Raw genomic sequence first — 143683 nt, 5'->3', positions numbered from 1 at the left:
TGCCTTTTTATTTTTTTTTTTTTTTTGTGATGGTGGTTTATTTTTAGTCACTAGAATATTGTCATCCCCTTTGTAATTCACTCTCTTATGTGCCTTTCTGTCTGAGTGGATTTTTAAATAAAGTGTTGTTTTTATGTGTTTAACCATAACAAAGGCCACCACAAATATTTGGGAATATTTCCTGAAATCCTTACTCCAAGGTATTTTTGGAGCTGCAGGGACAATTTGTGTGTTTGTATGGAAGGAAATAATGTGCAGGTACGGCAGTGTCACTGGGGAGCACCATCTCTGGATCTTCGGGGGGCTGTTTTTTTTCCACTTCCACAGTTTCCTTCCCACCCCTTGTGTTGGTTCAAGGCTTGAGTGCTCTGGCAGCTTGGTCACCATCCTGCTGTGTGTGAGACCTGTAACCGCAGGGAAGGACAGGCGATGGGCACTGCTGTGACAGAGCTGGCATGCATAATGAAGGGTGATCTCCTCAGGGCAGTGCCTGTATGTTTATGTGTTTTTACAGAGTTTCTCTCAAGAACAAGCCCAAGAAAGTTGCCCACGGATGCAAACACCATTGTACAGCTGAGCAGTGTGTGTGTGCAGGGCTGGCACACAGCAGTGTCCCCTCACAGCCAGGCCTCCTGCCAGAGACCTGCAGGACCAGCAGAGCAGGGTACGACTGGTGCCCGTGTGCACTGGACACCCCTTTGGAAGGAGCCTCAGGTCAATCATCATGCATTGGCCCCTCAGGACTACCGTTTCTAGCCCTGGCCTACCACCTTAGCTCAGAGAGGTTGTTCTTTCCATGAAGATACATTGAATGAATAGGTCTGAAGTCCATGTTGCACTGTACAGGTGAGTTGTAAACATGCACATCATGTATGTGAGGTGAGATGAACCCAAGCGAGCACAAATGCCATCAGCTGTTCCTTGGGGGTACCATGAAGGCCTGCTTCCTTGAACTGGGATCTTCTTCCTTGAACCAAGGTCCATGTGTCCATTCCTCATGATGTGGGAAATCTGAGGTGAGTACAGAGCAGGTGACACACCAAAGGGATGAGATACTTCCCATCCTTTGAGTGTCGTACCAGGAGGCCAGAGGGACTCTGTGACTCCTGCCTCTGTGTGAAAAAGGGACAGACTCAGTCTCTGAACATCCCTGGGTGCATAAGGAGTCCAGGAGGGCAGCTCAGATGCGGATGCTTGATGGAACCCTGATATTTGTTTGTGACTCCAGGAACAAACCTCATTGGATCAATGAGATTCATCTCAGCTGCCTTGGACAGGATCATTGCAAGTGCTCCAGTCTGCTACGTCACCCTTAGCCATGATTCCGGATTGTGCTCTCAAATGTGTCATAGAAACCAGAATGATTCTGGGGTCTTCAGAAAATACAGACCCATCTTGAAGTAGAGCAGGAATAGGAACTCGGAGAATTACAGGCTGGCCACCCTACCTCCCTCCCTGGGAAGGGTATGGGACATGTGGTCCTGAAGCCATTTCCAGGAATGTGAAGGACAAGGAAGGGACTGCTGAACCCAAATGGACAGGGGAAAGAAAGGCATGTTGTGTACAGGGTGTTTGCAAAGCTCAGCCATGGTCTCCTTCTGCCCAGAGTGGTGCTGATGGGGCTCAAGAAGTGGATGCTAGGTGGGATGTTGTCTGGGTGGGAAGCTGGCACAAATATCATCAGTGGTACAAAGTCCTCCATGCAGCCAGTTACTGGTGTCATCTCTCAGTGATCAGCACTTGGACAACACTGTTGAACATCTTTATTCTCATCTTCTATGATATGTCATAGAAGATGACACAGAGCACGAGAAATCACCCAGAAGGAGCATGAGATCAGTCCATCTCCTTGTGTTTCAAGGAACAGAGCATGAGAGTGGAGACACATCAGTCAATGTATGGAAATACCGGGGTGAGAGCAAGGGGAGGAAGCAAGATGGGTGTCTACAGCCCGCAGGGAAACAGAAGCAGCTGTGGGACAGTGTAGGACAACCTGTGGTGGAGATGGCAAAGGGCACTGGCAAGGTTGGATGTCACCAAGATGACCCAAGTCTTTGTTCCCTTGGCTATGGCCATCACCTCTGCCACCAAGGCCTGTGAGGAGACATGTTGCCCTCAGGCACTGGGGCACCTCATGGCCTCCTTGCACACCCCCAGGAAGGCTGGGAACTGTCACACCATTGTCCTTCACTCAGCACCACACAGCCCACATCCCTCTGGCCCAGGAAGAGCCCTGAGCAATGTGTGAGGGACAGGATCTGCCTTCCCAGGGGCTGGGGGTCAGGCCTTGGCCTCTCTGCTTCACCCAACAAAAGCAGGGTTTTCTCAGCACCTCAGCTGCCTGCACATTTCCCTTTGTTTTTCTGCCACCATGGCCTCCAATCTTCTGCTCTAACGAGTCCCTGGGAGGCTCTGCTGGTACTTGCCCTCAGTGGAACTCATTAATACTTCAAGGTACTTAATACTTTTTTCTTCTGACTTTGTCTCTTTGTGTAATTTCCTTTTAGCCTTGTACAGTTAATTAAAGCGTTTTCCTAGTCTAGTTACAGAGAATGATTTCAAAAGCCTTCTAATAAAATTATTTTTCTTTTCTAGTAAAGTGTATAGTTTATCATTTTTCAGTGTGGAGAAGAGGTGATTGCAGAATTGATGCTGATCTAGGGTCTCTCCTATGTTCTAGAGTATTCTCCTGCAGCCTCACCTGGAGCACTGTTTGCAGGGCTGGGTGCCACAGTATTAAAAAGATATTACGTGCTAGAGAGTGTCCAGAAGAGGCTATGAACTTATTGCAGGGTTTGGAGGGGAAGCTGTATGAGAAGTGGCTGAAGTCACTTCTTTTTTTCAGCCTGGAGAAAACTGAGGGTTGAGCTTATCATGGTCTACAGCTTCCTCACAAGGGGAGGAGGAAGGGCAGGCTTTGAACTCTTGTCTTTAGTGACCAGTGACAGGACCCGAGGGAATGGCAGAATATGATCTGGGAGAGGTTTAGGTTGGACATGAGGAAAAGGTTCTTCACCCAGAGGTGCTGCACACTGAACAGGCTCCCCAGGGAGGTGTCACAGCCCCAACCTGACAGTGTTCAAGAAGAGACTGGACAACGTCCTCAGACACACGGGGTGACCTGTGGGGTGTCCTGTGCAGGGACAGGAGTTGGACTCGATGAGGGTGGTCAGCAGAATTGCTACTTTGGCCTTCCGAAAGGCAGACTTTGATCTGTTCAGAAGGCTGGTTGGCAGAGTCCCTTGGGAGGCAGTCCAGAAAGACAACGGAGTCCAGGAAGGGTGTTCTCTCTTCAGGAAGGTGATCTCAGAGGTGTAGGAGCGGCTGTGCCCTTGTGCCAGAAGGCGAGCTCTCAGGGATGAAGTTCCGGCCCGGCTGAACAGAGCTGTGGCTGGAACTTGGGAATAAAAGGAGAATGTATAACTTTTGGAAGAACTGGCAGGAGACTCAAGGGGACTACAGGGATGCTTTAGCTGGGCCCAAAGAGTTGTGTTGAATGAAGTCAAATCCAGTTGGTGACCGATTATGAGTGGTGTCCTCAGGGCTCAGTATTGGCGTCAGTTGTGTTTAATCTCTTTATCAATGGTCTGGATGAGAGGATCAAGTGAATCCTCAGTAAGTTTGCAAATGACACAAAATTGGGTGGGAGTGTTCATCTGCTGGACGGTAGGAAGGCTCTGCAGAGGGATCCGACTGGCTGGAGGGTTGGGCTGAGGCCACTTGTATGAGGTTCAACAAGGCCAAGTGCCGCATCCTGCACTTGGGTCAGAACAACCACAGGCAACGCTACAGTCTCAGGGAGAGTGGTTGGAAAGCTGCCTGGAAGGGAGGGACCTGCGGTGTTGATTGACAGCAGCTGAACATTAGCCAGTGTGTGCCCAGGTGGCCACCAGCCTCCTGGCTTCTTTCAGCAATAGTGTTGCCAGCAGGACCAGAGGAGTGATCATTCCCTCGTACTCGGCACTGGTGAGGTCGCACTTTAAATGACAAGGAAGACATCGACGTGCAGGAGAGAGATCAGAGGAGGGTGACAATGCTGTTAAAGGGACTGGAGCACAAGTGTGATGGGGAGCAGTTGAGGGACCTTGGGGGATTGAGTCTGGATAAAAGAAGGCTGAGGAGAGGCCTTATCAGTCTCTACAGCTATCTGAAAGGAGGTTGGAGCATGGAGGGTGTCTTCTGCCAAGTACCAAGTGACAGGACAAGAGGAAATGGCCTCAGGACATTCAGATTGGATAGTGGGAAACATTTATTCACCAAGAGGTTTGGAAGCAATGGAACACACTGCTCAGAGAGGTGGTGGAGTCACCATCCCTGTAGGTGTCTAAAAGACAGATATATGAGGTTCTTAGGAACACGGTTTAATGCCAGATTTAGGTTATGGTTGGACTCGATGATCTTAAGGGTCTCTTCCAACCACAATTATTCTCTGATTCTATGATAAGTCATTTTGGATATTTTCTTTCTCAGAAGACCATGCAACCTCCCTGAGAGCCAGGACTTTTCTGAGATGTTGGAGAGATGTCTCACGGTCACACCAGCCAGTTCCACCAGCACCTGTCTGTCCCTTCCCACACCAAAAGTTTTCTCTATATTTCAACCTTCCAGGCGAGTTTCTGGGACACAGCAAATGCTGTCCAGGTCCTCTGGGCCTGTTCAGAAGAGAGCAGCAGGCCAACATGTTGATGGGCTCTCTGTGCACCTCAAAGCTTTCCTGACCATTTTTCTCAATGCCTCACTTGTACTCAACCTTTCTGGTCCTTAAGCTGTGGATGAGGGGATTGAGCAGGGATGTGGGGATGGTGTAGAAAAAAACCTGTGTCAAACTGTCTTGTGAGGGCTGTTCTGGGCATCCCACAGTCAAGGATGAGAGTGCTGTAGAAAACAGTGGCACTGGTGAGGTTAGAGGAGCTGGTGGAGAAGACCTTGTGCCTGTCTACACTGGGGTAGAGAGCAGTGATGCACTCATGCGATGCCCATGTGAACAGGGAGGGGACAAATGGCTCTAAAATGCAAACAGTACATGCGAGAGTTGCAGGAAATAATCCTAACATGTCTGTGAGCAGAGATGGTGCCGCTGTCAGTCACAAAACTGGGCAGCAGCTGGGTCTGGGTGGTGGAGCTGTATCGGGTCTCCAGGGAGATCGCACTGACCTTGGTTCAAGGAAGCACATTCCAGTACTGCATTCAGGTGGTTTCTTGGGGAAGTCAGTTTCAACATGAAGTAACATTGATACACCACCCCACAGGCCTCCATGGCCCCCACACAAATAGCTGATGGCATTTGTGCTCATTTGGGTTCATTTCTCCCCACACAGGATGTGGATGCTCACATGTCCCCTCAGTGCACACCTGGACTTCTGACCTAGTCATCTGCTGTCCTTCCATGGGGGGAAGAACAAGCTCTCTGAGCTGTGGTGAGAGGACAGTGATCAAAATGGTGGCTGCAAGAGGCAACAGCCCCAAGCTGGCACCTGGCAGCATGACAGACTGTTTGCATGTCTCTCTTGCACACACACTGTGTCCTGCTCTTCACCTGGGACATCCCATCTCCCCACAAAGCCTTTGCCCAAGGAGAATACACCTGCACTGGCCTGGCTGCCATTCCTGCCCCCTGTCCCCATGCTCCCCACAGCCCCGAGCTGGGGGTTTTGCTCTGTAGATCAAGTGGGCTGTGGTGCCCGGGCTGTGATGACTCTGCGGGGCCATACTGGTCAGGCTGGGAGGCAGCCCCAGCTGATGGTGGTCACTGCTACTAACAACCTCCCACACAAACTCTTGGGTGGCCATGGAGGGTGCTCAGAGGGACCCTGCCTTATTCACCATCTGTGTGGGTGCTGGCCACCAACAAGCAACATCTGAATAAACAGCTTGAAGTCCCTCAAAAGCCACACTGGGACCCTGATCCCACCACACTGAGTCCACAGAGAAACAAGCAAAGCAACAAGCATCTTCAGAGTCTATTCCTCAGGCATGTTCTTTAAAGCAGCTCTGGAAGAAGATCTAAACCTTCAGGCACTGTGCTAAGGAGATCCCCTTGCTGATGGAGATGCTGTTCTGAGGCCAGCTCTGTCACAGCAGTGCCCATCGCCTGTCCTGGTCACAGCACTGACACACAGCAGGACGGTGACCAAGCCTTGGGAGCGCTCGGGCCTTGCACCAACACAAGGGCTGAGAAGGAGAGTGTGGGAGTGGAAAGAGAAGGATTCTGGAAAGAACAAGGCTGGTGCTGCCTGGCAGAGCTGCTCTGCTGGAACTGTTTGCTCCATCTTTCCACACAGAAGAAAGATCTCAGACAAACATTTCAATGCAGGGTCATTTATTTTGAGAGAATCCAGTGATCAGTTTCTTCAGGGCATCCTAGAGCTCCTGGTTCCTGATGCTGTAGATGAGGGGGTTAACTGCTGGAGGCACCACCGAGTACAGAACAGACACCACCAGATCCACAGAAGGAGAAGAGATGGAGTTGGGCTTCAGGTGCACAAACATGGCAGTGCTGACAAACAGGGAGACCACGGCCAGGTGAGGGAGGCAGATGGAAAAGGCTTTGTGCCGTCCCTGCTCAGAGGGGATCCTCAGCACGGCCCTGAAGACCTGCACATAGGACAACACAATGAACACAAAACACGAAAATGCTAAACAGGCACTGACCACAAGAAGCCAAACTTCCCTAAGATAGGAGTGTGAGCAGGAGAGCTTGAGGATGTGGGGGATTTCACAGAAGAACTGGCCCAGGGCATTGCCCTTGCACAGTGGCAGTGAAAATGTATTGGCCGTGTGCAGCAGAGCATTGAGAAACCCAGTGGCCCAGGCAGCTGCTGCCATGTGGACACAAGCTCTGCTGCCCAGGAGGGTCCCGTAGTGCAGGGGTTTGCAGATGGCAACGTAGCGGTTGTAGGACATGATGGTTAGCATATAATACTCTCCTGCAATAAAAAGGAGAAACATAAAGACTTGTGCAGCACATCCCAAAACCGAGATGGCTCTGGTATTCCAGAGGGAGTTGGTCAAGGACTTGGGGAGAATAGTAGAGATGCAGCCCAGGTCAAGGAGGGTGAGGTTGAGGAGGAAGAAGTACATGGGGGTGTGGAGGTGCCGGTCACAGGCTATGGTGGTGATGATGAGGCCGTTGCCCAGAAGGGCAGCCAGATAGATGCCCAGGAAGAGCCAGAAGTGCAAGAGCTGCAGCTCCCGTGTGTCTGTGAACAGCAGGAGGACGAACTGGGTGATGGAGCTGCTGTTGGACATTTGCTGCCTGTGGGTATGTGACCTGTCATAGGAGGAAAAGATGAGACTTCTCTGGGAAAAACCAAAGCCGCTTCCAAAACACCCTCCCAGAAAGAGACACTTTTATTTTTCAGGAGAACGTCCTGGCTGGAGCCCTCGTCGGTGCTTGATGAGTGTGCAATGAAGAGCAGGGTCTCTGCCCAGGGGCTCTTGAGGAGTCAGACTGACCCTGTGTGATTGGGTGGGGCAGGGGCCAGTGCTGGGGTTCAGCTGTGTCAGCTGGAACCGCTCCTGGTGCAGAAGGGACTGTCAGCATCTGTACCCCCAGGCCTGAGAAACTGAGTTGGAGAGGTTTGGTGTTTCTACAGCTCCTTCTGCCCTCCCACCCTGGGGAGTGTTCTTGGGTGTCAGAAACGTGCAGCATTTCTGGTGCACTCAGGGAGAACAGAGCGAGTCCTGCGAGACCGGAGGATGCCTGTGGGTCAGTGCAGAGTGAGAGCAGCTGCTCTGTCCCTCTGTCCTGCTCCAGCTGCCCTGGGCTGGCGTCTTTCTGAGATGGAGACTGATCACACTCCCATGTTACCCTGAAAAGCCACCAGGCATTGCTGAGAGCACAGGGATCCACCTCAGAGAGCAACATGCCCAACCTTTCCTAAGGTCTCAGCACCCCATGTTTAGCCCAAGACACACATGGCTCATTCCCCAGCCCCACAGACTGCATTACCCACAGCTCCACAGAGCAGAGCAAAGCTGGGACACATGTTCCCATGGACACACCTGCAGGAAAGGACCCACAAGATCACGCTGTGACTCTGCAGCTGAAACTCCCACCCCCAGAGAGCCTGAGAGCAAGAACAAGATCCCAACAGCAGTGACCCAGAGCAGGGGAGCAAGAAGGACAATGCGGTGAGGGTGGGTGTGAGAGAGGCCAGGGCAGAGGCAGCCGGGCACTCAGACAGCGTCACCCTTCCCCAGCTGTGCAGCCACCTCCCAGACACCAACATTGCCGGGCAGCTGCTCTCAGCCCCTGTGCTCTGCAGAGGAACTGGAGCTCTGGCTGCACAGGAGCTGCTTCATGCCTTGGAGCCCCTGGCCCTGAGGGCAGAGGCTTTGCTGGGTGGGAGAGGAGGCCAGGGGGCTGCTCACAGGAGGGATCTGCACTGCAGGGGATCACAGGCACTTTTCTCTGTTCTCCCTTTCATAACAATTCCGGGTTTAGTTTCCTCCCATTTCTGATCATTTCCCTGCTGCCTGGAGATTCTCCCCCTGGGAGGTGTTTCCCTGTCCATGTCTCTTCCCTGTCAGTGCTCACAGACCCCATCCCAACCTCTGTGCCCTCCCCCTGGCCCTACAGATCCTGCCTGTTCCCAGGGCACTGCCTGGGGGCATCTTCCTGTTTGCAGGCTGGAAAACAGGACAGGTCAGACTAGGCTGACGGGTCCAGCCAAGGTGATGCAGGTGCTGTGCACAGGCAGAGGGGTGGTGAAGGGATGTTATGAGCCTTCTGGCAGATGTGCTGATCACTCAGAGTTGCAGTTCAGGAGTCTCAGTGACTTGTTTAAGCATGAGAGCTCATTTTCATTTTATGTTTTCCTGCACCCCCCACCCCTTGATAGAGGAAAATGAAAAGACAGGCTCAGGAAAGTTCCTTATCTGTCTGGTAATCCTTGCATTGCTCTTCTCCTTGAGTCATCCCCTTGGAAAGATGCTGGGGTTGTTCTGGATCTGTGAGCAGCCCTGACCCACACAGCACCGCAGCAGAAAAGCATTTCCTGCCGTATAGAATTTACTCCTTTCACCCACATTTTCTCTCCTCAGTATTGTTGGGATCTCCCTGGGCAGGCTGAGCACTGACCCTGGCAGGCGGCAGAGTCCCTGTCCTGGCATAACCCTGTGGTGCAGGGACCCTGCTGTGCAGGACAGCCCTGGGCACCCCTGGGTGCTCACCTGGCTTCACAGCTGTTCAACACTGCCTGACAAGAGCCCCCTCCTTACAGATCTCACCAGCTGTGCCTGTGCCAGTTTTAGCAGATGCCTCCAGGAGCTACAGCTGCATTGCCCTGCACCCAGAGACTTACCATGGCAAGGGCTGCAAAGGTTTCTCCTCCAGTGAGCTCTCAGTCGTCCTCCCAATCCTGACCACCTTTCATCTCTCTCTGCCTTGCTCGTCTCCCTGAGATCCCCAGGCAGAGCCCTCAGCCCTGCTGCGCTGTGCAGAGGGGCTACTCCTGGGCAGAGCTGTCTCTCTGCAGCGCTGCCGCTTGCCAGGAGCTCCCTCTGTCCCAGGAGCCCAGCCCAGCTCAGCAGCACAGGAGCAGCCCAAGGCACTTTAATGACCCCTCTGGTGTGTTTGGTGCTGAGTCCATGGACCTAGGACCCTGAGGTGGAGTTGATGCAACTTCTCAAGAAGTCAAATTCAGATTCAAACTCCAAAGTTTCTTGTAATGCTAATGGGTCCCCCTGAGGGGCACAACTGAGAAACCATCCCCAGGGTCTGGTTAGAGCAGAAAAATGGAGGCAGAGATGACAGCTCAGGAAAAGCAAAGTAAAGGTCTCTCTAATGCTGAGTAAACCTGGGTGTGTTTCATTAACCAACGGGCCAAGCCTTGACCCCCAGCCCTGGGAAGGCAGATCCTGTACCTCCCACGTTGCACAGGACCCTTCCTGGAACAGTGTGATTTGGGGCTGTGCAGGACCAAGGGCAGGACTCGGGTCCCACACCTCCCAGGTTCTTGGCTGGGGACAAGGAGGCCATGAGGCCCCTGTGCTAGAAGGACAAGGTGTCTCCTCACAGGCATCAGAGGTGGAGACTCCCTTCTTGTGAGAGAACAGCAGGTATGCATGAAGTTCAGCCTGGGGACAGACAATGTCAGCTGAACGTTGAGGAGTCAGCATGAGAGGGCAGAACAACATGGGCAATGTTGTGGTCACTGGACATCAGCTACTGACTCACTGATGAGGAAGAGGAATTAGATGAGGTCTCCTTCAGACAAATGAAAGAAGCCTCATGTTTCCAGGGCCGTGTCATTGTGGCAGACCCGAGATATCCCAATATCTGCAAGGCACCATCATCCAGGAGGGTTTGGAGTTCAATGACACGGGTGACTGAGGAGTCAGTGGGTGAGGTGCCCTGTGGGACTTCACACTTACAAACCACAAAGAGTTGGTCAGGATGGAACAGTCAGGGATGTGAAAGTGAAGCTGAGGCTCCTGGGAGATGATAACAAGGCAAAGAGCAGGATTTCAGGAGAGCAAGCTTTGGCCTGCTGAGGGACCTGCTTGGGTCCTATGGGATATGACCTTGGTGTCTGCAGTGCTTTTCTCTCACATCTCCTCCCTCCTCTCTCCCACCTGCTGTTGTGCAGCATTTTTTACCCTTTCTCAAATACAATATCACAGGGGTGCTGCCAGCATCACTGAGTGGCTCAGATTTGGCAAGGAGTGGGTCCATCTTGGAGCCAACTGAAATCGGCTCTATCTGACATTTTCAGTCTCCTGTTGTCTTCTCAGAGACGTGACAACTGTAGCACACCCACACCCACCCCCCGTTCCAAGACTTTGCCATAAACCCAGCACAGGGTGACAGTGCATTCGATGTTACAAAATAATTGATCGTGAAGAAGAAATTGTAAAGATCTTCTTTCAGCAACGCATGAAAGTCTCCAGTCAATGAGCAGGTTCCTATGGGGAACTGTAATTGCCGTGGCAGTCACTGGCTGCAGGTGCCAACAGTCCAAAGGATCTTGGGCCAAATGCTTAAGAGAGCTGCCTGATGGGCCAACAAGGGTGATGCTCACCTGGATATGGTACCAACGAAGAAGGAAGTGCTGGTGAGGGATGTGAACATGAGTGTCCACCTTGGCTGTTGTGACCAGGACACAGTGGGGTCCCAGGCACCAGAGGGGAGGGAGGAAGACCAGCAGCAGAGCACAGGCTGGGGGGCTCCAGAGGAGAACACTTTGACATACTGGGGGATGACAGGTAGAGGTGGTGATGTGGTAAAGTCATGGAGGGTGAAGGAGCTCAGGAAATCTGATCAGCCTTATAGGACAGGCTGCTCCAAGCACAAGAATGATCCCTCCGAGTACCCATAAAAAGAAGCATTTATCTTGTGAGGCTGCTTCTCTGAACTAATGGAGCTCCAGGGCACAAAGGCAGCACAGAGGAGGTGGAAGCAGGGGAAGCTGCAAAGGAGGAATTTAGAAACCTTGGTCACAGATGCAGAGATGATTCCAAAGTTGCCCTGGACTTGATACCTAAAGGGGAGGCTGAGGGCAGCAAGATGAGCTGATACAGCTTCCTTACAAAAAAAAAAAAAAAAAAGAATAGACAGGGCGATCATGGGCCTGCTGGTGAACTTCATACGAGTATAATCAGACAGGACTGAGGTTCTCCATGGCTTCTTTGCCTCCACCTTCAGCAGCAAGGTCTCCTGCGACTTTGTTCCTGAAGGCGGGAGTCTGGAGAACACCCAGCAGTGGATGGGGCTCAAGTCAGGGGTTACTCAGACACCATTAAAGAACAGGAGATGGGTCATTTGACCAGCTCCCTGAACACAAATATCGCTGTGTTATGGCACCTGAAATTCCCAGGTACAACCACCTCTTGGTCCAGAGGAGTATGATTCCTCTTGAGCTGTTCTGGCCTGTCTCCTGTCTCAAGTACTGCATCAGGTACTCACCTTACAGTCATATTGTTTTGTCTTCATCAGTAAATGCTCCAGATCAATAAAAATTGGAGATTGCTGATACCAACTCTTCCAGAAATGTGGCCGAGGGAGAGGGGGGAAGGAAATAGAAGAAATACTGCTTTATTGCTCTTTTTTATGGACATGCTCTCTGTTTGGCTCTTCCTGAAATCTCTCTAATCATCCACAGCAGACTCGAAGCCTCTAGGAAAATGCTGCACAGAGCCTTGGCTTGTAAGAGCATTTTTGATGTTAATGAGCCCTCTGCTGCCATGATCCTGAACTGCAGCTACTGAAAGAATGAACAAACCCCTAATGAAGTGAAAGGCAGAAGCAAAACCCAATAGGGTGTTTGGGACCCCATGAAGGGACCCACCAGGATCATGGAGTCCAACTCCTGTCCCTGCACAGGACACCCCACAGGTCACCCCGTGTGTCTGAGGACGTTGTCCAGTCTCTTCTTGAACACTGTCAGGTTGGGGCCGTGACACCTCCCTGGGAGCCTGTTCAGTGTCCAGCACCTCTGGGTGAAGAACCTTTTCCTCATGTACAACTGACCCTCCCCTGGCACGTCTCTCTTCCTTTCCCTTGGGTGCTGTCATTGGTCCCCTGAGTGAAGAGATCAGTACCTTCCCTTCCTTCTCACCTCGTGAGGAAGCTGTAGCCACCATGAGGTCACCTTTTAGTCTTCTCTTCAGCTCTGATGCTGAGAAACCCCCTGGTTTGCTTTCTGACGCAGAAAGGAGAAGCCATGACCTCCAGGCTCTTTCCCTGCAGACAGAAAACACCCATCTGGCTTCCCCACCTGCTCTCACCCCAGCATTTCTGCACCTTCACTGCTGTGTCTGCACCCTCACTGGCTGCTCTTTGGAACACAAAACATGGGCTGATCCAGCTCCCTCTGGGTGACCTTTTGCACCGTAGCACTGCCCTTCCTCCTGATACCCAGTCCTCACCTTCCAAGTTGCACTTTCTGACTTTTTTTTCCCGTCTTCTGCTTTTTCCTATTATCAAGGAAAGCTCAACCATCTCATAAGCTTCCCTTCATGCAGGTAACCCAACCCATTAGGCTCCTTGAGGTCTTTTACTTGATGCAAGACAAGTAACCTCACCATGATCTTTTAAATCCCAGGATTGCTGCTGGTCTTTCAGCTTCTCTCATAGACACGACCGTGTCCCTGCTGCTGTCCCTTCATGTTCTCAGGTGGGATGGACATGACAACCCATCTCCAAGGGCTCTTCCTGGGTAGGACCTGTGTGTACTCAGGCAGAGATACCTTCCCAGCTCTATTCCTGTTTCCGCGCTGTCACCTCCAGAGACAGAACTGATCTCACTGTCCCCTTCACAGTCAAAGTCCTCCAACTCAGTTATGAGTGTTGGAGACACAAGTGACCTCATAATCCCATACCCATCCATCACCCTCCTTATAACTCATGGCCTGACTAGATAAAAGTATGCTTGTTTTATCAAATTGATCAAATCTATTTCCTACTAAAGATCTGAGAGGAGAAGCATTCTTTACAGCAAGGTGAAATGTTGACAGCTTCTCTATGTCCTCCCATGCTTCTCTTACTTTTTGGTTATTTTCCTTTTTCCGGGTTGCTACTTGTGAATTCTCTACCCAAAGTGAAAAGCCAATCCCACACCCAGAAATGAGATATTGTTTATTACAGAGTTCTGCAAGTCTGGATGCTGGAATAAAGACAGCACAACAGATAGAGAACGAACATCTATTATATACAAATATTATCCCTTCATTCAGACCCTCCCAGCAGTCCTAAAGAGCCAAGTGTTTACACATTGACATATTGGTTACATAATAATTTTATCACCACACATGCTTGTTGAGGAAGGGTCCCGGGCTGAGCCTGGAGCTCCCATCCTAGGGATGTGTATTTTACTATTATAAGGAGCATATAAGGAACAAAGTTCAGCTAAAGGACCCTTTATGTAACAGTCTTGAGACAGATGTTGAAACAAGACTCAACTAATTGTGCAGGCTCCAGAGTAGACAGTACTCTTTGCAGGTTCTGATTAGGTGTTTTAAAAGTCACTTTTACCTTTGTTATAGGAGCAGACTGACCAAAACTGAGAGGATTTACATATTTTAGGTTAGCAATTGCAGGCAGAGTTCATTCTTTTAACTGGTAAGGACTACATATTCTGTCTTTAAATACCTCTCCAAGGTAAAGATTCATTGAACCGTAGAATAACTCAGGTTTGAAGAGAGCCCTGAACATCATCTTGTCTCACTCTCCTGCTCAAGGCAGGGTCCACCAGGTGAGGTTGTTCTAGGCCTCTGTCCAGCTTTGCATCATCCACAAAGGAGCTGAAAATGTGCTCCATGACACGATGAAGTGGCAGAATAAAGACATTCAACAGTGTTGGCCCCAGTACTTATCACTGAGGGATGCCACTAGAAACCGACTAAACACAGGACTTTGTACCACTGATGGTATTTGGGCTTGGTCATCCAGCCAACTTCCCACCCATCACAACATCCGCATCTTTATCCCAGATCTCCCCAAGCTGCTCTAAGGCCACCGCAGGAGACCATGTCTGGGGCCTTGCAAAACTCCATGTACACAACGTGCCTTTCTTTCCCCTGCCCGTCTGGGTTCAGCAATCCCTTCCTTGTCCTACAACTGCCTGGACATGGCTGCAGTAGAATGTGACTCGTCACCCTCCCAGCGACAGACGTAGGCTGAGCAGCCTGTCATTCTCCCAGTTCTCCTTCCTGCCATTCCTGAAGATGGGTTTGACATCTGATTTTCTGAGGGACCTCTGATCCTCTCTGATTATTTTTGTACTTTTGAGAACACAATCCAGGATTTCCCACAGAGAAAGAGGAGCAGGTGTAGGACTGTGTAGAACAGCATGGCATGAAGATGGCAAAGGTGATACAGCAATCAGGGACACTTGCAATGAGCCTGTCCAAGGCAGTTGAGATGAATCTCACTGTGCCACTGGGGTTTGTCCCTGGAGTCACACACAGAAATATCAGGGTTCTGTCAGGTGTCCACATCTGAGCTGGCCTCATGGATTCTTAAAACACATTGAGATATTCAGGGACAGACACTTTTCCTTTTATGCACAAAGGCGGAGTCACAGTGTCCCTCTGCTCTCCTGTTCCTATTCCCAAAGGATGGGAGGCACCTCAGCCCTATGGTGTGTCACCATGTTCTACATTTATCTTTGATGTCCCTCATCATCAGGAATGGACATTGGCTCAAGGAAGCACATCCATGTGCTGCATTCTGGTGGTTTCCTATGACATATTAGTCTCAACATGATGTTGACTTCAATAAATCTGTATCACAGGCCTTCATGGAACCACAAGGAATAGTTGATGGTGTTTGTACTGACTTGGGTTCATATCGCCTCACTTACATGATGTGCATGCTCAGATCTCATCTGTACAATGCAAACATGGACCTCTGACCTATTCATTCAGTGTAATTCCATGGAGGGACAAAGAACTCTGAGCTGGGGTGAGAGGCCAGTGCTGGAAATGGTGGTTGTGAGGGGCCAGCCCATGACAATTGCCCTGGGAGTCCAGTGCACAGGGGCACAGCCCAGCCCCTGCTCTGCTGGTCCTGCAGGTCTCTGGCAGGAGGCCTGGCTGTGAGAGGACACTGCTGAGTGCCAGCCCTGCACACACACACTGTTCAGCGGAGCCCCGGGGTTTGTACCTGTGGCCACTTCTGTGGGCATGTTCTTGAGAGAAGGTTTCTAAGAAGACCTAAACCTTCAGGCCCTGCCCCTAGGAGATCACCTTTCTATCTGGAAAGGCTGTTGTGAGCCCAGCTCTGTCACAGCAGTGCCCATTGCCTGTCCCTGCCTGTGCTCACAGCACTGACACACAGCAGGACGGGGACCAAGCTGCCAGAGCACTCAGGCCTTGCACCAACACAAGGGATGAGAAGGAGAGTGTGGGAGTGGAACCAGAACAGCTCTGGAAGAACAAGTGCTGGTGCTCCCTGGCAGTGCTGCCATGCTGGACTCTTTTCCCTTCTACCCATGCACACAGGAACTGTCCCTGCAGCTCCAAAATAGTCCTGCAGGAGGGACACAGTGAAAAACAAGTCACTATACGAACCTTTATTTTGTTTAAACAAAAGGAGAGCACGGCTCCTCATTTATACAGCCAGTGGTTATAAAAAAAAGCAGACAGAGAATTGGAAAGGGGCTGAAAACATTCTAACAATAAAAAACCAACACACCAAAACAGAAAATCCAGATGACAGGCTGAGCCTGTAATAAGTCACTTTAAAACTCCTATGCAGAAGCAGAGAGGCAGTTTATTGCTCCAGAAAACACTTATATACGAGTTTGCACAGGGCATCCTTGAGCTCCTGGTTCCTCATGCTGGAGATGAGGGGGTTCACTGCTGGAGGTAACACTGAGTACAGAACAGACACCACCAGATCCAGGGATGAGGAGGAGACAGAGGGGGGCTTCAGGTGAGCAAATATGCCAGTGCTGACAAACAAGGAGACCACGGCCAGGTGAGGGAGGCAGGTGGAAAAGGCTTTGTGCCGTCCCTGCTCAGAGGGGATCCTCAGCACGGCCCTGAAGATCTGCACATAGGACACCACAATGAAAATGAAACACATGAAAGCTAAACAGCAACTGACCAGAAGAAGCCCAAGTTCCCTGAGGTAGGTGTCTGAGCAGGAGAGCTTGAGCATCTGTGGGATTTCACAGAAGAACTGGCCCAGGGCATTGCCCTTGCACAGGGGCAGTGAAAATGTATTGGCCGTGTGCAGCAGAGCATTGAGAAACCCAGTGGCCCAGGCAGCTGCTGCCATGTGGACACAAGCTCTGCTGCCCAGGAGGGTCCCGTAGTGCAGGGGTTTGCAAATGGCAACGTAGCGGTCGTAGGACATGATGGTGAGAAGAGAATATTCCGCTGTAGCACAGAACATGAGAAAAAAAAGCTGGGCACCACATCCTGTGTATGAGATGGCCCTGGTGTCCCACAGAGAGTTGGCCATGGACTTGGGGCCAATGGTGGAGATGAAGCCCAGGTCAAGGAGGGCGAGGTTGAGCAGGAAGAAGTACATGGGGGTGTGGAGGTGCTGGTCACAGGCTATGGTGGTGATGATGAGGCCGTTGCCCAGGAGGGCAGCCAGGTAGATGCCCAGGAAGAGCCAGAAGTGCAAGAGCTGCAGCTCCCGTGTGTCTGTGAACGGCAGGAGGAGGAACTGGGTGATGGAGCTGCTGTTGGACATTTGCTGCCTCTCGACATAGGACACTGACCAAAGAAGAAAAGGCAGTGACAAGTTAGGGGAGACTTCTCTGAGCAAAATCAAAGCTATTTCTCATACACCCTCCCCTGTTGCACACCCCCTTGTCCTTTCCCAGACCTTCCTCCAGCTCCGTGTCTGAGCCCTGGGTGGTGCTGTCTGGAGGTGCCGTGAGGAGCAGGGCCTGTGCCCACTGGCTGCCGAGGAGTCCGCCCTGCTCTGCACCAGGGGGCATGGGAACGGGGGACAGGGTACAGTCCTGGGATTCAGCTTTGTCACATGGAACCAAAACAAGTCTCATACTTTCCTAAAAAGCATTTTCTCAGTTGCAGCACCTCTGCACTTCTCCAAGGGGCTTTCAGATAACACACAGATGCTATAGGACAGGTTTCCATCCTGGAGGGAAGCTCGCAGCTTGGAAGAAAACCTCAACGAGACAGACAAGGGTCCTAATGATGGCATTTGACTGGGGGACACTCAGCTCACTCCCCAGCCCCACAGCGTGCATTGCCCACAGCCCAGAGGGCAGAGCAAAGCTGGGACACGTGTTCCCATGGACACAGCTGCAGGAAAGGACCCACAAGATCAGGCTGTGACTCTGCAGCTGAAACTCCCATCCCCAGGGAGCCTGGGAGCAAGAACAAGATCCCAACAGCAGTGACCCAGAGCAGGGGAGCAAGAAGGACAATGCGGTGAGGGTGGGTGTGAGAGAGGCCAGGGCAGAGGCAGCTGGGCACTCTGACAGCGTCACCCTTCCCCAGCTGTGCAGCCACCTCCCAGACACCAACATTGCCGGGCAGCTGCTCTCAGCCCCTGTGCTCTGCAGAGGAACTGGAGCTCTGGCTGCACAGGAGCTGCTTCATGCCTTGGAGCCCCCGGCCCTGAGGGCAGAGGCTTTGCTGGGTGGGACAGGAGGCCAGGGGGCTGCTCACAGGAGGGATCTGCACTGCAGGGGATCACAGGGACTTTTCTCTGTTCTCCCTCCCATAACAATTCCGGGTTTAATTTCCTCCCATTTCTGATCATTTCCCTGCTGCCTGGAGATTCTCCCCCTGGGAGGTGTTTCCCTGTCCATGTCTCTTCCCTGTCAGTGCTCACAGACCCCATCCCACCCTCTGTGCCCTCCCCCTGGCCCTACAGATCCTGCCTGTTCCCAGGGCACTGCCTGGGGGCATCTTGCTGTTTGCAGGTTGGAAAACAGGACAGGTCAGACTAGGCTGAGGGGTCCAGCCAAGGTGATGCAGGTGCTGTGCACAGGCAGAGGGGTGGTGAAGGGATGTTATGAGCCTTCTGGCAGATGTGCTGATCACTCAGAGTTGCAGTTCAGGAGTCTCAGTGACTTGTTTAAGCATGAGAGCTCATTTTTATTTTACCCTTTCCTGCATCCCCCACCCATTGGGATGGGAAACTGAAAAGACAGGCTCAGGAAAGCTCCTTTTCTGTCTGGTAATCCTTGCATTGATCTTGTCCTTGAGTCGTCCCCTTGGAAAAATTCTGGGGTTGATCTCGATCTGTGAGCAGCCCTGACCTACACAGCACCACAGCAGAAAAACATTTCCTGCCCTATAGAGTTTGCTCCTTTCACCCACATTTTCTCTCCTCAGTATTGTTGTTATCTCCCCAGGCAGGCTGAGCGCTGACCCTGGCAGGCGGCAGAGTCCCTGTCCTGGCATAACCCTGGGGTGCAGGGACCCTGCTGTGCAGGACAGCCCTGGGCACCCCTGGGTGCTCACCCGGCTTCACAGCTGTTCAACACTGCCTGACAAGAGTCCCTTCCTTACAGATCCCACCAGCTGTGCCTGTGCCAGTTTTAGGAGATGCCTCCAGGAGCTACAGCTGCATTGCCCTGCACCCAGAGACTTACCACGGCAAGGGCTGCAAAGGTTTCTCCTCCAGTGAGCTCTCAGTCATCCTCCCCATCCTGACCACCTTTAATCTCTCTCTGCCTTGCTCGTCTCCCTGAGATCCCCAGGCAGAGCCCTCAGCCCTGCTGCGCTGTGCAGAGGAGCTGCTCCTGGGCAGAGCTGTCTCTCTGCAGCGCTGCCGCTTGCCAGGAACTCCCTCTGTCCCAGGAGCCCAGCCCAGCTCAGCAGCACAGGAGCAGCCCAAGGCAATTTAATGACCCCTCTGGTGGCTTTGGACCTCAGTCTCTGGAGGAATTTGAGGATGAGAAACTCACACCTAAACTTCAAAGTTTCTTGTAATGTTAATGAAGCCACTGAGGGACACAACTGAGAAACCATCCCCAGGGTCTGTTTGGACAGAAAACTTGAAGCAGAACAAAGGGTAAGCAAGTGAAAGGTGGTTCTGATGCTGAATAAACCTCAATGTGTTTCATTAACCAAAGAACCAAGCCCTGACCCCCAGCCCTGGGAAGTCAGATCCTGTTCCTCCCACGTTGCTCAGGGCCCTTCCTGGACAGTGTGATGTGGGGCTGTGCAAGGCCAAGGGCAGGACTATGGTCCCACACCTCCCAGGCTCCTGGCTGGGGACAAGGAGGCCATGAGGCCCCTGTGCTGGAAGGACAAGGTGTCTCCTCACAGGCATCAGAGGTGCAGACAACAGCCATAGCCAAGGGGAGAAGGAGCTCATGTCTGGTGGGGCTTTCGGCGTCTACATCCCTTGCTCATCTCCACCACAGCCTGTCCTGTGCTGTGGCATCCCCTGCACCTCTTTCCCTGCAGGCTGCAGACATCCCCCCTGCTGCCCCACCTTGCTCTTGTCTGAGCATCTTCCTCCCTTTGCTGAGCTCTCTGCATCCTCCCAGCTGTTCCTTGAAGCACAAAGCCTTGGGCTGATGCAGACTCCCTCTGCTGACCTGCTCCACCACAGCACTGCCCTTCCAGTCACATTCCTTCCTGCTCATGTCCAGCCTGGACCTCCCCAGCTGCACTTTGGGCCATTATTTCCTTTTCATGCTCTTTCCCACTATGCAGAAAACCTCCACCACCTCTGAAACCACCCTTCAAGCACTCTCAGGCTACTCCTGCACTGCTGCAGCCTCCCCAGCGCTGCTGGGCCAAAGCAGCCCAGGTCCCTCAGCATCCCACACCATGTGCACAAGGTGCTGAACCTGCCTTGGCAGAGCCCTGCACTCTCCAGTTCCTCCCTGCTTCTCCAGACTGGGAAGCCGCACACTGGCACACCCCCGTGTGTGTGGGGTCACACCAGTGCTGAACCGAATGGGATGAGAACTCCAGGTGTCTGGGTCCCCCCGCTCCTCCTCATGCAGCCCCATGTGCAGCTGCCTTGTTCATGGTGAGCGTGCACCACGGGCTGGTGTGGGGACCTTGGAGTGCCCAGGCCCTTCTCCTCAGGGTCACTGCTCAGTGAGTCAGGTCCTGCTCTGTCCTAATGCAGGACGTTGTTTTCCTGCCCTGATAAAAAAATGGACACTTCATCCTGAGAAACTTCAGAAATCTGTAATGGTGGAACCCCAAATTTTCTCAAGGTCTGGACTCTCCATTTGCTGCAGCTGCAGCCCCTCCACTTAGGGGTCAGTATAAATACCATCTCCCAGAGATACTGTGGGGTCTTGGGGGTCTGATACTCATAATGCCTGGGGTCTGGAGCTTCTGAAGTTTCCTTTTGTGCAGTAGGAATGGGTGGAGCTCTGCCTGGGGACAGACAATATCAGCCTAAGGTTTTGTCAGCATGAGAGGGCAGAACAGCATGGGCAGTGTTGTGGTGCCTGGACATCAGCTACAGACTCACTGATCAGGTAGAAGAATTATATGAGGCCTCCTTCAGACAAATGAAAGAAGCCTCCTGTTTCCAGGGCAGTGTCCTCATGGCAGACCTGAGATATCCCAATATCTGCAAGGCACCAGCCATCCAGGAGGGGTTGTAGCTCATTGACAACATCTTCCTGACACGGGTGACTGAGGGGTCAGTGGGGTGAGGTGCCCCGTGAGACTTTACACTTACAAACCACAAAGAGTTGGTCAGGATGGAACAGTCAGGGATGGGAAAGTGGAGCTGAGGCTCCTGGGAGATGATCACAAGGCCAAGAGCAGGATTTCAGGAGAGCAAGCTTTGGCCTGCTGAGGGACCTGCTTGGGTCCTATGGGATATGACCTTGGTGTCTGCAGTGCTTTTCTCTCACATTTCCTCCCTCCTCTCTCCCACCTGCTGTTGTGCAGCGTTTTTTACCCTTTCTCAAACGCAATATCACAGAGGTGCTGCCGGCATCACTGAGTGGCTCAGATTTGGCAGGAGTGGGTCCATCTTGGAGCAGCTGAAATGGGCTCTGTGTGACATTGGTCAAACTCCTGTTGTCTTCTCAGAGAGGTGACAACTGTAGCATACTCACACTCACCCCCATTCCAAGATTTTGCCATGTAAACCCATTAGAGGGTCACAACGTGTTGGGTGTTGTGAACTACTTGATACTGGAGAAGAAATGGAAAACAACTTCTGTCAGCAAGGCAAGTAAGTCGCCAGTCAATGAGCAGATTCCTGTGGGGAACTGTAATTGCCCTGACATTCATTTGCCAGACAAAGTGGCAGGTGCTAACAGTCCAGAGGATCTTGGGCCAACTGCTTAAGAGAGATGCCTGATGGGCCAACAAGGGTGATGCTCACCTGGATCTGGAACTGGCAAAAAAAGAAAGGCTGGTGAGGGATGTGAACATCAGTGTCCACCTTGACTGTTGTGACCAGGAAATAGTGGGGTCCCAGGCAGCAGAGGGGAGGGAGGGAGGCCAGCAGCAGAGCACAGGCTGGTGGGCTCCAGAGGAGAAGACTTTGACGTACTGGGGAATGGTGGGCGATGTGGTGACATGGAAGTCGGTCTGAAGGGTGAAGGAGCTCAGGAAATGTGAGAAGCCTTACAGGACAGGCTGCTCCAAGCACAAGAATGATCTCTCCAAGTACCCATGAAAAGAAGCATTTATCTCATGAGGCTGCTTGTCTGAACTGATGGAACTTCAGGGCAAAAAGGCAGCACCCAGGAGGTGGAAGCAGGGGAAGCTGCAAAGGAGGAATTTAGAAACCTTTTCCATGGATGTGGGGATGATGACAAAGCTGCCTCGGACTTAATCCCAGAAGGGGAGGCTGAGGGCAGCAAGATGAGCTGACACTGCTTCATTTCTAGTAAAAGAACAGACAGGGTGAATGTGGAACTGCTGGTGAACTTCCTAAGAGTAGAATCAGACAGGACTGAGGTTCTTCATGGCTTCTTTGCCTCCATCTTCTGCAGCAAGGTCTCTTGGGACTTTGTTCCTGAAGGCAGGAGTCTGGAGAACACCCAACAGTGGATGGGGCTCAAGTCAGGGGTGACCTGAGCAAACTCAGACACCATTACAGAACAGGAGATGGGTCACTTGACCAGCTCCCTGAACACAAGTATCCCTGTGCTGTGGCACCTGAGATTCCCAGGAACACCCACCTCTTGGTCCAGAGCTGTGTGATTCCTCTTGAGGTGTCCTGGACTGAAAGCTCTCTAATCATGCACACCAGACTTGAAGCTTTTAGGAAAATGTTGCGCAGTGGCTTGGCTTGTAAGAGCATTTTCGATGTTAATGAGCCCTCTGCTGCCATGATCCTGAACTGCAGCTACTGAAAGAATGAACAAACCTCTGATGAAGTGAAAGGCAGAAGCAAACCCCAGGTTTCTGAGGGTGTTTGGGACCCCTTGAAGGGCCATCACTGACACAGCTGTGAAGAAAACAACCAGTGCAGGTCCCTGTCCCTGGAGAGCGGTGAAGGAAAGAATTGGAGACACTGGTTACAGGTGATGAGTGCCATGTGGAGGTGGCTCTGATGCCATGTCAGCCCTTGATGCTTGTTCATCTCCAGAATGGCTGAGCCCTGACCCCTGGGACTTGGTAGATTTTTCTCCAGTGTTTTTCAAGTCTTTTCCTGTGGTCAGTGTGAGTGTTTTGTGTTTTGGGTTGGGTTTTCTGTGCTGTTGTTTTAAGTGCAAGGCTCTGGTTTGCTGTGGAGCTGGAAATGCCTGTGAGTTCCTCACAACTCATCCACCTTCCTTCATACATCTGGCAATGGTCACCAATCACCTCAATGTCGCAGTCCCACACTTGCTTGAATCCTCTATTTGGATCTATACCCCATCACTCCAGGAGGTTCATGGATCCACCAGGCTCATGGATGATTCCTGAGGTCCATCCAAGTGTGGGCAACGTAAGAGAGGAGCAGAGCAGGGTCAGCTCATGGGCCATGACTGAGCACAACCACCCCAGCAGCAGCCATTCCCCATCTCCCAGGCACAGCCAAGCTCACAGCATGCAAATGGCACTGCCATACATGAGTAGCCCAAGAGAGGCCTTTCTTCCTTCCACATTCCCAGGAAAATCTTCCTCCTGTTCCTCCTCCACCTGCAGACATCAACTGCTTTCCATTTCTGGGTTCAGACATGGCTGGAAGGGTTCGATAAAGCCATCAGCCATCTCGTTGCTTCTTGAAGGATAGTTCTTGACTTTTAACATGATTATCCACAGAAAGCCACCAGCTTTGCATCTCAGGAACTGGAATGTCAGAGTTCAAGGGCAGGATGGTTTGGGCTCTGTCCTGGGATCTGGAAACTGAAACGTGCTCCCATCTCCCAACCCCCTGCCCTCCTCAGTGATGTGTGAGACATTCTGACAGCAAGGCCTGAACTCACAGTCATGACCAGTATCTTATGTCCAACTGCAGCCAATGGTGTCCTGACAGCTCAGGAGTGGAGCTTCCATTGCTGGAGGTATTTAGAAGATGTGGAGATGTGGCGATTAAGGATTTGATTTACATTTGTATTCTATGTTGTAAAGGGTCTTTTCCAAAATAAATGATTCCATGATACTATAATTCTATGATTTGGGTTGGAACCATTTCAGTTCCATCACCTCCAGCTTCCCTCAGCGGCTGCTGTTGTGTGGCACAGCTGTCCTGGCTCTCCAGGCAGGTTGGGCACTGGTTTGTTGCCTGCATTGGCAGTTTTCCCCTTCCTGGGGTAAAAGACTGTTGAGGAGAGACAGTTGTAGAGGTTTGGGTCACAGGGGTTTGAAGCAATCCTGTCAAAATCTGAGAAGGCTGAGCTTTGGAGCCCAGGATGAATGGAGATGCTCTGACGGATGTTTTTGAACAGTGGTACTGTCACTAGTAACAGTAACAGAAAACTCCTTATTCTTGGTTATGCTAATGAACTAAAGCTCTTTAATGTCCTTCCGAACAGTCATTCTCAATTCTCAGAACAGATACTACATTTCAGTAGTTAGCCTCTTGTATGAAGTTCTTAGAACAGTGCTTTCTTTCTCTTCTACCTTTTTTATCATTGAAAGAATACAACTCTTGAACAAAATTGCTCCCATTTCATCCGTATTCCATACATTTTCTCCTTTGTTTTTCTGGTGTGAGGGGCAGGTGGCATAAGGGGGTTGTTTCCTTTTTAGCCGTAGAAAGCCAAACAGATCGCGGGGTAGTGAAAAGGCACAAAGAAAGACACAAACTTTATGTAGTGTGCACTGACAGAACATTTTATCCTACATTTCCAATCTCTGAAGTCCCAGTCGTACAGCAGAGATTGGAGTTCTGAGCTCCCTTCATCTGCCCTCTGTGACACATGTAAAATGGAACTACTGCAGTCAAGGAGTTGGTTTTGATTCTCTTCACAACCTGAAGCACCACATGGGTCAGGAGATCGTTGCAGCCACAAGGTGGCACTAGCGACCTGGTTCAGTAACAGCACGGCGACCACCCTCTGGCCACTCGATCGATCAGCTCGCAGACACCAATGTGGTGGATGGCAAATGGCGTTTATTGATAGGTAACACAGCAATATATACCTTGAGTTTTACAACGTCACATCCATCTGCTTAGATCACACACTACACACTACACCTATCAAGGGAGGGGCTACTATCTTTCCGTACAGCGCAAGATCTTCCGGCCGCCAGACAGGAGATGAACCAGGATGCTCAGATAGGACTAAAAATTCTCCGGTCCTAAACTTCAGGGCTTCACTGTAATCTCAGCAGACCTCTCACACTGATATCTGGGTTTAAGGAGCTGGTCAGGAGCCTCGTCTCCATTTCTTTACTGGTGGCTTTGCTGCCTGGCTGATGTGCAGACTCTGAACATGGATGCTGACACCTCCTGAGCAACCTGCTCTGAGACGCTTAACAACATGGACAGTTCTTTTCGGAAGAGTATTAGGACAGCAAAAAAGACCCTGGATTGAAGCAAATGAAAAGGGACGAAAAAGTTGTCGTCAGGCCTGTTTACTGTTACTTGAAAAGCAGCTCTGCATGTGATGTGAGTTATTCCTGTGGTCAGAGAGAACCTGAGAGCTGTCCCTAAATGGAAAACATGAAGACGATGAAAGGACAGCGTCATTCAGGCTGGATGGGACCTCAGGAGGTGTCTTGACCAACCTTCTACTCAAATCAGGGTCAGACCAGATTACTCGGGGCTTTATCCAAACACATCTTGGTCACTTTCTGGGACAGAGTGAGTGCGCACTCCTGGGACACAGCTTCCAGTGCTTGACTGTCCTCAGGACTGGAAAGTTTCTCCCTTTCTACAGCACCTTTCCAAGCCCAAACATCTAGATGGCTTTTTACTCATCTACTTACACACTGACACAGACCATAATATACTGCCTTGGGCACAAGAATATTGTGGGGGATGATGCTGAATGCCTTGCTGACTTCCAGGTAACAGATCACCAGTGTTCTCCCCACGTCCACAGCCCTGTCCTTTCCTCACAGAAAGCAAAGAGGATGGACAGGCACAACCTGCCCTGGGTAAACCCCATCACCTTCTCTTCCAGACACCCAGAAATGGGGTCCCAGTGGACATGTTCTGGGGCACAGCCCTTAGTTCCACTGCTCACCCATTGGCCACTTTGAAAAGTGCACACACTGTGTGAGAGCTGCCAGTGGTCAGGGAGTCCCCCCAGTCTCCATGAGCTTTCCAAGATGGTGGAGAGTGGCCTCCCTGTGACATCGTCCTGCTGTCTCAGCTCCTGGGATGCTGCTGTCCCATAGACTGGAGAGGGTTGTGTTAGTTCCACTGACCCCTGACTTGATCCCCATCCACTGCTGGTTGTTCTCCAGATTCCTGTCTCCAGTCACAGAGGCTTGGGAGGCAGCAGTTTCTCGGAAGAGATATTCTTCCTTTGAGAGTGCTGGTAGGAAATGTATTTTGCTGAGTAAATGGACACAATTATGTATTTTCCTATATATTTACCAACACATATATATATTTATTTTTCCTTATGATCACATAGAAAGACAGGCAACAGAGAGCTGTTGAGATCACTGTCAATATGGCCATCTAAAAAGAGAACACTCCAATTAACCTTTTTCTCCTTCTTTCCTCCATCAGGCCAGAGTGGTCCACAGCTTCCAGCAGGACTCACTGTGTGCCAAGGGTAAAAAGTGGCACTGACAGTCCATGGCAGTGGATTGTTTGGTGCCTTCGACCCTGTGCAAGACACAAGGATTATCTTTCTTTGTGCTGGAGGCTTTGGTAGGAGAGAAATCTAGAGAACATTTTTTTTAAAAATGAAGGGAAAAAGAAACCAATTGAAAGATGTAGATGAAGAAAATGTGTTTTGTAACTTTAAACATCAAAAGTTGTTGGTGTTGTAATTCTCCTCTCTTTGTTTTGAATACCTTAAATAGAAGTGTTTTCCCATGAGATCAAAATGAGACTTTTCAGGATGTGCATTAAGAGCAAGAGGAGAACTTCTGATCCTCCACTACATTTGCCTTCTCAGCACTCTCTCTGTTATCTGTGCATCTGATCTCCCTCATCCTCCAGGTATTTCCTCCTGCCCTAACTAAACTGACCATGTCTGAAGTCCCATTTCCAGCAGCTGATCTGCACACAAGCACTTGCAATTGCTCTCTGGATTTCCCTTCCTCTTACTGTTTGATCACTCAGACACTTGTCAACAATCCAGTTGCTGCTTTCACCTTCAAGGAGTTAAAAGCTTCCTTGTCATTCAGTAGTCTGTCTAATTCTGTCTTTAGCCAATTCTTTTATTGTGTTTATTTCATAATTTTCTTTCTGTCTAAAACATTTCTTGCATGTTTCTGCCTTGGAGAAGGTGACCCTCAGTGGTGGCAGTTTGTCCTTGATGTACAGTTGAGGAATGTGGGTTTTTTTAACCATTACTCTTATCAGTGTTATTTAGTTTGTTCAAAGGTAAAGCAAAGTCCCTGTTTGCTGTGTGCAGCCAGGTCTCCAAGGAGAGCAGGTGGGAGCTGGTGCAAAGGAGCTGGCACATCCAGCTGCAGACTGCAGTGGAGAAGTCTGGTGTAAGGAAAAGGGATGCAAGGCCCAGGGGGCCAATGAGAGAAACGATGGGGTTGGGGAGGTGAGGAGCAAGGTTGTGCACACGGTGTGAGAGCTCAAGGGACAGCTTCTCCAGCCAGTCCAGACCTGCTTAGGAGAGACCCTGGATCCACATCAGATAATGCTGCAGTCAGCACTTCCCCAAACTGAACAGTAATGAAATACACCCTTTTCAACAGAAAGACATTTTTATCAGTAGCTTTTTGAAATCTTTCTCCATAATATACACAAAGAACATTCTTTAATTCACAGTACAAGACTAGAAGATGATTACAGGAAAAGAAATGGTTTCTTAGGGGTTTCTTCAGTGTAATGAACCCCATGGTGCATTTGATGCAGAGTCCTTGAACATTTCTCAGAGGCTGAGAGGAGATTGCACAAATCTTTCCAGAAGTCAAAGCCAGAAGAAAAAAGTACTAAGTACCTTGAAGTATTAATGAGTTCCACTGAGGGCAAGTACCAGCAAAGCCTCCCCAGGGACTCGTTAGAGCAGAGGATTGGAGGCCATGGTGGCAGATAAACAAAGGGAAATGTGCAGGCAGCTGAGGTGCTGAGAAAACCCTGGTTTAGCTGGGTGAAGCAGAGAGGCCAAGGCCTGACCCCCAGCCCCTGGGAAGGCAGATCCTGTCCCTCACACATTGCTCAGGGCTCTTCCTGGGCCAGGGGGATGTGGGCTGTGTGGTGCTGAGTGAAGGACAATGCTGTGACAGTTCCCAGCCTTCCTGGCGGTGTGCAAGGAGGCCATCAGGTGTCCCAGTGCCTCAGGACAACATGTCTCCTCACAGGCCTTGGTGGCAGAGGCGATGGCCATAGCCAAGGGGACAAAGACTTGGGTTCTCTTGGTGACATCCAGCCTTGCCAGTGCCCTTTGCCATCTCCACCACAGGTTGTCCTACACTGTCCCACAGCTGCTTCTGTTTCCCTGCAGGCTGTAGACACCCATCTTGCTTCCTCCCCTTGCTCTCACCCTGGTATTTCCATACATTGACTGGTGTGCCTCCACTCTTATGCTCTGTTCCTTGAAACACAAGAAGATGGACTGATCTCGTGCTCCTTCTGGATGATTTCTTGTGCCACAGCACTGCCCTTTGAGGGACATTTCTTCTTCCTCATGTCCAGTCTCCACGTTCCAAGCTGTGCTGTGTGGCAGTGTTTCTCTGCTGTAGAAAGGAGGACCCTGAAAACTACTGACCTGTCAGCCTCTTACCTGTGCTTGGAAGATCATGGCACAGATCCTCCTAGAAGCTGTGCTAAGGCACAAGGAGGACAGGGAGGTGATTTGAGATGGCCAGCAGGGCTCCACCAAGGGCAAGTCCTGCCTGACTAACCCAGTGGCCTTCTACAATAGAGTACAATAGAGTAACTACATGGTCCCTCACAACACCCTTCTCTCTGAATTGCAGAGATACAGATTCGATGACTGGACTGTTTAGTATGTGAGGAACTGGCTCAATGGTTGCACCCAGAGAGTGGTGGTCAATGGCACAATGTCTGGATGGACACTGGAGACAAGTGGTGTCCCTCAGGGGTCCATACTGGGATCAGTACTGTTTAATATCTTCATCAATGACATAGTGGGATCAGGTGCACCCTCAGCAAGTTTGTAGATGACACCAAACTGAGTGGTGTTGCTGATACACCTGAGGGACAGCAGCCATTCAGACGAACCTGGATAAGCTGAAGAAGTGGTTCATGTGAGTCTCCTGAGGTTGAACAAGGCCAAACACAAGGTCCTGCACCTGGGTTGGGGCAACCCCTGGTATCAGTACAGGCTGGGGACGAAGGGATTGAGAGCAGCCCTGATGAGAAGGACTTGGGGATACTGGTGGGTGAAAGACTGGACAGGATCCAGCAATGTGCGCTTGCAGTCCAGAAGGCCAACCATATCTTGGGCTGCATCCAAAGGAGCATGACCAGCAGGTCAAGGGATGACATTCTGCTCCTCTGCTTCACTCTGGTGAGACCCCACTTGGAGTCCTGTGTCCAGCTCTGGGGTCCTCAGTACAGGACAGACATGGAGAGACCAACACTCTCCATGCTCCAACCTCCTTTATGTAGTTGTAGAGTGAGAAGGTCTCCCCTCAGCCGTCTTTTATTCAGACTAAACAGCAACAGTTTCCTCAGCCACTCCTCATCAGACTTTTGCTCCAGCCTCTTCACCAGGACCATTGCCCTTCCCTGAACCTGCTCCAGCACCTCAAGGTCTTTCCTATAGTGAGGGACCCGAAACCAACCACAGTATTTGAGGTGGGACCTCACAAGCACCAAGTACAATGAGACAATCACTAACCTGGTCCTGCTGGCTGTGCTACTCTTAATGCAAACCAGGATTCTGGTGGCATTTTGGCCACCTGGGCACATGCTGCCTCACCTTCAGCTGGCTCAATCGACACCCCAGATCCCTCTTTTCCAGGCAGCTTTCCAGCCCCTCTTCCCCAAGACTGTAGTGCTGCCTGTGGTTGTTGTGACACAAGTGCAGGACCTGGCACTTGGCCTTGTTAAGCCTCAAATATTTTCCCTCAGGTCATCACTTTGCCCAGTCCAGATCTCTCTGTAGACCCTTCCTACTCTCCATCGGGAAAACATTCCCAACCAATTTGGTGTCATCTGCAAAATTACTGAGGGTGCATTAGATCCCCTCATCCAGATCACTGATAAAGAGATCAAACAGAACTGGCCCCAATACTGAGCCCTGGGGACACCACTCATGACCGGCCACCAATCGGATTTGGCTCTGTTCACCACAACTCTTTGGGCCCAGCCCTCCAGCCAGTTCTTTAGCCATCGCAGATACACCATCCAGGCCAGGAGCTGCAGCTTCTCCAGGAGATGCTGTGGGATACGGTGTCAAAGGCTTTACTGCAGTCTAAGGACACAACACCCACAGCCTGTGTGGTGGATTCACTCCCCACCACAGACTTTCCCTCATCTGCTCAGCCGGTCACCTTGTCATAGAAGGAGATCAGGCTGGTCAAGCAGGACCTGCCTTTCACAAAGCCATGCTGATTGGGCCCGATTGCTCGTCTTGTATGGGTGACCTCACAGTCCTTTCCCAGCCATGTTCCTGCTGTTGGCCTATCCCCTGCAGAGGCAGAAGTGACCTCACAGTGCCCTGCACAGCCATTGGCTTCCTACTGGACTATGAGTTCCTGAGACACAAGTGACCACATGGCATCGTACCCAGCCATCACCCTCCTTGTGGTCCAGTGTGTGAGCAGATCAAACTGAGCTGCTTTCATCAAATTTATCCAATAGATTTCCTATCAAGGGTTTGAGTGGAGAAACGTTCCTCAGAGGAGCTGCTGTATTTACACTGGGCCATTTATACCTCTGCTTCTGCCTCTTTTCTCTCTTCTTCCTCCATCTGTGTTTGTTGAGGAAGGGTCCTGGGCTGAGCCTGGGTCTCCCATCCTAGGAATGTGTATGTTAGTATTATTATGACTGTATAAGGAGCAAAGTTCAGCTAAAAGACACTTGATGTAACAGTCTTGAGACAGATGTTAAAACAAGGCTCAACTAATTGTGCAGGCTCCAGAGTGTCTGCACTGCAAGGACAGTATTCTTTGCAGGTTCTGATTAGGTGTTTTAAAAGTCACTTTTATATTTATTAGAGGAGCAGACTGACCACAACTGAGAGGATTTACATATTTTAGTTTAGCAATTGCAGGCAGGATTCATTCTTTTAACTGGTAAGGACTACATCTTCTGTCTTCAAACACCTCTCCAAGGCAAAGATTCATTGAATCCTAGAATAACTCAGATTTGAAGAGAGCCCTGAACATCATCTTGTCTCACTCTCCTGCTCAAGGCAGAGTCCACCAGGTGAGGTTGTTTTAGGCCTCTGCCCAGCTTTCCAGCATCCACAAAGGAGCTGAAAATGCACTCCATGACATAATGAAGAGGCAGAATAAAGACATTCGACAGTTTTGGCCCCAGTACTCATCACTGAGGGATGCCGCTGGAAACCGGCTAAACACAGGACTTTGTACCACTGATGATATTTGGGCTTGGTCATCCAGACAACTTCCCACCCATCACAACATCCACATCTTTATCCCAGATCTTCCCAAGCTGCTCTAAGGCCACCACAGGAGACCATGTCTGGGGCCTTGCAAAACTCCATGTACACAACGTGCCTTTCTTTCCCCTGCCCATCTGGGTTCAGCAATCCCTTCCTTGTCCTACAACTGCCTGGTGATGGCTGCAGGAGAATGCGACTTGTCACCGTCCCAGCGACAGACGTAGGCTGACCAGGAGCAGCTCTGCACAGCGCAGCAGGGCTGAGGGCTCTGCCTGGGGATCTCAGGAGACGAGCAAGGCAGAGAGAGATTAAAGGTGGTCAGGATCGGGAGGATGACTGAGAGCTCACTGGAGGAGAAACCTTTGCAGTCCTTGCCATGGTAAGTCTCTGGGTGCAGGGCAATGCAGCTGTAGCTCCTGGAGGCATCTCCTAAAACTGGTACAGGCACAGCTGGTGGGATCTGTAAGGAGGGGGCTCTTGTCAGGCAATGTTGAACAGCTGTGAAGCCGGGTGAGCACCCAGGGGTGCCCAGGGCTGTCCTGCAGAGCAGGGACCCTGCCCGGGGAGATCCCCCACTGTGATGTGAGGAGAAGCTGTGGGTGGAAGAAGCAACCCCTATCAGGGCAGGAAAGGTGCTGTGTGGGTAAGGACTGCTCACAGATCCAGCATTTTTCCAAGGCGATGCCTAAAGTACAAGATCAATGCAAGGATTACCAGACAGATAAGGAGCTTTCCTGAGCCTGTCTCTTTCTTTTCCTTTGCCAACTGGTGGGGGGTGCAGGAAGGATAAAATGAAAATGAGCTCTCATGCTTAAACAAGTCACTGAGACTCCTGAACTGCAACTCTGAGTGATCAGTACATCTGCCAGAAGGCTCATAACATCCCTTCACCACCCCTCTGCCCGTGCACAGCACCTGCATCACCTTTGCTGGACCCCTCAGCCTAGTCTGACCTGTCCTGTTTTCCAGCCTGCAAACAGGAAGATGCCCCCAGGCAGTGCCCTGTGAACAGGCAGGATCTGTAGGGCCAGGGGGAGGGCACAGAGGGTGGGATGGGGTCTGTGAGCACTGACAGGGAAGAGACATGGACAGGGAAACACCTCCCAGGGGGAGAATCTCCAGGCAGCAGGGAAATGATCAGAAATGAGAGGAAGCTAAACCTGGAATTGTTATGGGAGGGAGCACAGAGAAAAGTCCCTGTGATCCCCTGCAGTGCAGATCCCTCCTGTGAGCAGCCCCCTGGCCTCCTCTCCCACCCAGCAAAGCCTCTGCCCTCAGGGCCGGGGGCTCCAAGGCATGAAGCAGCTCCAGTGCAGCCAGAGCTCCAGTTCCTCTGCAGAGCACAGGGGCTGAGAGCAGCTGCCCGGCAATGTTGGTGTCTGGGAGGTGGCTGCACAGCTGGGGAAGGGTGACGCAGTCTGAGTGCCCGGCTGCCTCTGCCCTGGCCTCTCTCACACCCACCCTCACCATCTCTGTTCCTTATCATTGGGAAAGTAAGTCTTCACGGCCCTTCTGTGTTAGCAGAACCAGGACAGTCCCCACTGCAGAGCTGGGCTGATTTATCGAGAACCCATGGGCAGAGGCCCTGCTCTTGGTTGCACGTTTGGCCAGCACTAAGCAGGGCTCCAGGCACAGTGCTGGAGAAAGTTGTCCTAGAAAAAGAGTGTCTGTGTGTGACAGGGGAGGGTCCGTGGGAGTTGGTTTGACGTTTGTCAGAGAACTCTTCCCTGGCTTCTCACTGTGCTTTTTTCTCATGACAGTGTGGCATACTCAGGAAAAGCAGATGTCCAACATCAGCTGCATCACCCAGTTCCTCCTCCTGGCATTCACAGACACACGGGAGCTGCAGCTCTTGCACTTCTGGCTCTTCCTGGGCATCTACCTGGCTGCCCTCCTGGGCAACGGCCTCATCATCACCACCGTAGCCTGGGACCAGCACCTCCACAGCCCCATGCACTTCTTCCTGCTCAGCCTCGCCCTCCTTGACCTGGGCTCCATCTCCACCAGTCTCCCCAAGTCCATGGCCAATTCCCTCTGGGACACCAGGGTCATTTCTTATATGGGATGTGCTGCCCAACTGTTTTGCTTTGTCTTTTTCATTTCAGCAGAGTATTCTCTTCTCACCATCATGTCCTATGACCGCTACGTTGCCATCTGCAAACCCCTGCACTACGGGACCCTCCTGGGCAGCAGAGCTTGTGTCCACATGGCAGCAGCTGCCTGGGCCACTGGGTTTCTCACTGCTCTGCTGCACACGGCCAATACATTTTCACTGCCACTGTGCAAGGGCAATGCCCTGGGCCAGTTCTTCTGTGAAATCCCCCAGATCCTCAAGCTCTCCTGCTCACACTCCTACCTCGGAAATTGGGCTTCTCATATTTGGTGCGCTTTTTTTTGAGGGATGTTTTGTGTTCATTGTGCTGTCCTATGTGCAGATCTTCAGGGCCGTGCTGAGGATCCCCTCTGAGCAGGGACAGCACAAAGCCTTTTCCACCTGCCTCCCTCACCTGGCTGTGGTCTCCTTGTTTATCAGTACCGGCACGTTTACCTACCTGAAGTCCCGCTCCATCTCCTCCCCATCCCTGGACCTGGTCGTAACTGTTCTGTATTCACTGGTACCCCCAACATTGAACCCCCTCATCCACAGCATGAGGAACAAGGATCTCAAGGATGCTCTAAGGCAGCTGATGACTGGATGTTTTTCAGGAGCCACAGGCTGCCTGATTTTCCCTGCAAAGGCCTCCCTGTGTATGTCATGACTGGCCAAGTCTGATTTCCTTCTCTACTTTTTTTTTCCACTTGTGATATTCTTGCTCTCAAACAAATGTCGCTATTCAACCCCTGTTGCTAAGGTATCTGTTCATCTTGGGTGACCCAGAGACTTGTGTGAATGGGGAGTTGCTCATTGTAATTAAGTGAAATAAAAGAAGCTACAGCAACTTTTTTTTTTTTTTGGTCAGAGATCCATCTTCTACATAGCCAGAATTAATGGGAAATGAAAACAGCTTTCTGACTGTACCAGGTTTGGAAAGGCTGCTCTGTGCCTGGAGCAGTAAGAGCTCTTGAGGACCTTAAGGACCAGGGCTTTTGTGCTGGCCTGGGGAGAGGGGATGGCATGGAGGAGCTGCAGACCTCTCAGGATCTGCTGGAGAGGAGAGTGAAGGACACACAGGTGCCTCCTTTTCCTATTGCTGTGCATGTTCATCCACCTCTGGGGTGACCCCTCTCTGAGCCCCAGGAGCTGCTGTGCCCTTCAGAGGGGCAGAGGCTGTGGGGTGAGTGCCCAGAGCACCTGCAATGGGCACTGGTGTGGGACCAGCCCTGACTGGGCTTTGCTGGGCAGAGGGCATTAGGGGTAGAGAGAGGGTGGAGGAGGTGGGAGAGACTCGAGGAGCTGGACTGGGTTGGAAAGGACCTGAGAGAGAAACATCAACCTGTATCTCGTGCTGCATGGCCATGCAGGGTGAAGACTCACACCAGGGGTTGTGATGCAGAGCCAGGGCTTGTGTGAGGGATCAAAGACATGCAGGTGCAGAAGAGAGGAGGCTGCTCTGTGCCCTTGGTATCATAGACAGACCAGGAAGGTGGCCCAGGACTTTTGTCGCCCCCCAACCACTCATCATCTCTCGTGGGCCATGTCCAGCACTGGCCGCTCAGCTCAGGTTTATGGGTGAGGTTCCCTGTGAGACCATGTCCATCCTCCTGCTGGTCTCAGGGCCTGTCTCAGGGAATGGCCAGCCCTGCCCAGCCTCTCTCCCGGCCCAGACCCGGGCAGAGCCTGGCACAGGACCGTCTTTGACCCCATGGGTGACACGACCTCTCCAGGAGCTTGGAGAGGCTGCCTAACAGAAAGGCCATGGGGTGACAAGGCACCATGGACTGATGTGGGCATCACATCAGGAGACCGTTCCCTATCGCGAATGCACTCTGTCCTGTGCTGAGCCTGCACCATGGTCCATCTGTGGGGCAGCAGGGCTGGACTGTCACAGCACAAGGTGGAGGCAGGGGCCACAAAGCTGCTGCCAGGGGTCACAGCAAGGGCAGGTGCAGACAAGGAGTTCATGTGCATTAGCTTTGCTGAGCAGGGATGACTTTGGGAAAGGCAAAGCTCACCTGGAGTTGGTGGCTGCAAGAAAAGTCCAGAGCAAAACCAAGATCTTCAACAACTGTGTCAGAGACCACGGCTGAAGAAGGGAAACACAGAGCTGCTGCTGGGTGGGGAGGGGAATTCAATAACAGCAGACACTGATACTAGTGCTGAGGGACTCAATGACTCCTGTGCCTGGGTCTTTACTGAAACATCTCCCAGGCCTCTGTTCAAGGGGTTCAACGAGGAGAATATTTCTTAGCAGGACCCTCAGGAAACCTCAGCAGGACCAACATCAGTGTCTGCCCCTGCAGGGAACTCACCCGGCAATGGCACAGGCTGGGGATGTCTGGTTGGGAGCAGCTGTGGGAAAGGTCTGTGTGGGCAGGGAGCTGGACAGGAGGCAGCGTGTGCCCTGGTGCAAGGGAGGCCAGGAGCACCCTGGACTGTGTCACCAGGTGCTCGGCCAGGAGGTGGAGGGAAGGGATTCTCTGAAATACTCCATCCAGATCTCAGATCCCAATTCAGGAAGGATATTGGCAAGCAGAAGTGGGTTGAGCAAAGGGCCTCAGGACAGCCAGGGACTGGAGCACTTGTCCTGTGGGGAGAAACTGAGGGTGCCGGGCTTGTCCAGCCCAGAGAAGGGAAGGATGACAGGGACCTCATCACAGCCTGTCAGCACCAATGAGGAGGTCATGGAGAACACACAGCCAGGCTCTTCACCGTGGTGTGTGGCAGAAGGACAAAAGAGAATGTGTGGAAGGTGAAAGAGCAGAGGTTCAGCCAGGACATCAGGAAAAGCTTTTTCCCTAGAAGAAGGGTGGCAAATTCATTTTCACCAGGCGTCACATCAGCCTCATGGTTGCCTTCAAAGGACCGAATGTAATTTTAGGACCGTATAAAAGTAACTACTCCTAGATTTATACACTCCTTAAATTACATTTGGCCCTTTGAAGGCAACCATGAGGCTGATGTGGCCTCCAGTGAAAAAGAATATGACACCCCTGCCCTATGAGCTCAGCCAAGTCCTGTCTCAGGTCACTCAGAGAAGCTCTGCAGCCTCTGTCCTTGCAGGTTTTCAATCTCTGATTGAATCAAGGCTTGAACACCTTGGTGTGACCCAGTTGGTGACAGGTTGGACTGCAGACTCCTGAGGTCCCTTCAACCTCAGTTCTCTTATGATCCCATGGTGATGTTGGGCTCTGTTTCTAACTGGAGCAGAGCAGACGATGATGGGGTAGGATCCACCTGTGCTGTAGGTGACCATCTAAACCAACATCTCAGCCAGGGAACCAGCCAACACCTCAGTGTGACTCGCTCTGGGTAAAGTGTGAGGAGTCCAGGGCAGGGAAGGTTCAGAGAGCATGGGGTGCTATGCAAGACACAAAATGATCTTGGCTTCTTGCTTGTAAACTCATTGTATGTCAGCTAATGTCAATGAAAATTAAAATAAGAAGAACTGAAGACAAAGATCCAAAGCAAAGGAAGGTGTCAACATACTTCTTATTTGTTTATTTATTTATCCACTCATTTATTTATTTATTTATTTATTTATTTGCTAGCTATTTATTTATTTATTTGTTTGTTTGTCTTTCTAGGAGGGTTACTTTTCTTTGAAAGAGTTTTCCAGAACTGTGCATGGATTTAGGACACAGATTTCTTCACCTCCAGGGACACAAACACCTGGTGCCAATGTAGGTGGCCCAGGAACCCCTGCCCAGGCTCCACCTGCATTACAAGGTGCTCTGGTCTCCCCAGGTCCTGTGTGATAGATGCCAATTCCTGGCAGGCACCTCAGGTACAGTGGGGCCGTAAAATGGCACTGGCTGTTCATGGTGACACAACAGATGACTGATGTCTGCCTGGAAAGGTGCACTTCTTTGTTGTTGTTTTTTGGTTTTGTGGGTTTTTTGTGGGGCTTTCTTTGTTTGTTTTTTCTGTGTGTGGTTTTTGTGTTTGCTGTGGTTTTTTGGTTTTTTTGGTGTGTGTTTTTTGGGTGTGATTTCTGGTCTTGTTTTGTGCCTTTTTGGTTTTTGTTGTTTTTTTTTTTTTTTTTTTTTACTTATTAAAACAAACAAAGGAAAAAAAAAAAAAGCCACAAAAGTGAATTACCGGTAAGTGTACTAAGGATAGGAGAAGATATACTGGTCTTCCCCTGTACTTCTATTACCAACACTCTATTATTACATCTCCCTCATCTTTCAGGAGTTTCCGCCTCTCGTGATTCAATGTCCCTGTCAAAGGACAACTTTCCAGCACTGTCTGGACATTTTCCTTCCCAGTGCTCTCAGGTTTCTCCTCCACTTGCTCTTTGGTCATTCAGTTCCTCTCAACTGTCTGGTTTCTGCTTCGAGCTTCAGGGAGTTACAAACTTCACCCATTCTTCAGAGCTCTAATTAACATGGCAGTCAACACGTTCATTTGGTTTATTTCTATCCTTTCCTATCTCTCTGTCTAAACCAGTTCTTGTGTGGATGTCCCTTGTGGATGGCGGACCTCATCTGATCCAGCTTACACACACAGCTGAGGAAAGTGTTTTACTGTTTATTAAACTGTGCAGTGTTTGCACAGGAGAGCAGGTGGAGCTGGTGCACAGGAGCTGCAGCATCTCCTGCAGAGCTCAGTGGAGAAGTCTGATGTGAGGAAAAGTGATGCAGTCTCTGGTGGCCAATGAGGGAACCGGCAGACTGGGGGTGGGGGGTGAGGAGCGAGGTTGTCCATACAGTGTCCAGCCTCAAGGGACTGTTCTCCTGCCTGTGCAGATGTCTTCAGGAGACCCTCTGGATCAATGTCCAGTGTAGAATGCTGCTGTCACTTCTTCTATACACTGAAAAATGACAGAAAATACCCTGGAAAGAAAAAGCCCTGCTTTATGAAATCTTCTTTGAAATCTTCATCACTAAGTGTCCCATTGAAACCTCTCCAGTTACTTCTACAAGTCTTAAAAGATTTGAATGAAATTACAGAAAGAAACATCACTCGTTAGGGCTTTCTGTGTTTTAATGAGCCCCATGGTGTATTTGGTGCTGAGTCCATAAACCACAGATACCAAGCACAGACTGAAGAATCTGCTCAAGAAGTCCAAGTCAGAAGCAAACTCCAAAGTATCTTCACGCATTAATGGGCCCCATTGAGGGCTGTTACTGACAAAGCCTCCCCAGGGACTCTGAGAAAGACCAGAGCATTGGAGGCAGTCATTGCATCAGGCAAAGGCAAAGTGCAGCAGTTCTGATGCTGAGAAAACCCTTGGTTTGTTTGATGAGGGACAATGGCCAAGCCTTGAGCCCCTGCCCCTAGGAAGAGAGATCCTGTCCCTCACGTGTGGCTCAGGGCTCTTCCTGGGGATGTGGGGAGTGCGATGCCCAGTGAAGGGCAATGGTGTGACACTCCCTGGGGGTGCAAGGAGGCAATGGGTGCCATGGCCATGACAACCATGTGTCTCCTCTTAGGCCTCACTGGCAGGGACATCAGCCATAGGCAAGGGGACAAAGACCATGGGTCTTTCAGAGACATCCAGCCTCAGCCATGGCCATGTCCATTATGGTCCATCCTACACTGTCCCAGGCCTGTGGCTGTTTCCCCACAGGCTGTAGACACCCCATGTGCTTCCCCACCTTGTTCTCACCCTAGCGTGTCCCCACCTGTGCTGCTGTCTCTCCACCCTCACCAGCTGTTCCTTGAAACACAAAGCCATGGCTGATCCAGAGTCCATCTCAATGACCACAGCCATGTGCTCAGAATGACATTTCTTTATCCTGAGCTCCACTCTGGACCTCCAGAGCTGCAGTTTCTGATGGTTTTCCTTTCTCATGCTGCTTCCCTCTACTAAAAAGAAAAAGTGCCACCATCTTGGAAAGTGATTTTCAACATTTCTGAAGCTACTACTACCTTTTCTTGTCATGATTTTACCACAGCCACCAACTAAGACCATGAGAGCTGCTCACATCCTGCTTCCAGTCCTCAAGTGGGATAAGAGAGAGAACTGAAAGGGAAGAGAGAAACCTGTGGGTTTATAAAAAAATATAATAAGATAATGAAAATAATACACTGCTACTTCTAATATGCTTATACTAAAATACACGTAAAGTAAAATATATGATACTCAGTGCAATCCCCCACGTAACTCCAGTCGTGCTGAACAGGCAGCCCAAAAGAAGCGAGCACCCTGGTCCTGAACAGTTGATCCCAGCAAGAGAAAGTAAAAGTGCAAAAGGCAGAGAGGCCCAAGGGCCAAATGAAAATCAGGAAAACGTCATAAAACTGAACTAACACTGAACTCCCAATAGAATGGAACTTCCAAACAGAGCCAACCAAAGTAGCCGGGAAACCAAAACTAACTGGCTGGAAAGGGCATCTCCAGCGCTATACTGAGGATGACACTAATGGTAGAGAACAGCTCATTGATTGACCCGGATGTCAATCCAGGTGCTGCCCTGTCTGTGTCCCCTCTTGCCAATTTGCATCCCCAGCTGGATGGCCAAAGAAATCCTTGGTTTCCCTGACAACAGCCGAGATCTCAGTGAGTTCTGACATTCCTTTCATAGCAAATGGCAAACACGGTAAAGCTGCTAAAAGACAGAATTAACTCTATCCCAGGGAAGAAACTGCGTTATCTCACTGTTCTCATAGGAAATCTAAACAAAAGACTGTACTGGCTGTGAAGGACAGAGGTTCAAAATGCGTGAAGGACAGAGGTTCAAAATGCATGAAGGAAATTAACTCAATTTCAGTAAAACCAGCACGTTTCCTCAGCCTCCCCTTCACCAGGCTAAAGAAGTTTGGGTCTCTCAGCATCTCCACACATGACCCAGACTTTCTCTGGCCACACGACAGCTCCTCCCCGTTCCTCTTCCTAAGGGCCTCCAAAGGGCATGGGGATGGTCTACAGTTTCCTATATGCTGCCTTTTCTGGTGGAGGCCACAGAGGCTGCCAGCCCTTTAGAGGACCCAGGACAGGCCTTGTCCTTCCTCTGGGCACAGCTGGACCCCAGTTCTCCAGCTCAACCCCAGCTCAGGAACCTTGTCTAGGGGTGACTTTTGGGGTAAGGTTAACAAGAGGGATGCGTAAGTTTGTCTTAAGAACATGTGATGAGCACCAGCACTGAAATACCAGAGCAAAATGATGTGGCTTCTGGGTGAATACTTTCTTCAGTGCAAGTCCTGACACAGGGTCCCAGACTTGCTTTCCATGCCACCCTTCACGAGGGATGGTGCACTAAGGGATGGCAAGTGGGGGACACCAATCCTTCTCCAGCTACTTCCCAGGCCTGGTGAAGCACCAGGACAGCAAGGATTTCTGGCCCTGCACCCTAAACTCTGGGTATAATCATGGGGCAGTTGAACAACAGCATTTTTCTCTCCAAGGCCATTTCCAGCCCAGGTCAGCTCCTGTGTGATTTCCCCCATTCCTCCTCTGATCTGCTCTGGTGCTCCTGGTCCCATCCTGTTCTCCCCACTGGGCCCCAAACCGGTAGTGATGCTCTGCAGAGCAGGTTGGCTGCAGAACCATGGGGTGACTGCACACTGGTTGTGCTGCTCAGTGAGGGACACAGATGCAGCTGGATGGGCTGCACCGTCACTGAGCTCTTTCCTGGGGGTCTAAAGCTCTGGAATGGGTCCAGAGCATTTCTTGGGACTCATTGGGTTTTCCGCTCATTTCTGTTCAGCAACCCCTTCCTTGTCCTTCAGGTTCCTGGAAACTGGTGCAGGAAGACATGTCCTATCCCCTTCCCAGGGACAGAGGTATGCTGGCCACCCCTTCATTCTTCAAATTCTCCGTCCTGCCCTTCTTGAAGATGGGTTTGACATCTTCCTTTCCTGAGGACCTCAGAACTTCTCTGATTCTGCTGTCACTCTTGGTAGCACAATCCAGAATCATGGGCAAGGGTGAGAGAGCGCTTGAAATGAGCCTGTCCCAGCAGCTGAGATGAATCTCACTGGGCCACTGAGGTTTGTTCCTGGAATAACACACAGAAATGCCACGGTTCCAACAGGCATCCATATCTGAGTTGGTCTCAGGACTCCTTCTGCACCCAGGGATGCTCACAGACAGAGTCTGACCCTTTTGCACATAGAGGCCGTAGTCTCAGTTTCTCTCTGGCCTCCTGTTGCCACTCCAAAGGGATGGGAGAAGCCTCAGCCCTGTGCTGTGTCACCTGCTCTGCACACATCTGAGATGTGCCACGTAATGAGGAATGGACACGGGGACGTAAGTTCAAGGAAGAAGATCCCAGTGGGTGGTTTCCCCTGGGCTGTTACTCCCAATGTGAAGTGACCTTGAGACACTGTCTGTGCCACAGGCCTTCATGGAACCCCCAGGAATAGCTGCTGTCGTTAGTGTTCACCTGGATTCATCTCACCTCTCGTACATGATGTGCATGCTCACATCTCATCTCTACAATGCAGACATGGATTTCTGACCTACTCATTCAGTGTCCATCCATGGAGGGAAGAGCAATGTCTGTGAGCTGGGGAGAGAGGCCAGGGCTGGTAGTGCGGGGCCAGACCATGACGATGCCCTGGGGCAGATTCTGTGGGGTGTCCAGTGCACAGGGGCACAGCCCAGCCCCTGCTCTGCTGGTCCTGCAGGTCTCTGGCAGGAGGCCTGGCTGTGAGAGGACACTGCTGTGTGCCAGCCCTGCACACACACACTGTTCAGCTGAACAATGGTGTTTCATATGTGGGTCACTTTCTTGGGCATGTTCTTGAGAGAACCTTTGTAAGAAGACCTAAACCTTGAAGCCCTGCCCATAGGAAATCACCTTTCTATCTGGAAAGGCTGTTGTGAGTCCAGCTCTCTCACAGCAGTGCCCATTGCCTGTCCCTGCCTGCGCTCACAGCACTGACACACAGCAGGACGGGGACCAAGCTGCCAGAGCACTCAGGCCTTGCACCAACACAAGGGATGAGAAGGAGAGTGTGGGAGTGGAACCAGAACAGCTCTGGAAGGCCAAGTGCTGGTTCTCCCTGGCGCTGCTGCCATGAGAGAGCTCTTTTCCCTTCCATCCATTCACACGGGAACTGTCCCTGAAGCTACAGAAAGGTCTTGGAGTTAAGATGCCAGTAGAAAAAAAATTGTTGAAGGTCCGTTTATTTTACTTAAACACATAGAACACGAATTCCTCACTGACACAGCCACTTACTGAGAAAAGAAAAGCAGGCAGCGAATTGCAAAGGGAATTAAAATCTTTTCATAATAAACAAACACAAGGAGAAACAAAAAATACTGCAGACAGGATGAATCTACAATGAGTTAGACTATAACTCTTATATAGAACAAGATAGAGCCAGTTTATAGCTTCAGAAGTAATCCAGTCATCTGTTTCCCCAGGGCATCCTTGAGCTCCTGGTTCCTCATGCTGTAGATGAGGGGGTTCACTGCTGGAGGCACCACTGAGTACAGAACAGACACCACCAGATCCAGGGAAGGAGAGGAGATGGAGGGGGGCTTCAGATAGGCAAACATGGAAGTGCTGATAAGCAGGGAGACCACGGCCAGGTGAGGGAGGCAGGTGGAAAAGGCTTTGTGCCGTCCCTGCTCAGAGGGGATCCTCAGCACGGCCCTGAAGATCTGCACATAGGACAGCACGATGAACACAAAACACCCACATCCTATTAAGACACTAAACACAATAAGCCCCAGTTCCCTGAGATAGGAGTGTGAACAGGAGAGTTTGACGATCTGGGGGATTTCACAGAAGAACTGGTCCAGGGCATTGCCCTTGCACAGGGGCAGTGAAAATGTATTGGCCGTGTGCAGCAGAGCGCTGAGAAACCCAGTGGCCCAGGCAGCTGCTGCCATGTGGACACAAGCTCTGCTGCCCAGGAGGGTCCCGTAGTGCAGGGGTTTGCAGATGGCAACGTAGCGGTCGTAGGACATGATGGTGAGAAGATACAACTCTGCTAAAATGAAAAAGACAAATGAAAAGAGCTGTGAAGCACATCCCAAGTATGAAATATTCCTGGTGTCCCAGAGGGAGCTGACCATTGATCTGGGGAGAGTGGTGGACATGGAGCCCAGGTCAAGGAGGGCGAGGTTGAGCAGGAAGAAGTACATGGGGGTGTGGAGGTGCTGGTCACAGGCTATGGTGGTGATGATGAGGCCGTTGCCCAGGAGGGCAGCCAGGTAGATGCCCAGGAAGAGCCAGAAGTGCAAGAGCTGCAGCTCCCGTGTGTCTGCGAACGGCAGGAGGAGGAACTGGGTGATGGAGCTGCTGTTGGATATTTGCTGCCTCTGGGTATGTGACCTGTCATAGAAGGAAAAGATAGTGAAGATTTACATAAGACTCACAGACCGTCACAGCCCATCACACAACGAGACACTTTTTTTCAAGGAGAACATCCTGGCTGGAGCCCTCGTCAGTGCTTGATGAGTGTTCAATGAAGAGCAGGGTCTCTGCCCAGGGGCTCTTGAGGAGTCAGCCTGACCCTGTGTGATTGGGTGGGCAGGGGCCAGTCCTGGGGTTCATCTTTGTCAGCTGGAACTGCTCCTGGTGCAGAAGGGACTGTCAGCATCTGTACCCCCAGGCCTGAGAAACTGAGTTGGAGAGGTTTGGTGTTTCTCCAGCTCCTTCTCCCCTCCCACCCTGGGGAGTGTTGTTGGGTGTCAGAAACCCTCAGCATTTCTGCTGCACTCAGCGAGAACAGAGCGAGTTCTGTGAGACCAGAGGATGCCTGTAGGTCAGTGCAGAGTGAGGGCAGCTGGTCTGTCCCTCTGTCTTGCTCCAGCTGCCCTGGGCTGGCACCTTTCTGAGATGGAGCCTGATCACACTCCCATGTTACCCTGAAAAGCCATCAGGCACTGCTGAGAGCAGAGGGAGCCAACTCAGACCATGACACGGCTCACCCTTTCCCAAGGTCTCGGCACTCCACATTTAGCCCTGGACACACGGCTCATTTCACAAACTCAACAACATTTTTGCTGTTGTAGCATCTCTGTGCATTTACATGGGGCTTTCAGATAACACAAGGATGCTGTAGGACAGGTTTGCATTCTAGGAGGAAACCTCACAGCTAGGAAGGAAATCTCAACGAGACAGTCAGGAATTCTAAAGATGGCATTTGATTCAGGGAGACTCAACTCATTCCCCAGCCCCACAGACTGCATTACCCACAGCTCCACAGGTCAGAGCAAAGCTGGGACACGTGTTCCCATGGACACACCTGCAGGAAAGGACCCACAAGGTCAGGCTGTGACTCTGCAGCTGAAACTGCCATCCCCAGAGAGCCTGAGAGCAAGAACAAGATCCCAACAGCAGTGACCCAGAGCAGGGGAGCAAGAAGGACAATGCGGTGAGGGTGGGTGTGAGAGAGGCCAGGGCAGAGGCAGCCGGGCACTCAGACAGCGTCACCCTTCCCCAGCTGTGCAGCCACCTCCCAGGCACCAACATTGCCGGGCAGCTGCTCTCAGCCCCTGTGCTCTGCAGAGGAACTGGAGCTCTGGCTGCACAGGAGCTGCTTCATGCCTTGGAGCCCCCAGCCCTGAGGGCAGAGGCTTTGCTGGGTGGGACAGGAGGCCAGGGGGCTGCTCACAGGAGGGATCTGCACTGCAGGGGATCACAGGGACTTTTCTCTGTTCTCCCTCCCATAACAATTCTGGGTTTAGTTTCCTCCCATTTCTTACCATTTCCCTGCTGCCTGGAGATTCGGACCCTGGGAGGTGTTTCCCTGTCCATGTCTCTTCCCTGTCAGTGCTCACAGACCCCGTCCCACCCTCTGTGGCCTCCCCCTGGCCCTACAGATCCTGCCTGTTCCCAGGGCACTGCCTGGGGGCATCTTCCTGTTTGCAGGCTGGAAAACAGGACAGGTCAGACTAAGGCTGAGGGGTCTAGCAAAGGTGATGCAGGCGCTGTGCACAGGCAGAGGGGTGGTGAAGGGATGTTATGAGCCTTCTGGCAGATGTGCTGATCACTCAGAGTTGCAGTTCAGGAGTCTCAGTGACTTGTTTAAGCAGGAGAGCTCATTTTTATTTTATGTTTTCCTGCATGCCCCATCCTTTGGGAGAAGAAACTGAAAAGGCAGGCTCAGGAAAGCTCCTTTTCTCTCTGATAATCCTTGCGCTGATCTTGTCCTTGAGGCATCGCCTTGGAAAAATCTTGGGGCAATCTGGAGGTGAGAGCAGCCCTGACCCACACAGCACCCTCTCCGCAGCAGAAGCACATTTCCTGCCCTATAGAGTTTGCTCCTTCATGCGACATCTTCTCCCCTCAGTGTTGTTGGGATCTCCCTGGTCAGGCTGAGCGCTGACCCTGGCAGGCGGCAGAGTCCCTCCCCCGGCACAGCCCTGGGGTGCAGGGACCCTGCTCTGCAGGACAGCCCTGGGCACCCCTGGGAGCTCCCCCTGCAGTCACCCTCGGCAGAAGGTGCCATGATGCCCTTTCCCATTGATGATGCCGCAGGGAAACCCCGCTCTGGAGTGTGTTCTTCTCTACAACAGAGATACTGTGAGAGAGACCTGACAGATCCTGTAAATTGTGGGATGGATCATCTTTAGGGTCTCCCTCCAGGAAATGCAGCTACATTGTCCTACAGCCAGAGACTTAGCATGTTAGAACTGTGAAGATTTGTCTCTCAGTGAGCCCTCAGCAATGAACCACCTACATTGCCTTTCCCCTCTCTCTGCCTGACTCCTGTGCCCTCAGTGCTGCAGGCAGAGCCCTCAGCCCTGCTGCGCTGTGCAGAGGAGCTGCTCCTGGGCAGAGCTGTCTCTCTGCAGCGCTGCCGCTTGCCATGAGCTCCCTCTGTCCCAGGAGCCCAGCCCAGCTCAGCAGCACAGGAGCAGCCCCTCATGTCCCTTTCTCTGTCTCCTCTGGGCTCCCTCCACATGCCTCTGGGGCATGCTACAGCAAATTTCTGCAAACTGGGGGAGAAATACCTTCAGTTGAATTAACTTAGGCATTTTGTTCTGCTTTTATACTCTTAGGTGTAAAGGGACATTCATCAGTCTTTGGCCATGTCATGTCTATGCTCTGAGGCAAAGCCTTTGCACACGTGGGCTCTTGGACACTTGGTACCAGGTTTCTTGTGGCAGGTCAGAGCTGGGCTGGTGCCACAGCTGGGGTGGTCCAGCCCGATGTGAGGCAATGGCCTCAGATGGGAACCTGACTGGGGGAGCTGGAGCTGTCAGTGCTGCAGACAGAGCTGTGACACGGATGGAATGAACTGCCAGGCAGGGTGGCAGAAGTGAGTTCATCTGGTCTACTAGGACAGCAGCCTCCAAGCACAGCAACAATCCAGATCAGAACTCAGTCCAGACCTGTAAGGCAATTCAAGGGCCCATAATGAGCTGCTACTACTGCAGGAACAGTTAAAGGAGAAACAAGGACATTGTGTGGCCACTGATGAACTTAATAAGAGCAAGAGCTGAGAATCTCTGTGTCCTCTTGTCCTCCCTGTTTACCAGATGGGGATCAAATGAGGGGTCACTGGAACTATCGCAATCTTGACCATTCTATGGGGCAGGAGGGGCAGCATCCCAGGAGCTGAGACAGCAGGACGATGTCACAGGGAGGCCACTCTCCACCATCTTGGAAAGCTCATGGAGACTGGGGGGACTCCCTGACCACTGGCAGCTCTCACACAGTGTGTGCACTTTTCAGAATGGCCAATGGGTGAGCAGGGGAAATAAGGGCTGTGCCCCAGAACATGTCCACTGAGAGCCCATTTCTGGGTGTCTGGAAGAGAAGGTGATGGGGTTTACCCAGGACAGGTTGTGTCTGTCCATCTTCTTTGCTTTCTGTGAGGAAAGAACAGGATCGATGTAGGGAGAACATTGATGGTCTGTTACCTGGAAGTCAGCACGGAATCCTGCATCATTCCTTGCAATAGTCTTGTATCCAAGGTAGGATAAAGCCCTGAGTAATCTGGTCTGACCCTGCTTTGAGCAGGAGGTTGGTCAAGACACCTGCCAGGCTCCCTTTGAGCCTGAATGATGCTGTCCTTTCATCCCCTTCATGTTTTCAATTTAGACAAAGCTCTCAGGTTCTCCCTGACCACAGGAACAATTCAGATGAGGTTCAGGGCTACTTTACAGGTACCCCTAAACAGTCCTGACCACAACTTTTGCACCCCTTTTCATTTGCCCCAAGCCAGGGTCTTTTTTGCTATCATAATACCCTTCCAGAAAGAACTGCCCATGTTGTTAACCCTTTCAGAGCAGGTTGTTCAAGAGGTGTCAGCATCCATGTACAGAGTCTGCACATCAGCCAGGCAGCAAAGTCACCATTCCAGAAATGGAGATGAGACACTTGACCAGCTCCTTGAACCCAGATATCAGCGTGACATGTCTGCTGAGATTCCCGGGAACACCTGAACTGTAAGTGCAGAGCATGTGAGTCCTCTTTGGGTATCGTGGCTCGTCTCCTGACCCATGTGGTGCTTCAGGCTGTGAAGAGAATCAAAACCAGACATTTGACTGGGGTAGTTCCGTTTTACACGCGTCCCACAGGGCAAATGAAGGGAGCTCAGAACTCCAGACTCTGCTGCACAGCTGGGACTGCAGAGACTGGGAATGCAGGTGACAGTGTGTGTCAGTGCACACCACATAAAGCTTCTGGCTTCCTTTGTGCCTCTGCACTGACCTGGGATCTGTTCCTTGGCCTTCTTTATCTCAAAAAGAAAATATTCTCCTATGTCAACAACACCTCACACCAGGGAAAAAAAAGGAAAAGTTATGAAAGAAGGATGATTTTGGGTAATTCTGTCCAAGAGGTGTACTCTTTAAATGATTAAAAAAAAAAAAAAAAAAAAAAGAGAGAAAAAGCATTGCTCTAAGAACTTATTTCAGGACACAACTGCTGAGGTGTAGTAGATGTTTTGAAAAGTAAGAATGACTGTTAGGAATGAAATTGAAGAGGTTTAGTTCATCATCATCTGCAGTGAGAATAAGGAGTTCCCTGTTACTGTTATCAGTGACAGTACCACTGTTCAGAAACATCCTTCAGAGCATCTCCATTATCTCCATTTTTTTCTGGGCTCCAAAGCTCATCCTGCTCAGATTTTGAAAGGATTTCTCCAAACCCCTGTGACCCAAATCTCTACAACTGTCTCTCCTCAATAGCCTTTTACCCCAGGAAGGGGAAAACTCCAAATGCAGGCACCAAACCAGTGCCCAACCTGCCTGGAGAGCCAGGGCAGTTGTGCCACACAACAGCAGCCGCCTAGGGAAGCTGGAGGTGATGGAATTGAAATGGTTCCAACCCAAATCATAGAATCATAGAATCATTTAGGTTGGAAAAGACCCTTAAGAACATGGAGTCCAACTGTAAATCAAACACTGGCAACTCCACCACAAAACCATATCCCTAAGTGCCACATCTCCATGTCTTTTAAATACCTCCAGCAATGGAAGCCCCACTCCTGAGCTGGCAGAACACCATTGGCTGCAGTTGGACATAAGATACTGGTCATGACTGTGAGTTCAGCCCTCGCTGGCAGAATGTCTCACACATCACTGAGGAGGGCAGGGGGTTGGGAGATGGGAGCACGTTTCAGTTTCCAGATCCCAGGACAGAGCCCAAACCATCCTGCCCTTGAACTCTGGCATCCCATTTCCTGAGATGCAAAGCTGGTGGGCCTTCTGTGGATAATAATGCTAAAAGGCATGAATAATTCTTCAAGTGTCTGTGTAATTTGTCTAGGAATGTGAGTCGTATATGCTTAATAGTACTCTGCATGTGTGGTAGCCCCTCTTGCAATGACAATTAAATAGGTATTTGCACTATAAAGCTTCATACCTCATCCACAAGCACACATCTAAGTGGTTCAGATGAACGGTGGTCTGGCAAACGTCACCTTTGTGTCCCCAGCTGCATGGACACTGCTCATGTGCCTCTGCAGAGAGTGGCAGAGGTTCAATCCCTTTCTCAGGAGAAACTCCTTGCTGGAAAGACACAGCTACGGGGCTGGCTCAGCAAGGTTTTATTGCATTTTGCTCGCCATCAGATTTGACATATTTGTTGCATTTCTGTGATAACACCTGCACAGATGATCACAAAAAGACAACAGCTTCATGAGAGATGGTTACAAAGGCCCTGTCATGAACAAGAAAGCTCAGCATGAGCTCTGGAGGGAGTGAGGAAGATTACAACAAGCACCAGGAAGAGCCAAGAAGCTCAAGATATCTTCTGAAGAGTGAGAGGCGCTGAGCAGCAGTGTCCGGCCATGTGTGGTGTGGGAGAGGGTCAGGGGATGTGGGGTAGAAAAGGGTGACAGCTGATGACTTCAGCAAATCCTTAGAACCATGTCTGAGCCACAAGTGGAATGGAGATGGTGTCTGTGGGTGGAGGGCGAATAGAAAGCAGATTTTTGGGAGTAGGCTTCCCTCGGACTAATCATGTATGGCAGTGCCATTTGCATGCTGTGAGCATGGCTGTGCCTGGGAGATGGAGAATGGCTGCTGCTGGGGTGTTTGTGAGACACATGGGAGTGCAGGAAGAGAGTGGTCTATGCGTAGCAGTAACTGTGTTAAACGCAAGAAGAGGACCTGAAGAACATGAGCCAGTCATGCTAACGTGGAATAGACTGATTTTTCTTTTTCATTTTAGAGCAGTAGAAGAAGGAACGTGTGCATTTCCGTGCTGGGGCGTGGATCTAAATTGAGGATTCGAGCAAGTTTGGGACTGGGACAGTTTAGGTGATTGGTGACCATTGTCAAGTGTTTGAAAGAAGATGAATGGGTTTTGAGGACCTCACAGGCATTGCCAAATCCTCAGAAAAACAGAGCCCTGTGGTTAAAGAAATAGCACTTGGCACCAAACCTACACCCAAACCACAAATACCCTCCCAGTGACCACAGGCAGAGCCTGAGAAACATAAGAGAGAAAGGGTCTCCTTTGCCTGGTCCTGCGGTCAGCCATCCTGACGATAAAGAGACATGAAGGGCTCACGTGGCATCAGAGCCATCCCCACATCACCTTTACCACCTGTAACCAGTGTCTCCAAGTCTTTTCTTCAACAGCCTCCAGGGACAGGGACCTGCACTGGTTGTTTCCTTCACAGCTGTGTCAGTGATGGCCCTTCATGGAGTCCCAAACACCCTCAAAAACTTGGGATTTGCTTCTGCTTTTCACTTCATTGGAGGTTTGTTCGTTGTTTCAGCAGCTGCAGTTCAGGACCATGGCAGCAGAGGGCTCATGAGCATGTAAAATGCTCTTAGAAGTCAAGGCTCTGTGCATCATTTTCCCGAAGTCTTCAAGTCTGGTGTGGATGGTTACAGAGATTTCAGGAACAGCCAAACAGAGAGCATTTCCATCATAAACAACAACAAATCAGTATTTCTTCTATTTCCTTCCCTACTCGCCCTTCCCTCCCTTTCCAGAACAGTTGGTCTCAGCAGTGTCCTGTTCATATTGATCAGGAGCGTTTCCTGATAAATATTGAATATATCGGCAAAGTGGATGTCTAAATCACCATGTGAGTGGGGAGACAGGCCAGGACACCTCAAGAGGAGTCACACTCCTCTGGACCAAGATGTGGGTGTCTCTGGGAATCTCAGGTGCCACAGCACAGTGATACTTGTGTTCAGGGAGCTGGTCAAATGACCCATCTCCTGTTCTGTAATGGTGTCTGAGTTTGCTCAGGTCAGCCCTGACTTGAGCCCCATGCACTGCTGGGTGTTCTCCAGACTCCTGTCTTCAGGAACAAAGTCCCAGGAGACCTTGCTGGTGAAGATGGAGGCAAAGAAGCCATGAAGAACCTCAGTCCTGTCTGATTCTACTCTTACAAAGTTCAGCAGCAGGCCCACGATCACCCTGTTTGTTTCTTACAGTAAGGAGGCTGTATCAGCTCATTTTGCTGCCCTCAGCCTCCCCTGCAGGTATCAAGTCCAACGGAGCTTTGGCATCATCCCCACATCCATGGACAAGGTTTCTAAATTCCTCCTTTGCAGCTTTTCCTGCTTCCACCTCCTGTGTGCTGTGTTTTTGCCCTGGAGCTCCATCAGTTCAGAAGAGCAGCCTCACAAGATAAATGCTTCTTTTCACGGGTACTCACAGAGATCACTCTTTTGCTTGGAGCAGGCTGTCCTGTAAGGCTGATCAAATTTCCCGACCTCCTTCACACCCACTTCCATGTCACCACTTGTATTGTCCACCACCCCCCAGTATGTCAAAGTCTTCTCCTCTGGAGCCCACCAGCCTGTGCTCTGCTGCTGGCCTTCCTCTCTCCCCTCTGGTGCCTGGGACCCCACTCTTTCCTGGTCACAATAGCCAAGGTGGACACTGATGTTCACATCCCTCACCAGCTCTTCCTTCTTCATCAGTACCAGATCCATGCAAGCATCACCCTCATTGGCCCACCAGGCAGACATGTTAAGAAGCTGGCCCAAGAACATCTGGACTGCTGGCACCTGCCACTTTGACTGGCCATTTACTGCCAGGGCCATTACATTTCCCCATAGGAATCTACTCATTGACTGGAGACGTCCTAAGGTTGTTGACAGAAGATCTTTTACATTTCTTCTCCATGATCAAGTAGTTTGTAACATCTGACTGAATTTACATGGCGATGTCTTGGAATTGGGAGTGGGTGTGGGTGTGCTACAGTTGTCACATCTCTGAGAAGACAACAGGAGTTTGACCAACGTCAGACAGCCGATTTCAGCTGCTCCAAGATGGACCCACTCCTGCCAAATCTGAGCCACTCAGTGATGCTGGCAGCACCTCTGGGATTCTTTTACTTGAGAAAGGATAAAAAACAACTGTGCTTTTTGCCTTGTTATCATCTTCCAAGAGCCTCAGCTCCATTTTCCCATTCCTGACTGTTCCATCCTGACCAACTCTTTCTGGTTTGTAAGTGTGAAGTCCCACAGGGCACCTCACCTCACTGACCCCTCAGTCACCCGTGTCAAGAAGATGTTGTCAGTGAGCTCCAACCCCTCCTGGATGGCTGGTACCTTGCAGATATTGGGATATCTCAGGTCTGCCACGAGGACACCGTCCTGGAAACAGGAGGCTTCTTTCATTTGTCTGAAGGAGGCCTCATCTAATTCCTCTTCCTCATCAGTGAGTCAGTAGCTGATGTCCAGTGACCACAACATTGATCATGTTGTTCTCCCCTGTCATGCTGACTCCTCATTGTTCAGCTGACATTGTCTGTCCCCAGGCAGAGCTCCATGCATTCCTGCTGCTCTCTGACATAAAGAACAACTTCCCCTCAGAGTCCAGACATGGCGTTACGAGCACCAAACCCACAAGACCCCACAGTTTCTCCAGGAGGTGATATTTGTAGTGTCCTGTAACTCCTCATGCTATTCTCTTGTGAGAGACACCCTCATCAGGATAAACCATCTGCATACAAACATTAACAGCTGAGCTTCAGTCAAAGGAGAGTCCAGACCTTGAGAAGCTTTAGGGTTCCACCATCAGGAATCTCATAAATTTTAAAAGAAGTGACCAGTTCTGTATTGGGGCAGGAGAACAACCCCATTCATGAGGACAGAACAGGACCTGACACGCTGAGCAGTGACCCTGAGGAGAAGGGCCTGGGCACTCCAAGGTCCCCACACCAGCCCGTGGTGCACGCTCACCATGAACAAGGCAGCTGCACACGAGGCTGCATGAGGAGGAGCGTGGGGACCCAGACACCTGGAGTTCTCATCCCATTCGGTTCAGCACTGGTGTGACCCCACACACACGGGGGTGTGCCAGTGTGTGGCTTCCCAGTCTGGAGAAGCAGGGAGGAACTGGGAAGGGCTTCAAGGAACAGCTGGGGAGGATGGAGAGATCTCAACAAAGGAAGGAAGATGCTCAGACAATAGCAAGGTGGGGCAGCAGGGGGGATGTCTGCACCCTGCAGGGAAAGAGGTGCAGGGGATGCCACAGCACAGGACAGGCTGTGGTGGAGATGATCAAGGGATGTAAAGAGGCTGAAAGCCCCACCAGACATGAGCTCCTTCTCCCCTTGGCTATGGCTGTCGTCTGCACCTCTGATGCCTGTGAGGAGACACCTTGTCCTTCCAGCACAGGGGCCTCATGGCCTCCTTGTCCCCAGCCAGGAACCTGGGAGCTCTGGGACCGTAGTCCTGCCCTTGGCCTTGCACAGCCCCACATCACACTATCCCAGGAAGAGCCCTGGGCAACGTGAGAGGGACAGGATCAGACTTCCAAGGGCTGGGGGTCTGGGCTTGACCCTTTAGTTAATGAAACACATCCAGGTTTACTCAGAATCAGAGCCACCAATACTTTACTTTTCCTGACCTGTCTTCACTGCCTCCAGTTTTCTACTCTAACTGACCCTGGATATTGTTTCTCAGTAGGTTCCCTCAGTGGGACCCATTAACATTACAAGAAACTTTGGAGTTTGAATCTGACTTTGACTTCTTGTGAAGTTTCTTCAGCTTCCCCTCAGGGTCTGAGGTTCATGGTCTCAGTACCAAAGCCACCAGATGGGTCATTAAAGCACCTTTTGTGCTGCTGAGCTGGGCTGGGCTCCTGGGACAGAGGGAGCTCCTGGCAAGCGGCAGCGCTGCAGAGAGACAGCTCTGCCCAGGAGCAGCTCCTCTGCACAGCGCAGCAGGGCTGAGGGCTCTGCCTGCAGCACTGAGGGCACAGGAGCCAGGCGGAGGGAGGGGAAAGGCAATGTAGGTTGTTGGTCGCTGAGGGCTCACTGAGAAACAAATCTTCACAGCAGTAACATGGTAAGTCTCTGGCTGTAGGACAATACAGCTACATTTCCTGGAGGGATCTCCTGAAGCTGGCACATGACACAGTTTGCAGGATCTGCCAGGTCTCCACAGCATCTCTGTTGCAGAGAAGAACACTCTCCAGAGCAGGGCTTCCCTGCTGCACTGTCAGTGGGGAAGGGCATGATGGCAAATACTGCTGAGGGTGACTGCAGGGGAAGCACCCAGGGGTGCCCAGGGCTGTCCTGCAGAGCAGGGTCCCTGCAGCCCAGGGCTGTGCCGGGGCAGGGACTCTGCCGCCTGCCAGGGTCAGCGCTCAGCCTGCCTGGGGAGATCCCAATGACAAGGAGGGGAGAAGCTGTCGCATGAAGGGGTAAACCCTCTTGGACAGGAAAGGTGTTTGTGCTGTGGAGAGGGTGCCGTGTGGGTCAGCGCTGCTCACAGCTCCAGATCACATGCAGGACTTTTCCAAGGGGATACCTCAAGGACGAGATCAATGCAAGGATTAGCAGACAGGTAACGAGCTTTCCAGTCTTTTCAGTTTCCTATCCAAAGTGGTGAGGGGTGCAGAAAAGGATAAAGTGAAAATGAGCTTAAACAAGTCACTGAGACTCCTGAACTGCAACTCTGAGTGATCAGCACATCTGCCAGAAGGCTCATAACATCCCTTCACCACCCCTCTGCCTGTGCACAGCACCTGCATCACCTTTGCTAGACCCCTCAGCCTTAGTCTGACCTGTCCTGTTTTCCAACCTGCAAACAGGAAGATGCCCCCAGGCAGTGCCCTGGGAACAGGCAGGATCTGTAGGGCCAGGGGGAGGCCACAGAGGGTGGGATGGGGTCTGTGAGCACTGACAGGGAAGAGACATGGACAGGGAAACACCTCCCAGGGTCCGAATCTCCAAACAGCAGGGAAATGGTAAGAAATGGGAGGAAACTAAACCCAGAATTGTTATGGGAGGGAGAACAGAGAAAAGTCCCTGTGATCCCCTGCAGTGCAGATCCCTCCTGTGAGCAGCCCCCTGGCCTCCTGTCCCACCCAGCAAAGCCTCTGCCCTCAGGGCTGGGGGCTCCAAGGCATGAAGCAGCTCCTGTGCAGCCAGAGCTCCAGTTCCTCTGCAGAGCACAGGGGCTGAGAGCAGCTGCCCGGCAATGTTGGTGCCTGGGAGGTGGCTGCACAGCTGGGGAAGGGTGACGCTGTCTGAGTGCCCGGCTGCCTCTGCCCTGGCCTCTCTCACACCCACCCTCACCGCATTGTCCTTCTTGCTCCCCTGCTCTGGGTCACTGCTGTTGGGATCTTGTTCTTGCTCTCAGGCTCTCTGGGGATGGCAGTTTCAGCTGCAGAGTCACAGCCTGACCTTGTGGGTCCTTTCCTGCAGGTGTGTCCATGGGAACACGTGTCCCAGCTTTGCTCTGACCTGTGGAGCTGTGGGTAATGCAGTCTGTGGGGCTGGGGAATGAGTTGAGTCTCCCTGAATCAAATGCCATCTTTAGAATTCCTGACTGTCTCGTTGAGATTTCCTTCCTAGCTGTGAGGTTTCCTCCTAGAATGCAAACCTGTCCTACAGCATCCTTGTGTTATCTGAAAGCCCCATGTAAATGCACAGAGATGCTACAACAGCAAAAATGTTGTTGAGTTTGTGAAATGAGCCGTGTGTCCAGGGCTAAATGTGGAGTGCCGAGACCTTGGGAAAGGGTGAGCCGTGTCATGGTCTGAGTTGGCTCCCTCTGCTCTCAGCAGTGCCTGATGGCTTTTCAGGGTAACATGGGAGTGTGATCAGGCTCCATCTCAGAAAGGTGCCAGCCCAGGGCAGCTGGAGCAAGACAGAGGGACAGACCAGCTGCCCTCACTCTGCACTGACCTACAGGCATCCTCTGGTCTCACAGAACTCGCTCTGTTCTCGCTGAGTGCAGCAGAAATGCTGAGGGTTTCTGACACCCAACAACACTCCCCAGGGTGGGAGGGGAGAAGGAGCTGGAGAAACACCAAACCTCTCCAACTCAGTTTCTCAGGCCTGGGGGTACAGATGCTGACAGTCCCTTCTGCACCAGGAGCAGTTCCAGCTGACAAAGATGAACCCCAGGACTGGCCCCTGCCCACCCAATCACACAGGGTCAGGCTGACTCCTCAAGAGCCCCTGGGCAGAGACCCTGCTCTTCATTGAACACTCATCAAGCACTGACGAGGGCTCCAGCCAGGATGTTCTCCTTGAAAAAAAGTGTCTCGTTGTGTGATGGGCTGTGACGGTCTGTGAGTCTTATGTAAATCTTCACTATCTTTTCCTTCTATGACAGGTCACATACCCAGAGGCAGCAAATATCCAACAGCAGCTCCATCACCCAGTTCCTCCTCCTGCCGTTCGCAGACACACGGGAGCTGCAGCTCTTGCACTTCTGGCTCTTCCTGGGCATCTACCTGGCTGCCCTCCTGGGCAACGGCCTCATCATCACCACCATAGCCTGTGACCAGCACCTCCACACCCCCATGTACTTCTTCCTGCTCAACCTCGCCCTCCTTGACCTGGGCTCCATGTCCACCACTCTCCCCAGATCAATGGTCAGCTCCCTCTGGGACACCAGGAATATTTCATACTTGGGATGTGCTTCACAGCTCTTTTCATTTGTCTTTTTCATTTTAGCAGAGTTGTATCTTCTCACCATCATGTCCTACGACCGCTACGTTGCCATCTGCAAACCCCTGCACTACGGGACCCTCCTGGGCAGCAGAGCTTGTGTCCACATGGCAGCAGCTGCCTGGGCCACTGGGTTTCTCAGCGCTCTGCTGCACACGGCCAATACATTTTCACTGCCCCTGTGCAAGGGCAATGCCCTGGACCAGTTCTTCTGTGAAATCCCCCAGATCGTCAAACTCTCCTGTTCACACTCCTATCTCAGGGAACTGGGGCTTATTGTGTTTAGTGTCTTAATAGGATGTGGGTGTTTTGTGTTCATCGTGCTGTCCTATGTGCAGATCTTCAGGGCCGTGCTGAGGATCCCCTCTGAGCAGGGACGGCACAAAGCCTTTTCCACCTGCCTCCCTCACCTGGCCGTGGTCTCCCTGCTTATCAGCACTTCCATGTTTGCCTATCTGAAGCCCCCCTCCATCTCCTCTCCTTCCCTGGATCTGGTGGTGTCTGTTCTGTACTCAGTGGTGCCTCCAGCAGTGAACCCCCTCATCTACAGCATGAGGAACCAGGAGCTCAAGGATGCCCTGGGGAAACAGATGACTGGATTACTTCTGAAGCTATAAACTGGCTCTATCTTGTTCTATATAAGAGTTATAGTCTAACTCATTGTAGATTCATCCTGTCTGCAGTATTTTTTGTTTCTCCTTGTGTTTGTTTATTATGAAAAGATTTTAATTCCCTTTGCAATTCGCTGCCTGCTTTTCTTTTCTCAGTAAGTGGCTGTGTCAGTGAGGAATTCGTGTTCTATGTGTTTAAGTAAAATAAACGGACCTTCAACAATTTTTTTTCTACTGGCATCTTAACTCCAAGACCTTTCTGTAGCTTCAGGGACAGTTCCCGTGTGAATGGATGGAAGGGAAAAGAGCTCTCTCATGGCAGCAGCGCCAGGGAGAACCAGCACTTGGCCTTCCAGAGCTGTTCTGGTTCCACTCCCACACTCTCCTTCTCATCCCTTGTGTTGGTGCAAGGCCTGAGTGCTCTGGCAGCTTGGTCCCCGTCCTGCTGTGTGTCAGTGCTGTGAGCGCAGGCAGGGACAGGCAATGGGCACTGCTGTGAGAGAGCTGGACTCACAACAGCCTTTCCAGATAGAAAGGTGATTTCCTATGGGCAGGGCTTCAAGGTTTAGGTCTTCTTACAAAGGTTCTCTCAAGAACATGCCCAAGAAAGTGACCCACATATGAAACACCATTGTTCAGCTGAACAGTGTGTGTGTGCAGGGCTGGCACACAGCAGTGTCCTCTCACAGCCAGGCCTCCTGCCAGAGACCTGCAGGACCAGCAGAGCAGGGGCTGGGCTGTGCCCCTGTGCACTGGACACCCCACAGAATCTGCCCCAGGGCATCGTCATGGTCTGGCCCCGCACTACCAGCCCTGGCCTCTCTCCCCAGCTCACAGACATTGCTCTTCCCTCCATGGATGGACACTGAATGAGTAGGTCAGAAATCCATGTCTGCATTGTAGAGATGAGATGTGAGCATGCACATCATGTACGAGAGGTGAGATGAATCCAGGTGAACACTAACGACAGCAGCTATTCCTGGGGGTTCCATGAAGGCCTGTGGCACAGACAGTGTCTCAAGGTCACTTCACATTGGGAGTAACAGCCCAGGGGAAACCACCCACTGGGATCTTCTTCCTTGAACTTACGTCCCCGTGTCCATTCCTCATTACGTGGCACATCTCAGATGTGTGCAGAGCAGGTGACACAGCACAGGGCTGAGGCTTCTCCCATCCCTTTGGAGTGGCAACAGGAGGCCAGAGAGAAACTGAGACTACGGCCTCTATGTGCAAAAGGGTCAGACTCTGTCTGTGAGCATCCCTGGGTGCAGAAGGAGTCCTGAGACCAACTCAGATATGGATGCCTGTTGGAACCGTGGCATTTCTGTGTGTTATTCCAGGAACAAACCTCAGTGGCCCAGTGAGATTCATCTCAGCTGCTGGGACAGGCTCATTTCAAGCGCTCTCTCACCCTTGCCCATGATTCTGGATTGTGCTACCAAGAGTGACAGCAGAATCAGAGAAGTTCTGAGGTCCTCAGGAAAGGAAGATGTCAAACCCATCTTCAAGAAGGGCAGGACGGAGAATTTGAAGAATGAAGGGGTGGCCAGCATACCTCTGTCCCTGGGAAGGGGATAGGACATGTCTTCCTGCACCAGTTTCCAGGAACCTGAAGGACAAGGAAGGGGTTGCTGAACAGAAATGAGCGGAAAACCCAATGAGTCCCAAGAAATGCTCTGGACCCATTCCAGAGCTTTAGACCCCCAGGAAAGAGCTCAGTGACGGTGCAGCCCATCCAGCTGCATCTGTGTCCCTCACTGAGCAGCACAACCAGTGTGCAGTCACCCCATGGTTCTGCAGCCAACCTGCTCTGCAGAGCATCACTACCGGTTTGGGGCCCAGTGGGGAGAACAGGATGGGACCAGGAGCACCAGAGCAGATCAGAGGAGGAATGGGGGAAATCACACAGGAGCTGACCTGGGCTGGAAATGGCCTTGGAGAGAAAAATGCTGTTGTTCAACTGCCCCATGATTATACCCAGAGTTTAGGGTGCAGGGCCAGAAATCCTTGCTGTCCTGGTGCTTCACCAGGCCTGGGAAGTAGCTGGAGAAGGATTGGTGTCCCCCACTTGCCATCCCTTAGTGCACCATCCCTCGTGAAGGGTGGCATGGAAAGCAAGTCTGGGACCCTGTGTCAGGACTTGCACTGAAGAAAGTATTCACCCAGAAGCCACATCATTTTGCTCTGGTATTTCAGTGCTGGTGCTCATCACATGTTCTTAAGACAAACTTACGCATCCCTCTTGTTAACCTTACCCCAAAAGTCACCCCTAGACAAGGTTCCTGAGCTGGGGTTGAGCTGGAGAACTGGGGTCCAGCTGTGCCCAGAGGAAGGACAAGGCCTGTCCTGGGTCCTCTAAAGGGCTGGCAGCCTCTGTGGCCTCCACCAGAAAAGGCAGCATATAGGAAACTGTAGACCATCCCCATGCCCTTTGGAGGCCCTTAGGAAGAGGAACGGGGAGGAGCTGTCGTGTGGCCAGAGAAAGTCTGGGTCATGTGTGGAGATGCTGAGAGACCCAAACTTCTTTAGCCTGGTGAAGGGGAGGCTGAGGAAACGTGCTGGTTTTACTGAAATTGAGTTAATTTCCTTCATGCATTTTGAACCTCTGTCCTTCACGCATTTTGAACCTCTGTCCTTCACAGCCAGTACAGTCTTTTGTTTAGATTTCCTATGAGAACAGTGAGATAACGCAGTTTCTTCCCTGGGATAGAGTTAATTCTGTCTTTTAGCAGCTTTACCGTGTTTGCCATTTGCTATGAAAGGAATGTCAGAACTCACTGAGATCTCGGCTGTTGTCAGGGAAACCAAGGATTTCTTTGGCCATCCAGCTGGGGATGCAAATTGGCAAGAGGGGACACAGACAGGGCAGCACCTGGATTGACATCCGGGTCAATCAATGAGCTGTTCTCTACCATTAGTGTCATCCTCAGTATAGCGCTGGAGATGCCCTTTCCAGCCAGTTAGTTTTGGTTTCCCGGCTACTTTGGTTGGCTCTGTTTGGAAGTTCCATTCTATTGGGAGTTCAGTGTTAGTTCAGTTTTATGACGTTTTCCTGATTTTCATTTGGCCCTTGGGCCTCTCTGCCTTTTGCACTTTTACTTTCTCTTGCTGGGATCAACTGTTCAGGACCAGGGTGCTCGCTTCTTTTGGGCTGCCTGTTCAGCACGACTGGAGTTACGTGGGGGATTGCACTGAGTATCATATATTTTACTTTACGTGTATTTTAGTATAAGCATATTAGAAGTAGCAGTGTATTATTTTCATTATCTTATTATATTTTTTTATAAACCCACAGGTTTCTCTCTTCCCTTTCAGTTCTCTCTCTTATCCCACTTGAGGACTGGAAGCAGGATGTGAGCAGCTCTCATGGTCTTAGTTGGTGGCTGTGGTAAAATCATGACAAGAAAAGGTAGTAGTAGCTTCAGAAATGTTGAAAATCACTTTCCAAGATGGTGGCACTTTTTCTTTTTAGTAGAGGGAAGCAGCATGAGAAAGGAAAACCATCAGAAACTGCAGCTCTGGAGGTCCAGAGTGGAGCTCAGGATAAAGAAATGTCATTCTGAGCACATGGCTGTGGTCATTGAGATGGACTCTGGATCAGCCATGGCTTTGTGTTTCAAGGAACAGCTGGTGAGGGTGGAGAGACAGCAGCACAGGTGGGGACACGCTAGGGTGAGAACAAGGTGGGGAAGCACATGGGGTGTCTACAGCCTGTGGGGAAACAGCCACAGGCCTGGGACAGTGTAGGATGGACCATAATGGACATGGCCATGGCTGAGGCTGGATGTCTCTGAAAGACCCATGGTCTTTGTCCCCTTGCCTATGGCTGATGTCCCTGCCAGTGAGGCCTAAGAGGAGACACATGGTTGTCATGGTCATGGCACCCATTGCCTCCTTGCACCCCCAGGGAGTGTCACACCATTGCCCTTCACTGGGCATCGCACTCCCCACATCCCCAGGAAGAGCCCTGAGCCACACGTGAGGGACAGGATCTCTCTTCCTAGGGGCAGGGGCTCAAGGCTTGGCCATTGTCCCTCATCAAACAAACCAAGGGTTTTCTCAGCATCAGAACTGCTGTACTTTGCCTTTGCCTGATGCAATCACTGCCTCCAATGCTCTGGTCTTTCTCAGAGTCCCTGGGGAGGCTTTGTCAGTAACAGCCCTCAATGGGGCCCATTAATGCGTGAAGATACTTTGGAGTTTGCTTCTGACTTGGACTTCTTGAGCAGATGCTTCAGTCTGTGCTTGCTATCTGTGGTTTATGGACTCAGCACCAAATACACCATGGGGCTCATTAAAACACAGAAAGCCCTAACGAGTGATGTTTCTTTCTGTAATTTCATTCAAATCTTTTAAGACTTGTAGAAGTAACTGGAGAGGTTTCAATGGGACACTTAGTCATGAAGATTTCAAAGAAGATTTCATAAAGCAGGGCTTTTTCTTTCCAGGGTATTTTCTGTCATTTTTCAGTGTATAGAAGAAGTGACAGCAGCATTCTACACTGGACATTGATCCAGAGGGTCTCCTGAAGACATCTGCACAGGCAGGAGAACAGTCCCTTGAGGCTGGACACTGTATGGACAACCTCGCTCCTCACCCCCCACCCCCAGTCTGCCGGTTCCCTCATTGGCCACCAGAGACTGCATCACTTTTCCTCACATCAGACTTCTCCACTGAGCTCTGCAGGAGATGCTGCAGCTCCTGTGCACCAGCTCCACCTGCTCTCCTGTGCAAACACTGCACAGTTTAATAAACAGTAAAACACTTTCCTCAGCTGTGTGTGTAAGCTGGATCAGATGAGGTCCGCCATCCACAAGGGACATCCACACAAGAACTGGTTTAGACAGAGAGATAGGAAAGGATAGAAATAAACCAAATGAACGTGTTGACTGCCATGTTAATTAGAGCTCTGAAGAATGGGTGAAGTTTGTAACTCCCTGAAGCTCGAAGCAGAAACCAGACAGTTGAGAGGAACTGAATGACCAAAGAGCAAGTGGAGGAGAAACCTGAGAGCACTGGGAAGGAAAATGTCCAGACAGTGCTGGAAAGTTGTCCTTTGACAGGGACATTGAATCACGAGAGGCGGAAACTCCTGAAAGATGAGGGAGATGTAATAATAGAGTGTTGGTAATAGAAGTACAGGGGAAGACCAGTATATCTTCTCCTATCCTTAGTACACTTACCGGTAATTCACTTTTGTGGCTTTTTTTTTTTTTTCCTTTGTTTGTTTTAATAAGTAAAAAAAAAAAAAAAAACAACAAAAACCAAAAAGGCACAAAACAAGACCAGAAATCACACCCAAAAAACACACACCAAAAAAACCAAAAAACCACAGCAAACACAAAAACCACACACAGAAAAAACAAACAAAGAAAGCCCCACAAAAAACCCACAAAACCAAAAAACAACAACAAAGAAGTGCACCTTTCCAGGCAGACATCAGTCATCTGTTGTGTCACCATGAACAGCCAGTGCCATTTTACGGCCCCACTGTACCTGAGGTGCCTGCCAGGAATTGGCATCTATCACACAGGACCTGGGGAGACCAGAGCACCTTGTAATGCAGGTGGAGCCTGGGCAGGGGTTCCTGGGCCACCTACATTGGCACCAGGTGTTTGTGTCCCTGGAGGTGAAGAAATCTGTGTCCTAAATCCATGCACAGTTCTGGAAAACTCTTTCAAAGAAAAGTAACCCTCCTAGAAAGACAAACAAACAAATAAATAAATAAATAGCTAGCAAATAAATAAATAAATAAATAAATAAATGAGTGGATAAATAAATAAACAAATAAGAAGTATGTTGACACCTTCCTTTGCTTTGGATCTTTGTCTTCAGTTCTTCTTATTTTAATTTTCATTGACATTAGCTGACATACAATGAGTTTACAAGCAAGAAGCCAAGATCATTTTGTGTCTTGCATAGCACCCCATGCTCTCTGAACCTTCCCTGCCCTGGACTCCTCACACTTTACCCAGAGCGAGTCACACTGAGGTGTTGGCTGGTTCCCTGGCTGAGATGTTGGTTTAGATGGTCACCTACAGCACAGGTGGATCCTACCCCATCATCGTCTGCTCTGCTCCAGTTAGAAACAGAGCCCAACATCACCATGGGATCATAAGAGAACTGAGGTTGAAGGGACCTCAGGAGTCTGCAGTCCAACCTGTCACCAACTGGGTCACACCAAGGTGTTCAAGCCTTGATTCAATCAGAGATTGAAAACCTGCAAGGACAGAGGCTGCAGAGCTTCTCTGAGTGACCTGAGACAGGACTTGGCTGAGCTCATAGGGCAGGGGTGTCATATTCTTTTTCACTGGAGGCCACATCAGCCTCATGGTTGCCTTCAAAGGGCCAAATGTAATTTAAGGAGTGTATAAATCTAGGAGTAGTTACTTTTATACGGTCCTAAAATTACATTCGGTCCTTTGAAGGCAACCATGAGGCTGATGTGACGCCTGGTGAAAATGAATTTGCCACCCTTCTTCTAGGGAAAAAGCTTTTCCTGATGTCCTGGCTGAACCTCTGCTCTTTCACCTTCCACACATTCTCTTTTGTCCTTCTACCACACACCACGGTGAAGAGCCTGGCTGTGTGTTCTCCATGACCTCCTCATTGGTGCTGACAGGCTGTGATGAGGTCCCTGTCATCCTTCCCTTCTCTGGGCTGGACAAGCCCGGCACCCTCAGTTTCTCCCCACAGGACAAGTGCTCCAGTCCCTGGCTGTCCTGAGGCCCTTTGCTCAACCCACTTCTGCTTGCCAATATCCTTCCTGAATTGGGATCTGAGATCTGGATGGAGTATTTCAGAGAATCCCTTCCCTCCACCTCCTGGCCGAGCACCTGGTGACACAGTCCAGGGTGCTCCTGGCCTCCCTTGCACCAGGGCACACGCTGCCTCCTGTCCAGCTCCCTGCCCACACAGACCTTTCCCACAGCTGCTCCCAACCAGACATCCCCAGCCTGTGCCATTGCCGGGTGAGTTCCCTGCAGGGGCAGACACTGATGTTGGTCCTGCTGAGGTTTCCTGAGGGTCCTGCTAAGAAATATTCTCCTCGTTGAACCCCTTGAACAGAGGCCTGGGAGATGTTTCAGTAAAGACCCAGGCACAGGAGTCATTGAGTCCCTCAGCACTAGTATCAGTGTCTGCTGTTATTGAATTCCCCTCCCCACCCAGCAGCAGCTCTGTGTTTCCCTTCTTCAGCCGTGGTCTCTGACACAGTTGTTGAAGATCTTGGTTTTGCTCTGGACTTTTCTTGCAGCCACCAACTCCAGGTGAGCTTTGCCTTTCCCAAAGTCATCCCTGCTCAGCAAAGCTAATGCACATGAACTCCTTGTCTGCACCTGCCCTTGCTGTGACCCCTGGCAGCAGCTTTGTGGCCCCTGCCTCCACCTTGTGCTGTGACAGTCCAGCCCTGCTGCCCCACAGATGGACCATGGTGCAGGCTCAGCACAGGACAGAGTGCATTCGCGATAGGGAACGGTCTCCTGATGTGATGCCCACATCAGTCCATGGTGCCTTGTCACCCCATGGCCTTTCTGTTAGGCAGCCTCTCCAAGCTCCTGGAGAGGTCGTGTCACCCATGGGGTCAAAGACGGTCCTGTGCCAGGCTCTGCCTGGGTCTGGGCCGGGAGAGAGGCTGGGCAGGGCTGGCCATTCCCTGAGACAGGCCCTGAGACCAGCAGGAGGATGGACATGGTCTCACAGGGAACCTCACCCATAAACCTGAGCTGAGCGGCCAGTGCTGGACATGGCCCACGAGAGATGATGAGTGGTTGGGGGGCGACAAAAGTCCTGGGCCACCTTCCTGGTCTGTCTATGATACCAAGGGCACAGAGCAGCCTCCTCTCTTCTGCACCTGCATGTCTTTGATCCCTCACACAAGCCCTGGCTCTGCATCACAACCCCTGGTGTGAGTCTTCACCCTGCATGGCCATGCAGCACGAGATACAGGTTGATGTTTCTCTCTCAGGTCCTTTCCAACCCAGTCCAGCTCCTCGAGTCTCTCCCACCTCCTCCACCCTCTCTCTACCCCTAATGCCCTCTGCCCAGCAAAGCCCAGTCAGGGCTGGTCCCACACCAGTGCCCATTGCAGGTGCTCTGGGCACTCACCCCACAGCCTCTGCCCCTCTGAAGGGCACAGCAGCTCCTGGGGCTCAGAGAGGGGTCACCCCAGAGGTGGATGAACATGCACAGCAATAGGAAAAGGAGGCACCTGTGTGTCCTTCACTCTCCTCTCCAGCAGATCCTGAGAGGTCTGCAGCTCCTCCATGCCATCCCCTCTCCCCAGGCCAGCACAAAAGCCCTGGTCCTTAAGGTCCTCAGGAGCTCTTACTGCTCCAGGCACAGAGCAGCCTTTCCAAACCTGGTACAGTCAGAAAGCTGTTTTCATTTCCCATTAATTCTGGCTATGTAGAAGATGGATGTCTGACCAAAAAAAAAAAAAAAGTTGCTGTAGCTTCTTTTATTTCACTTAATTACAATGAGCAACTCCCCATTCACACAAGTCTCTGGGTCACCCAAGATGAACAGATACCTTAGCAACAGGGGTTGAATAGCGACATTTGTTTGAGAGCAAGAATATCACAAGTGGAAAAAAAAGTAGTGAAGGAAATCAGACTTGGCCAGTCATGACATACACAGGGAGGCCTTTGCAGGGAAAATCAGGCAGCCTGTGGCTCCTGAAAAACATCCAGTCATCAGCTGCCTTAGAGCATCCTTGAGATCCTTGTTCCTCATGCTGTAGATGAGAGGGTTCAATGTTGGGGGTACCAGTGAATACAGAACAGTTACGACCAGGTCCAGGGATGGGGAGGAGATGGAGCGGGACTTCAGGTAGGTAAACGTGCCGGTACTGATAAACAAGGAGACCACAGCCAGGTGAGGGAGGCAGGTGGAAAAGGCTTTGTGCTGTCCCTGCTCAGAGGGGATCCTCAGCACGGCCCTGAAGATCTGCACATAGGACAGCACAATGAACACAAAACATCCCTCAAAAAAAAGCGCACCAAATATGAGAAGCCCAATTTCCGAGGTAGGAGTGTGAGCAGGAGAGCTTGAGGATCTGGGGGATTTCACAGAAGAACTGGCCCAGGGCATTGCCCTTGCACAGTGGCAGTGAAAATGTATTGGCCGTGTGCAGCAGAGCAGTGAGAAACCCAGTGGCCCAGGCAGCTGCTGCCATGTGGACACAAGCTCTGCTGCCCAGGAGGGTCCCGTAGTGCAGGGGTTTGCAGATGGCAACGTAGCGGTCATAGGACATGATGGTGAGAAGAGAATACTCTGCTGAAATGAAAAAGACAAAGCAAAACAGTTGGGCAGCACATCCCATATAAGAAATGACCCTGGTGTCCCAGAGGGAATTGGCCATGGACTTGGGGAGACTGGTGGAGATGGAGCCCAGGTCAAGGAGGGCGAGGCTGAGCAGGAAGAAGTGCATGGGGCTGTGGAGGTGCTGGTCCCAGGCTACGGTGGTGATGATGAGGCCGTTGCCCAGGAGAGCAGCCAGGTAGATGCCCAGGAAGAGACAGAAGTGCAAGAGCTGCAGCTCCCGTGTGTCTGTGAATGCCAGGAGGAGGAACTGGGTGATGCAGCTGATGTTGGACATCTGCTTTTCCTGAGTATGCCACACTGTCATGAGAAAAAAGCACAGTGAGAAGCCAGGGAAGAGTTCTCTGACAAACGTCAAACCAACTCCCACGGACCCTCCCCTGTCACACACAGACACTCTTTTTCTAGGACAACTTTCTCCAGCACTGTACCTGGAGCCCTGCTTAGTGCTGGCCAAACGTGCAACCAAGAGCAGGGCCTCTGCCCATGGGTTCTCGATAAATCAGCCCAGCTCTGCAGTGGGGACTGTCCTGGTTCTGCTAACACAGAAGGGCCGTGAAGACTTACTTTCCCAATGATAAGGAACAGAGATGGTGAGGGTGGGTGTGAGAGAGGCCAGGGCAGAGGCAGCCGGGCACTCAGACTGCGTCACCCTTCCCCAGCTGTGCAGCCACCTCCCAGACACCAACATTGCCGGGCAGCTGCTCTCAGCCCCTGTGCTCTGCAGAGGAACTGGAGCTCTGGCTGCACTGGAGCTGCTTCATGCCTTGGAGCCCCCGGCCCTGAGGGCAGAGGCTTTGCTGGGTGGGAGAGGAGGCCAGGGGGCTGCTCACAGGAGGGATCTGCACTGCAGGGGATCACAGGGACTTTTCTCTGTGCTCCCTCCCATAACAATTCCAGGTTTAGCTTCCTCTCATTTCTGATCATTTCCCTGCTGCCTGGAGATTCTCCCCCTGGGAGGTGTTTCCCTGTCCATGTCTCTTCCCTGTCAGTGCTCACAGACCCCATCCCACCCTCTGTGCCCTCCCCCTGGCCCTACAGATCCTGCCTGTTCACAGGGCACTGCCTGGGGGCATCTTCCTGTTTGCAGGCTGGAAAACAGGACAGGTCAGACTAGGCTGAGGGGTCCAGCAAAGGTGATGCAGGTGCTGTGCACAGGCAGAGGGGTGGTGAAGGGATGTTATGAGCCTTCTGGCAGATGTACTGATCACTCAGAGTTGCAGTTCAGGAGTCTCAGTGACTTGTTTAAGCATGAGAGCTCATTTTCATTTTATCCTTCCTGCACCCCCCACCAGTTGGCAAAGGAAAAGAAAGAGACAGGCTCAGGAAAGCTCCTTATCTGTCTGGTAATCCTTGCATTGATCTTGTACTTTAGGCATCGCCTTGGAAAAATGCTGGATCTGTGAGCAGTCCTTACCCACAAAGCACCTTTCCTGCCCTGATAGGGATTGCTCCTTCCACCCACAGCTTCTCCTCACATCACAGTGGGGGATCTCCCCGGGCAGGGTCCCTGCTCTGCAGGACAGCCCTGGGCACCCCTGGGTGCTCACCCGGCTTCACAGCTGTTCAACATTGCCTGACAAGAGCCCCCTCCTTACAGATCCCACCAGCTGTGCCTGTACCAGTTTTAGGAGATGCCTCCAGGAGCTACAGCTGCATTGCCCTGCACCCAGAGACTTACCATGGCAAGGACTGCAAAGGTTTCTCCTCCAGTGAGCTCTCAGTCATCCTCCTGATCCTGACCACCTTTAATCTCTCTCTGCCTTGCTCGTCTCCTGAGATTCCCCAGGCAGAGCCCTCAGCCCTGCTGCGCTGTGCAGAGCTGCTCCTGGGCAGAGCTGTCTCTCTGCAGCGCTGCCGCTTGCCAGGAGCTCCCTCTGTCCCAGGAGCCCAGCCCAGCTCAGCAGCACAGGAGCAGCCCAAGGCACTTTAATGACCCCTCTGGTGGGTTTGTTGCTGAGTCCATGGACATCACACCCTGGGGGGAAGGTGAAGAAAAGTCTCAAGAAGTCAAAGTCAGATTCAAACTCCGAAGTTTCTTGTGCTGTTAATGGGTCCCACTGATGGAACCTACTGAGAAACAATATCCAGGTTCGGTTAGAGAAGAAACCTGGAGGTCAGAAAAGCAAAGTAAAGATGTCTCTGATGATCAGTAAACCTGGATGTGTTTCATTAACCAAAGGGCCAAGCCCTGACCCCCAGCCCTGGGAAGTCAGATCCTGTCCCTCCCACGTTGCCCATGGCCCTTCCTGGACAGTGTGATGTGGGGCTGTGCAAGGCCAAGGGCAGGACTATGGTCCCAGACCTCCCAGGTTCCTGGCTGGGGACAAGGAGGCCATGAGGCCCCTGTGCTGAAAGGACAAGGTGTCTCCTCACAGGCATCAGAGGTGCAGACAACAGCCATAGCCAAGGGGAGAAGGAGCTCATGTCTGGTGGGGGCTTTCAGCCTCTTTACATCCCTTGATCATCTCCACCACAGCCTGTCCTGTGCTGTGGCATCCCCTGCACCTCTTTCCCTGCAGGCTGCAGACATCCCCCCTGCTGCCCCACCTTGCTCTTGTCTGAGCATCTTCCTTCCTTTGCTGAGATCTCTCCATCCTCCCCAGCTTTTCCTTTGAGCACAAAGCCTTGGGCTGATGCAGACTCCCTCTGCTGACCTGCTCCACCACAGCACTGCCCTTCCAGTCACATTCCTTGCTGCTCATGTCCAGCCTGGACCTCCCCAGGTACACTTTCAGCCATTATTTCTTTCTCAAACTCTTTCCCACTATGAAGAAACCTCCACCATCTCTGAAACCACCCTTCACGCACTCTCAGGCTACTCCTGCACTGCTGCAGCCTCCCCAGCGCTGCTGGGCCAAAGCAGCCCAGGTCCCTCAGCATCCCACACCATGTGCACAAGGTCCTGAACCTGCCTTGGCAGAGCCCTGCACTCTCCAGTTCCTCCCTGCTTCTCCAGACTGGGAAGCCGCACACTGGCACACCCCCGTGTGTGTGGGGTCACACCAGTGCTGAACCGAATGGGATGAGAACTGCAGGTGTCTGGGTCCACACGCTCCTCCTCATGCAGCCCCGTGTGCAGCTGCCTTGTTCATGGTGAGCGTGCACCACGGGCTGGTGTGGGGACCTTGGAGTGCCCAGGCCCTTCTCCTCAGGGTCACTGCTCAGCGTGTCAGGTCCTGCTCTGTCCTGATGGATGGGGTTATTGTCCCACCCTGATACAGCACTGGTCACTTCATCTTCTCAATATTGAGTTATCTGATGGGTACATACCAGATGCGTGGAGCTCTGCCTGGGGACAGACAATGTCAGCTGAAGGTTGAGGAGTCAGCATGAGAGGGCAGAACAACATAGGCAGTGTTGTGGTGACTGGACATCAGCTGGAGGATCTCTGATGAGGAAGAGGAATGAGATGAGGCCTCCTTCAAACAAACGAAAGAAGCCTCATGTTTCCAGGGCCCTGTCCTCATGACAGACCTTAGACATCCCAGTATCTGCAAGGTACCAACCATCCAGGAGGGGTTGGAGTTCATTGACAACATCTTCCCAACACGGGTGACTGAGGAGTCAGTGAGGTGAGGTGCCCTGTGGGACTTCACACTTACAAACCAGGAAGAGTTGGTCAGGATGGAACAGTCAGGGATGGGAAAGTGGAGCTGAGGCTCCTGGGAGATGATAACAAGGCAAGGAGCAGGATTTCAGGAGAGCAAGCTTTGACCTGCTGAGGGACCTGCTTGGGTCCTATGGGATATGACCTTGGTGTCTGCAGTGCTTTTCTCTCACATCTCCTCCCTCCTCTCTCCCACCTGCTGTTGTGCAGCATTTTTTACCCTTTCTCAAATACAATATCACAGGGGTGCTGCCAGCATCACTGAGTGGCTCAGATTTGGCAAGGAGTGGGTCCATCTTGGAGCCAACTGAAATCGGCTCTGTCTGATGTTGGTCAAACTCCTGTTGTCTTCTCAGAGAGGTGACAACTGTAGCAGAACCACACCCACCCCCCGTTCCAAGACTTTGCCATAAACCCAGCACAGGGTGACAGTGCGTTCGATGTTACAAAATAATTGATCGTGAAGAAGAAATTGTAAAGATCTTCTTTCAGCAAGGCATGAAAGTCTCCAGTCAATGAGCAGGTTCCTATGGGGCACTGTAATTGCCGTGACAGTCAGTGGCCAGGCAAAGCTGCAGGTGCCAACATTCCAAAGGATCTTGGGCCACATGCTTAAGAGAGCTACCTGATGGGCCATCAAGGGTGATGCTCACCTGGATCTGGTACCAACGAAGAAGGAAGAGCTGGTGAGGGATGTGAACATCAGTGTCCACCTGGGCTGTTGTGGCCAGGAAGCAGTGGGGTCTCAGGTACCAGAGGGGAGGGTGAAGGCCAGCAGCAGAGCACAGGCTGGTGGGCTCCAGAGGAGAAGACTTTGACATACTAGGGGATGGCAGGTAGAGGTGGTGATGTGGTAAAGTCATGGAGGGTGAAGGAGCTCAGGAAATCTGATCAGTCTTATAGGACAGGCTGCTCCAAGCACAAGAATGATCCCTCCGAGTACCCATGAAAAGAAGCATTTATCTTGTGAGGCTGATCCTCTGAACTGATGGAGTTGCAGAGCACAAAGGCAGCACACAGGAGGTGGAAGCAGGGGAAGCTGCAAAGGAGGAATTTAGAAACCTTGGCCATGGATGCAGAGATGATTCCAGAGCTGCCCTGGACCTGATGCCTAAAGGGGAGGCTGAGGGCAGCAAGATGAGCTGATACAGCTTCCTTACAAAAAATCAAAAAAAGAATAGACAGGGCGATCATGGGCCTGCTGCTGAACTTCATATGAGTAGAATCAGACAGGACTGAGGTTCTTCATGGCTTCTTTGTCTCCATCTTCAGCAGCTAGGTCTCCTGCGACTTTGTTCCTGAAGGCGGGATTGTGGAGAACACCCAGCAGTGAATGGGGTTCAAGTAAGGGGTTACTCAGACACCATTGTAGAACAGGAGATGGGTCATTTGACCAGCTCCCTGAACACAAATATCGCTGTGTTATGGCACCTGAAATTCCCAGGTACAACCACCTCTTGGTCCAGAGGAGTATGATTCCTCTTGAGCTGTTCTGGCCTGTCTCCTGTCTCAAGTACTGCATCAGGTACTCACCTTACAGTCATATTGTTTTGTCTTCATCAGTAAATGCTCCAGATCAATAAAAATTGGAGATTGCTGATACCAACTCTTCCGGAAATGTGGCCGAGGGAGAGGGGGGAAGGAAATAGAAGAAATACTGCTTTATTGCTCTTTATTATGGAAATGCTCTCTGTTTGGCTCTTCCTGAAATCTCTCTAATCATCCACACCAGACTCGAAGCCTCTAGGAAAATGCTGCACAGAGCCTTGGCTTGTAAGAGCATTTTTGATGTTAATGAGCCCTCTGCTGCCTGAACTGCAGCTACTGAAACAATGAACAAACCCCTAATGAAGTGAAAGGCAGAAGCAAAACCCAATAGGGTGTTTGGGACCCCACGAAGGGACCCACCAGGATTATGGAGTTCAACTCCTCTCCCTGCACAGGACACCCGTCAGGTCACACCGTGTGTCTGAGGACATTGTCCAGTGTCTTCTTGAACACTGTCAGGTTGGGGCCGTGACACCTCCCTGGGAGCCTGTTCAGTGTCCAGCACCTCTGGGTGAAGAACCTTTTCCTCATGTACAACTGACCCTCCCCTGGCACGTCTCTCTTCCTTTCCCTTGGGTTCTGTCGTTGGTCCCCTGAGTGAAGAGATCAGTACCTTCCCTTTCTTCTCACCTCGTGAGGAAGCTGTAGCCACCATGAGGTCACCTTTTAGTCTTCTCTTCGGCTCTGATGCTGAGAAACCCCCTGGTTTGCTTTCTGACGCAGAAAGGAGAAGCCATGACCTCCAGGCTCTTTCCCTGCAGACAGAAAACACCCATCTGGCTTCCCCACCTGCTCTCACCCCAGCATTTCTGCACCTTCACTGCTGTGTCTCCACCCTCACTGGCTGCTCTTTGGAACACAAACCATGGGCTGATCCAGCTCCCTCTGGGTGACCTTTTGCACCGTAGCACTGGCCTTCCTCCTGATACCCAGTCCTCACCTTCCAAGTTGCACTTTCTGACTTTTATTTCCCATCTTCTGCTTTTTCCTTTTATCAAGGAAAGCTCGACCATCTCATAAGCTTCCCTTCATGCAGGGAACCCAACCCATTAGGCTCCTTGAGGTCTTTTACTTGATGCAAGACAAGTAACCTCACCATGATCTTTTAAATCCCAGGATTGCTGCTGGCCTTTCAGCTTCTCTCATAGACACGACCGTGTCCCTGCTGCTGTCCCGTCATGTTCTCAGGTGGGATGGGCATGACAACCCGTCTCCAAGGGCTCTTCCTGGGTAGGACCTGTGTGTACTCAGGCAGAGATACCTTCCCAGCTCTATTCCTGTTGCTGCGCTGTCACCTCCAGGGACAGAACTGATCTCACTGTCCCCTTCACAGTCAAAGTCCTCCAACTCAGTTATGAGTGTCGGAGACACAAGTGACCTCATAATCCCATACCCATCCATCACCCTCCTTATAACTCATGGCCTGACTAGATAAAAGTATGCTTGTTTTATCAAATTGATCAAATCTATTTCCTACTAAAGATCTGAGAGGAGAAGCATTCTTTACAGCAAGGTGAAATGTTGACAGCTTCTCTATGTCCTCCCATGCTTCTCTTACTTTTTGGTTATTTTCCTTTTTCCGGGTTGCTACTTGTGAATTCTCTACCCAAAGTGCAAAGCCAATCCCACACCCAGAAATGAGATATTGTTTATTACAGAGTTCTGCAAGTCTGGATGCTGGAATAAAGACAGCACAACAGATAGAGAACGAACATCTATTATATACAAATATTATCCCTTCATTCAGACCCTCCCAGCAGTCCTAAAGAGCCAAGTGTTTACACATTGACATACTGGTTACATAATAATTTTATCACCACACATGCTTGTTGAGGAAGGGTCCCAAGCTGAGCCTGGGGCTCCCATCCTAGGGATGTGTATTTTACTATTATAAGGAGCATATAAGGAACAAAGTTCAGCTAAAGGACCCTTTATGTAACAGTCTTGAGACAGATGTTGAAACAAGACTCAACTAATTGTGCAGGCTCCAGAGTAGACAGTACTCTTTGCAGGTTCTGATTAGGTGTTTTAAAAGTCACTTTTACATTTGTTAGAGGAGCAGACTGACCAAAACTGAGAGGATTTACGTATTTTAGGTTAGCAATTGCAGGCAGGGTTCATTCTTTTAACTGGTAAGGACTACATATTCTGTCTTCAAATGCCTCTCCAAGGTAAAGATTTATTGAACTATAGAATAACTCAGGTTTGAAGAGAGCCCTGAACATCATCTTGTCTCACTCTCCTGCTCAAGGCAGGGTCCACCAGGTGAGGTTGTTTTAGGCCTCTGCCCAGTTTTGCATCATCCACAAAGGAGCTGAAACTGTGCTCCATGACACGATGAAGTGGCAGAACAAAGACATTCAACAGTGTTGGCCCCAGTACTCATCACTGAGGGATGCCGCTGGAAACCGACTAAACACAGGACTTTGTACCACTGATGATATTTGGGCTTGGTCATCCAGCCAACTTCCCACCCATCACAACATCCACATCTTTATCCCAGATCTTCCCAAGCTGCTCTAAGGCCACCACAGGAGACCATGTCTGGGGCCTTGCAAAACTCCATGTACACAACGTGCCTTTCTTTCCCCTGCCCATCTGGGTTCAGCAATCCCTTCCTTGTCCTACAACTGCCTGGTGATGGCTGCAGGAGAATGCGACTCGTCACCGTCCCAGCGACAGACGTAGGCTGAGCAGCCTGTCATTCTCCCAGTTCTCCTTCCTGCCATTCCTGAAGATGGGTTTGACATCTGATTTTCTGAGGGACCTCTGATCCTCTCTGATTATTTTTGTACTTTTGAGAACACAATCCAGAATTTCCCAGAGAGAAAGAGGGGCAGGTGTAGGACTGTGTAGAACAGCATGGCATGAAGATGGCAAAGGTGATACAGCAATCAGGGACACTTGCAATGAGCCTGTCCAAGGCAGTTGAGATGAATCTCACTGTGCCACTGGGGTTTGTCCCTGGAGTCACACACAGAAATATCAGGGTTCTGTCAGGTGTCCACATCTGAGCTGGCCTCATGGATTCTTAAAACACATTGAGATATTCAGGGACAGACACTTTCCCTTTTACGCACAAAGGCAGGAGTCACAGTGTCCCTCTGCGCTCCTGTTCCTATTCCCAAAGGATGGGAGGCACCTCAGCCCTATGGTGTGTCACCATGTTCTACATTTATCTTTGATGCCCCTCATCATCAGGAATGGACATTGGCTCAAGGAAGCACATCCATGTGCTGCATTCTGGTGGTTTCCTATGGCATATTAGTCTCAACATGATGTTGACTTCAATAAAATCTGTCTCACAGGCCTTCATGGAACCACAAGGAATAGTTGATGGTGTTTGTACTGACTTGGGTTCATATCGCCTCACGTACATGATGTGCATGCTCAGATCTCATCTGTACAATGCAAACATGGACCTCTGACCTATTCATTCAGTGTAATTCCATGGAGGGACACAGAACTCTGAGCTGGGGTGAGAGGCCAGTGCTGGAAATGGTGGTTGTGAGGGGCCAGCCCATGACAATTGCCCTGGGAGTCCAGTGCACAGGGGCACAGCCCAGCCCCTGCTCTGCTGGTCCTGCAGGTCTCTGGCAGGAGGCCTGGCTGTGAGAGGACACTGCTGAGTGCCAGCCCTGCACATACACACTGTTCAGCTGTGCCCTGGGGTGTGCATCTGTGGCCACTTTTGTGGACATGTTCTTGAGAGAAGGTTTATAAGAAGACCTAAACCTTCAGGCCCTGCCCCGAGGAGATCACCTTTCTATCTGGAAAGGCTGTTGTGAGCCCAGCTCTGTGACAGCAGTGCCCATTGCCTGTCCCTGCCTGCGCTCACAGCACTGACACACAGCAGGATGGGGACCAAGCTGCCAGAGCACTCAGGGCTTGCACCAACACAAGGGATGAGAAGGAGAGTGTGGGAGTGGAACCAGAACAGCTCAGGAAGAGCAAGCACTGGTGCTCTGTGGCAGTGCTGCCATGCTGAACTCTTTTCCCTTCTACCCATGCACACAGGAACTGTCCCTGCAGCTCCAAAATAGCCCTGCAGGAGGGACACAGTGAAAAACAAGTCACTATAAGAAACTTTATTTTGTTTAAACAAAAGGAGAGCATGGCTCCTCATTTATACAGCCAGTGGTTATAAAATCAAAGCAGACAGAGAATTGGAAAGGGGATGAAAACATTATAACAATACAAAACCAACGCACCAAAACAGAAAATGCAGATGACAGGCTGAGCCTGTAATAAGTTACTTTAAAACTCCTATGCAGAAGCAGATGGGCAGTTTATTGCTCCAGAAAACACTTATATATGAGTTTGCACAGGGCACCTTTGAGCTCCTGGTTCCTCATGCTGTAGATGAGCGGGTTCACTGCTGGAGTTAACACTGAGTACAGAAAAGACACCACCAGGTCCGTGGATGAGGAGGAGACAGAGGGGGGCTTCAGGTGAGCAAATATGCCAGTGCTGACAAACAGGGAGACCACGGCCAGGTGAGGGAGGCAGGTGGAAAAGGCTTTGTGCCGTCCCTGCTCAGAGGGGATCCTCAGCATGGCCCTGAAGATCTGCACATAGGACACCACGATGAACACAAAACACCCAAATCCTAACCAGACACTAACCACAAGAAGCCCAGTTTCCCTGAGGTAGGAGTGTGAGCAGGAAAACTTGAGGATCTGGGGGATTTCACAGAAGAACTGGCCCAGGGCATTGCCCTTGCACAGGGGCAGTGAAAATGTATTGGCCGTGTGCAGCAGAGCATTGAGAAACCCAGTGGCCCAGGCAGCTGCTGCCATGTGAACACAAGCTCTGCTGCCCAGGAGGGTCCCGTAGTGCAGGGGTTTGCAGATGGCAATGTAGCAGTCATAGGACATGATGGTGAGGAGAGAACATTCTCCTGTAGCATAGAAAAAGAAAAAAAAGACCTGTGCAGCACATCCTGTGTAGGAGATGGCCCTGGTGTCGCAGAGGGAAATGGCCATGGACTTGGGGACAGTGGTGGAGATGAAGCCAAGGTCCAGGAGGGCGAGGATGAGCAGGAAGAAGTACATGGGGGTGTGGAGGTGCTGGTCCCAGGCTATGGTGGTGATGATGAGGCCGTTGCCCAGGAGGGCAGCCAGGTAGATGCCCAGGAAGAGACAGAAGTGCAAGAGCTGCAGCTCCCGTGTGTCTGCGAACGGCAGGAGGAGGAACTGGGAGGAACTGCTGTTGGACATTTGCTGCCTCTCGACATAGGACACTGACCAAAGAAGAAAAGGCAGTGACAAGTTAGGGGAGACTTCTCTGAGCAAAATCAAAGCTATTTCTCATATACCCTCCCCCTCATCTACACCCCCTTGTTCTTTCCCAGACCTTCCTCCAACTCTGTGTCTGAGCCCTGGGTGGTGCTGGCTGGAGGTGCCATGAGGAGCAGGGCCTGTACCCGCTGGCTGCCGAGGAGTCAGCCCTGCTCTGCAGCAGGGGACATGGGAACGGGGGGCAGGGGACAGTCCTGGGGTTCAGCTTTGTCGGATGGAACCAAAACAAGTCTCATCCTTTCCTAAAAAGCATTTTCTTGGTTGCAGCATCTCTGCACTTCTCTGAGGGGCTTTCAGATAACACACAGATGCTGTAGGACAGGTTTCCATCCTGGATGGAACTTCACTTCTGGAAGGAAACCTCAACAAAACAGACAAGGGTCCTAATGATGTCATTTGATTCAGGGAGACTCAACTCATTCCCCAGCCCCACAGGCTGCATTGCCCACACCCCACAGGTAAGAGCAAAGCTGGGACACGTGTTCCCATGGACACACCTGCAGGAAAGGACCCACAAGGTCAGGCTGTGACTCTGCAGCTGAAACTGCCATCCCCAGAGAGCCTGAGAGCAAGAACAAGATCCCAACAGCAGTGACCCAGAGCAGGGGAGCAAGAAGGACAATGCGGTGAGGGTGGGTGTGAAAGAGGCCAGGGCAGAGGCAGCCGGGCACTCAGACAGCGTCACCCTTCCCCAGCTGTGCAGCCACCTCGCAGACACCAACATTGCCGGGCAGCTGCTCTCAGCCCCTGTGCTCTGCAGAGGAACTGGAGCTCTGGTTGCACAGGAGCTGCTTCACACCTTGGAGCCCCAGGCCCTGAGGACAGAGGCTTTGCTGGGTGGGACAGGAGGCCAGGGGGCTGCTCACAGGAGGGATCTGCACTGCAGGGGATCATAGGGACTTTTCTCTGTTTTCCCTCCCATAGCAATTCCGGGTTTAGTTTCCTCCCATTTCTGATCATTTCCCTGCTGCCCAGAGATTCTCCCCCTGGGAGGTGTTTCCCTGTCCATGTCTCTTCCCTGTCAGTGCTCACAGACCCCATCCCACCCTCTGTGGCCTCCCCCTGGCCCTACAGATCCTGCCTGTTCACAGGGCACTGCCTGGGGGCATCTTCCTGTACGCAGGTTGGAAAACACGACGGGTTAGATTAAGTGTAATGTGTCCAGCAAAAGTGATGCTGTTGCTGCATAGGCAGAGGTGTGGCTAAAGGCGTATCGGGATTCTCTTGAAGACCTACTGATTATACAGTTGCAGTATGCAAATATTTTTTTAAGATGTAGAACTCATTTTGCATCTATTCCCACCCATTCCCCAAGAGCGGGAGACTGAAAACAAAGACTCAGGAAAGTTCCTTGTCTTGATTTTCTTCTTGAAACCTCTTGTTGTAAATATTCTGGGAGCGATCAGGAGCTGTGAGCAGCCCTGACCCACACAGCACCCTCTCCACAGCAGAAGGACCCTGGCATTTTGGGGATCACTCGTTCCACCCACACTTCTCCCCACAGCACCATGGGGATCTCCCCGGGCAGGCTGAGCACTGACCCTGGCAGGCGGCAGAGTCCCTGCCCCAGTACAACCCTGGGCTGCCGGGACCCTGCTCTGCAGGACAGCCCTGGGCACCCCTGAGTGCTCGCCCTGCACTCACTCTCAGAAGAAGTTGTCGTCATTCCCTTTCTCTCTGACAGTGCAGCAGGGGAGCCCTTCTCTGGAGTGTGTTCTTCTCCTCTACAACAGAGATACTGTGAGAGACACCTGGCAGATTCTGTAAATTGTGGGATGTACCAGGTTAGGGTCTCCCTCCAGGAAATGGAGCTGCATTGTCCTACAGCCAGACACTTACCATGTTAGAACTGTGAAGATTTGTCTCATTGAATCCTCAGCAACCTACCACCCCACATTGCCTTTAATCTCTCTCTGCCTGGTTGCTCTCCTGTCAGCATCTCCAGGTAGAGCTCTCAGCCCTGCTGCGCTGTGCAGAGGAGCTGCTCCTGGGCAGAGCTGTCTCTCTGCAGCGCTGCCGCTTCCATGAGCTCCCTCTGTCCCAGGAGCCCAGCCCAGCTCAGCAGCACAGGAGCAGCCCATCATGTCCCTTTCTCTGTCTCCTCTGGGCTCCCTCCACATGCCCCTGGGGCTCCAGGGACACAACTTCAAAGTTGAAGTAATCAGTGATGTTGATTCTCTCTCCTCTTCAGAGACACTTCTTTCCAGCACTGTACATTTAGTTTTAAAAAAATAAATCACTATGAGAATCATATTTTCTTTTCCCATCCTTACATAGGGCATGAGGAATGCCACAGCAAATTTCTGCAAACTGGGGGAGAAATATCTTCAGTTGAATTAACTTAGGCATTTTGTTCTGCTTTTATACTCTTAGGTGCAAAGGGACATTCATTAGTCTTTGACCATGTCATATCTGTGCTCTGAAGCAAAGCCTTTGCACACATGGGCTCTTGGACACTTGGTACCAGGTTTCGTGTGGCAGGTCAGAGCTGGGCTGGTGCCACAGCTGGGGTGATTCAGCCCAGATGTGAGGCAATGGCCTCAGATGGGAACCTGACTGGGGGAGCTGGAGCTGTCAGTGCTGCAGACAGAGCTGTGACACGGGTGGAATGAACTGCCAGGCAGGGTGGCAGAAGTGAGTTCATCTGGTCTGCAAGGACAGCAGCCTCCAAGCACAAAAACAGTCCAGGTCAGAACTCAGTCTAGACATCTAAGGCAATTCAAGGGCCTATAATGAGCTGTTACTACTGCAGGAACAGTTAAAGGAGAAACAAAGACACTGCGTGGCCATTGATGAATTTAATAAGGGAAAGAGGTGAGAATCCCTGTGTCTTCTTGTCCTCCATCTTCACCCGCATGTGTCCCAGGACTGTGTGACTGGAGACAGGAATCTGGAGAACAATCAGCTGAGGATGGGGATCAAGTCAGGGATCACTGGAACTAACACAACCCTTTCCAGTCTATGGGACAGCAGGGGCAGCATCCCAGGAGCTGAGACAGCAGGACGATGTCACAGGGAGGCCACTCTCCACCATCTTGGAAAGCTCATGGAGACTGGGGGGACTCCCTGACCACTGGCAGCTCTCACACAGTGTGTGCACTTTTCAGAATGGCCAATGGGTGAGCAGGGGAACTAAGGGCTGTGCCCCAGAACATGTCCACTGGGACCCCATTTCTGGATGACTGGAAGAGAAGGTGATGGGGTTTACCCAGGGCAGGTTCTGCCTGTCCATCCTCTTTGCTTTCTGTGAGGAAAGGACAGAGTTTGCATGTGGGCAGAGCAGGGGTGGTCTATTGCCTGGAAGTCAGCAAGGCATTCAGCATCATCCCCCACAATGTGCTTGTGTCCAAGGTAGGATATTATGGTCTGTGTCAGTGTGCAAGTAGATGGGTAAAAGGCAATCTGGATGGTTTGGCTTAGAAGGACAGTAGATAAAGGGAAAAACTTTCCATTCCTGAGGACAGCCAAGCACTGGAAGTTGTTTCCCAGCAGTGTCCATCCACTCTACCTCAAAAAGTTACCACAATGTGTTTGTATAGACCCCTCACTGATCTGGTCTGACCCTGCTTTTAGGAGGAGGCTGGTCAAGACACCTCTTGAGGTGCCTTAGAGACTGAATGACACTGTCCTTCCTTCCTTCCTTCCCCTTCATGTTTCTGATTTGGAGAAAGCTCTCAGGTTCCCTCTGATCACAGAAATAATTCGCATGAGGCGCAAGGCTGCTTTACAAGTAACCATAAACAACCCTGATCACAACGTTTGTATCCTTTTTCATTTCCTCCAATCCAGCTTCCTCTTGTTTGCTGTCCTAATACCCTTCCAGAAAGAAAACACCACCTTGTTCATCCTTTCAGAGCAGGTTGTTCAAGAGGTGTCAGCATCCATGTACAGAGTCTGCACATCAGCCAGGCAGCAAAGCCACCGTTACAGAAATGCAGACGAGGCTCTTGACCAGCTCCTTGAACCCAGATATCAGCGTGACGTGTCTGCTGAGATTCCAGGGAACACCTGAAATTTAAGTGCAGAGCATATGAGTGCTGGTTGGGTATCCTGGATTGTCTCCTGAGCCATGTGGTGCTTCAGGCTGTGAAGAGAATCAAAACCAACTTTTTCACTGGGTTAATTAATTTTATAGACTGTCACACAGGGAGTTGAAGGGAGCTCAGAACTCCAGTCTTTACTGTACTATAAGGTTTGATACCCCATCCACAGGTACCGATCTAAATGGTCCAAATAGAGGGTGATCTTGCAAAAGTCACCCTTTGTGTCCCCAGGTGCATGGACGCTGCTCATGTGCCTCTGCAGAGAGTGGCAGAGGTTGGATCCCTTTCTCAGGAGAAACTCCTTGCTGGAAAGACACAGCTACGGGGCTGGCTCAACAAGGTTTTATTGCATTTCACTCAGCATCAGATTTGACATATTTGGTGCTTTTCTGTGATCACTTCTTCTGCACAGATGATCACAGAAGGACAACCATTTCATAAGAGTTGGTTACAAAGGCCCTGTCATGAACAAGAAATCTCACCATGAGATCTGGAGGGAGTGAGGAAGATTATAACAAGCACCAGGAAGAGCCAAGAAGCTCAAGGCCTCTTCTGTAGAGCGCGAGGCCCTGAGCAGCAGTGACCGGCCATGTGTGGTGTGGGAGAGGGTCAGGAGATGTGGGGTAGAAAAGGGTGACGGTTGATGACTTCAGCAAATCCTTACAACCATGTTTGAGCGACAAGTGGAGTGTGGCTGAATATCTGGGGGTCAAAGAGGAATGGTAGAAAGATTGTTGTTGATTTTGGAAAGAAGGCAGGCTTTTTTGGACTAAGGATATATGGCAGTGCCATTTCCATCCTGGGGGCATGGCTGTGCCTAGGAGATGGGGAATGGCTGCTGCTGGGGTGTTTGTGCTCAGTCATGGCCCATGAGCTGACCCTGCTCTGCTCCTCTCTTACACTGCACACACTTGGATGGACCTCAGGAATCATCCATGAACCTGGTGGATGCATGGACCTCCTGGAGTGATGGGTATGGATCCAAATAGAGGATTCAAGCAAGTTTGGGACTGGGACAGCTCAGGTGATTGGTGACCATTGCCAGGTGTATGAAAGAAGTTGAATGGGTTTGGGGGACCTCACAGGTTGCCAAGTCCTCAGAAAACCAGAGCCTTGTGGTTAAAGCAACAGCACTTGGCACCAAACCCACCCCCAAAACACAAAACACTCACAGTGACCACAGGCAGAGCCTGAGAAACATTTGACTGAAAGGCTCTCCTTTGTCTGGTCCTGGGGTCAGGGCTTGGCCATTCTGATGATGAACAAATGTCAAGGGCTGACATGGCACCAGAGCCACCTCCACATCGCCTTTACCACCGCTGACCATTGTCTCCAGGGACACAGACTGCTTGTGTCAGCAATGGTCCTTCGTGGGGTCCCAAACACCCTCAGAAACTTGGGGTTTGTTTCTGCCCTTCAGGTCATGACAGGTTTGTTCATTCTTTCAGTACCTGCAGTTCAGGATCGTGGCAGCAGAGGGCTCAGTAACATCCAAAATGCCCTTTCAAGACAATGCTCTCTGCAGCACTTTCCTAAAGGCTTCAAGTCTGGTGTGGATGATTTCAGAGATTTCAGAATTGTAGCCAAACAGTGAGCATTTCCATAATAAATAGCAACAAAGCCAACTTTCTTCTATTTCCTTCCCTGCTCGCCCTTCTCTCCCTTTCCAGAACAGGTGGTATCAGCAGCCTCCACCACTTCATATCGATGTGGAAGGTAACCTGAGAAGACTCAATATGTCAGAAAATTGGGTGCCTAAATCACCACGTCAGTGAAGAGATAGCCCAGGACACCTCAAGAGGAATCACACTCCTCTGTACCAAGAGGTGGGTGTTCCTGGGAATCTCAGATGCCACAGCACAGTGATACTTGTGTTCAGGGAGCTGTTCAAGTGACCCATCTCCTGTTCTGTAATGGTGTCTGAGTTTGCTCAGGTCACCCCTGACTTAAGCCCCATCCACTCCTGGGTATTCTCCAGACTCCTGCCATCAGGAACAAAGTCCCAGGAGACCTTGCTGGTGAAGATGGAGGCAAAGAAGCCATGAAGAACCTCAGTCCTGTCTGATTCTGCCCCTATAAAGTTCAGCAGCAAGCCCATGTTCTCCCTGTCTATTCCTTTTTTTTTTTTTGTAAGGAAGCTGTATCAGCTCATCTTGCTGCCCTCAGCCTCCCCTTTAGGTATCAAGTCCAGGGGAACTTTGGAATCATCTCTGCTTCCGTGGCCAAGGTTTCTAAACTCCTCCTTTGTAGCTTCCCCTGCTTCCACCTCCTGTGCGCTGCCTTTGTGCCCTGGAGTTCCATCAGTTCAGAGGAGCAGCCTCACAAGATAAATGCTTCTTTTTATGGGTACTCGGAGGGATCGTTCTTGTGCTTGGAGCAGCCTGTCCTATAAGGCTGATCAGATTTCCTGAGCTCCTTCACCCTCCATGACTTTACCACATCACCACCTCTACCTGCCATCCCCCAGTATGTAAAAGTCTTCTCCTCTGGAGCCCACCAGCCTGTGCTCTGCTGCTGGCCTTCCTCCCTCCCCTCTGGTGCCTGGGACCCCACTGTGTCCTGGTCACAACAGCCAAGGTGGACACTCATGTTCACATCCCTCACCATCTCTTCCTTCTTCGTTGGTACCAGATCCAGGTGAGCATCACCCTTGTTGGCCCATCAGGCAGCTCTCTGAAGCATTTTGCCCAAGATCCTTTGGACTGTTGGCACCTGCAGCCAGTGACTGTCATGGCAATTACAGTTCCCCATAGGAACCTGGAGACTTTAATGCATTGCTGAAAGAAGATCTTCTTCACGATCAATAACTTTGTAACATCCAACGCACTGTCACCCTGTGCTGGGTTTATGGCAAAGTCTTGGAACTGGGGGTGGGTGTCTCTGTGCTACAGTTGTCACCTCTCCGAGAAGACAACAGGAGACTGAGCAATGTCACACAGAGCCAATTTCAGTTGGCTCCAAGATGGACCCACTCCTTGCGAAATCTGAGCCACTCAGTAATGCTGGCAGCACCTCTGGGATATTGTATTTGAGAAAGGGTAAAAAACACTGCACAACAGCAGGTGGGAGAGAGGAGGGAGGAAGGGTGAGAGAAAAGCACTGCAGACACCAAGGTCATATCCCATAGGACCCAAGCAGGTCCCTCAGCAGGCCAAAGCTTGCTCTCCTGAAATCCTGCTCTTTGCCTTGTTATCATCTCCCAGGAGCCTCAGCTCCACTTTCCCATCCCTGACTGTTCCATCCTGACCAACTCTTTCTGGTTTGTAAGTGTGAACCCCCATAGGGCACCTCACCCCACTGACTCCTCAGTCCCCCGTGTCAGGAAGATGTTGTCAATGACCTCAAAACCATCTCAGATGGCTGGTTTCTTGGAGATATTAGGATATCTCAGATCTGCCACAAGGACACGGCCCTGAAAACATGAAGCTTCTTTTATTTGTCTGAAGGAGGCCTCATCTAATTCCTCTGCCCGATCAGTGAGCCAGTGATGTCCATTAACCACAGCATTGCCCAGGTTGTTCTGCCCTCTCATGCTGACTCCTCAACCTTCAGCTGACATTGTCTGTCCCCAGGCCGAGCTCCACACATTCCTACTGCACAAAGGGAAACTTCAGAAAATCCACACCTCAGGCATTATGAGTATCAGACCCCCAAGACCCCACAGTATCTCCGAGATATGGTATTTATACTGTCCCCTAACTCCTCATGCTGTTATGTTGGGACATACATCCTCATCTGGATAAGCCATCTACATGCAAACATTAACAGCTGATCAAAAGGAGCTTCAGTCAAGGGAGAGTCCAGACCTGGGAAAACTTTTGGGGTTGCCCCTCAGAAAGCTCTGAGAGTCCTGGAGGTTGGTGCCCCTTATATATTGTGGCACGAGGGACTCCCAAGGCGAGTGGTCTCTGTGCTGGTCACAAGTGTAGGGGTCTGCGGCTGCAACAGATAAGGGAGAGTCCAGACATTGAGAAAATTTGGGATTCTACCATTAGAAAACTCTGAAGTTTCAGAAGATTAACTGTCCATTTTTTTATCAGGGCAGGAAAACAACGTCCTGCATCAGGACAGAGCAAGACCTAACACGCTGAGCACTGACCCTGAGGAGAAGGGCCTGGGCACTACAGGATGCCCACACAAGCCCGTGGTGCATGCTCACCATGAACAAGGCAGCTGCACACGGGGCTGCATGAGGAGGAGCGTGGGGACCCAGACACCTGCAGTTCTCATCCCATTCGGTTCAGCACTGGTGTGACCCCACACACACAGGGGTGTGCCAGTGTGCAGCTTCCCAGTTTGGAGAAGCAGGGAGGAACTGGAGAGTGCAGGGCTCTGTCAAGGCAGGTTCAGCACCTTGTGCACATGGTGTGGGATGCTGAGGGACCTGGGCTGCTTTGGCCCAGCAGCGCTGGGGAGGCTGCAGCAGTGCAGGAGTAGCCTGAGAGTGCTTGAAGGGTGGTTTCAGAGGTGGTGGAGGTTTTCTTCATAGTGGGAAAGTACTTGAGAAAGAAATAATGGCCCAAAGTGCAGCTGGGGAGGTCCAGGCTGGACATGAGCAGCAAGGAATGTGACTGGAAGGGCAGTGCTGTGGTGGAGCAGGTCAGCAGAGGGAGTCTGCATCAGCCCAAGGCTTTGTGCTTCAAGGAACAGCTGGGGAGAATGCAGAGATCTCAGCAAAGGAAGGAAGATGCTCAGACAAGAGCAAGGTGGGGCAGCAGGGGGGATGTCTGCAGCCTGCAGGGAAAGAGGTGCAGGGGATGCCACAGCACAGGACAAGCTGTGGTGGAGATGATCAAGGGATGTAAAGAGGCTGAAAGCCCCCACCAGACATGAGCTCCTTCTCCCCTTGGCTATGGCTGTTGTCTGCACCTCTGATGCCTGTGAGGAGACACCTTGTCCTTCCAGCACAGGGGCCTCATGGCCTCCTTGGCCCCAGCCAGGAACCTGGGAGGTGTGGGACCATAGTCCTGCCCTTGGCCTTGCACAGCCCCACATCACACTGTCCAGGAAGGGCCCTGGGCAACGTGGGAGGGACAGGATCTGACTTCGCATGGTATGAAGTCAGGGCTTGGCCCTTTGATTAATGAAACACATCCAGGTTTACTCAGCATCAGAGCCATCTTTACTTTGCTCTTCCTGATCTGTTATCACTGCTTCCAGTTTTCTTCTGTAACTGACCCTGGGGATGCTTTCTCAGTTGTGTCCCTCAGTGGGACCCATTAACACTACTAGTAACTTTGAAGCTTAGATATGATTTTGACTTCTTGAGGGGTTTCATCATCTTCCTCCAGGGCCTGAGGTCCATGGACTCAGCACCAAACCCACTAGAGGGGTCATTAAAGTGCCTTGGGCTGCTCCTGTGCTGCTGAGCTGGGCTGGGTTCCTGGGACAGAGGGAGCTCCTGGCAAGCGGCAGCGCTGCAGAGAGACAGCTCTGCCCAGGAGCAGCTCCTCTGCACAGCGCAGCAGGGCTGAGGGCTCTGCCTGGGAATCTCAGGGAGACGAACAAGGCAGAGAGAGATTAAAGGTGGTCAGGACTGGGAGGATGACTGAGAGCTCACTGGAGGAGGAACCTTTGCAGTCCTTGCCATGGTAAGTCTCTGGGTGCAGGGTAATGCAGCTGTAGCTCCTGGAGGCATCTCCTAAAACTGACACAGGCACAGCTGGTGGGATCTGTAAGGAGGGGGCTCTTGTCAGGCAGTGTTGAACAGCTGTGAAGCCGGGTGAGCACCCAGGGGTGCCCAGGGCTGTCCTGCAAAGCAGGGTCCCTGCACCCCAGGGCTGTGCTGGGGCAGGGACTCTGCCGCCTGCCAGGGTCAGTGCTCAGCCTGCCCGGGGAGATCCCATGGCAGCAGCTGTGGGTGGAAGGAGCGACCCCCGGCAGGGCAGGCAGGGAGCTTGTGGGGTTGAAGGGTGCTGAGTGGGTCAGTGCTGCTCAGAGCTCCAGATCAACCCCACAGACATGGCAGAGGGTCCTTCTGAACAATGAAATCGAGACAGGAATAGCTGAAAGGGAAGTTTTCCGGTCTTGGTTGTCTGGGTGTGCAGTGGGAGATGGGGATTTATTTCTCTCTTTGGAGAAGACACTGAGACCCCAGTTCTCGTTAGGACTTGTCTGAGCTGCTCCTGAGCCCATGCACACACAGAGCTGCCCCTGGGCAGTGCCAGGAGGTGTGAGCAGGACAGAGCTGAGCACACAGCGGGTGGGACGGGGTCTGTGACACTGACAGGGAGCAGATCCAGGGACAGAGACACAGCTGCAGGCAGCACAGACATGGGCAGGAAGAGTTAACTGCTACCAGAAATGCTGGGGACAGGATTTAGGAACTTCTCTCACATCCCCTGCAGTGCAGACACATTTCCCAGTGCTACCCCTGGTCTCCTCTCCTCCCCAGCAGAGCCTCTGCCCCAAAGCCATGGGGTCCAGGTCACGAGTCTCCACCTCAGCAGCTGCACCTCCAGGTGAAGGGTTCCTGGAACGTGGTACACAAAAAAGGTGCTAAAAGTACTTGCTCTACAGTGTCATTATGTGAGTGGCAGCAGCACAGCTGGGTAAGGAGAAGGTTCCACAGCATGCCCGTCTGCCTTTCTGTCCTTGCTTTATTTCTCAGAAGCACTGCAGTGTTCTTCCCTGTTTCTCCATCTGTTCCTGGTGCTCTTGCTCTCTGGGGTTGGGGTGGAAGTGTGGGTCAGTTTTTGTTCTGACACCAATTCAGTGGATCTTGCCCCAGAACTGTGGTCATGGAAACGAGATGCCCCAGCTGTGTTTTAAACTGTGATGAACTGTTTTTTTTTCATTTGGTAGAAACAGAATGAGCAGAAACATCCCTCCATCAGGGAGTGGGTTTTCCATGAGAAACAGCCTGTTTATTTTCCTCGAGAAGCCTCCCCTAACTTGTCACTGGCTTTTCCTCCTTGCACAGGTCCTCATGCCCACAGGCAGCAAATGTCCAACAGCAGCTCCATCACCCAGTTCCTCCTCCTGCCATTCACAGACACACGGGAGCTGCAGCTCTTACACTTCTGGTTCTTCCTGGGCATCTACCTGGCTGCCCTCCTGGGCAACGGCCTCATCATCACCACCATAGCCTGGGACCAGCACCTCCACACCCCCATGTACTTCTTCCTGCTCAACCTCGCCCTCCTGGACCTGGGCTGCATCACCACCACTGTCCCCAAGTCCATGGCCAACTCTCTGTGGGATACCAGGGTCATTTCCTATGCAGGATGTGCTGCACAACTCTTCCTGTTTTTCTTTTTAGCTTCAGCAGAATTTTACCTTCTCACCATCATGTCCTATGACCGCTACGTTGCCATCTGCAAACCCCTGCACTACGGGACCCTCCTGGGCAGCAGAGCTTGTGTCCACATGGCAGCAGTTGCCTGGGCCACTGGGTTTGTCAATGCTCTGCTGAACACGGACAATACATTTTCACTGCCCCTGTGCAAGGGCAATGCCCTGGGCAAGTTCTTCTGTGAAATCCCGCAGATCGTCAAGCTCTCCTGCTCACACTCCTACCTCAGGGAAACTGGGCTTCTTGTGGTTAGTGTCTGGTTAGGATTTGGGTGTTTTGTGTTCATCGTGGTGTCCTATGTGCAGATCTTCAGAGCTGTGCTGAGGATCCCCTCTGAGCAGGGATGGCACAAAGCCTTTTCCACCTGCCTCCCTCACCTGTCCGTGGTCTCCCTGTTTGTCAGCACTGGCATGTTTGCCCACCTGAAGCCCCCGTCCATCTCCTCCCCATCCCTGGATCTGGTGGTGTCTGTTCTGTACTCGGTGGTGCCTCCGGCAGTGAACCCCCTCATCTACAGCATGAGGAACCAGGAACTCAAGGATGCCGTGTGGAAACTGACAACTGGATTTCTTCTGAATCTATAAACTGTCTGTCTTCTACATAAGAAGACATTCTCATTGCAGGTTCATCCTGTGTGCAGTATTTTTTGTCTCTACTTGTGAGTTTGGTTTTTTTTATGATAATATTTTTATTCCCTTTGCAATTCACTGCCTGCTTTTCTTTTCTCAGTGAGTGGCTGTGTCAATGTGGAATCATGTTCTCTGTGTTTAAGCAAAATAAAGGATCCTTCACCAATAATTTTCACTGACATTCTTTCTCCAAGACCTTTCTGGAGCTGCAGTGATAGTTCCCATGCGCATGGGTGGAAGGGAAAAGAGTCCAGCATGGCAGCCCTGCCAGGGAGCACCAGTGCTTGTTCTTCCAGAGCTGTTCTGGTTCCACTCCCACACTCTCCTGCTCATCACTTGTGTTCGTGCAAGGCCTGAGTGCTCTGGCAGCTTGGTCCCCGTCCTGCTGTGTGTCAGTGCTGTGAGCACAGGCAGGGACAGGCAATGGGCACTGCTGTGACAGAGCTGGCCTCTGTAACAGTACTTCTATAAAGAAAAGTGATCTCCTATGGGTAGGGCCTGAAAGTTCTTCTCCCTAGGTTCTTCTGCCAAGAACATGCCCAAGAAAGTTACCCACAGATGAAACACCATTGTTCAGCTGATCAGTGTGTGTGTGCAGGGCTGGCACACAGCAGTGTCCTCTCACAGCCAGGCCTCCTGCCAGAGACCTGCAGGACCAGCAGAGCAGGGGCTGGGCTGTGCCCTGTGCACTGGTCACCCCATCAAGTCTGCCCTAATCATCATGGACTAATCTCTCTAGCCCAGATCTGTCACCCCAGTTCAGAGAGGTACTTTGTCCCTACGGTACATACAGGCTGGGGGACGAGATGCTGGAGAGCAGCTCTGCAGAGAGGGATCTGGGAGTTCTGGTCAACAGGAAATTGAACAGGAGCTACCAGTGTCCTTGGAACCAAGAGGGAACCGTGTCCTGGTGCATCCAGCACAGCACAGCCAGCCGGGCAGGGCAGCCGGGCAGGGGGGGGTGGATTGTCCCGCTCTGCTCTGCGCTGGGCTGACCTCAGGATATAAAGCTACTGGAGAGTGTCCAGAAGAGGCTGCAAATTTGGTGAAGGGTTTGGTGGGGAAGCCGTATGAGGAGTGGCTGAAGTCTCTGGGTTTGCTTAGCTGGAGCAGAGGAGACTGAGGGCAGAGCTCATGGGGCTGCAGGTTCCTCAGCAGGGGAGCAGGAGGGGCAGGGCTGAGCTCTTCTCTCTATGACAGTGAGAGAAACCGAGGGAATGGCAGAAGATGTGCCACGTCTTCCTGCACCAATCTCTAGGCACTTGAAGGACAAGGAAAGGACTGCTGAACAGAAATGAGTGGAAAATCCAATGAGTCCCAAGAAATGCTCTGAACCCATTTGAGAGCTTTAGATCCCTGGGAAAGAGCTCAGTGACAGTGCAGCCCATCCAGCTGCATCCGTGTCCCTCACTGAGCAGCACAACCAGTCTGCAGTCACCCCATGGTTCTGCAGCCAACCTGTTCTGCAGAGCATCACTGCCAGTTTGAGGCCCTGTGGGGAGCGCAGGGAAGGGGCCAGGAGCTCCAGGGCAGATCAGAGGAGGGATGGGGGAGGTCAGACAGGAGCTGACCTGGGCTGGAAATGGCCTTGGAGAGAAAAATGCTGGTGTTCAGCTGCCCCAAGATTATACCCAGAGCTTAGGGTGCAGGACCAGAAGTACTTGCTGTCCTGGTGCTTCACCAGGCCTGGGAAGTAGTTGGAGAAGGATTGGTGTCCCCCACTTGCCATCTCTTAGTGCATCATCCCTCGTGAAGGGTGGCATGGAGAGCAAGTCTGGGACCCTGTGTCAGGTCTTGCACTGAAGAAAGTATTCACCGGAAGCCACATCATTTTGCTCTGGTACTTCAGTCCTGGTGCTCATCACATGTCCTGAAGACAAACTTATGCACCCCTCTTGTCAACCTTACCCCGAAAGTCACCCCTAGACAAGGCTCCTGAGCTGGGTCTGAGCTGGAGAACTGGGGTCCAGCTGTGACCAGAGGAAGGACAAGGCCTCTCCTGGGTCCTCTAAAGGGCTGGCAGCCTCTGCGATCTCCACCAGAAAAGGCACCATGCAAGAAACCGTAGACCATCCCCATGCCCATTGGAGGCCCCTAGAAAGTGTTCCTCTCTCCAAATATCCAGCCCAGCTTGTCACTGCGTGAACAACCACGAGAAACTGCCCCAGGACCCTCATTCCAGACCCCATCTCCTCCACCCCATACAGGCAGTGCTCTCCCCCTTGTCACTGAGGTGGTTCCAGGGACCCAAGTGACACGTGTAGGAGGAGAGTTTGGGTAGGGATATGGTGTCCTTTAGTGCTCCTCGTGGTACCTCCTCCTGCGCTTTGTGCCACTGCTCACAGCCCTCTGAGCCTGGATGTTCAGCCAGTTCTCAGTGGTGCTAAACAGGAATATGCCCATGAGCACATTGGGCTGCACTGGGAGGAGCGTGGGCACCCAGTCAAGGGCAGTTATTGTCCATCGTGACTCAGCACTGGTGTGGTCACATCTGGAGCGGTGTGTCCCAGTGTGAGGTTCCCCATTTTGGAGGAACAGGGAGGAGCTGTCGTGTGGCCAGAGAAAGTCTGGGTCGTGTGTGGAGATGTTGAGAGACCCAAACTTCTTTAGCCTGGTGAAGAGGAGGCTGAGGATATGTGCTGTTTTTACTGAAACTGAGTTAATATTATTCATGCATTTTCCTTCACATCCAGTACAGTCTTTTGTTTAGATTTGCTATGAGAATAGTGAGATAGCGCTGTTTCTTCCCTGGGATAGAGTTCATTTTTCATTTTAGCAGCTTTACAGTGTTTTCCATTTGCTATGAAAGGAATGTCAGAACTCACTGAGATCTTGGCTGTTGTCAGGGAAACCAAGGACTTCTTTGGCCATCCAGCTGCAGATGCAGATTGGCAGGAGGGGACACAGACAGGACAGGACCTGGATTGACATGCAGGCTGATCAATGAAATATTCCCTATGGTTAGCGTCATGCTCAGTCTAAAGCTGGAGCCGGCTTTTAGGGCTTGTTACATCCGTTACTCTGGGTTTTCCAGCTGGTTTGGTTGTTCCATTCACAAGTTTCATTCTGTCAGGAGTTCGATGTCAGTTCGGCCTTTTGCCATTCTGCCATTCTGCAGTTGGCCTTTGGGCCTTTCTGCCTGTTGCCCTTCTGCTCTCTCTTGCTGGGATGGGCTACTCAGAACTAAGGTGCTCCCTTCTGCAGGACTGGCTGTTCCGTGTGACTGGAGTTACACGGGGGATAGCACTGAGTATATTTTCTTAATTTAATTTATCTATTTCTATTTAATTTACCTGGACTATTGTCAGTGAAACCAAGGACTTCTCTGGAGTCCAACTGCAGGTGCAAATTGGCAGGAGGGGGCACAGACAGGACAGCACCTTGACTGACATCCAGGTCAATCAACGAGCTATTCTTTACCATTGGTGTCATGCTCACTATACAGCTGGAGATGCCTTTTCCAGCCGGTTAGTTTTGGCTTGCCGGCTACTTTGGCTGGCTCTGTTTGGAAGTTCCATTCTATTGGGAGTTCAGTGTTAGTTCAGTTTTATGATGTTTTTCTGCTTTTCAGTTGGCCCTTGGGCCTCTCTGCCTTTTGCACTTGTACTTTCTCTTGCTGGGATCAGATGTTCAGGACCAGGGTGCTCTCTTCTTTTGGGCTGTCTGTTCAGCACAACTGGAGTTACATGGGGGATTGCACTGAGAATCATATATTTTACTTCATGTATATTTTAGTATATTATTAGTAGTAGTGTTTTCACTGTTTTCTTTCTTTTTTTTATTTTTTTTTTCTAAACTCACAAGTTTCTCCCTTCCCTTTCAGTTCTCTTCCTTATCCCACTTGGGGACTGGGAGCAGAATGTGAGCAGCTCTCATGCTCTTGGTTGGTGGTTGTGGTAAAACCATGACAAGAAAGGGTAGTAGTAGCTTCAGAAATCTTGAAAATCTCTTTACAAGATGGTAGAGGAAAACAGCATGAGAAAGGAAAACCATCAGAAACTGGAGCTCTGGAGGCCCAGGGCGGAGCTCAGGATAAAGAAATGTCATTCTGAGCACAGTGCTGTGGTCATTCAGAAGGACTCTGGATCAGCCATGGCTTTGTGTTTCAAGGAACAGCTGGTGAGGATGGAGAGACAACAGCACAGGTGGGGACACAGTGGGGTGAGAACAAGGTGGGGAAGCACATGGGGTGTCTGCAGCCTGTGGGGAAACAGCCACAGGCCTGGGACAGTGTAGGATGGACTGTGGTGGACATTTTCAAGGGCATTGGCAAGGCTGGATGTCCCTACAAGAGCCAAGGTCTTTGTCCTCTTAGCTGTGACTGATGTCCCTGCCAGTGAGGCCTAAGAGGAGACACATGGTTGTCATGGCCATGGCACCCATTGCCTCCTTGCACCCCCAGGGAGTGTCACACCATTGTCCTGCACTGGGCATCACACTCCCCACACCCCAAGAAGAGCCCTGAGCCACACGTGAGGGACAGGATCTCCCTTCCTAGGGGCAGGGGCTCAAGGCTTGGCCATTGTCCTTCATCAAACAAACCAAGGGTTTTCTCAGCATCAGAGCTGCTGCACTTTGCCTGATGCAATCACAGCCTCCAATTATCTGCTCTAACGAGTCCCCAGGGAGGTTTGTCAGTAACAGCCCTCAGTGGGGCCCATTAATGCTTCAAGGTACTTTGGAGTTTGCTTCTGACTTGGACTTCTTGAGCAGATTCTTCAGTCTGTGCTTGGTATCTGAGGTTCATGGACTCAGCACCAAATACGCCGTGGGGCTCATTAAAACACAGAAAGCCCTAACGAGCCGTGTTTCTTTTGATAATTTCATTCAAATCTTCAAGACCTGTAGAACTAACTGGAGAGGTTTCAATGGGACACTTGCTGATGAAGATTTCAAAGATTTCTTAAAGGCGAGTTATTTCTTTCAAGGGTGTTTTCTGTCATTTTTCATTGTATAGAAGAAGTGACAGCAGCATTCTACACTGGACATTGATCCCGAGGGTCTCCTGAAGACATCTGGACATCATCTCTTCTCCCAAGCTCAAAGCAGAAACCAGACAGTTGAGAGGAACTGAATGACCGAAGAGCAAGTGGAGGAGAAACCTGAGAGCACTGGGAAGGGCAAATGTCCAGACAGTGCTGGAAAGTTGTCCTTTGACATGGACATTGAATCAGGAGAGGTGGGAACTCCTGAATGACGAGGGAGGTGAAATAATAGTGTGTTGGTAACAGAAGTACAGGGGAAGACCGTTATCTCTTCTCCTGCTCTTAGTACACTTCCCATTAATTCATTTTTGGCTTTTTTTTTTCTTTGTTTGTTTTAATATGTAAAAAAATCCAAAACCAAAACCAAAAATCACACCAAAAAAACCCACACACACACAAAAAAAAAAAAAAAACAGAAACAAAAACTGAAGCCACACAAACAAGCAACCCTCCCAAAAAAACACCGAAAACCAAAAATGAACAACAAAGAAGCGCACATTTCAAGGCAGACATCAGTTATCAGTTGTCCCACCATAAACAGCCAGTGCTGTCTTAGGGGCCCCAATGTACCTGAGGTGCCTGCCTGGGATTGGCATCTATCACACAGGACCTGGGGAGGCCAGAGCACCTTGCAATGCAGGTGGAGCCTGGGCAGGGGTTCCCAGGGTATCTACACTGGCACCAGGTGTTTGTGTCTCTGGAGCTGAAGACATTTGTGTCCTAAATCCATTACCAGTTCTGGAAAAATCTTTCAAAGAAAAGTAACCCTCCTAGAAAGGCTTTTAAATAGATAGATAGATAAATAAGAAGTATGTTGACACCTTCCTTTGCTTTGGATCTTTGTCTTCAGTTCTTCTTATTTTAATTTTCATTGACATTAGCTGACATACAATGAGCTTACAAGCAAGAAGCCAAGATCATTTTGTGTCTTGCATAGCGCCCCATGCTCTCTGAACCTGCCCTGCCCAGGACTCCTCACACTTTGCCCAGAGCGACTCACACTGAGATGTTGGCTGGTTCCCTGGCTGAGATGTTGGTTTGATGGTCACCTACAGCACAGGTGGATCCTGCCCCATGATTGTCTCCTCTGCTCCAGTTAGAAACAAAGCCCAACATCACCATGGGATCATAAGAGAACTGAGGTTGAAGGGACCTCAGGAGTCTGCAGTCCAACCTGTCAGAAACTGGGTCACACCAAGGTGTTCAAGCCTTGATTCAATCTGAGCTTTAGCAGAACTAAAGAAGTGATCATCCCATTGTACTTGGCACTGGTGAGGCCGCACCTTGAATCCTGGGGTCAGTTTTAGGTCCCTCATGGCAAGGAAGACATTGAGGTGTTGGAGAGAGTTCAGAGGAGGGTGACAAGGCTGGTGAAGGGTCTGGAGCACCAGTGTTATGAGGAGCGGTTGAGGGAGCTGGGGCTGTTCAGCCTTGACAAAAGGAGGCTGAGGGGAGACCTTGTCACTCTCCACAACTACCTGAAAGGAGGTTTTATCATGGTGGGTGTTGGTCTCTTCTCCCAAGTAGCAAGTGATAGGACAAGAGAAAATGGCCTCAAGTTGCACATGGGGAGGTTTAGACTGGATATTAGGAAAAAAATTCTGAGGAGAAAGGGTTTAGAAGCAACGGAACAGACTGCTCAGTGAGGTTGCGAAGTCATCATCACTGAAGGTGTTTAAAAGACAGATAGATGATGCTCTTAGGGACATGTTTTAGTGCCAGATTTAGGTTATGGTTGGAATGATGATCTTAAGTATCTCTTCCAACCACAATTATTCTCTGATTCTATAAGTCATTTTGGATATTTTCTTCCTCAGAGGACCATGCAACCTCCCTGAGAGCCAGGACTTTTCTGAGGTGCTTGAGAGATGTCTCACGGTCACACCAGCCAGTTCCACCAGCACCTGTCTGTCCCTTCCCAGACCAAACCTTTTCTCCATATCCCAACCTTCCAGGTGAGTTTCTGGGACACAGCAAATCCTGTCCAGGTCCTCTGGGCCTGCTCAGAAGAGAGCAGCAGGCCAACATGCTGATGGGCTCCCTGTGCATTTCAAAGCTTTCCTGACTATTTTTGTCAATGCTCCACTTACACCCAAACTTTCTGGTCCTTGAACTGTACATGAGGGGATTGAGCAGGGATGCGGGGATGGTGCAGAAAAAAGGTTTTGTCAAACTGTCTCGGGAGGGCTGTTCTGGACATCCCACAGTCAAGGATGAGGTTGCTGGAGAAAGCAGTGGCGTTGGTTTGAGGTCCAGGTGGAGAAGGCCTTGTGCCTGTCTACACTGGCGGAGAGCAGTGATGCATTCATGGGATGCCCATGTGAACAGGAAGGGAACAAATGGCTCCAGGGGACAAAAGGCCTTCGAGTCACTTCTTTACCCATTACAGATACACCATCCAGGCCATGAGCTGCAGCTTCTCCAGGAGATGCTGTGGGAAACGGTGTCAAAGGCTTTACTGCAGTCTAAGGACACAACACCCACAGCCTGTGTGGCGGATTCACTCCCCACGACAGACTTTCCCTCATCTGCTCAGCCGGTCACCTTGTCATAGAAGGAGATCAGGCTGGTCAAGCAGGACCTGCCTTTCACAAAGCCATGCTGATTGGGCCCGATTGCTTGTCTCGTATGGGTGACCTCACAGTCCTTTCCCAGCCATGTTCCTGCTGTTGGCCTATCCCCTGCAGAGGCAGAAGTGACCTCACAGTCCCCTCCACAGCCATTGGCTTCCTACTGGACTATGAGCTCCTGAGACACAAGTGACCACATGGCATCGTACCCAGCCATCACCCTCCTTGTGGTCCAGTGTGTGAGGTGATAGAACTGAGCTGCTTTCATCAAATGTATCCAACAGATTTCCTATCAAGGGTTTGAGTGGAGAAACGTTCCTCAGAGGAGCTGCTGTATTTACTCTGGGGCATTATATATCTCTCTTGATAGAGCTCTCCAAGGAAAAAATTCATGGAATCCTACAATACTGCAGGTTGGAAGAGACCCCTGAACATCATCTCTGTCCCACTGACCTTTATGGCACCCCAAGGTTCATTTGTGCTCCCTTGGGTTCATCTCATCATGTGCACACATTGGACATGCACATGATGTGTATGGTTACAACTCATCTGTACAATGAAAACATGGACTTTTCACCTAGTATTTCATAGAATTGTAGAATGTCCTAAGTTGGAAGGGACCCACAAGGATCATTGAATCCAACTCCTGTCCCTGCACAGGACACCCCACAGGTCACCCCGTGTGTCTGAAGACGTTGTCCAGTCTCTTCTTGAACACTGTCAGGTTGGGCCGTGACACCTCCCTGGGAGCCTGTTCAGTGTCCAGCACCTCTGGGTGAAGAACCTTTTCCTCATGTCCAACTGACCCTCCCCTGGCACATCTTTCTTCCATTCCCTTGGGTTCTGTCAATGGTCACCACAGAGAAGAGATCAGTACCTTCCCTTCCTTCTCCCCTTGTGAGGAAGCTGTAGCCACCATGAGGTCTCCTTTTAGTCTTCTCTTCAGCTCTGATGGTGAGAAACCCCTTGGTTTGCTTTCTGAAGCACAAAGGAGAAGCCATGACCTGCAGGCAATGGGAAGGGGGATCCTGTCCCTCACACATGGCTCAGGGCTCTTCCTGGGACCGTGGGATGTGGGTGTGCAAGGCCCAAGGAAGGACAACACATGGACAACAACTTCCAGCTTACCCATGGGGCTGCAAGGAGGCACCGAGGCCCCAGTGCCATGAGGACAACATGGCTTCTCCTGGGCCTCAGTGGCAGAGACAATTCCCATGGCCAAGGGGACAGAGACCTGGGTTCTGTGGGTCCCTTCCAGCCTTGCCAGCGCCCTTTGCCATCTCCACCACAGGCTGTTCTACACGGTCCTACCCCTGCCCCTCTTTCCCTGCAGGCTGCAGACACCCATGTCGCTTCCCCACCTGCTCTCACCCCAGCATTTCTGCACCTTCACTGCTGTGTCTGCACCCTCACTGGCTGCTCTTTGGAACACAAACCATGGGCTGATCCAGCTCCCTCTGGGTGACCTCTTGCACCACAGCACTGCCCTTCCACTGACATTTCTTACTCCTCATATCCAATCCTCACCTTCCAAATTGCACTTTGCATTTTTTTTTTTTCTCTCTTCTGCTTTTTCCAGCTACCATGGAAAGCTCAGCCGCTTCAGAAACTGCCCTTCATGCAGGGAACCCAACCCATTAGGCTTCTTGTGGTCTTTTACCTGACCTCACCATGATTTTCTAAATCCCATGACTGCTACGGGCCGCTCAGCTTCTCTGACAGACACGACCATGTTCCTGCTGCTGTCCCGTTATGTTCTCAGATGGGATGGACATGATAACACATCTCTAAGGCATCTCCTACCCATCTCCTGGGTAGGGCCTGTGGGCACCTAGGCAGAGGTTCTTTTCCAGCCATGTCCCTGCTGCTGGGCTGTCACCTCCAGAGACAGAACTGACCTCACTGTCCCCTTCACAGCCACAGGATTCTGATTGGATTATGAGTGTCTGAAACACAACTGAACTCATAATACCACACTCATCCATCCTCCTCCTTAGCACCCAGGACCTCCCAAGACTGAAGCGTGTTCTACTCAGTCCTATACCTACCCCTCTTTCCCACAGGCTGCAGACACCCATCTCGCTTCCTCACCTTGTTCAAATTTGTCAAATATATTTCCCACTAACACTGTGAGTGAAAAGCACTCCTCACTGGAACTGCTGTTTTTATGTTAACACCTTCTAGATCTCCTCTACAGCCTTATTTTTCATTTATTTATTTATTTTTATTATTATTATTCTACCTATTCCCTCTCCAGAAACCTCTCCAAGGCAAAAATTCTGTCAAATCACAGAATAACTCAGGGTTACAGAGAGCCCTTGTCTCACTCATCTTGTCTCACTCATCTTGTCTCACTCTCCTGCTCAGGGCAGGGTGAACCAGGTGAGGTTGCTCAAGGACTCCATCATCCTCAAAGGCACTGAAAGTTCACTCCGTTACATCATAGGAGGGGAGAATAAAGATGTTCAACAGTGTTCCCCAAGTGCTGGTCACTGAGAGATGACACCAGTAACTGACTGCATGGAGGACTTTGCACCACTGATGATATTTGGGCTTGACGGTTCACCCAACTTCCCATCCAGCATCCACTTCCTGAGCCCCATCAGCACCACTCTGGCCAAAAGGAGACCATGGCTGAGGCCTTGCAAACGCCCTGTACACAACATGCCTTTCTTTCCCCTGTCCATTTGGGTTCAGCAGTCCCTTCCTTGTCCTTCACATTCCTGGCAATGGCTGCAGAAGGACGTGTCCCATCCCCTTCCCAGGGAGGGAGGTAGGGTGGCCAGCCTGTTATTCTCCCAGTTCCTACTCCTGCTATTCTTGAAGATGGGTTTGAGGTCTGTGTTTTCTAAGGACCCAAGAATCATTCTGGTTTCTATGGCACTTTTGACATAAATATCAGGGTTCTGTCAGCTGTCCACTGGTTTCATGGGCTCCTTATGCACCCAGGGATGCTCAGAGAGAGAGTCTGTCCCTTTTACACACAGAGGCAGGAGTCACAGTGTCCTTCTGGCTTCCTGTTGCCACTCCCAAAGGATGGGAGACACCTCACCCCTGTGCTGTGTCACCTGCTCTGCACTCATCTGAGATGTCCCGCATCATGAGGAATGGACACGGGGACCTCAGTCAAAGGAAGCACAACCCAGTGCTGCATTCAGGTGATTTCCCATAGGTTGTTCCTCCCAATATGAAGTGAGCTCAAGACCTCGTGTGTTCCACAGGCCTTCACAGAATGGAAAGGAGTAGTTGATGGTGTTTGTGCTCACTCACGTTCATGTCACCTCACGTACATGATGTGCATACTCACATCTCATCTGTCCAAAGCAAACATGGACTGCTGAACCACTCATTGAGTGTCCATCCATGGAGGGAAGAACAGCCTCTTTGGGTGAGAGCGCAGGACTAGAAATGGTGGTTGTGAGGGGCCAGTCCATGATGATGCCGTGTGGCTCCTTCTGAGGGGTGTCCAGTGCACAGGGGCACAACGCAGCCCCTGCTCTGCTGGTCCTGCAGGTCTCTGGCAGGAGGCCTGGCTGTGAGAGGACACTGCTGTGTGCCAGCCCTGCACACACCCACTGTTCAGCCTACACTGCGGTTTGCATGCATGGCCACTTTCATATGCAGATTCTTTAGAGAATCTTTGGAAGAAGACCTAAACCATCATGCTCTACCCATAGGAGATCACCTTTCTACCTGGAAAGGCTGTTGTGAGGCCACCTCTGTGACACAAGTGCCCATTGCCTGTCCCTGCCTGCGGTCACAGCACTGACACACAGCAGGACGGGGACCAAGCTGCCAGAGCACTCAGGCCTTGCACCAACACAAGGGATGAGAAGGAGAGTGTGGGAGTGGAACCAGAACAGCTCTGGAAGAACAAGCGCTGGTGCTCCCTGGCAGGGCTGCCAGGCTGGACTCATTTCCCCTCCTTCGATGCACAGGAACTGTCCCTGCAGCTCCAAACAGGTCTTGGAGAAAGGATCCCATGAAAAAGAGTCACTACAGGGCTCTTTAATTTGTTTAAATACACAAAGGGCACAGTCAGTGGTTATAAAAAAACAGCAGACAGTGAATTTGAAAGGGGATGACAACATGATCACAATAGAAACACCACCACCAACAAAAAATAGAGATGACAGGCCAGGCCTGATATTAGTTACATTAAAACTGCTATGCAGAAGGAGATGGGCAGTTTGCTGCTTCAGGAATTAATCCCGTCATCAGTTTCCACAGGGCATCCTTGAGCTCCTGGTTCCTCATGCTGTAGATGAGGGGGTTCACTGCTGGAGGCACCACCGAGTACAGAACAGATACCACCAGATCCAGGGATGGGGAGGAGAATGAGGGGGGCTTCAGGTAGGCAAACATGGCAGTGCTGACAAACAGGGAGACCACGGCCAGGTGAGGGAGACAGGTGGAAAAGGTGGAAAAGGCTTTGTGCCGTCCATGCTCAGAGGGGATCCTCAGCACGGCCCTGAAGATCTGCACATAGGAGACCACAATGAACACAAAACACCCAAATGCTACTAAAAGACTAACCACAATAAGTCCAAGTTCCTTGATGTAGGTGTTGGAGCATGAGAGCTTGAGGATCTGGGGGATTTCACAGAAGAACTGGCCCAGGGCATTGCCCTTGCACAGTGGCAGTGAAAATGTATTGGCCGTGTGCAGCAGAGCATTGAGAAACCCAGTGGCCCAGGCAGCTGCTGCCATGTGGACACAAGCTCTGCTGCCCAGGAGGGTCCCGTAGTGCAAGGGTTTGCAGATGGCAACGTAGCGGTCGTAGGACATGATGGTGAGAAGAAAATACTCTGCTGCAATACAAAGGAGATACATAAATACTTGTGCAGCACATCCCAAAACTGAGATGGCTTTGGTATTCCAGAGGGAGCTGGCCAAGGACTTGGGGAGAATAGTAGAGATGCAGCCCAGGTCGAGGAGGGCGAGGTTGAGCAGGAAGAAGTACATGGGGGTGTGGAGGTGCTGGTCCCAGGCTATGGTGGTGATGATGAGGCCGTTGCCCAGGAGGGCAGCCAGGTAGATGCCCAGGAAGAGCCAGAAGTGCAAGAGCTGCAGCTCCCGTGTGTCTGTGAACGGCAGGAGCAGGAACTGGGTGATGGAGCTGCTGTTGGACATTTGCTGCCTCTGGGCGTGAGGACCTGTGCAAGGAGCAAAAGACTGTGACAAGTTAGGGGAGACATCTCTGAAGAAAATAAATGGGCTGTTTCTCATGGAAAACCCCGTCCACAATGGAGGGATGATTCTGCTCATTCTCTCTTTCTACCAAGTGAGAAAAACAGTTCATCACAGTTTAAAATGCAGTTGGGCATGCAGTTTCCATGAACACACCTCTGGGGTAAGACCCCCTGAGGTGGTGTCAAAACAAAAACTGACCCACACTCCCACCCCAACCCCAGAGAGCAAGAGCACCAGGGACAGGTGGAGAAACAGGGAAGGACACTGCAGTGCTACCAGAAAATAAAGCAAGGACAGAAAGGCAGACGGGCACGCTGTGGAACCTTCTCCTTACCCGGCTGTGCTGCTGCCACTCACATAGTGACACTGTAGAGCAAGTACTTTTAGCACCTTATTTGTGCACCACGTTCCAGGAACCCTTCCCCTGGAGGTCCAGCTGCTGAGGTGGAGACTGGTGACCTGGACCCCATTGCTTCGGGGCAGAGGCTCTGCTGGAGAGGAGAGGAGACCAGGGGTTTGCACTGGGAATTGTGTCTGCACTGCAGGGGATGTGAGAGAGGTTCCTAAATCCTGTCCCCAGCATTTCTGGTAGCAGTTAACTTTCCCTGCCCATGTCTGTGCTGCCTGCAGCTGTGCCTCTGTCCCTGGATCTGCTCCCTGTCAGTGTCACAGACCCCGTCCCACCTGCTGTGTGCTCAGCTCTGTCCTGCTCACACCTCCTGGCACTGCCCAGGGGCAGCTCTGTGTGTGCAGGGGCTCAGGAGCAGCTCAGACAAGTCCTAACGAGAACTGGGGTCTCAGTGTCTTCTCCAAAGAGAGAAATAAATCCCAATCTACCACTGCACACCCAGACAACCAAGACCGGAAAACTGAAAGCACAGACTCCTTCCCTTGCAGCTGTTCCTGTCTTGATGTCGTTGTTCAGAAGGACCCTCTGCCATGTCTGTATGGTTCATCTGGAGCTCTGAGCAGCCCTGACCCACACAGCACCCTTCAACCCCACAAGCTCCCTGCCTGCCCTGCCAGGGGTCGCTCCTTCCACCCACAGCTGCTGCCATGGGATCTGCCCGGGCAGGCTGAGCTCTGACCCTGGCAGGCAGCAGAGTCCCTGCCCCAGCACAGCCTTGGGGTGCAGGGACCCTGCTCTGCAGGACAGCCCTGGGCACCCCTGGGTGCACAACTTGCTTCTCAGATTTTCGAAGTTGCTGAAAAAGATCCCTGTCCTTACAGATCCCACCAGCTGTGCCTGTGCCAGTTTTAGGAGATGCCTCCAGGAGCTACAGCTGCATTGCCCTGCACCCAGAGACTTACCACGGCAAGGGCTGCAAAGGTTTCTCCTCCAGTGAGCTCTCAGTCATCCTCCCAATCATGACCACCTTTAATCTCTCTCTGCCTTGCTCGTCTCCCTGAGATCCCCAGGCAGAGCCCTCAGCCCTGCTGCGCTGTGCAGAGGAGCTGCTCCTGGGCAGAGGTGTCTCTCTGCAGCGCTGCCGCTTGCCAGGAGCTCCCTCTGTCCCAGGAGCCCAGCCCAGCTCAGCAGCACAGGAGCAGCCCAAGGCAGTTTAATGACCCCTCTGGTGGCTTTGGGGTAGAATCCATGAACATCAGACCTTGAGGGGAAGAAGAAGAAACTTCTCAAGAAATCAAAGTCAGATTCAAACTCCATAGTTTCTGGTATTGTTAATGGGTCTCACTGAGGGACACTACTGAGCAACGGTCTCCAGGATCTGGTTAGAGTAGAAAACCGAAGGCAGTGATAACAGGTCAGGAAAAGCAAAGTAAAGGTCTCTCTGATGCTGAGTAAACCTGGATGTGTTTCATTAACCAAAGGTCAAGCCCTGACCCCCAGCCCTGGGAAGGCAGATCCTGTCCCTCCCATGTTGCCCAGGGCCCTTCCTGGACAGTGTGATGTGGGGCTGTGCAAGGCCAAGGAGAGGACTATGGTCCCACATCTCCCAGGTTCCTGGCTGGGGACAAGGAGGGTTTTGGAGCTCATTGACAACGTCTTCCTGACATGGGTGACTCAGGAGTCAGTGAGGTGAGGTGCCCAGCCACTCTCACCCCCAGTTCCAAGACTTAGCCATGTACATCCAGTTGGATGTTACAAATTACTTGACCGTGGAGAAGAAATGGAAAACATCTTCTGTCAGCAACCTTAGATGTCTCCAGTCAATGAGCAGGTTCCTATGGAGAACTGTAATTACCCTGACACTCACTGGCCAGGAGGTGATCTTGGACCGACTTCTTAACATGTCTGCCTGGTGGGCCAATAGGGGTGATGTTCACCTGGATCTATTCCTGATCAAGAAGGAAGAGCTGGTGAGGGATGTGAACGTCAGTGTCCACCTTGGCTGTTGTGACCAGGAAACAGTGGGGTCCCAGTCACCAGAGGGGAGGGAGGAAGGCCAGCAGCAGAGCACAGGCTGGTGGGCTCCAGAGGAGAAGACTTTGACGTACTGGGGGATGGCAGATGAGGTGGTTACGTGGAAGCAGGCCTGAAAGGTGAAGAAGCTCAGGAAACCAGAGCAGCCTTACAGGACAGGCTGCTCCAAGCACAAGAATGATTTCTTTGAGAACCCATGAAAAGAAGCATTTATCTTGTGAGGCTGCTCATCTGAACTGATGAAGCTCCAGGACAAAAAGGCAGCACACAGGAGGTGGAAGCAGGGGAAGCTGCAGAGGAGGAATTCAGAAACCTTGTCCATGGATGTAAAGATGATGCCAAAGCTGATCTGAACTTCATAGCTGCAGGGGAGAATGAAGGCAGCAAGACGAGCTTACACAGTTTCCTTAAAATAAGAGACGTGGGCCTCCTGCTGAACTTTGTAAGAGTACAATCAGACAGGACTGAGGTTCTTCATAGCTTCTTTGCCCCCATCTTCACCAGCAAGGTCTCCTGGGAGTTCATTCAGAAACTCAGGAGTCTGGAGAAAACCCAGCAATGGATGGGGCTCAAGTCAGGGTGACCTGAGGCAACTCAGATGCTCAGACACCATTACAGAAAATGAAAACTGAGCATGGAAGGAAATAGAAGAAATTTAGCTTTATTGCTATTTATTATGGAAATGCCCTCTGTTTTACTATTTCTGAAATCTCTCTAATCATCAACAGCAGACTTGAAGCCTTTAGGAAAAAGATGCACAGAGCCTTGCCTTGTAAGAGCATTTCAGATGTTCATGAGCCCTCTGCTGCCATGATCCTGAACTGCAGGTACTGAAACAACGAACAAATCTCTAATGAAGTGAAAGGCAGAAGCAAACCCCAAGTTTCTGAGGGTGTGTGGGACCCCATGAAGGGCCATCACTGACACAGCTGTGAAGGAAACAACCAGTGCAGGTCCCTGTCCCTGGAGGCTGGTCAAGGAAAGACTTGGAGACACTGATTACAGGTGGTGAGGGCCATGGGGAGGTGGCTCTGATGCCATGTGAGCCCTTGATGCTTGTTCATCATCACAATGGGTGAGCCCTGACCCCTGGGACCTGGTAGATTTTTCTCAAATGTTTTACAAGGCTTTTCCTGTGGTCACTGTGAGTGTTTCATGCTTTGGGGGTGGGTTTTATGTCAAGTGCTGTCGCTTTAACTGCAAGGCTCTGGTTTTCTGTGGAGCTGCAAATGCCTGTGAGTTCTTCACAACTCACCCAGCTTCTTTCGTACACCTGGCAATGGTCACCAATCACCTCAATGTCCCAGTCCCAAACTTGCTTGAATCCTCTATTTGGATCCATACCCATCGCTCCAGGAGGTTCATGCATCCACCAGGCTCATGGATGATTCCTGAGGACCATCCAAGTGTGGGCAGTGTAAGAGAGGAGCAGAGCAGGGTCAGCTCATGGGCCATGACTGAGCACAAACACCCCAGCAGCAGCCATTCCCCATCTCCCAGGCACAGCCATGCCCACAGGATGGAAATGACACTGCCATACATGAGTAGCCCCAGAGAGGGCTTTCTTCCTTCCATATTCCCAGGAAATTCTTCCTCCTGTTCCTCCTCCACCTGCAGACATCAACTGCTTTCCATTTCTGGGTTCAGACATGGCTGGAAGGGTTCACTGAAGCCATCAGCCATCTCATTGCTTCTCCCTGACATGCCCTGACACTCTCCCACACCTACACATGGCCAATCATGGCTGCTCAGGCCTCCCACTCTTCAGAAGAGGCCTCAAGCTTCTTGGTTCTTCCTGGTGCTTGTTATAAACTTCCTCGCTCTCTCCAGAGTTCATGGTGAGCTTTCTTGTCCATAACAGCCCCTTTATGGCCATATCTTACTAAATGGTTGTCTTTGTATGATCATTTGTGCAGAAAGGGCAGTCACAGGACAGCACCCAATGTTTCAAAACTGATGCCAAGTGAAATGCAGTAAAGCCCTAATGAGTTACCCCTGTGTCTGTGTCTCTCCTGGAAGGAGTCTGTCCCGAGAAGGGGATCCAGCCTCTGCCACTCTCTGCAGAGGCACATGAGCAGTGTCCATGCACCTGGGGACACAAAGGGTGACGTTTGCCAGACCACCCTTCATCTGAACCACTTAGATGTGTGCTTGTGGGTGGGGTATCATGCCTTATAGTGCAAATATCTATTTAATTGTCATTGCCAGAGGGGCTATCACGGATACAGAGTACTATTTTACAGATATTTAAATATTAGCCTGTTAAACTTTTATTTTTCTTTAAAAACTGACATTCCTAGACGTATTACACAAACACTTGAAGGATGCTTTTTAACATGATTATCCACAGAAGCCCACCAGCTGTGCAGCTCAAGGAATTGGATTTCAAGGGCAGGATGGTTTGGGCTCTGTCCTGGGATCTGGAAACTGAAACGTGCTCCCATCTCCCAACCCCCTGCCCTCCTCAGTGGGGGCTGTGAGACATTCTGCCAGCAGGAAACACAGGTCAACCAGGAGTGGTGGTGGAGCTGCTCTCTATGTGAGAGAGCAACTGCAATGTACTAAATTCTGCCCAGGAGCGGATGAGGAACGAGTTGAGAGTGTATGGGTCAGGATCAAGGGACAGGCTGGCAGGGGTGATACTGTTGTAGGTGTCTATTACAGGCCACCAGATCAGGCTGAGGAAGTTGATGAGGCCTTCTATGCGCAGCTGAGAGTGGCCTCACAGTCACAGGCCCTGGTTGTTGTGGGTGATTTTAACTTCCCTGATGTTTGCTGGAAGGACCATTCAGCCAGCCAGCCACAGTCCAGGAGGTTCCTCCAGTGCATTGATGATAACTTCCTCATGCAGATGGTGGAGGAGCCCACCAGGAGAGGTGCACTGCTGGATCTCATCCTCACTAACAAAGAGGGTCTGGTCGAAGCAGTAAAGGTTGAGGGCTGCCTGGGTTGCAGTGACCACGAGATGGTGGAGTTCAGCATCTCGTGTGGCAGGAACAGAATAGCAAGTAGAATTGCAACCCTGGACTTTAGCAGGGCTGACTTCGGTCTTTTCAAGCAATTGCTGGGGGAAATCCCATGGGCAAGACTGCTTGAAGGAAAAGGGGCCCAAGAGAGCTGGATTGCATTCAGAGATTGCTTCTTCCACGCTCAGGATCAGAGCATCCCCACACGTAGGAAGTCGAGGAAGGGAACCAGGAGGCCTGCGTGGTTGAATAGGGATCTGTTGGGTATGCTCAAGCAGAAGAGGCGAGTTTACAGGTCATGGAAGCAGGGACTGGCCACTTGGGAGGAATATAAGGCTGCTGATAGAGGATGCAGGAAGGCAACAAGGGTAGCCAAGGCCTCCTTAGAATTACAGCTGGCGAGAGGGGTCAAGAACAGCAAAAAGAACTTTTTCAAATACATAGCAGGTAAAACTAATACCAGAGGTAATGTAGGCCCGCTGATGAATGAGGTGGGTGCCCTGGTGGCAGAAGACACAGAGAAGGCAGGGTTACTGAATGCCTTCTTTGTCTCTGTCTACTCTGTTGGAGGCTGTCCTGGGGAGCCCTGTACCCCTGAGACCCCGGATGAGGCCAGGTTAATGGAGGAGTTTGCTTTAGTCGATGAGGACTGGATTAGGGAGCAATTAAATAGTCTGGACATCCATAAATCCATGGGTCCAGATGGGATGCATCTGCGGATGCTGAGGGAGCTGGCTGAAGTCATTGCTAGACTGCTCTCCATCATTTTTGCCAAGTCTTGGGAAATGGGAGAGGTTCCCAGGGATTGGAGGAAAGCAAATGTCAGTCCAGTCTTCAAAAAGGGCAAGATGGAGGACCCGGGTAATTATAGACCCATCAGCCTCACCTCCATCCCTGGGAAAGTAATGGAACAGCTTATCCTTGGTGTCATCTCAAGGCATGTCAAGGATAAAAGGGTCATTAGGGGCAGTCAGCATGGCTTTACCAAGCGTAAGTCATGCTTGACCAATTTCATAGCCTTTTATGAGAATGTAACAAGGTGGATGGATGATGGCAGAGCGGTGGATGTGGTCTACCTTGACTTCAGTAAAGCCTTTGACACAGTCTCCCACAGCATCCTCACCGCTAAGTTGAGGAGGTGTCGTCTAGACAATAGAGTAGTGAGGTGGTCAATGGTGCGGAGTCCACTTGGAGGCCTGAACCTAGTGCAGTGCCTCAGGGGTCAGTACTGGGGCCAATATTATTCAACAGATTAATTAACGATTTGGATGAGGGAATTGAGTGTACTATCAGCAAGTTTGCTGATGACACTAAGCTGGGAGGAGTGGCTGACACGCCAGAAGGCTGTGCTGCCATCCAGCGGGACCTGGACAGGCTGGAGAGTTGGGCGGGGAATAACCTGATGGAATTTAACAAGGGAAAGTGTAGAGTCCCGCATCTGGGCAGGAACAACCCCAGGTTCCAGTATAGGTTGGGAAATTACATATTAGAGAGCAGTGTAGGGGAAAGGGACCTGGGGGTCCTGGTGGACAACAGGATGACCATGAGCCAGCACTGTGCCCTTGTGGCCAAGAAGGCCAATGGTATCCTCGGGTGTATAAGAAGAGGGGTGGTTAGTAGATCAAGAGAGGTCCTCCTTCCCCTCTACTCCGCCCTGGTGAGACCCCATCTGGAATATTGTGTCCAGTTCTGGGCCCCTCAGTTCCAGAAAGACAGGGAACTGCTGGAGAGGGCCCAGCATAGGGCAACAAAGATGATTAAGGGAGTGGAGCATCTCCCGTATGAAGAAAGGCTGAGGGAGCTGCGTCTCCTTAGTTAGGAGAAGAGGAGACTGAGGGGTGACCTTATTAATGTTTATAAATATATAAAGGGTGAGTGCCACGAGGACGGAGCCAGGCTCTTCTCAGTGGCAAACAATGATAGGACAAGGGGCAATGGGATCAAGCTGGAACACAAGAGGTTCCACTTAAACTTGAGAAAAAACTTCTTCTCAGTGAGGGTGACAGAGCCTGGACCAGGCTGCCCAGGGGGATTGTGGAGTCTCCTTCTCTGGAGACATTCAAAGCCCGCCTGGACATGTTCACGTGTGACCTCACCTAGGCGATCCTGCTCCAGCTCGGGGATTGGACTGGATGATCTTTCGACGTCCCTTCCAATCTCAAACATACTGTGATACTGTGATACTGCGAAATGCTTCTTTTCATGGGTACTTGGAGAGATGATTCCCTCCCTTTTGTTAAGCAGTTGGCCCAAGGTTCTCTGGATTGTTGGCAGCTGCTGTTTTGCTTGACCAGTGAATGGCAGGGTAATTACAGTTCCCCATAGGAACCTGCTCATTGACTGGAGACTTGCTTGAGTTACTGACAGAAGATCTTTTCCATTTCTTCTCCATGATCATGTAGCTGGTAATATCCAACACATTGTCACTCTCTATTGGGTTTACATGGCAAAGTCTTGGAACTAGGGGTAGGTATTGATGTGCTACAGTTGTCACCTCTCTAAGACAACATCAGGAGTTTGACAGACAACAGACAGAGCTGATTTCAGACGCTCCAAGATGGACCCACTCCTTGCCAAATCTGAGCCACTCAGTGATGCTGGCAGCACCTCTGGGATATTGTATTTGAGAAAGGGTAAAAAACGCCGCACAACAGCAGGTGGGAGAGAGGAGAGAGGAAATGTGAGAGAAAAGCACTGCAGACACCAAGGTCATGTCCCATAGCACCCAAGCAGGTCCCTCAGCAGGCCAAAGCTTGCTCTCCTGAAATCCTGCTCTTTGCCTTGTTATCATCTCCCAGGAGCCTCAGCTCCACTTTCCCATCCCTGACTGTTCCATCCTGACCAACTCTTTGTGGTTTGTAAGTGTGAAGTCCCACAGGGCACCTCACCTCACTGACCCCTCAGACACCCGTGTCAGGAAGATGTTGTCAATGAGCTCCAAACCCTCCTGGAAGGCTGGTGCCGTGCAGATATTGGGATATCTCAGGTCTGCCACGAGTACACCGCCCTGGAAACATGAGGCTTCTTTCATTTGTCTGAAGGAGGCCTCATCTAATTCCTCTTCCTGACCAGTGAGTCTGCAGCTGATGTCCAGTGACCACAACATTGCCCATGCTGTTCTGCCCTCTCATGCTGACTCCTCAACCTTCAGCTGACATTGTCTGTCCCCAGGCAGAGCTCCTCGCATCTGGTATTTACCCATCAGAAAACTCTGAATATTGACAAGATGAAGTGACCAGTTCTGTATCAGGGTGGGACAATAACCCGATCCATCAGGACAGAGCAGGACCTGACACGCTGAGCAGTGACCCTGAGGAGAAGGGCCTGGGCACTCCAAGGTCCCCACACCAGCCCGTGGTGCACGCTCACCATGAACAAGGCAGCTGCACATGGGGCTGCATGAGGAGGAGCGTGGGGACCCAGACACCTGCAGTTCTCATCCCACTCGGTTCAGCACTGGTGTGACCCCACACACACGGGGGTGTGCCAGTGTGCGGCTTCCCAGTTTGGAGAAGCAGGGAGGAACTGGAGAGTGCAGGGCTCTGCCAAGGCAGGTTCAGAACCTTGTGCACATGGTGTGGGATGCTGAGGGACCTGGGCTGCTTTGGCCCAGCAGGGCTGGGGAGGCTGCAGCAGTGCAGGAGTAGCCTGAGAGTGCTTGAAGGGTGGTTTCAGAGGTGGTGGAGGTTTTCTGCAGAGTGGGAAAGAGCATGAGAAAGAAATAATGGCCCAAAGTGCAGCTGGGGAGGTCCAGGCTGGACATGAGCAGCAAGGAATGTGACTGGAAGGGCAGTGCTGTGGTGGAGCAGGTCAGCAGAGGGAGTCTGCATCAGCCCAAGGCTTTGTGCTCCAAGGAACAGCTGGGGAGGATGCAGAGATCTCAGCAAAGGAAGGAAGAGGCTCAGACAAGAGCAAGGTGGGGCAGCAGGGGGGATGTCTGCAGCCTGCAGGGAAAGAGGTGCAGGGGATGCCACAGCACAGGACAGGCTGTGGTGGAGATGATCAAGGGATGTAAAGAGGCTGAAAGCCCCCAACAGACATGAGCTCCTTCTCCCCTTGGCTATGGCTGTTGTCTGCACCTCTGATGCCTGTGAGGAGACACCTTGTCCTTCCAGCACAGGGGCCTCATGGCCTCTTTGTCCCCAGCCCGGATCCTGGGAGGTGTGGGACCATAGTCCTGCCCTTGGCCTTGCACAGCCCCTTATCACACTGTCCAGGAAGGACCCTGGGCAACATGGGAGGGACAGGATCTGCCTTCCCAGGGCTGGGGGTCAGGGCTTGGCCCTTTGGTTAGTGAAACACATCCAGGTTTACTCAGCATCAGAGAGACATTTACTTTGCTTTTCCTGCTTTTCACTGCCTTCAGTTTTCTACTCTGAACAACCCTGGGGACAATTTCTCAGTTGTGTCCCTCAGTCAGACCCATTAACATTACAACAACCTTGGAAGTTTGAATCTGACTCTGACTTCTTGAGAGGTTTCATCACCTTTTCCTCAGGTTCTGAGGTCCATGGACACAGCACCAAACCTACCACAGGAGTCATTAAAGTGCCTTGGGCTGCTCCTGTGCTGCTGAGCTGGGCTGGGCTCCTGGGACAGAGGGAGCTCCTGGCAAGCGGCAGCGCTGCAGAGAGACAGCTCTGCCCAGGAGCAGCTCCTCTGCACAGCGCAGCAGGGCTGAGGGCTCTGCCTGGGGATCTCAGGGAGACGAGCAAGGCAGAGAGAGATGAAAGGTGGTCAGGATTGGGAGGATGACTGAGAGCTCACTGGAGGAGGAACCTTTGCAGCCCTTGCCATGGTAAGTCTCTGCGTGCAGGGCAATGCAGCTGTAGCTCCTGGAGCCATCTCCTAAAACTGGCACAGGCACAGCTGGTGGGATCTGTAAGGAGGGGCTCTTGTCAGGCGATGTTGAACAGCTGTGAAGCCCGGTGAGCACCCAGGGGTGCCCAGGGCTGTCCTGCAGAGCAGGGTCCCTGCACCCCAGGGCTGTGCTGGGGCAGGGACTCTGCCGCCTGCCAGGGTCAGCGCTCATCCTGCCCGGGTAGATCCCCGTGGTGCTGTGGGAGAAGCTTCTGGGGAAAGGAGCATCCCACATAAGGGCAGGAAAGGTGCCTCTGCTGTGGAGGGGGTGCTGTGTGGGTCAGCAACGCTCACAGCTCCAGATCACCCCCAGAATTTTTCCAAGGGCAATAACAATGCAAGGATTACCTGACAGAGAAGGATCTTTCCTGACCCTGTCTTTTCAGTTTCCTATCCCAAGGGGTGGGGGTGCAGGAAAGGATAAAACAAAAATGAGCTCTCATGCTTAAAACAAGTCACTGTGACTCTGAGTGATCAGTACATCTGCCAGTGGGTTTGGGGGGATCTCCGATGGGTTTGGGGGATCTCCAGTGGGTTTCGGAGATCTCCAGGGAATTGGGGGAACTCCAACGGGATTGGGGGGATCTCCAATGGGTTGGGGGAGGGGGTCTCTAATGGGTTTGGGTGGGGGTCTCCAGTGAGTTGGAGTATCTCCCATGGTTGGGGGGATCTCCAATGGTTGGATTGAGGGATTGCCAATAGGTTGGAGGGGATCTTTAATGGGTTTAAGAGATCTCCAATGTGTTGGGGGATGTCCAATTGATTGGAGGATCTCCCATGTTTGGGTTTGGGGGCATCTCCAATGGGTTTCGTGGCATCTCCAATGGGTTGGGTTGGGGGATCTCCAAAGGGTTGGGGAGATCTCCCATGGTTGGGTTGGATGATCTCCAATGGGTTTGGTGGGACCTTCAATGGGTTAGGGGATCTCCAAGGGGTTTGGGGGATCTTCCGTGGTTGGGTTGTTGGATCTCCAATGGGTTGGGGTGGATCTCTAGTCGATTGGGGGATCTCCAATGGGTTGAGGGATCTCCCATGGTTGGTTTTGGGGGATCTCCAGTGGGTTTGGGGGGATCTCCAATGGGTTTCAGGGGATATCCAATGGGTTGGGGGAACTCCCATGGTTGGTTTTGGGGGTCTCCAATGGGTTTGAGGGGATATCCAATGCATTGGGAGATCTCCCATGGTATGGTTTGGGGTGTCTCCAATGTGTTTAAGGGATCTCCAATGGGTTGGGGGATGTCCAATGGGTTTGAGGGGATCTCCCATGTTTGGGTTTGGGGGGATCTCCAATGGGTTTTGTGTGATTGTTAATGGGTTGAGGGATCTGCAATGAATGCTTGGGTTGGGATGATCTGAGAGAACTGAGGCCCTGACTGAAAGAACAGTTGGATGATGATTTGGAGAGAGGCCCAAGGAGAAGCATTGTGTTGAACTGTTTTCTCCGATATGGGGGGGCTCCTGCTTACAATGGCTGCTGTGTGGACTTTGCCTGCTGCTTCAGCCAAGCCAGCCCCTGTCTCCTGAAAGCTGTTGTTATGAGGGTCTCTTCAACCCAGGGACAAGAGCTGCCGTCCAGAAGATGTGTTCTCACCTGCAGCCTCAGTTGCACATGTCCCTCACCTGCTCCCTCAAACAATAGCAAACAAAGAGGAGCATGCCCAGGAGCTTGCCAAGGGTCCTGAGGTCACCCAATGGACCAGAAAAGGACCCCTGAATGCAGGACACATAAGCGCTGGGAAAAGAAAGCGTGAACCCTTCGAGCCTGCGCAGTATGAGCCTGGGTTGTGAAATCAAGGCGGAGACTGGCCTCAAACAATGGGAGCGAGGGGGGGTGAAGAAGCATAAAAGGTGACTCCAGAATGGACACAATTGAAGATCTTCCCACCAGAGGATCCAGAACCACAATGGAGGACTGGCAGGACTTCTTTTTCTTTCTCTCTCTCTATCGCGTGCCGCTTTATGGGCAAATTAATAAAGTTACACTGCTTGATTGAACTATGAGCCGAGAACTTTCTGATGCAAAGGGCAGAGGAGCTGACTAGGAGAGGAGCTGCTGGACCTCATCCTCACTAACGAGGGGCTGGTTGAAGCGGTAACAGTTGAGGGCTGCTTTGGCTGCAGCGACCATGAGATGGTGCAGTTCAGGATCTCCTATGGCAGGAGCAGGATAGCAAACAGAATTGCAACCCTGGACTTCAGCAGGGCAAACTTTGGCCTTTTCAGGCAATTGCAGGGGGAAATCCCCTGGGCAAGGCTGCTTGAAGGTAAAGGGGCCCAAGATAGTTGGTCAGTGTTCAGGGACTGTTTGTACCGGGCACAAGATCAGAGCATCCCGACACATAGGAAGTCAAGGAAGGGAGCCAGGAGACCTGTGTGGTTGAACAGGGAGATGTTGGATGTGCTCAAGTGGGAGAGGAGAGTTTCTAGATCATGAAGGAGGGGCTGGCCACTTGGGGAGAATATCAGGCTGTTGTCAGAGGGTGTAGGGAGGCAACTGGGAAAGCTAAGGCCTCCTTACAATTAAACCTGGCGAGAGGGGTCAAGGACAACAGGAAGAGTTTTTTCCAATACGTGGCAGATAAAACTAACAGCAGAGGCAATGTAGGCCCACTGATGAACGAGGTGGGTGCCCTGGTGACAGAAGATACAGAGAAGGCAGAGTTACTGAATGCTTCTTTGTCTCTGTCTGCTCTGCCAGGGGCTGTCCTGAGGAGCCCTGTACCACTGAGACCCATGGGGAAAGCAGGACAATGGAGGAGTTTGCCTGGGTTGATGAGGACTGGGTTAGGGAGCAGTTGGGCAATCTGGACATCCATAAATCCATCGGTCCAGATGGGATGCACCCGCGGGTGCTGAGGGAGCTTGCTGAGGTCATTGCTGGACCGTTCTCCATCATCTTTGCCACGTCTTGGGAAACAGGAGAGGTGCCTGAAGACTTGAGGAAAGCAAATGTCACTCCAGTCTTCAAAAAGGGCAAGAAGGAGAACCCAGGTAACTATAGACTGGTCAGCCTCACCTCCATCCCTGGGAAGGTGATGGAACAACTTACCCTTGGTGCCATCTCAAAGCATATCAAGGATAAGAGGGTCATTAGGGGCAGTCAGCATGGCTTCACCAAGGGGAAGTCGTGCTTGACCAACCTCATAGCCTTTTATGAGGACATAACAAGGTGGATGGATGATGGCAAAGCAGTGGATGTGATCTACCTTGACTTCAGTAAAGCATTTGACACCGTCTCCCACAGCAACCTTGCTGCTAAACTGAGGGAGTGTGGTCTGGATGAGCGGGTAGTGAGGTGGACTGTGAACTGGCTGAAGGGAAGAAGCCAGAAAGTTGTGGTCAATGGGCAGAGTCCAGTTGAGGCCTGGATCCAGTGCAGTGCCCCAGGGGGCAGTGCTGGGGCCAGTATTATTCAATATACTCATCAATGATTTGGACGAGGGAATAGAGTGACTGTCAGCAAGTTTGCTGGTGACACCAAGCTGGGAGGAGTGGCTGACACTGGAAGCTGTGCTGCCATCAGAGACCTGGACAGGCTGGAGAGTTGAGTGGGGGAAAATTTAATGAAATATAACAAGGGCAAGTGTGGAGTCTTGAATCTGGGCAGGAACAACCCCAGGTTCCAGTATAAGTTGGGGAACAGCCTGCTAGAGAGTAGTGTAGGGGAAAGGGCTTTGGGGGTCCTCGGGACAGCAGGGTGACCATGAGCCAGCACTGGGCTCTTGTGGCCAGGAAAGCCAATGGTACCTGGGGTGGGTTAGAAGGGGGTGGTCAGTAGGTCAGAGAGGTTCTCCTGCCCCTCTGCTCTGCCCTGGGGAGACCACACCTGGAATATTGTGTCCAGTTGTGGCCCCTCAGTTCCAGAAGGGCAGGGAACTGCTGGAGAGAGCCCAGCGCACCCACCACGATGCTGAAGGGAGTGGAGCATCTCCCGTGTGAGGAAAGGCTGAGGGAGCTGGGGCTCTGGAGCTGGAGAAGAGGACACTGAGGGGTGACCTCATGAGTGTTCATAAATATATAAAGGGTGAGTGTCAGGAGGATGGAGCCAGGCTCTTCGCGGTGACAACCAATGATAGGACAAGGGGTAATGGGTGCAAACTGGAACACAGGAGGTTCCACTGAAAGATGAAAAGAAACTTCTTCCCGGTGCGGGTGGCAGAGCCTGGCCCAGGCTGCCAGGGAGGTTGTGGAGTCTCCTTCTCTGCAGACATTCAAACCCGCCTGGACACCTTCCTGTGGAACCTCAGCTGGGTGTTCCTGCTCTGGGGGATTGCACTGGATGAGCTTTCCAGGTCTCTTCCAATCCCTGACATTCTGGGATTCTGAGATCTCGTCCCCCAGTCTGTCTGTACAGACAGGGTTGCTGTGTCTCAGGTGCAAAATGCTACCCCCGGTATATCTGACAGCATTTGTGCTCACTTCTGTTAATCTCATCTCACGTACATGATGTGCATGCACACATCTCATCTGTAGAACACAAACATTCTTCTTCTTACCAACTCATTCATTGTCTTTCCATGGAGGGACAAAGAACCACTCTGAGCTGGGGTGAGAGGCCAGTGATGGAAATGGACATTGTGAGGGATTAGTCCATGATGATTGGGGCAGATTGTGTTGGGTGTCCAGTGCACAGGGGCACAGCACAGACCCTGCTCTGCTGGTCCTGCAGGTCTCTGGCAGGAGGCCTGGCTGTGAGAGGACACTGCAGGAGGTTCTGAGAAAAAGTTTGAATGAAGACCTAAGCCTTTCTTTCTGGAAAGGCTGTTCTGAGGCCAGCTCTGCCACACAATCCCCATCGCCTGTCCCTGCTTGCGATCACAAGTGATACACAGCAGGATGGTGACAAAGGTGCCAGAGCACGCAGTGCTGGTGCTCCCTGGCAGTGCTGCCATACTGGACTCTTTTCCTCTCCATCCAGACACACAGGAACTGTCCCTGCAGCTCCAAAAAGGCCTTGGAGTTAGGATGTCAGCAGAAAAATATTTCCTGAAGGGCCCTTTATTTTGTTTATACACAGAGAGCACCATTCCTCATCATCACAGCCACTCAGTGAGAAGAGCAGACAGTGAATTTCAAAGGGACTTAAAACATTATCACAATAAAAAAAACACAAATAGAGAAAAAAAGTACTGCAGACAGGATGAACCTGCAATGAGTTAGACTATAACTCTTACATAGAAGAAGATAGATACAGTTTATAGCTTCAGAAGAAATCGAGTCATATGTTTCTGCAGGGCGTCCTTGAGCTCCTGGTTCCTCATGCTATAAATGAGGGGGTTCACTGCTGGAGGCACCACCGAGTACAGAACAGATACCACCAGATCCAGGGATGGGGAGGAGATGGAGGGAGGTTTCAGGTGGGCAAACATGGCAGTGCTGACAAACAGGGAGACCACGGCCAGGTGAGGGAGGCAGGTGGAAAAGGCTTTGTGCCATCCCTGCTCAGAGGGGATCCTCAGCACGGCCCTCAAGATCTGCACATAGGACAGCACAATGAACACAAAACACCCAAATGCTAAACAGACACCAACCACAATAAGCCCAAGTTGCCTGAGGTAGGAGTGTGAGCAGGAGAACTTGAGGATGTGGGGGATTTCACAGAAGAACTGGTCCAGCCCCATGAGATAAATGCTTCTTTTCAGGGGTACTTGGAGAGATCATTCTTGTGCTTGGAGCAGGTAGTCCTGTAAGGCTTGTTTAGGTTTCCTGAGCTCCTTCACTCTTCAGATCTACTTCCATGCCACCACCTCTATTGGTCGCCACCCCCCAGTATGTCAAAGTCTTCTCCTCTGGAGCCCACCAGCCTGTGCTCTGCTGCTGGCCTCCCTCCCTCCCTCCCCTCTGGTGCCTGGGACCCCACTGTGTCCTGGTCACAACAGCCAAGGTGGACACTGATGTTCACATCCCTCACCACCTCTTCCTTGTTTCACAATTCACGTTCACCAACGTCAGACAGAACTGATTTCAGCTGCTCCAAGATGGACCCACGCCTTCCAAATCTGAGCCACTCAGTGATGCTGGCAGCACCTCTGGGATATTGAATTTGAGAAAGGGTAAAAAAAGCTGCACAACAGCAGGTGGGAGAGAGGAGGAAGGAAATGTGAGAGAAAAGCACTGCAGACACCAAGGTCATATCCCAGAGGACCCAAGCAGGTCCCTCAGCAGGCCAAAGCTTGCTCTCCTGAAATCCTGCTCTTTGCCTTGTTATCATCTCCCAGGAGCCTCAGCTCCACTGTCCCATCCCTGACTGTTCCATCCTGACCAACTCTTTCTGGTTTGTAAGTGTGAAGTCCCACAGGGCACCTCACCTCACTGACCCCTCAGACACCTGTGTCAGGAAGATGTTGTCAATGAGCTCCAAACCCTCCTGGAAGGCTGGTGCCTTGCAGATATTGGGATATCTCAGGTCTGCCACGAGGACACCGCCCTGGAAACATGAGGCTTCTTTCATCTGTTTGAAGAAGGCATCATCTAATTCCTCTTCCTGACCAGTGAGTCTGCAGCTGATGTCCAGTGACCACAACATTGCCCATGATGTTCTGCCCTCTCATGCTGACTCCTCAAAATTCAGCTGACATTGTCTGTCCCCAGGCAGAGCTCCACACATTCCTGCTGTTCTCTGACATAAAGGACAACTTGCCCTTGGAGTCCAGACATGGCATTACGAGTACCAGGCCCCCAAGACCCCACAGTTTCTCCAGGAGATGGTATTTATAGTGCCCTGCAGCTCCTTATCTTGTTATCTTGGGAGACACACCCCCATCAGGACAAGCCCTCTACATGCAAACAATAACAGCTGAGCAAATGGAGCTTCAGTCCAGGGAGAGGCACAACTTTGAGGAAATCTGGGATTCACCCGTCAGAAAGCTCTTCAGTTTTACAAGGAGAAGTGAAACATTCTGCATAAGGGTGGGAGAATTACCCCATCCATCAGGATAGAGCAGGACCTGACATGCTGAGCAGTGACCCTGAGGAGAAGGGCCTGGGCACTCCAAGGTCCCCACACCAGCCCGTGGTGCATGCTCACCATGAACAAGGCAGCTGCACACGGGGCTGCATGAGGAGGAGCGTGGGGACCCAGACACCTGGAGTTCTCATGCCATTTGGTTCAGGACTGGTGTGACCCCACACACACGGGGGTGTGCCAGTGAGTGGCTTCCCAGTTTGGAGAAGCAGGGAGGAACTGGAGAGTGCAGGGCTCTGCCAAGCAGGTTCAGCACCTTGTGCACATGGTGTGGGATGCTGAGGGACCTGGGCTGCTTGGGCCCAGCAGCGCTGGGGAGGCTGCAGCAGGGCAGGAGTAGCCGGAGAGTGCTCGAAGGGTGGTTTCAGAGGTGGTGGAGGTTTCTTCATAGTGGGAAAGAGCATGAGAAAGAAATAATGGCCCAAAGTGCAGCTGGGGAGGTCCAGGCTGGACATGAGCAGAAAGGAATGTGACTGGAAGGGCAGTGCTGTGGTGGAGCAGGTCAGCAGAGGGAGTCTGTATCAGCCCAAGGCTTTGTGCTCCAAGGAACAGCTGGGGAGGATGCAGAGATCTCAGCAAAGGAAGGAAGATGCTCAGACAAGAGCAAGGTGGGGCAGCAGGGGGGATGTCTGCAGCCTGCAGGGAAAGAGGTGCAGGGGATGCCACAGCACAGGACAGGCTGTGGTGGAGATGATCAAGGGATGTAAAGGGCTGAAACCCCCAGCAGACATGAGCTCCTTCTCCCCTTGGCTATGGCTGTTGTCTGCACCTCTGATGCCTGTGAGGAGACACCTTTTCCTTCCAGCACAGGGGCCTCATGGCCTCTTTGTCCCCAGCCAGGAACCTGGGAGGTGTGGGACCGTAGTCCTGCCCTTGGCCTTGCACAGACCCACATCACACTGTCCCAGGAAGGGCCCTGGGCAATGTGGGATGGACAGGATCTGCCTTCCCAGGGCTGGGGGTCAGGGCTTGGCCCTTTGGTTAATGAAACACATCCAGGTTTACTCAGCATCAGAGAGACATTTACTTTGCTTTTCCTGATCTGTCATCTCTGCCTCCATTTTTCTGTTTTAACCTGACTCTGTGGATGGTTTCTCAGTTGTGCCCCTCAGTGGGACCCAATAACATTGCAAGAAACTTTGGAGTTTGATTCTGACTTTCACTTCTTGAGAAGTTGCATCAACTCCACCTCAGGGTCTGAGGTCAATGGGCACAGCACCAAACCCACCAGGGGGGTCATTAAACTGCCTTGGGCTGCTCCTGTGCTGCTGAGCTGGGCTGGGCTCCTGGGACAGAGGGAGCTCCTGGCAAGCGGCAGCGCTGCAGAGAGACAGCTCTGCCCAGGAGCAGCTCCTCTGCACAGCGCAGCAGGGCTGAGGGCTCTGCCTGGGGATCTCAGGGAGACGAGCAAGGCAGAGAGAGATTAAAGGTGGTCAGGATTGGGAGGATGACTGAGAGCTCACTGGAGGAGAAGCCTTTGCAGCCCATGCCATGGTAAGTCTCTGCATGCAGGGCAATGCAGCTGTAGCTAATGGAGGCATCTCCTAAAACTGGCACAGGCACAGCTGGTGGGATCTGTAAGGAGGGGATCTTGTCAGGCAATGCTGAACAGCTGTGAAGCCGGGTGAGCACCCAGGGGTGCCCAGGGCTGTCCTGCAGAGCAGGGTCCCTGCACCCCAGGGCTGTGCTGGGGCAGGGACTCTGCCGCCTGCCAGGGTCAGCGCTCAGCCTGACCGGGGAGATCCCCACAGTGCTGCAGGGAGAAGCTTCAGGGGAAAGGAGCATCCCCCATAAGGGTAGGAAAGGTGCTTCTACTGTTGAGAGGGTACTGTGTGGGTCAGCACTGCTCACAGCTCCAGATGTCCTGCAGGATTCTTCCAAGGGGACGCCCCAAGGAGAAGATCACTGCAAGGATTACCTGACAGATAAGGAGCTTTCCTGAGCCTGTCTTTTCAGTTTCCTATCCCAAGGGGTTGGGGGTGCAGGAAAGGATAAAATGAAAATGAGCTCTCATGCTTAAACAAGTCACTGAGACTCCTGAACTGCAACTCTGAGTGATCAGCACATCTGCCAGAAGGCTCATAACATCCCTTCACCACCCCTCTGCCTGTGCACAGCACCTGCATCACCTTTGCTAGACCCCTCAGCCTAGTCTGACCTGTCCTGTTTTCCAACCTGCAAACAGGAAGATGCCCCCAGGCAGTGCCCTCTGAACAGGCAGGATCTGTAGGGCCAGGGGGAGGGCACAGAGGGTGGGATGGGGTCTGTGAGCACTGACAGGGAAGAGACATGGACAGGGAAACACCTCCCAGGGGGAGAATCTCCAGGCAGCAGGGAAATGATCAGAAATGGGAGGAAATTAAACCCGGAATTGTTATGGGAGGGAGAACAGAGAAAAGTCCCTGTGATCCCCTGCAGTGCAGATCCCTCCTGTGAGCAGCCCCCTGGCCTCCTGTCCCACCCAGCAAAGCCTCTGCCCTCAGGGCCGGGGGCTCCAAGGCATGAAGCAGCTCCTGTGCAGCCAGAGCTCCAGTTCCTCTGCAGAGCACAGGGGCTGAGAGCAGCTGCCCGGCAATGTTGGTGTCTGGGAGGTGGCTGCACAGCTGGGGAAGGGTGACGCCGTCTGAGTGCCCGGCTGCCTCTGCCCTGGCCTCTCTCACACCCACCCTCACCGCATTGTCCTTCTTGCTCCCCTGCTCTGGGTCACTGCTGTTGGGATCTTGTTCTTGCTGTCAGGCTCTCTGGGGATGGCAGTTTCAGCTGCAGAGTCACAGCCTGATCTTGTGGGTCCTTTCCTGCAGCTGTGTCCATGGGAACACGTGTCCCAGCTTTGCTCTGCCCTGTGGGGCTGTGGGCAATGCAGGCTGTGGGGCTGGGAATGAGCTGGGTCTCCCTGAATCAAATGCCATCATCAGGACCCTTGTGTGTTTCACTGAGGTTTCCTTCCAAGAAGTGAGGTTCCATCCAGGATGGAAACCTGTCCTACAGCATCTGTGTGTTATCTGAAAGCCCCTCAGAGAAGTGCAGAGATGCTGCAACCAAGAAAATGCTTTTTAGGAAAGGATGAGACTTGTTTCGGTTCCATCCAACAAAGCTGAACCCCAGGACTGTCCCCTGCCCCCCGTTCCCATGCCCCCTGGTGCAGAGCAGGGCTGACTCCTCGGCAGCCAGCGGGCACAGGCCCTGCTCCTCACGGCACCTCCAGCCAGCACCACCCAGGGCTCAGCCACGGAGCTGGAGGAAGGTCTGGGAAAGGACAAGGGAGCGTGGAGCAGGGGAGGGTGTGTGAGAAATGGCTTTGACTTTGCTCAGAGAAATCTCCCCTAACTTGTCAGTGTCCTATGCCCAGAGGCTGCAGATGTCCAATAGCAGCTCCATCACCCAGTTCCTGCTCGTGCCGTTCACAGACACACGGGAGCTGCAGCTCTTGCACTTCTGGCTCTTCCTGGGCATCTACCTGGCTGCCCTCCTGGGCAACAGCCTCATCATCACCACCATAGCCTGGGACCAGCACCTCCACACCCCCATGTACTTCTTCCTGCTCAACCTCGCCCTCCTCGACCTGTGCTTCATCTCCACCATTGGCTGGACCCGTCAGCCTTAGTCTGACCTGTCCTGTTTTCCAACCTGCAAACAGGAAGATGCCCCCAGGCAGTGCCCTCTGAACAGGCAGGATCTGTAGGGCCAGGGGGAGGGCACAGAGGGTGGGATGGGGTCTGTGAGCACTGACGTGGAAGAGACATGGACAGGGAAACACCTCCCAGGGGGAGAATCTCAAGGCAGCAGGGAAATGATCAGAAATGGGAGGAAACTAAACCTGGAATTGTTATGAAAGGGAGAACAGAGAAAAGTCCATGGCCAACTCTCTGTGGGACACCAGGGCCATCTCATACACAGGATGTGCTGCCCAGATCTTTTTTTTCTTTTTCTGTGCTACAGCAGAGTATTTTCTTCTCACCATCATGTCCTACGACCACTACGTTGCCATCTGCAAACCCCTTCACTACGGGACCCTCCTGGGCAGCAGAGCTTGTGTCCACATGGCAGCAGCTGCCTGGGCCACTGGGTTTCTCTATGCTCTGCTGCACACGGCCAATACATTTTCACTGCCCCTGTGCAAGGGCAATGCCCTGGACCAGTTCTTCTGTGAAATCCCCCAGATCCTCAAGCTCTCCTGCTCAGACACCTACCTCAGGGAACTTGGGATTCTTGTGGTCAGTTGCTGTTTAGCTTTTATGTGCTTCATTTTCATCATGGTGTCCTACGTGCAGATCTTCAGGGCCGTGCTGAGGATCCCCTCTGAGCAGGGACGGCACAAAGCCTTTTCCACCTGCCTCCCTCACCTGGCCGTGGTCTCCCTGTTTATCAGCACTGGCATATTTGCTCACCTGAAACCCCCCTCTTTCTCCTCCACATCCACGGACCTGGTGGTGTCTGTTCTGTACTCAGTGTTACCTCCAGCAGTCAACCCCCTCATCTACAGCATGAGGAACCAGGAGCTCAAGGATGCCCTGTGCAAAATCATATATAAGTGTTTTCTGGAGTAATAAACTGCCCCTCTGCTTCTGCATAGGAGTTTTAAAGTAACTTATTACAGGCTTAGCCTGTCATCTGGATTTTCTGTTTTGGTGTGTTGGTTTTTTATTGTTATAATGTTTTCATCCCCTTTCCAATTCTCTGTCTGCTTTTCTTTTATAACCACTGGCTGTATAAATGAGGAGCCGTGCTCTCCTTTTGTTTAAACAAAATAAAGGTTCGTATAGTGACTTGTTTTTCACTGTGTCCCTCCTGCAGGGCTATTTTGGAGCTGCAGGGACAGTTCCTGTGTGCATGGGTAGAAGGGAAAAGAGTTCAGCATGGCAGCACTGCCACAGAGCACCAGTGCTTGTTCTTCCAGAGCTGTTCTGGTTCCACTCCCACACTCTCCTTCTCATCCCTTGTGTTGGTGCAAGGCCTGAGTGCTCTGGCAGCTTGGTCCCCGTCCTGCTGTGTGTCAGTGCTGTGAGCACAGGCAGGGACAGGCAATGGGCACTGCTGTGACAGAGCTGGGCTCACAACAGCCTTTCCAGATAGAAAGGTGATCTCCTCGGGGCAGGGCCTGAAGGTTTAGGTCTTCTTATAAACCTTCTCTCAAGAAGATGCCCACAAAAGTGGCCACAGATGCAAACCCCAGGGCACAGCTGAACAGTGTGTGTGTGCAGGCTGGCACACAGCAGTGTCCTCTCAGAGCCAGGCCTCCTGACAGAGACCTGCAGGACCAGCCAAGCAGGGGCTGGGCTGTGCCCCTGTGCACTGGACACCCAGGGCAATTGTCATGGGCTGGACCCTCACAACCACCATTTCCAGCACTGGCCTCTCACCCCAGCTCAGAGTTCTTTGTCCCTCCATGGAATTACACTGAATGAATAGGTCAGAAGTCCATGTTTCCATGTTTGCAGAGGTGCTGGACACTGAACAGTTTCCCAGGGAGGAGTCAGGGCCCCAACCTGACAGTGATCAAGCAGAGACTGGACAAGGTCCTCAGACACACGGTGTGACCTGTGGGGTGTCCTGTGCAGGGACAGGAGTTGGAGTCGATGATCCTCGTGCGCCCCTTCCAACTCAAGAGATTCTATGATTCTATGAAATACAAGGTCAAAAGTCCATGTGTCATTGTACAGATGAGATGTAACCATACACATCATGTGCATGTCCATTGTGTGCATGTCGTGAGATGAGCCCAAGTGAGCACAAATGCTGTCAGCTGTTCCTTGGGGTGCCATAAAGGTCAGTGGGACAGAGATGGTGTTCAGGGGTCTCTTCCAACCTGTGTTATCGTAGGATTCCATGAATATTTTCCTTGGAGAGCTGTTTCAAGTGAGATATAAAATGCCCCAGAGTAAATACAGCAGCTCCTCTGAGGAACGTTTCTCCACTCAAACCCTTGATAGGAAATCTATTGGATACATTTGATGAAAGCAGCTCAGTTTGATCTGCTCACACACTGGACCACAAGCAGGGTGATGGCTGGGTACAATGCCATGTGGTCACTTGTGTGTCAGGAAATCATAGTCCAGTAGGAAGCCAATGGCTGTGGAGGGGACTGTGAGGTCACTTCTGCCTCTGCAGGGGATAGGCCAACAGCAGGAACATGGCTGGGAAAGGACTGTGAGGTCACCCATACGAGACGAGCAATCGGGCCCAATCAGCATGGCTTTGTGAAAGGCAGGTCCTGCTTGACCAGCCTGATCTCCTTCTATGACAAGGTGACCGGCTGAGCAGATGAGGGAAAGTCTGTGGTGGGGAGTGAATCCGCCACACAGGCTGTGGGTGTTGTGTCCTTAGACTGCAGTAAAGCCTTTGACACCGTATCCCACAGCATCTCCTGGAGAAGCTGCAGCTCATGGCCTGGATGGTGTATCTGCGATGGGTAAAGAACTGGCTGGAGGGCCAGGCCCAAAGAGTTGTGGTCAACGGAGCCAAATCCAGTTGGTGGCCGGTCACGAGTGGTGTCTCAAGGGCTCAGTGTTGGGGCCAGTTCTGTTAAATCTCTTCATCAGTGATCTGGATAAGGGGATCGAGTGCACCCCCAGTTAGTTTGCAGATGACACCAAATTGGGTTGGAGTGTTGATCTGCTGGAGGGTGGGAAGGCTATACAGAGGGATCTTGGCTGACTGAGACCATTTGTTTGAGGTTCAACGAGGCCAAGTGCTGGGTCAGACATATGAGTCATAACAACCTCCTGCAACAGTACAGGCTTGGGGAAGAGCGGCTGGAAGGCTGCTGTTGGAAAAAGACCTGGGAGTGTTGATCGACAGAGGCTGAACATGAGCCAGTGTGTACCCATGTGGCCAAAAAGGCCACCAGCATCCTGGCTTGTATCAGGAATAGTGTTGCCAGCAGGACGAGGGAAGTGATTGTGCCACTGTACTTGGAACTGGTGGGGCCGCACCTTGACTCCTGTGTTCAGTTTTGGGCCCCTCATCATAAGAAGGACATTGAGGCACTAGAGAGAGTGCAGAGGAGGTGATGAAGCTGCTGAGGGTCTGGAACACAAGTGTGATGAGGAGCAGTTGATGGAACTGGGGCTGTTCAGCCTGGAGAACAGGAACTGAGGGGAGACGTTCTCGTTCTCTGCACTGCCTGGGAGGAGGATGGGGCATGGGAGATGTTGTTCTCTTCTCCCAAGGAGCAAGTGATCGGAGAAGAGGAAATCGTCCCAAATTGCGCCAGAGGAGGTTCAGATTGGATATTAGGAAAAAATAATTCACAAAAAGGCTTTTCAGGCATTGGAACAGGCTGCCCAGGGCAGTGGTGGAGTCGCCATGCCTGCAGGGGTTTAAAAGGAGTTTGGATGAGGTTCTCAGGGCCATGGTTTAGGGATAGAGTAAGGTTATGTTTGGACTCACTGATTCTGAGAGTCTCTTCCAACTGAAATGTTTCTATGATTCTATGATATAAACTGGAAAATTCTTCTATCACTTCTTCACATACCTGCCTCTTTACCCATACTCCTGAAACTTATCTAATTAAGTACACAATTCTTGAACACTAGATGTAAATGACAAAACTGATGTGGCTCCATCAGTCTGGTCTGATACCTGCCAGTCCCAGACAAACATCTCAGGTACATGGGGGCCTCTCGAGGTTTGCGCTGGGTGCTTATAGTGAGACCATGGAGCTCAGCCTGAAAACCTGAGAGCTCCCCTCAAAACTGAAAAACAAAACCAAACCAACAATGACAACAACAACAAAAAACTACCCACTCTTATTTTTTTATCAGGTGAAATAATTCAGTATTTCCAATAAAATGTCTGTGGAATTTCTGTCCTGCCAAAATATGAATTTTCAGAAGCCTGTCTGGACATTTGCACTTTCCATCACTCCCCAGAGGTTCTTCACCTCTCACTCTTTGCTCATTCAGAGCCTCTCAGCTCTCACTCTGCTTTGAGCTTCAGGCAGGTAAAGTCTTTCAGAAGTTGCTCTCATACTCCCGATAGGCAACTCTTCAATTATGGCAATGGACCTCGATGGAAACTACTTAATTTAACCATAGTACTGGTAAACATCATTAAGTTCTATTGTGGTTTTTTTTTTTTTTTTTCCCTCCTTTTTTGTTTCCTCTAATTAAAAATTCCCTGGTGCCTGTTTACATCCAGTCCTCTAAGGAACCATGAAGCGATTCCTGCAAAGAAGCTGTAACAATCAGTGCAAACTTCAGTGCAGAATCTGATGTAAAGAAATGTGCTGTAAATCCCAGGGGCCAATGAGCAGAACAGGGAGTTTGGGGAGCTGATTATAGATTTCCTGCTAACAATTTGAGTAGAGAATCATTCTTCACAGGAACTGCTTTGTTTATTTTTTATTTTCTTGTTCCTCCACCTATTCCTTCTCCCAAAACCTTTCCAAGGGAAAGATTCCTTGAATCACACAGTAACTCAGGCTTGAACATCATCTTGTCTCACTGTCCTGCTCAGGGCAGGGTGAACCCGGTGAGGTTGTCCAAGGCCTCTGCCCAGCTTTGCACCATCCACAAAGGAGCTGAAGGTTCACTCTGCCACACCATTCAGGGGCCCAGGCTTGGGGCCGTGACACCTCCCTGGGGAGCCTGTTCCAGTGTCCAGCACCTCTGGGTGAAGAACCTTTTCCTCATGTCCCACTGACCCTCCCTGGCACATCTTCTGCCATTCCCTGGGTTCTGTCACTATCACAGAGAGAAGAGCTCAGCCCTGCACCTCTTGCTCCCCTGCTGAGGAACCTGCAGCCCCATGAGCTCTGCCCTCAGTCTCCTCTGCTCCAGCTGAACAAACCCAGGGACTTCAGCTGCTTCTCATGTGGCTTTTCCTCCAAACCCTTCACCAAATTCGTAGCCTCTCCTGGACACTCTCCAGTAGCTTTATCTCATTTTTACCCCGTGTCCCCAGCCCTGCACACAGCGAATGCTCCAGGTGAGGCCGCCCCAGCGCAGAGCAGAGCGGGACAATCCCCTCCCTGCCCGGCTGGCCGTGCTGTGCTGGATGCACCAGAACACGGGTCCCTCTTGGCTCCAGGGACACTGTTGACTCATGTTCAACTTGCTGTTGACCAGACCCCCAAATCCCTCTCTGCAGAGCTGCTCTCCAGCATCTCATCCCTCACTCTGTCTGTATAGCCTGGGCTGACGTGTCCCAGGTGCAAAATGGCACCCCAGAATATCTGAGAGCATTGGTGCTCACTGGAGTTCATCCCACCTCACGTACATGATATTCACACTCACATCTGTACAATGCACACGTGGACTTCTGACCTACTCATTCAGGGTCTTTTCAGGGAGGGACAAAGAACCTCTCTGAACTGGGGTGAGAGGTCTGGGCTGGAAATGAAGGTTACAAGTGATTAGTCCATGATGATTGGGGCAGATTCCATGGAGTGTCCAGCACCCACAAGCACAGCCCAGACCCTGCTCTGCTGGTCCTGCAGGTGTATCATGAAATTGTTTCATGAAATTGTTCCCTGCCCAGCTCTCCAGCCTGTCCAGGTCTCTGATGGCAGCACAGCTTCCAGTGTCAGCCACTCCTTCCAGCTTGGTGAAGCCAGCAAACTTGCTGACAGTCACTCTATTCCCTCATCCAAATCATTAATGAAGATATAGAATAATACAGGCCTCAGTACTGACCCCTGGGGCACTGCACTGGATCCAGGCCTCAAGTGGACTCTGCCCATTGACCACGACTCTCCGGCTTCTTCCCTTCAGCCAGTTCGCAGTCCACCTCACTACCCGCTCATCCAGATCGCACTCCCTCAGTTTAGCTGTGAGGATGCTGTGGAAGACTGTGCCAAATGCCTTACTCAAGTCAATGTAGACCACATCCACTGCTTTGTCATCATCTATCCACCTTGTTTTGTCTTCATATAAGTCTATGAGGTTGACCAAGCACGACTTCCCCTTGGTGAAGCCATGCTGACAGCCCCTAATGACCCTCTTCTCCCTGATATGCAAAGATGATGGAGAGCAGTCCAGCAATGAGCTCAGCCAGCTCCCTCAGCACCTGTGGGTGCATCCCATCCAGACCCATGGATTTATGGATGTCCAGGTTGCCCAACTGCTCCCTAACCCAGTCCTCATCAACCCAGGCAAACTCCTCCATTGTCCTGCCTTCCTCTGGGGCCTCAGCGATGCGGGGCTCCTCAGGACAGCCCCCGGCAGAGCAGACAGAGACAAAGAAGCATTCAGTAACTCTGCCTTCTCTGTGTCTTCTGTCACAACGGCACCCACCTCGTTCATCAGTGGACCTACATTGCCTCTGGTGTTAGTTTTATCTGCCACGTATTGGAAAAAGCTCTTCCTGTTGTCCTTGACCCCTCTCGCCAGGTTTAATTCTAAGGAGGCCTTAGCTTTCCTAGTTGCCTCCCTACACCCTCTGACAACAGCCTGATATTCTCCCCAAGTGGCCAGCCCCTCCTTCCATGATCTGTAAACTCTCCTCTTCCACCTGAGCTTACCCAGCAGTTCCCTGTTTAATCACGCAGGTCTCCTGGCTCCCTTCCTTGACTTCCTACGCGTCAGGATGCTCTGATCTTGAGCTTGGTAGAAGCAGTCCCTGAACACTAACAGTCCCCTAACACTAACTAATCTTGGCCCCCTTTACCTTCAAGCAGCCTTGCCCATGGGATTTCTCCCAGCAATTGCCTGAAAAGGCCAAAGTTTGCCCTGCTGAAGTCCAGGGTTGCAATTCTGCTTGCTATCCTGCTCCTGCCACACAAGATCCTGAACTCCACCATCTCATGGTTGCTGCAACCAAGGCAGCCCTCAACCCTTACCGCTTCAACCAGCCCTTCCTTGTTAGTGAGGATGAGGTCCAGCAGCTCCTCTCCTAGTCGGCTCCTCCACCCTTTGCATCAGGAAGTTCTCGTTAAGGCACTGGAGGATCTTCCTAGACTGTGGCTGGCTGGCTGAGTAGTCCTTCCAACAAACATCAGGGAAGTTAAAATCCCCCACCACAACCAGGGCCTGTGATTGCGAGGTTGCTCTCAACTGTCTGGTGGCTTGTATGCCCATCTGTCACGGTCCATTCAATGATGGACTTGTGATGGTTCTTTTACCTTGATCTCAGAGCGCAAAATTAAGGTGACCAAAATGCCAAGGGCTTATAGTTCAATCAAGCAGTGTAACTTTATTAATTTGCCCAGAAAGCGGCACGCGATAGAGAGAAAGAGAAAGAAAAAGAAGTCCTGCCGGTCCTCCATTGTGGTTCTGGATCCTCTGGTGGGAAGATCTTCAGTGGTGTCCATTCTGGAGTCACCTTTTATGCTTCTTCACCCCACCTCGCTCCCATTGTTTGAGGCCAGTCTCCACCTTAATTTCACAACCCAGGCTCGTACTGAGCAGGCTCGAAAGGTTCACGCTTTCTTTTCCCAACGCTTATGTGTCCTGCATTCAGGGGTCCTTTTCTGGTCCATTGGGTGATCTCAGGACCCTGGGTGAGCTCCTGGCCATGCTCCTTTTCATTGGCCATTGTTTGAGGGAGCAGGTGAGGGACATGTGTAACTGAGGCTGCAGGTGAGAACACATCTTCTGGACGGCAGCTCTTGTCCCTGGGTTGAAGAGACCCTCATAACAACAGCTTTCAGGAGGCAGGGGTTGGCTTGGCTGAAGCAGCAGGCAAAGTCCACGCAGCAGCCATTGTAAGCAGGAGACCCCCCCATATCGGAGAAAACAGTTCAACACAATGCTTCTCCTTGGGCCTCTGTCCAAATCATCATCCAACTGTTCTTTCAGTCAGGGCCTCAGTTCTCTCAGTCCTTGGTGGTAATGGTCAGGCAAATACTGATCCATCTTCAGACCAACTCTCACAATCCCCCAACCCATGGGAGATCCCCCAACCCATTGGAGGTCCCCCAACCCATTGGAGATCCCCCAAACCCAGCCATGGGAGATCCCCCAACCCATTGGATATCCCCTCAAACCCATTGAAGATTCCCTAAACCCAGCCATGGGAGATTCCCCAAACCCATTGTCCATCCCCCAACCCATTGGAGACCCCCTCAACCCAAACATGGGAGATCCCTCAACCCATTGGAGATCCTCCAATCGACTGGAGATCCCCCAACCCATTGAAGATCCCACCAAATCCATTATAGATCCCCCCACACGACCATGGGAGATCCCCCAAACCCATTGGAGAACCCCCAACCCATTGGAGATCCCCCAAAACCCATTGGAGATCACCCCAACCCAACCATTGCAGATCCCCCAACCCATTAAAGATCCCACAAAACCCATGGGAGATCCCCCCAAACCCAAACATGGGAGATCCCCTCAAACCCACTGGATATCCCCCAACCCATTGGAGATCCTTTAAACCCATTGGAGACACCCCAAACCATACCATGGGAGATCTCCCAACCCATTGGATATCTCCTCAAACCCATTGGAGACCCCCAAAACCAACCATGGGAGTTCTCCCAACCCATTGGATATCCCCTCAAACCCATTGGAGATCCCCCCAAACCAACCATGGGAGATCCCTCAACCCATTGGAGATCCCCCAATCCACTAGAGATGCCCCTCAACTCATTGGTGATCCCCCAACACAACCACAGAAGATCCCACCAAACCCCTTGGAGATCACCCAACCCAGCCATGGGAGATCCCCCCAACCCTTTGGAGATCCCCCAACCCAACCCATTGGAGATCCCACGAAACCCACTGAAGATGCCCCCAAACCCAAACATGGGAGATCCTCCAATCAATTGGACATCCCCCAACACATTGGAGATCCCTTAAACCCATTAAAGATCCCCCCCAGCCTATTGGCGATCCTCCAACCCAACCATTGGAGATGCCCCAAACCATGGGAGATACCCCAACCCACTGGAGACCCCCACCCAAACCCATTAAAGACCCCCCCCAATCCATTGGAGATCCCCCAACCCAACCCATTGGAGATCCCCCCAAACCCATTGGATTTCCCCCAATTCCCTGGAGATCTCCGAAACCCACTGGAGATCCCCCAACCCAGTCCATTGGAGATCCCTCCAAATCCATTGGAGATCCCCCAAGCCATTGGAAATCGCCCAACCCAACCATGGGAGATCCCTCAACCCATTGGAGATCCCACCAAACCCATTGGAGATCCCCCAACCTAACCCATTGGAGATCCCCAAACCCAGTGGAGATCCCTCCAACCCATTGGAGATCCCCCAAACCCATTGGAGATACCCCCAAACTTATTGGAGATCTGCCAAACCCATTGGAGAATCCCCAATGCATTGGAGATCTCCCAAACCCATTGGAGATTTACCAAGACCCAAGATGATCCATCCCTGGACCTCTTTGGTTGGGCAGACCCAAGATGTCCCATTCCTGTCCCCCAGGATCCTGGCCTTGGTGTCCCCAGAGTGTTCAGGAATGGGACATCTTGGATCCAGAGTTGGGACATTATAAGTCTGGGTGGCCCAAAGTGTCCAGGGATGGGACATTTTAGGTCTTGGTGGCCTAAGGGCCCCAGGGATGGGACATCCTGCCCTGAGTAATGCAAGGGATAAAGGGATGAGAAATTTTGGTTCTCGATGGCCCAAGGGGCCTGGAGATGGGACAATCTGGCTCCAGGGATGAGATATCGGGGGTCTTGGTGGCCTCACAATGTCCAGAGATGGGACATCCAGGCTCTCGGTGGCCCAAGTGCTCCAGAGATGGGACATCTTCATTTTGGTGGCCCAAGGTGGCTGGATATAGGACATGCTGTTCTTGGTAGCCAAAAGGGGTCCAGAGACAGGACATCTTGGTCTTGGTGGCCAAAGTATCCCCAGAACTGACATGTTTGCCTAGGTGGTCCATGGGTTGGCGAATTTTAGGTCTTGGTGCCCAAAGGGGGCTGGAGATGTGACATCTTGGGTCCAGAGATGGGACATCCTGGGTCTTGGTGTCCCCAAAGTGTCCAGGGATGGGACAGTTAAAGTCTTGGTGGTCTAAGGGGTCCAGGGATAGAATAATTTAGGTATTGGTGGCCTAAAGTTTCCAGAGATGGGAAATCCTACATCTTGTTGGCCCAAAGTGTCCAGGGATGGAACATCTTGACCTGAGTGGCTCAAAGTTTCCAGGGATAGGACATTGGAGGTCTGACATGGGGCAACCTGGCTCGCGGTGGTCCTAAGCGTCCAGAGATGGGACATCATAGGTCTTGGTGGCCTAAGGGGTCCAGGGATGGTACATCTTGGCCTGGGTGGTCTAAGAGATCCAAGGGTTGGGACATTAAAGGTCTTGGTGGCCCGAGATGGCTGCAAATGGGACATCTTGGATGCAGAGTTGGGACATTATAAGTCTGGGTGGCCCAAAGTGTCCAGGGGTGGCACGTGTTAGGTCTTGGTGGTTTAAAGGGTCCAGAGATGGGACATCCTGGGTCTTGGTTGCCTCATGGGGTCCAGAGATGGGACCTCGGTAGCCCAAGGGGGCTGGAGATGGGACATCTTGGGTGCGGGGATGGGACATCCTGCATCTTGGTGACCCAAAGTGTCCATGGATGGGACATCTTGGGTCTTGGTGGCTTTACACAGTCCAGGGATGGGACACTTTGGCCGGGACGACCCAAAGTCTCCAGGCATGAGAAATCTTCGATGCAAGGATGGGACATCTTAGGACTTGGTGTCCCCAAAGTTTCCAAGGATGGGTCAGCCTGGGTCTTGGTGGCTTCATGGGGTCCTTCTGGGCCAAGGTGGCCTGAAGTGTCTACGGATGGGACATCTTGGATCCAGGGATGGGACATTTTAGGTCTTAGTGGCCCAAAGTCTCCAGAGATGGGATATCTGGGGTCTGGCATGGGACATTCTGGTGCTTGGTGGCCCAAGGGGTCCAGGGATGGGACATTTTAGGTCTTGGTGCCCTAATGGGTCCAAGGACAGGAAATTTTACCCTGAGTGGCCCAAGGTATCCAGGGATGGGAAGTTTTGGCTCTTAGTGGCCTCACAGTTTCCAGGGATGGGACACAGTGGCAGCGAGAGTGGCCACATCTCCTCTGTCACCGGGACCAGGCCAGGGTGGGGTGACCACCTCCCTGCCCCGTATTTAAAGGGTGCCTGGGTGGGGCACTTTGTGACATCACCAGTGACATCACAATGCCCCACTGTGGCAGTTGTGCATCCCCCTGAGATCCAGAGCCTTCAATGGGGCAGTCGATGGCTCCTTAGCACCTTTTGTGCCCCGCTGTGCCTGTCCCCACGTGCACACCAGGGTGGGACCAAGGCACTGACAGTCACATCCTCCCCCACCCTGGGCAGGGTGACTTCACCTCCACCAGCTTCATACAGGGAATTAGCAATTCACTAATTAAAACTTACAGAAGTAACACTTAAAGACGTAAAGAGCTAACAGAGAGTTAACCCTTAAATTTTATGAATATGTATAGGTGTTCCTAGAACTTTCATGAATATGTAACACTTTACTGCATTTAACCAAGCTCACACCTACTGGAAATACACACAGGTATTAGGTGAAATGATTCCCTGTGTGTCTGATATTGTAAATAGGTAAAATATATACCTTCCTTACAACCTCAAGGGTTGTAAGGTCATTCCACACCTCAGTATCAGAGCCACCTCCACATGGCCCTCACCACCTGTAACCAGTGTCTCCATGTCTTTCCTTCCCCAGCCCCCAGGGACAGGGACCTGCACTGGTTGTTTCCTTCACAGCTGTGTCAGCGATGGCCCTTCATGGGGTCCCAAACACCCTCAGAAACTTGGGGTTTGCTTCTGCCTTTCACTTCATCAGAGGTTTGTTCATTGTTTCAGTAGCTGCCATTCAGGATCATGGCAGCAGAGGGCTCGTTAACATCGAAAATGCTCTTTACAAGCCAAGGCTTTGTGCAGCATTTCCCTCAAGGCTTCAAGTCTGGTGTGGATGATTAGGGGGATTTCAGGAATAGCCAAACAGAGAGCATTTCCATAATAAATAGCAATAAAGCCAACTTTATTCTACTTCTTTCCCTGCTCGCCCTTCCCTCCCTTTACAGAACAGGTGGTATCAGCAGCCTCCACCACTTCATATCGATGTGGAACATATCCTGAGAAGACTCAATATGTCAGAAAAGTGGGTGCCGAAATCACCACGTCAGTGAAGAGATAGCCCAGGACACCTCAAGAGGAATCACACTTCTCTGTACCAAGAGGTGGGTGTTCCTGGGAATCTCAGGTGCCACAGCACAGCAATACTTGTGTTCAGGGAGCTGGTCAAGTGACCCATCTCCTGTTCTGTAATGGTGTCTGAGTTTGCTCAGGTCACCCCTGACTTGAGCCCCATCCACTGCTGGGTGTTCTCCAGACTCCTGCCTTCAGGAACAAAGTCCCAGGAGACCTTTCTGGTGAAGATGGAGGCAAGGAAACCATGAAGAACCTCAGTCCTGTCTGATTCTACTCGTATGAATTCAGCAGCAAGCCCATGATCGCCCTGTCTATTCTTTTACTGTGAGGAAGCTGTATCAGCTCATCTTGCTGCCCTCAGCCTCCCCTGCAGGTATCAAGTCCAGGGCAGCTTTGGCATCATCCCCACATCCATGGACAGGGTTTCTAAATTCCTGCATTGCAGCTTCCTCTGCTTCCACCTCCTGTGTGCTGCGTTTTTGCCCTGGAGCTCTATCAGTTCAGAGGAGCAGCCTCACGAGATAAATGCTTCTTTTCATGGGTACTTGGAGAGATCATTCTTGTGCTTGGAGCAGGCTGTCCTGTAAGGCTGATCAGATTTCCTGAGCTCCTTCACCCTCCATGACTTTCTCATGTCACCACCTTTATTGGCCGCCATCCCCCAGTATGTCAAAGTCTTCTCCTCTGGAGCCCACCAGTCTGTGCTCTGCTGCTGTCCTTCCTCCCTCCCTTCTGGTGCCTGGGATCCCACTGTTTCCTGGTCACAATAGCCAAGGTGGACACTCATGTTCACATCCCTCACCAGCTCTTCCTTGTTTCCCAGTTCCAGATCCAGGTGAGCATCACCCTTGTTAGCCCATCAGGCAGCCACACTAAGAAATTGTCACTAGATCTTCTGGACTGTTGGCACCTGCTAGGTTGCCTAGCCAGTGAATTTCAATGCAATTAGAGATCCCCATAGGAACCTGTTCACTGACTGGAGAGTTTCTCAGGTTGCTGACAGAGACCTTTTCCATTGCTTCTCCATGACCAACTCATTTGTAACACCCCACAGGTTTTCACCCTGTACTGCGTTTCCATGACAAAGTCTTGGAACTGGGAGTGGGTGTGGCTGTGCTACAGTTGTCACCGCTCTGAGAAGACAACAGGAGTTTGACCAAAGTCAGACATAGCGGATTTCAGCTGGCTCCAAATGGACCCACTCCTTGCCAAATCTGAGCCACTCAGTGATGCTGGCAGCACCTCTGGGATATTGTATTTGAGAAAGGGTAAAAAACACTGCACAACAGCAGGTGTGAGAGAGGAGGAAGGAAATGTGAGAGAAAAGCACTGCAGACACCAAGGTCATATCCCATAGGACCCAAGCAGGTCCCTCAGCAGGCCAAAGCTTGCTCTCCTGAAATCCTGCTCTTTGCCTTGTGATCATCTCCCAGGAGCCTCAGCTCCACTTTCCCATCCCTGACTGTTCCGTTCTGACCAACTCATTCTGGTTTGTTAGTGTGAAGTCCCACAGGGCACCTCACCTCACTGACCCCTCAGTCACCCGTGTCAGGAAGATGTTGTCAATGAGCTCCAACCCCTCCTGGATGGCTGGTACCTTGCAGATATTGGGATATCTCAGGTCTGCCACGAGGACACTGTTCTGGAAACATGAGGCTTCTTTCATTTGTCTGAAGGAGGCCTCATCTAATTCCTCTTCCTCATAACTGAGTCTGTTGCTGATGTCCAGTCACCACAACACTGCCCATTTTGTTCTGCCCTCTCATGCTGACTCTTCAAACTTCAGCTGACATTGTCTGTCCCCAGGCTGAACTTCATGGATTCCTGTTGTTCTCTCACAAGAACGGAATCTACCCCTGTGAGTCCAAACCTCTGACATTATGAGTACCAGACCCCTAAGACTCCACAGTTTCTCCAGGAGATGGAATTTGTAGTGTCCTGTAACTCCTTATCCTGTTACCTTGGGAGAGAAACCTTTATCAGGATAAGCCATCTGCATGAAAACATTAACAGCTGAGCAAATGGAGCTTCAGTCCAGGGAATCCAGATCTTGTGAATATCTGGTATTCGCCCAGCAGAAAGCTCTGAAGCTGTACAAAGAGAAGTGACCAGTTCTGTATCAGGGTGGGACAATAACCCCATCCATCAGGACAGAGAAGGACCCAACACGCTGAGCAGTGACCCTGAGGAGAAGGGCCTGGGCACTCCAAGGTCCCCACACCAGCCCGTGGTGCACGCTCACCATGAACAAGGCAGCTGCACACGGGGCTGCATGAGGAGGAGCGTGGGGACCCAGACACCTGGAGTTCTCATCCCATTCGGTTCAGCACTGGTGTGACCCCACACACACGGGGGTGTGCCAGTGTGCGGCTTCCCAGTTTGGAGAAGCAGGGAGGAACTGGAGAGTGCAGGGCTCTGCCAAGGCAGGTTCAGCACCTTGTGCACATGGTGTGGGATGCTGAGGGACCTGGGCTGCTTTGGCCCAGCAGCGCTGGGGAGGCTGCAGCAGTGCAGGAGTAGCCTGAGAGTGCTTGAAGGGTGGTTTCAGAGGTGGTGGAGGTTTTCTTCATAGCGGGAAAGAGCATGAGAAAGAAATAACGGCCCAAAGTGCATCTGGGGAGGTCCAGGCTGGACATGAGCAGCAAGGAATGTGACTGGAAGGGCAGTGCTGTGGTGGAGCAGGTCAGCAGAGGGAGTCTGCATCAGCCCAAGGCTTTGTGCTTCAAGGAACAGCTGGGGAGGATGCAGAGATCTCAGCAAAGGAAGGAAGATGCTCAGACAAGAGCAAGGTGGGGCAGCAGGGGGGATGTCTGCAGCCTGCAGGGAAAGAGGTGCAGGGGATGCCACAGCACAGGACAGGCTGTAGTGGAGATGATCAAGCGATGTTACAGAGGCTGAAAGCCCCCAGCAGACATGAGCTCCTTCTCCCCTTGGCTATGGCTGCTGTCTGCACCTCTGATGCCTGTGAGGAGACACCTTGTTCTTCCAGCACAGGGGCCTCATGGCCTCCTTGTCCACAGCCAGGAGCCTGGGAGGTGTGGGACCATAGTCCTGCCCTTGGCCTTGCACAGCCCCACATCACACTGTCCCAGGAAGGGCCATGGGCAACGTGGGAGGAAAAGGGTCTGACTTCCCAGGGCTGGGGGTCAGGGCTTGGCCCTTTGGTTAATGAAACACATCCAGGTTTACTCAGCATCAGAGCCATCTTTACTTTGCTTTTCCTGATCTCCAGATTTCTTCTGTAACCAAACCTGGTATTGTTCCTCAGTAGGTTCCCTCACTGGGACCCATTAACATTACAAGAAACTTTGAAGTTTATATATGAGTTTGACTTCTTGAGAGGTTTCATCATCTTCCTCCAGGGCCTGAGGTCCATGGACTCAGCACCAAACCTACCAGAGGGGTCATTAAAGCACCTTGGGCTCCTCCTGTGCTGCTGAGCTGGGCTGGGCTCCTGGGACAGAGGGAGCTCCTGGCAAGCGGCAGTGCTGCAGAGAGACAGCTCTGCCCAGGAGCAGCTCCTCTGCACAGCGCAGCAGGGCTGAGGGCTCTGCCTGCAACGGGAGACAAGAAAGGCAGAGAGAGGGGAAATGCAGTCTGGGTGGGAGGTTTGCTGTGAGTTCACAAGGAGAGAAATCTTCACACACATTAAGTCTGTGGCTGCACATCATTGCATCTGCAAATCATGGTAGGATTTCCTGACGCTGGTACAAGAAACGAGATAGGTAAGTAAAACTATAAGAAACTTTCTTCTATAGCTAAGGAGGACATGCAGCAGAGCAGGGAATTCATCCATAAACCATCAGAGGCAGCTGCGTCCTGCTGAGGAGGAGTCCAGGTGTGTGAAGCTGTTTCTGCACCCAGGGTTGCCCAGGGCTGTCCTGCAGAGCAGGGTCCCTGCCAAGGAGATCCCTACATGTCTGTGTAGGGAAGCTGTGGGGGAAAGTAGTGACCCCTATCAGGGCAGGAAAGGTGCTTCTGCTGTGGAGAGGGTGCTGTAAGGGTCAGAGCTGCTCACAGATCCAGATTACCCCCAGCATTTTTCCAAAGGGATGCCTCAAGGACAAATTGGGAAAGAGCTTGAGAAAGAAATAATGCATAAAGTGCAGCTGGGGATGTCCAGGCTGGACATGAGCAGAAAGGAATTTGACTGGAAGGGCAGTGCTGTGGTGGAGCAGGTCAGCAGAGGGAGTCTGCATCAGCCCAAGGCTTTGTGCTTCAAGGAGCAGCTGGGGAGGATGCAGAGATCTCAGCAAAGGAAGGAAGATGCTCAGACAAGAGCAAGGTGGGGCAGCAGGGGGGATGTCTGCAGCCTGCAGGGAAAGAGGTGCAGGGGATGCCACAGCACAGGACAGGCTGTGGTGGAGATGATCAAGGGATGTAAAGAGGCTGAAAGTCCCACCAGACAGGAGCTCCTTCTCCCCTTGGCTATGGATTACCAGACAGTTAAGGAGCTTTCCTGAGCCTGTCTTTTCGGTTTCCTCTCCCAAGGGGTCGGGGGTGCAGGAAAGGGTAAAATGAAAATGAGCTCTCATGCTTAAACAAGTCACAGACTCCTGAACTGCAACTCTCAGTGATCAGTGCATCTGCCAGAAGGCTCATAACATCCCTTTACCACCCCTCTGCCTGTGCACAGCAACTGCATCGCCTTTGCTGGACCCGTCAGCTTCAGTCTGACCTGTCCTGTTTTCCAGCCTGCAAACAGGAAGATGCCCCCAGGCAGTGCCCTGTGAACAGGCAGGATCTGTAGGGCCAGGGGGAGGGTACAGAGGGTGGGAAGGGGTCTGTGAGCACTGACAGGGAAGAGACATGGACAGGGAAACACCTCCCAGGGGGAGAATCTCCAGGCAGCAGGGAAATGACCAGAAATGGGAGGAAACCAAACCCAGAATTGTTATGGGTGGGCGAATTCAGAAATGTCTGAATGATCCCCTGCAGTGCAGATCCCTCCTGTGAGCAGCCCCCTGGCCTCCTGTCCCACCCAGCAAAGCCTCTGCCCTCAGGGCCGGGGCTCCAAGGCATGGAGCAGCTCCTGTGCAGCCAGAGCTCCAGTTCCTCTGCAGAGCACAGGGGCTGAGAGCAGCTGCCGGGCAATGTTGGTGTCTGGGAGGTGGCTGCACAGCTGGGGAAGGGTGACGCTGTCTGAGTGCCCGGCTGCCTCTGCCCTGGCCTCTCTCACACCCACCCTCAGCGCATTGTCCTTCTTGCTCCCCTGCTCTGGGTCACTGCTGTTGGGATCTTGTTCTTGCTCTCAGGCTCTCTGGGGATGGCAGTTTCAGCTGCAGAGTCACAGCCTGATCTTGTGGGTCCTTTCCTGCAGCTGTGTCCATGGGAACAGTTGTCCCAGCTTTGCTCTGCCCTGTGGGACTATGGGCAATGCAGTCTGTGGGGCTGGGGAATGAGCTGAGTCTCCCTGAATCAAATTCCATCATTAGGACTCTTGATTGTCTCGTTACGTTTTCCTTCCAAGCTGTGAGCATCCATCCAGGATGCCAACCTCTCCAACAGCATCTGTGTGTTATCTGAATCCCAATGTAGAAGCACAGAAATGAAGCAACAGACAAAATGCTGTTTGGTTTGTGAAACAAAATCGGTGTGTCCATGGGAACACGTGTCCCAGCTTTGCTCTGCCCCGTGGGCTGTGAGCAATGCAGTCTGTGGGGCTGGGAATGAGCTGAGTCTCCCTTAATCAAATGCCATCTTCAGGACACTTAGATATCTCCTTGTGGTTTTGTTAGAAGCTCTGTACTACCCTCGAGGATGCAAACCTGTCCTCAAGCATCTGTGTGTTATCTGAAAGCCTCATGGAGAAGCACAGAGATGTGCAACCGAGAAAACGATGTTTGGTTTATGAGATGCGCGTTTTCTGGGCTAAACGTGGGGTGCTGAGACCTTAGGAAAAGATGAGACATGTCCTGGTCTGAGGTGGGTCCGTCTGCTCTCAGCAGTGCCTGGTGGCTTTTCAGGGTAACATGGGAGTGTGATCAGGCTCCACCTCAGAAAGGTGCCAGCCTAGGGCAGCTGGAGCAAGACAGAGGGACAGAGCAGCTGCCCTCACTCTGCACTGACCCACAGGCATCCTCTGGTCTCACAGGACTCACTCTGTTCTCCCTGAGTGCAGCAGAAATGCTGAGAGTTTCTGACACCCAAGAACACTCCCCAGGGTGGGAGGGCAGAAGGAGCTGTAGAAACCCCAAACCTCACCAACTCAGTTTCTCTAGGCCTGGGGGTACAGACGCTGACAGTCCCTTCTGCACCAGGAGCGGTTCCAGCTGACAAAGCTGAACCCCAGGACTGGCCCCTGCCCACCCAATCACACAGGGTCAGGCTGACTCCTCAAGAGCCCCTGGGCAGAGACCCTGCTCTTCATTGCACACTCATTAAGCACCGACGAGGGCTCCAGCCAGGACGTTCTCCTGGAAAACAAAAAGTGTCTCTTTGTGGGAGGGTCCGTGGGAAATGGCTTTGGTTTCTCCCACAGAAGTCTCATCTAAACTACCACTGTCTTTTCCTCCTTGCACAGGTCCTCATGCCCACAGGCAGCAAATGTGCAACAGCAGCTCCATCACCCAGTTCCTCCTCCTGGCGTTCACAGACACACGGGAGCTGCAGCTCTTGCACTTCTGGCTCTTCCTGGGCATCTACCTGGCTGCCCACCTGGGCAACGGCCTCATCATCACCACCATAGCCTGGGACCAGCACCTCCACACCCCCATGTACTTCTTCCTGCTCAACCTAGCCCTCCTCGACCTGGGCTCCATCACCACCATTCTCCCCAAATCCATGGACAATTCCCTCCGGGACACCAGCACAATTTTATACACAGGATGTGCTGCCCAACTCTTTTTTTATTCTTTCTGTGCTTCAGCAGAATATTTTCTTCTCACCATCATGTCCTACGACCGCTACATTACCATCTGCAAACCCCTGCACTACGGGACCCTCCTGGGCAGCAGAGCTTGTGTCCACATGGCAGCAGCTGCCTGGGCCACTGGGTTTCTCTATGCTCTGCTGCACACGGCCAATACATTTTCACTGCCACTGTGCAAGGGCAATGCCCTGGGCCAGTTCTTTTGTGAAATCCCCCAGATCCTCAAGCTCTCCTGCTCACACTCCTACCTCAGGGAACTTAGGCTGCTTTTGGTTAGTGCCTGTTTATTTTCTATGTGTTTCATTTTTGTTGTGCTGTCCTATGTGCAGATCTTCAGGGCCGTGCTGAGGATCCCGTCTGAGCAGGGACGGCACAAAGCCTTTTCCACCTGCCTCCCTCACCTGGCCGTGGTCTCCCTGTTTGTCAGCACTGCTGTATTTGTCCACCTGAAGCCCCTCTCTGTTTCTTCTTCATCCCTGGACCTGGTGGTGTCTGTTCTGTACTTAGTGGTGCCTCCAGCAGTGAACCCTCTCATCTACAGCATGAGGAACCAGGAGCTCAAGGATGCCTTGAGGAAACTAATGGTGGGATGCATTTCAAGTGCTCATCAACTGCTCTCTAACAGATAACAGTTTTAATGTAACTCATTAGAGGCCCAGACTTCTGGGTGTGTGTGTTAGTGGTATTTATTTTTTAATAAATTATGATATTTTTGTCATCCGATTTCTAATCCATCACTTCAGACAAGCCAGAAGGGAAAGACGCCAGCCTGGCTGAACGGAGAGTTTCAGGTGGAACTCAGGAATAAAACAATTCAAAACCTATGGAAGGAGAGTCTGGCAAGTCAGGAGATATACAGGGATGTCATGAAGCTGTTCAGGAAGGAATCAGAAGGGCCAAAGCCCAACTGGAGCTGAATCTGTCCAGTGCCATAAAGGAAAAATAATATTTCTATAAATACATTATCCACACAAGGAAGGTAAAGAGAAACGTCATCCTTTATTGGATGCAGGAGGAAACACAGTGACAAGGATTAGGAAAAGGCTGAGGTACTAAATGCCTTCTTGCCTCAGTCTTTAATAGTCGGAACAGTTTTGCTCCAGGTCCCCATTCCCCTGAGCCTGAAAACAGAGATGGGGAGCAAATCGAAGCTCAAAAAATCCAAGGGAAATGGTTGGTGACCTGCTACAACACTTAAACACCCACAAGTCTATGGGGCCAGATGGGATACACCAAGGGTGCTGAGGGAGCTGGCGGAGGTGATCACTGAGCCTCTTTCCATTATCTACCAGCAATCCTGGCTAAGTGGGGCGGTCCCGGTTCACTGGAAGTTGGTGAAAGTGACACCCATCTACAAGACAGGACATAAGAAGGATCTAGGGAACTACAGTCCTGTCAACCTGACCTCAGTCCCAGGGAATAGTATGGATCATATCACCCTGAGTGTCATCACGTGGCAGACACAGGACAACCAGGTGATCAGTCCTAGGCGGCATGGGTTTAAGAAAGGCAGGTCCTGCTTGACAAACCTGACCTCCTCTATGACAAGGCACCCTGTATAGGGGATCAGGGAAGCTTTAGTAAGACTTTGACACTGTTTCCCACAGCACCTCCTG

Source organism: Patagioenas fasciata, chromosome 10, assembly GCF_037038585.1.
Source record: "Patagioenas fasciata isolate bPatFas1 chromosome 10, bPatFas1.hap1, whole genome shotgun sequence".
NCBI classification, from domain to species: Eukaryota; Metazoa; Chordata; class Aves; order Columbiformes; family Columbidae; genus Patagioenas; species Patagioenas fasciata.
The sequence above is the reverse complement of the archived record's forward strand: the minus strand, read 5'-3'. Positions refer to the sequence as shown.